Here is a 144,179-nt window from a genome sequence, read left to right on the forward strand (position 1 = left end):
GGGGGATTTTTTACCATATACATGTGGTAGTGATGTGTGTGAACACACTAGGACCGTCGGGGCATTTTTTCCCTCTTTAGGAGGTTTTTTCCCCCGAGCATTGTATATACGCCCATCACTCTAGGGTTATCTATCTTTCCATCGCACACTAAGTAACACACTCTCTACTGTGTGCCTTGAGCTTCCTTCATCTTCTCCAAGCTGTGTGCGTTTCTCTGCAACCCTAATTCCAACAAAATAGAATTATTTTCACGAAAGAGACATAAAGTTAGTACAATGAGCCAAAATTATGGCCTTTAATAATGATCAGATTTCCCTTCTTGATAATCCAAGAACCATAAGTAAATATGGTAGTGTAATCTAAATCATCCAACTACCCAACTGACATCAAACTCTTTGTCAATTTGGGTACATGTCTTACATTGTGCAGCATAAACTCAGTGCCATTACGCATAGAAAACTTGATGTTGCCCACACCGCATATATCAAGCTCATAAGGATTGCCTAGCTTCAATCTGATATGTGTGGCAGTGTATGTAGAAACCACTCCTTGTGAGGAGTCACATGAAAGCTAGCACCTGAGTCCACAATCCAATTATGCGCATAACACTCATCAAGAGCTAACAATGTATCAGGACTCAAATCTGATGGCAATGGCTGGAGACTCAACCACATTGATCTCTTCAATTTTCACGCTACTTTTAGGTTTGTCAGACTTCACTTTCTCTTTGCCTTTATCACGCTGCATTGTGTGAAAATCTTTCTTCAAGTGTTCCTTTTTATGGTAGTAGTAACACTCAACACTTCTCATGTCTTTTCCGTGACTCTTGCCACGACCTTGCATGTGATCCTGAGAACGACCACGGCGACGACCATGCTACCTTTGCTTGTCACGATTGCCATTAGCCACATACGCATCACCATGCCCACTCGCATCAAAAGATTGATGTCTAATCCCCTCACTGAGAAATGCACTTGTGACATCATTGAAGACTAACTTGTCATTCGGAGATGAATTGCTAATGGCTGTGCAAAATATGTCCCACAAACTGGGTAGAGAGCATAACAGGAAAATAGACTTGAGTTTGTCGTCAAACTCAATAAAGCCCTGAGACTAATTGAACAATTGAACAATAGAACAAGGAGTTGAACTTATTTAAGTGTCCAAAAACTATACTACCTTCTTTCATGTAGAGCTTCATAAGCTTTTTCATGAGAAGAACTTTGTTGGATGCACTTTTGCTCTCCCATGTTGAACATGAGCTATCTCATAGAGACTTGGTTGTCGTCTTCCCTACGATAGTGAAGAACAATTACTCGGCTAGATGTAGATGTATCGTAGCCATGGATTTTGTGTCCAAAAGCTCCCACTGAGCTGCATATAGACATCACCCTCTGCACGCTCTGATAGCGGTTCTGATAGAACTTTGTTGATCAAAACATCCTTCATGCGCTCTTTCCACATGGTGAAGTTGCTACCATCAAGCGTGCGAATGAAATATTCCTCATTTTTTGAAGAAGAAGCCATCACTGACGAGAGGGTTTAAGAGGTGCCAAACTATGGCCAGAACCTACAGAAATTTGGGTAGAGTAACCTTTGTATCGAGAGCAAAACCTCAACCAAAATAGGCTCAAAAGTGCCAACAATGAAAGTCACGACTTGCGGGAAAATTTTGACAAAGGCTTCTTTGTATGAGGAGTCAAAAATCAACTCAAAAACGAATGTGCTAACTGCACTAACTGGGCATCAAAAACTAACGTTGTCACTGTCGTGTGACTGCCAACTCGACATCAAAAGCATAAGAAACTGTCCAGATACATATCCTATGGCGAGGGTAAAGTAAGAGGGGAACTCCAACTACCTGTATTACCGATGGTATCTCAGCATTCAAGAATACCCCAGCTCAAAGAAATCCTCATGGTATCAACCCTCCAGAGGCTAATGCAGACACAAAATGACTAGCCACAGTCTCCGAAAAGGCTCTTCCGATCCGATTCTAAAAAACAACCGAAAAAACCGCCAAAATAGCCAAGAAATGGCTCCACACGTAGTACAATAGGCAGTGTTTGCAACTCAATGTACATTAGTGACCGCGCTCAAACATGCACCAAGAATTGTTGCATGCAGTAAAAGTGATCCCTGCGGGGATATCTACTCTCAAAAGAGCTCAATAGCACTATGGTGTGCTAAAAGAAACATGCATCTGCCGTCGCATCTATCCGCAGAGAAACTGCTGTCGACATGACTGTCAGAATCGTATGTGAAAGTACTGTGTTTGTAAGTGTTTGAAAACTTGGAGAAATTGTGTGTAAACGGGCTCAAAATCCCCCTTTAACTTGCTTGTCGGTGTCGGTATGGGTCGATTTCTACCGCCGGACGAAAATATGCTAGTCGAATAGCCGTCAAAAGTGCTCGGAGTTGAAAAAGTGTTGTAGAGCGTTATCGGTGTGCTCGGTGCCAATGCGGGTGTCACTCTCTGTGGTAGAGGCACCTCACCCGTGCATGTTGCAAGCATAGTTGTCCATGGGAAAACTGTCATCCGTGGGAACCCGCGTGCCAAGATCGGATGTCAAAAATCCACCACGTAATGCGCAAGAACGATGTCGTGGTCGCCAAAATTGGTGTCGAAACCAATGTGTTGTGCCATCAAAAGGATGTCAAAAACTGAGTCGATGTTGAAGGACTAATCGAGAGCCAATCCGCTCTCGTCGATGGCGGTGGCGAATCATCGATGTCGAGATGTCGAGCTCGGGGGGTGCACTGTGTAATCATGTTAATGTATAACGTGAGTTCGGTAGGAGGGGTTTTAAAATGCAAAAATTTTAGACAATTTCACAAAGATACATTAAAATGAGGGGTTTTTATAATCAATTCTGGAAAAAAATCCTAAAATAAGGGGTCTTTTTATTCATTTAAACATGTTAAAACAAGGGTTTTTTTAATACCCCGACGCACATTATATAAGGGGGTACAGATCGATGAACCCCCTGAGGTGTCGAGGTCAAAATTGCAAATCCCTGCTCTCTCTCTCTCTCGTTGTCTTGCGCGCTCTTTCTCTCTCTCTCACTCACTCGCTCGCTCTCTTTCAAGATCTTTGGCGGTGAGAGAATCTGTGTGTGTTTGTGTGTGGGGGGGGGGGGGGGGGGGGGGGGGCGGGGGGGGGGGGGTTTGTCCAAGGCCGGGATGGTCGAGAGTCGGGGTGGGAGCAAGCCCTTGCACACAAAGTGTATGAGCTTGAGATTAAAGAAAAAACGGTTTTAATGCCTCTGTTGAGCTGCAGAGTCTGTCAATTTTGCAGATGAGCGCTCTCTCTCTCTCTCTCTCTCTCTCTCTCTCTCTCTCTCTCTCTCTCTCGCGGTTCTGCTCACAGTTGCACCCAATTGCTCAACAAGGCTTTCTTGCCTTCCAAGGCTCTTCTTCGATTCCTCCTCAAGCTCGCTCTCTTGCTCTGCTCAATTCCCCTCGATTGCAGCTCTCTGTAGGCTTTGCTCATGGCCCGAGTCAGTTTTTTTGTGATGCCCGATTCTCTCCTGCTTGGGATGGTCGATCTGCAGAGCTCTAAATATTTAAGCTTGATTGTGCCCTCCAAAATCCGACTCAGTTTCTTGATTTCCTGCTTTCCCGACTCTGTCCGATGCCCGATTTCCCTGTTGCAATGCTTTCTATGCTTAGCATTGTTGTCCAAAGCTTTCAAGGATCGCTATTAATGCCTTCAATCTCATGCGCTCCTCCGATCTCGATGCCTGCACTGTCAGTTCTTGTAGAGATACCAAGCTCCCAATTCCAAGCTTCTTTTTGGGCTTGATGCACGCGCGGGTAGCCGAAGATGCCGGAGCTGCCTCCTGGGCTTTGATACCACCTCTGGAGACTGGCTATGGAGTGCAAGAGAGGGATGGAGAAAAAGGGGGAAGGGGATGAGCACAAACACACAGTCTTGGTGGAGCATATGAGAAAATAGCCTCTCGTCCCCTTATTCTTCATTATAACCAAAATAATGTAAATGGGCGGGTGCCCGATCCAGACCGGCCACGGGGCCTGAAACCTAAGAGCTTTGGTGACAATCCAATCTAAGATTTTAGATATCTGAGTAAATAGCGGCTATCTCGATATCCTAAAGATAAAGTCTCTGTATGCACACTTCAACAAGTGAGATTAGACAAGAAAGGTATATGGTTATTACTTGCTTTTCTTATTTCCAAATACATCCATGCTTCATTGTTTGTCTTTTATAATGTAGGCACCAAAACGAATGAGAACAAAGTTATATGCAAAGATGTGCCACATGGCATGTTAGTTTTGATACCATGTTGAATTTGAGATCCTCCTCCCCATATTGTAAAAATCTACAGAAAGATTTAAACAGGTATGAGATCATCCTCTCTATATTGCTTACAACTAAGGCATCTTATAAGTGATCTGCCAAGTCTTAGCAATTTGTAAATTCCATTTTGGAATCTTGAATATGAGTGAAATATGTAGTTTTAAATCACTATTGTTTGGGATTTTTATGCCTTTCAAAAAAATTATAAGATGTTTGAAATGAACACTATTGTCTTTGTTTTTGGTGCCATTCAAAAATTATAAGATATTTAAATATATACATTGAGATAAGACACATCAAAAGAATCAATAAAGCTATTACAAAGTATTTGGGATTGGACTAAAAATAGAGTTGATAAATGGACATCTCCAATTGCATATAATTGAGATGGGAATAGTCCTTGAATGATCAAAGATGAGTGTTGTTTCTCATGCCCTTGGAAGAAGCTAAAGAAAAAAGAAGAGAAGGAGAAGAGGGGGGAAAATAAAGAGTCCAGGAGAAGAGGGTAAAGAAGAAAGAGGAGGAGGAAGACGTGGAAGACGAAAAGGCGGTGACTTTCAAGATTTCAACATATCTCAAGAAGGAACATGCCGACTTCTTCACTCAATATGTCTTCAAACATAGCATGGACATGTTATAGGATATATTAAATATGACTTGAAGGAGATTGCAAAAAGAGACCCTTGAACAAAATCAAAGTTAAGAGATGAAATAGACAAACCGCATTGGAAACTCCATGAGAGCTGGTCTGGTGAAATCTAGTTAAGTTATTCTTTGTTGAACTTAATAAAGGATTCATTTCACAAAATTGGGTCAGAACCTCTTACTGTTGTGGCTCCTCAGGCTTTGGCTTCTCAGACTCATCTGACTCTTTTTATATCCACATATTTGGTTTACCATCATCTACCTCAATATTTGTCTCCTCACATCTGCCTCTTCATCTTCCTCCTCATTATTTTTCTCATTTTCCTCCTCATATGTCTTATCACCTTCTTCATATTTCTCTCTTCATGCATTGGTTCCTCAGTTGCCTCTACTCTGTAAAATTTTCTTATAATTTGGTGATTTGGGCGCATCTGGAGCACCCAAAAACCCTAAGAATGACTCTGACCTTGCCTTTTTTGAACCTCTGAAGAGGGAGAAACACCCAAAAAAGGCCAAAAAGGGGGGTCAGTTGGTACCCAAAATATGGAAGGCCCTTCATATTTTGCATACCAGGTTGGACCCCCACACTCCCACAATCATGACCAAATGGAAACCCATAGGAAGACACTAGGAAAAAACGTGGGTGAATGTGTGCTAAAAAAGAAGGTTTTGGTTTTTTTTTTTTTTTTTTTTTTGGAGGAGGGGGGGGGGGGGGGGGTGGTTGGTTTCAACCTGGTACGCAAAATATGAAAGGCCCTTTGGTAAAGGGACCCTCATATTTCACGTACCAAGTGAGCCCCCCCCCCCCCCCCCCCCCCCCCCCCAACCCCCAACCCCCATCCAAAAAAAAAAACCCAACACACAATCATGAAAATATAAAAACCCAAGTCTATACACCATTGAAAATGTGTGTGGATAAATGCTAAAAATGTGGTGATCCACCCCTTCTTCTACATCCACCAATAAACACCTAAGTTTATTGAAAATGTGTGTGGATAAATGCTAAAAATGTGGTGAGCGACCCCATGAAATTTCTCATAAAAAGATGAAATGAGACCCAACTTCTTATATAGCAATAAAATTATTGCCTCGAAAAATGTGCCCAATGGTCATGTTGACCTAGTCAATCCTCCTAGGAACCCCTAGATATCTCTAGCGAGTTAGCGGCCATCCTTACAACACCAGCAACAATTCCTAAACCAAGGACAATAGGTATAATCCCCCCAATCTTGCAAAGAATGAGAAGTGAAACGCCCTTTCTTAGAGCTTTTTGGTTTATTTTTTTATGCCTCATAGGATTTTTATCTAATCGTATGTCCCCATGTATTCAATGTGAGCAAATCAAGAGCTCTATGTGGAGGAGGGAGATTCATTTGGTACGTGAAATGTGAAGAACCCTTCAATATTTCACATACCACGTGAACCCCCTCCCCCCTTGCTTAATCATGTTCTCATATTAACATATGTCTTCAACTGTCTTAGTAGAGATAAAGATGGATGGTTACAAAGGGATTCAATTTTGAGGACATTGAAGAGAGTGTAGATGAAATATTGAGGAGCTTTTCTCTACAAAATGTAGGACCTCTCAAGATTTAACTATCTTAAGGAGATTTTCAATGAGCCTTTTTTGACTTACACAAGCTACTTGTTGGATTCTCCTCCCATTTTAAGGAGATAGAATACTTTTATATAGAGATAACAAAGGAACACATTATTGGAACAACGGTGTACAAGAGTGACATATGTAAACCTAGGAGTTGAGTAGAGCAAGTGCATCTAAGAGATGGGGCTCACTGCCATATGAGTGGAAGATTTTGCATGTCTCTTGTTAGTTTCATGAAAATGTGGAGTGTGATATGGTGGATCTAAAATAGGTCTTCGAATCTTATCCTATCTGCAGAGGGGACGTCAGCACCAATGCATATATCAATTGCTGAGTCTGATTAGGAGGAGCAAGAGAAACCTGATCATTGGCAAAAGATGGAGGAAAGGATTGAGAGTAGGGAGCTTCTAGATGTTGCCAGATTCAAAGCTAATAATATAACCAAAGTTGAGGAAAACATTGATCCCTAGGAGCATGAGTTTGAACCCCTACTATGCGCAACCGCATTTCCACCTTACAAGATAAACAAGAAAGATTATGTTTTGCTCAATGATATTTAGTACCTATTTGGTCTCAGAGAAGAATATTGCTTTGCAGTTTTTGAGTGGGCAAATAATGACAAGAACGTTGTTGACAATGACTTAGCATACCATCTAGCCCTTCTGGACACAAAAGCAAAGACATTTATTTACAACAAACATGTGGGGAATCATGTGCTTGATATTGTTTTCAAATATGAAGAGTAGGGTCTACCAACTGAGGAGGAGTTCCATAGTATTCAAAAACAACTCAAAATAGAGGACATGAGAAAGAAAGATATCAAAAAACCAACTGAAAAAATGACAACCAGCTCAATGCCAACTAGCTCCATTAACATCTGGAATGAGGAATTTTTTAATATGATGAAAATTCAAGGTACCTATGAGAATTCTACATTGTAATTGTCTACAAAATATTTTCATTGCTATTTTATTCATTTTAATTGCTTGTTTACATATTAAAATACTAGACCATGACAAATTTCTTGGTAGAGGAAAGGGTTCAAGGCCCTGGACTTACAAAGGAATCAGAGTTTGAACCACTACATTGGAAATTTCAACAAAGAAACAATGGCTATTTTCCATAATAAGTTCTCATCATCACCATCTTTGCCTTTCCAAACCTCAAGGCTGTTTCAGGATTACTGGCTCACATGACTTTCCTCTAGGGATAGAAAAGATCGTCTTGTTAGAAAAGAAGGAGGCAATTAGGAATCTTGGCTTATATCCTGGCCTTGTTGGTTCTAGGGTAGCATATTTTGGAACTATGTATTCCTATGTGCTTGCACACACTAGTGAAGTGTCATAAAACTTTATTATTGCTATTTGAAGAGTCTTCAAATCAAAGAATATGTTATTGTAGTTGAATTTTAGTTCTTTCTTCCTGCCATGATAGATTCCATTAATGTGAAAGGGTTGACCAAGGATTCCCATCACCCTCTGGTTGATTATATGCCTTGCCTTTAGGGCAAGTGATGGATTGGGAATCAAAAACCCCTTCAAGTTTGATTGCTTTACCTTTGTTTTCATGACCTTGAATAGCTTCTAGTAACTCCCCCTAACTACTGATTCCAACCTTGTCTATAGTTCATTGTATATCCTCATTGTCCAAGCTAGAACCCTGCAAGCATCCATTAATGCACTCATGTCTGGCCTCTCTAAATTTCATCGTCTATCATGTTTCTGGTAACACAAGGGGAATCACATCACAAACATATCCAATTGCTCCCTCTATGATCCTTTTTGAATGATCTAGCTGAAATAAAATCCTAATATGATTGAAAAGAATGCCTTATATAAGAAAAGTACTAAGAAAAACCCATTTTACAATCATCAAATTGAAAGATATAAGTAAAAGATCTTACACAAACATAAGCAAAGGCCTAATATAAACACATGCATAAGAAAAAGTTCAATGATACAACCAAACACCTTTTATAAACATATACAAGCAAAATTTCAAAGACACTATCAAAAGACGTTATATAAACACAAGCATATGCAAAAAAAGAAGACAAGAAAATACACAGACATAAGACATAAGGCATAAGCAAAAGACCTAGCACAAGCTTATGCAAAGAGTCAAGGACATAAGCAAAGGCTTAATCACAAAAATAAAATACATGCAAAGACCAAACCAAGCACATACATAAGCAAAAAATAAAAGACAAAGAAAGACATAAGCATAAGCACATTCTCTTTACTTTGTTGCCTTGAGTCTCAGTGTTGCAGTCTCCACCTTCTTTACTTTGTTGCCTTGAGTCTCAGTGTTGCAGTCTCCACCTCCTTGTTTACGACTCTCACTGTTCAAGGCATAAGCAAAAGACCTAATATAGGCTTATGTAAAGAGTCAAGGACACAAGAAAAGGCTTAAAACAAAAAGAAAATACAAGAAAAGACCAAACATAGCACATACATAAGCAAAAAGAAAAGACAAAGAAAGCCATAAGCATAAGTACATTTTCCTTACCTTGCTGCCTTGATTCTTCTGTTGCAGCCTGCACCTCCTCGTTTAAGACTCTCAATGCTCTTAAGTTGTCTTTCTTTTTGTTGAATACCTAATATGTTTTTCTTTCTTCTTGCTACATTTACTTGGTTTTGCAATTACTTCATGGCCTCCTTGCCTTCTTCAAGCTGCTTGTTCATAGAAAAAACATGTTGACACAACCCCAGGGGATTAACTATTAGTAATGGGGGGATGTCACCTATGTGCCTCCAAATTAGAGAAAGCCCCCTTTGTACGGTATCTAACATGCTAACCTACACCCCTACATACAGACAAGATATGGACGTTCTCACAATGAGCCATCCCCCCTCATACAGATTTTGTACGGAATGTAATGGCACACTTTTTTATGTATACGTAGTGTGCTTTCATTTGAGAGAACAAACCACCATGAAAAGCACCAAATGAAATGAATACTATATTAAAATAAACCAATCCATTCAATGTAATTTGTCACAAAACAGACAGTATTTCCCTTGTAAACAAGGCACATATAAAATGGATTGTTCTCCAAATAACAAATAATGGCATGCTCATAAACAACCATGAAAAACTTCACTTATCAAATCAAAACACATCACAAAACAACTCATTAATAGATTAAACTTTTTGAACACAAACATTACACTTACTACACAACCTTAAATGATAGATCTTATGTCTAATAACAATTATTGAAGAAACGACCAGGTATTGTTGGGTCTATGTCAATGATGATGGTACTACTGGGTCTATGTTGATGACTACAACGACGAGGTATCGATGGGTCTTGCCGACGACGATCAAGACGATGACGAGGTCATGTGATGTAAAAATGTTGGTCCTCTGGCTTGTCTTGCTGAGAAAATGTTGGGTTGCTACTAGCTATTGTGGCAAAGAAAGTAAGAAATTGCAACATTCAATTGCAACTCGCTTCCTAGTTAGTCAAAGGCTAAACTGATGTACCAAAAAATATTGCACTATTGCTACTAGTATAAAAGGAAATCACAATATCATGTCGAACATAGACTAGGAGACTACCATTGCCTCTATCTTAGTCTGTAGGGTAGTCCTATCCACATGTGTATTTTTCCACTTGCGAGTTGTCAATCAAGATGCAACCAGTCTTAGAGTGCAATGTGCATAGATAGGCGTGATGAGTCTCTAGAGAAACATTGTGACTCATGATTTGTAAGTGATAGACGAAACATAGTGCCTGAATGAAGACACTGAGAGTCTGAGAGAAGGGGTGAACAATTACTTGATTGCAAAAAAGGACCCTTCTTTGTTGTTGTGGATGTACTAGTATCCCAATGCCCACAATCTCTCTCTCTCTCTCTCTCTCTCTCTCTCTCTCTCTCTCTCTCTCTCTCTCTCTCTCCCCACAACCCACATAGCCACTCTACTACAAGCTCCAATCGATCCTCCCAGTCTCAAGAAGCCTCCCCCTTGCACCTATCCATGATCCACCTCTCTCTACCAACTTGTAAGAGATTTTCAATGAACGTATATGGCTCCGTTATAGAAGTCAATAAATATTTTTTTATTTCAATAGCCTTAGAAATATCAAAATTTAATGAGTTTTGACCCTTGTCGTCTTGTTAGAATATGTTTGCTCAGGCTATGATTAGACAAGTGGTGACAAAGATGGGGAAAGGGGCATGCTTTCTTGGTGTTGGCTCCTAAGTAAGTGAGATCCAATGCAAGGACGGTTAAGTTCATGCATGTGCACATTCTCCACCTAATAGCAAGACAAAGTGCAACCAATGCTTGCACCAACTTCAAATTGTTGTGCATAGTACAGCTTCCTGCTAGGCTTCCACAAACAAGGAATTGGAGTAGAGTGATAAAGCACATCAACTTTTGTTGCTAATTGCTATCCAAACACATTCAATAGAATAGCTAATGAGGACATTCAAGATGTTTTCTACGTCGTCCCATGCGCTAAAAGGTCAAAATTTTGGCCAAGTGTCCACATATCCTACTCCCACTAGTGCAAAGAAGATGGAAGCTTCAAGCACTAGCAAACACTTCAAAACACAACATCAATTCCCATGGTCTCAAACCGAAGACCTCACACACCTTCAAAGATGGTGAGAGCTAGCGGGGTATGAGAGTAGATTGAGAGGAAGAAGGAGTAGTCTTACGAGAAAGATGTACATCTCCTCACATAATCGCTCATATTAGCATAGCATAGCTTAGTAATTACCATGGTAGAGGAGATGAGCATGCATTGAAGCTTGGATCTTGGTTGGATTTGAATCACAAAGCCAAGAGTTGTTGGTGTAGGCCTCCCTTATCACAAGCTTGGAGTAGGTGATAAGCTTTCCATTAAAGCTTGAGAAGGAGAGAGAGAGAGAGTCTTCTTGTTTCACACATGAGCTAGTGTGAGTGTGTGTGGAATAATGGCTTGAGAAATTCAGCCCCCTCTCTCTCTTGGTCGACCCCTCTTGCTAAATGCTCTTCTTGGCACCTCATTGGACCTCCCCAGTCTTAGCTAATAGTATTTAAGAAGCATAAGTGATAGCCTTCTGACATGTGTCCCCCTTTCCCCTTTTGTGAGAGCTTTAGCTAATTAATTAATGCAACTAAACTCTCATTGGATCCCTTTGTCTCCTGGCCAATAGGAATCAGGCAAGCCATTGGGCTGTTGAATGCTCGTTGGACCCCTTGGGAGACTGTCCAATAATCTTCTAGAGAGCTTAATTCTTATTGGTTCTTTTATTATGTGTTTTTAAATTAATTAAACTAGATTTACTCTAGCCTAATTTTCATTGGCCCACCTCCATGGACATCCAATAGGATTTGAGTGCACCTTGTGGGCATCTGGGCTAGGGAGCTGACATGTGTCCCTCATTCCCTTTGTGTGAAGGAACCTTGTGAGTGTGTGTGTGTGTGTGTGTGTGTGTGTTTCTCTCTCATCCCCTACTTGCAAGGCTCGCCCCCTCCTTTGTATGAATCATGAAGACTTTTTGTACACACAAAAAGCATCCAATTTTTCTAAGCTTTGACCATTGGACACAACCTTTGATTTTTGGAACCTTAGCATTTTGGAAATCTTAATGGGCTGAACATTAGGGTTGCACATTGCTCTTTTGCAGATGGCCCCCACTTTGGATCCCTATTTTCCCTCTTGTGGATCCCTACTGTGGCCGGTTTGCTAGCGTAACAAATATTCTAGTTTTTTCTGCTCTAGTACTTTCCCATATTAAATGATCAGTGTAACATGAGAAAAACATTTAGGTGAATTAGATATTAGTTCTTATGACATTACCTCTCTCTTGAAATCATAGTCGTCCTTGACTATGGGGTAGAGAAGATAAATCCTAATCATTAGTCCTTGTCCTAGCGGGTAGAGGATCCCGATATTACCCTACGACATCGTTCTAGAATGGATGACTAGTCCATTTGGTGCTTGAGAGCCTAAGCTACCACAATCATGTCTACACATGAGTCCTATCAATCTTCCATAGTAGAGTGACAAGCTCTACTTGGTGTTTGGGAGACGTCGTCTCCACAAACTTGATTCTAAGCATGCATACTACTTCACATTTGTGCACAAAAGAAAAAGAGAGTCTTATAAGACAAAAACTTTGTTCATTTTAAACATTTGTACATTTGCTTACTCTAGGGAATCATTGTAAGCATTGACAAGGTTTAGGTTATACTTTAATTGTATGCCTTGCATCCATCTAGCATCTTCAAAAGGATAATTCTTAAACTTGATAAGATATCGATAGTCTTAGTGCCTCTTAATACCTTGTCTTCATGCCGGAGAATGGACTCAGGTTGTAGCACCTCTTCTTGGTCCTCGATCTCCGGTGGGTCTTCGAGTTGGTTCTTGAGGTGGCTCTCCTTTGTAAGTCTTTAGTAAGCTCACATGAAAAGCATTGTGTATGAGCCAATGGCTGGGCATACTCCACCAAGGGTAGGTACTTATCCCATTGGGACCTTTAATTTATTTTTGGTACATAGGCTTTTAGTAGATCAAGAATTATTAGGTTATCTATTTCACTTTGGCCATCCGTTTGGGGGTGATAGGCCGAAGAGAAGTTTAGCCTTGACCCTAAATTCTCAAAGAGACCCTTCTAGAAGTTACTGGTTATTCTAGGATCTCTATCTGGCACTATGGACATTGGCAAGCCATGGTACTTGAGGATTTGTGATATGAAGAGGGTTGCCATTTGATGGGCTTTAATAGTCTTTTTGACAGGTATAAAATGAGCTTGTTTCCTGAACCTGTCTGCTATCGTCCATATTCTCGTATTCCCATGGGTAGACTTAGGCAATCCAAAGATAAATTCCATGGATATGCTCTCCCATGGTGAATTAGGGATTGGCAAAGGTTGAAGCAATCTAGGTTGCTTCCCTCTATCAAACTTCGTCTTTTGGCATACCACACATTTAGAAACATACTCTTGTATGTTTGCTTTCATGGTAGGCCAATAGAAATATGTTTCAATCCCTTTTAGAGTAGACTGAATCCCTCTATGCCCCGCATAAGGAGGAGCATGAGATTCATACATTACTTTCTCACGTAGTGAGTTAGTAACGCATAGTCTATTGCCATAGAGAAGATAACCATCTTGTAAACTAAATGGTTCCTTTTTCTTCCCTAGTGCAAGGGATGAAATCACATCTCTAAAATTGGGATCAATAGCATACTCATCTATCATAGATGATAGATCATTGTGAGTTGCTATGGAAACCGTATTCACTCTCAGCCGTCTTGAGAGTGCATCGGCTACTTGATTATGCTTGCCAGCAATGTGAGCAATATGAAAATGAAATTGCGAAAGGAAATTTGCCAACCTCATTTGTTTGTCGGAGAGCTTGGTCTACGTCATGAAGTACTTAAGACTTTGGTGATCCGTCCGCAGAACGAAAGGAGTCCCCAATAAATAGTACTTCCATGAGTCTAATGCATGTAGAACTGCAAGGAGTTCCTTTTCATATATGCCTAGAGCTTGCTCAACAGGGTCGAGCTTTTGACTTTCATAGGCTATGGCATGACCTTCTTGGAGCAAAACAGCTCCAAGGCAATCACCACAAGCGTCACATTGGACCTCAAATGGCTTTGAGAGATCCGACAATGTAAGCACAGGTTGAGAGATAATCTTTTCTTTAAAACTTTTCGAAAGCATTGTTCTCCTTGGCAGACCATGTATACCTAATGTTTTTCTTTGTTAGGTCATGTAATGGTCCTACTATTAGTGAGAAATTTTCTATGAAGCGTCTATAGTATGCACACGTACCTATAAAGCTCCTTAGTTTATGAAGATTCCTTGGTTTATGCCATCCTTTTATTACCTTTAACTTTGATGGATCCATTTGGATACCATCTTGAGAGATAATGTGATCTAAATACTAAATCGCTTGTAGGAAAAATTCACTTTTCTTTCAATTAGTATAAAGTTTATTCTCTCTTAAGACTTGAAATATTACTTGGAGGTGTTGCTTGTGTTCGTCTAGTGAATTAGAGTAGATGATAATATCATTGAAGAACACTCCAGTAAAGGTTTGATGAGGCTAAATAGCTTCTACATCAAGCAGTTGAATGTGGTTGGTGCATTTGTCAAGCCAAAAGGCATGACAATGTATTCGTGAAGACCAAACGTAGTGCGCAAGGCGGTCTTTACAATGTCTTGATCAACTATCCTTGTTTGATGATAGCCACTTTTTAGATCAATCCTACTGAAGTAGATGGACCCTTGTAGCTTATCAAATAGGTCTTCTACCCGTGGAACAGTAAACCTATTTCTGCTAGTAGTGATCATATTTAGTGCTCTATAGTCGACACACATGCGATATGTGTCATCTTTCTTTTGCACTAATAACACGGGTGAGCAAAATGGAGATGAGGTAGGCCTAACCATGCCCTTCTCAACTAATGTTACCATATACATGTGGTAGTGATGTGTGTGAACACAAGAGGACCGCCGGGGCATTTTTTCCCTCTTTAGGAGGTTTTTCCCCTTGAGCATTGTATATACGCCCATCACTCTAGGGCTATCGATCTTTCTATTATACACTAAGTAACACACTCTCTATTGTGTGGCTTGATCTTCCTTCATCTTCTCCAAGCTATGTGCATTTCTCTGCAACCCTAATTTCAACAATTGGTATCAGAGCAGGTTACGTCCTCCCGGGCTTAGTCGTCAGCTGCTCTAGCCCATGCGTGCTCACTTTCTCCGATTACAGTGAGGTTTGGCGAGCGTTCGCAGGTCGGCAAATATTTTGAGAAAGCTTAAAGAGCTTAGTCTGCTCAGATTTCTGATTCGTGCTCATTTCGGCCTCTATTTCCACTACAAGCAAATTTGCACAAGCAATTTCATCATTTTGTGTAGAATTTCTATCAGTGCCACATGTGCCTTACAGTCTTCTATGATTTGTGCTATATAGCATGTTTTGTTCCTGCTCTGTTTCCCCTATTTTCGGGCAGTTTTCACAGCAGGTGCAGCATTTACTATGGCTGACAACAATACAGATGTCTTCAAGATGTTTGCTTCTGAGGACAGGTTGGATGGGGACAATTACCCTATGTGGGCTTATATGATGCAACACATTCTTGTGTCAAAGGGCATCTGGAATATTGTGCAGGGCATTGATGTACGTCTTGGTTCTGAGGATGTAGGTGATGTTGAGGATGTTGTAGGTCTTGCTGCAAGGATTGCTGCTATTAGAGTTGTTTTGCCTACGCCAAAACAAGCTCGTTGGGATGTAAAGGATGCGTAGGCTCATGCATTGATTGCGTAGTCTGTGAAGCGCACCATTGTTCCTCACATCCGTCCAGCAAAATCTGCAAAACAACAGGCTTGAGATATTTTGGTTGGTCTTTATGCAAGTAGCAATGAGGCTAAAATTGCTTTGCTGCGTAAAGAGCTGGAGTCGAAGATTATGCATGAGGAAGATGATGCGCACACTTTCCTTGCTAGTGTCAAGGATATCAATGAGCAACTTATTTCTGTAGGTGAAGTCATTTCAGACAGTTCCCTTGTGCAGACTATTCTTGATGCCTTACCAGATTCTTACCAGAATTTTGCTAGTACTTGGAGACTTTTGACCCAAGGAAATCTAGAAGTTGTCAAGTTTGATGCATTATGCACATTGTTGTTGCAAGAGTCACTTTCCAGAAAAAACAAGACTAGACAGCGTGTAGAACAGGCTTTTATTGCTTCTCAAAGGAAGGGTGGTAACACCAATGCAGCCACTTCTTATGCTTCTGCTACGAGTGGCAAAACTTTTGCTCCCAATGCTTCTGCTGGCAGCACTTCGTCTGGCAATTCTGGTGATAAGGGCAAAAAGAAGATGCGTTGCCATTATTGTAAAGCTAATGATCACTTGATCAAAGAGTGTCCTAAGTTGAAGGCAAAAGAGGCTAAGAAGAAAGAGGGTGGTTCCACTGCAAGCTGGTTCCACTACAAATGTAGCCATTGTTCAGTCTTCTGTAAAAGGAGATTATAATGCTGATGTTGATGTAGAATGGGCTTTTAGTGCAGAGTATACTTACAATCCTGTTGACCATGATACATGCATGTTAGTTGCTGCAGATTCACATGTGTGGTATTTCGGCAGTGGTGCTACAAAGCACATTACCTCACATCGTGAATTGTTCACCTCTCTCGAGTTTGTCCCTCATGGGAATTTAGTCACTTGGCCAACAATGCCTCTTATCCAATTCAGGGAGTTGGAAAGTTTGTGCTTACTGCTGCAAATGGTAGTTCTTTCACACTTGTTGATGCACTTTATGTACCTGGGATCAAGAAGAATCTCTTGTCTGTATTCGCACTTGCTAGACTTGGACTTGTAGTCAAATTTGTGGATGACAGATGTACAGTTCATGATCTCGGTTTTGGTGATGAAATTGTTGCATCTAGTCTTTTGTGCCATGGGCTGTATAAGCTCACTTTGTATGCCAAGTGTGGACAAAATTTTACAAATGCTATTGCAGATTCAAGGGCTATTTGAGATGCAAAACTTTGGCATGCACGTTTTGGTCATCTTAATTTTACCAGTTTGCTGCGTTTGCAGAAATCTGACATGTTTGTGAAGGCTGTATTTTGGATAAGATACAGTGTTCTAAGTTTCCAAATGATGGTTCAGTTCGGGCCACATGCAGGTTGCCGCTTGTGCATGGTGATGTTTGTGGGCCCATGCAAACTCCTTCCTTGGGCAATTACCTATACTTCGTGACTTTCATTGATGATTACTCGAGGCATGCATGGGTATTTCCACTTAAAGCAAAGTCCGAAGTTTTTATGTGCTTCAAACAATTTCTGGCTATGGTTGAAAATGTCCCGAAATGTACTATGGGCATCGTCCGTTCCGATCGAGGGGGGTAGTATATGTCTCATGAATTCAATGCATTTCTGGCTAGTCGTGGGATAAAACACCAATGTACAGTGCCTTACACACCTCAGCAAAATGGTGTTGCTAAGAGGAAAAACAGGTCACTTACGGAAATGGCACAATGTATGGTCAAAAGTCAAGGTTTGCCGCATTCTTTTTGGATTGAGGCCATCATGTGTGCCAATTATGTACTAAACAAGTGTCCTAAAAAAGCTTTGTAGTCTATTACTCCATATGAAGCATGGCATGATAGAAAGCCTTCTATTGAGCACATGCGTGTTTTTGGCTGTTTGGCATACGCTTTGGTGCCACAAACATAGCACAAAAAATTGAATGATAAGGCTATCAAATGTATTTTTGTTGGTCATAGTGCTGAAAGCAAAGGTTACAGGTTGTATCATCCGCAAACAATACGTATTTTGGTTTCATGGGATGTAGTGTTTGTGGAAGATTCTGTTCAGCCCTTGCTGTCATGTACTAGAGACAGTAATGTAAGCTCACAGGACATTTATGACACTTTGTTGCATCCTTTTAGTGGTGGAAATACGAATGTAAGTTCCAATGAGGCAAATGTACAACCTATGGGGGTTTCTGAAAATGTTATAGATCAGCCTATTACTGATGCAGATGTACATGATGTATTTGATGAAAGGGCTGAAAATGAGTAGGCTAGAGGTATGCCAAAATGGTTGGTGCACACTTTGCGTGATAGTAAATTGGATGCACCTTTGTCTAGTCGTACTCGTTCAGGCTCTTGCCATGCATCTTATGCATCAGATTGTTATGCTTTGGCTGTGTGTAGCTTACATGATGTTGAGGAGCCTCTGTCTTTTGAAGCATAGAAATCAAAAAATTGGATGCTGCCATGCAATCAGAATATGATGCGCTTATAGAAAATGACACATGGACTATGTGATTTGCCTCCTGGAAAAAAGGCCATTGGTACGAAGTGGGTTTACAAGTTAAAACGCAAGCCGGATGGTGAGATCAATCTCCATAAGGCTTGACTTGTTGCAAAGGGTTATGCACAGCAAACAAAAAGGCATAGATTATGAAGAGACCTTTGCTCCCTCTTGTTGTATGACTATTGTACGTTTTCTATGTGCATTGGCAGCTCATTTTGGTTGGGATGTACATCAATTAGACATTGTTACTGCTTTCTTGAATGGTGACATATTTGAGGAAGTTTATGTAATGCAACCTCGCAGTTTTGTCATAAAAGGACAAGAGGACAAAGTGTGCAGATGTAAGAAGGCTTTGTATGGTTTGAAGCAATCTCCTCATGCTTGGTATGAGAAAGTTGACACTCATTTGGTCAAACGAGGCTTTCATAACATAAACTTACATAAACGAGGAAGTTTATGTAATGCAACCTCGCAGTTTTGTCATAAAAGGACAAGAGGACAAAGTGTGCAGATGTAAGAAGGCTTTGTATGGTTTGAAGCAATCTCCTCATGCTTGGTATGAGAAAGTTGACACTCATTTGGTCAAACGAGGCTTTCATAACAGTCCAACAGAAAGCACATTGTATGCAAAGCGTGAGGGTGATGTACTTCTCATTGTGGTTCTTTATGTAGATGATTTGTTGATCATCACTAGACCAAATCAGAGACATATTGCTGAATTTAAAGCTGATTTGAATGCTACTTTCAAGATGAAAGATTTGGGGTTGTTGCATCATTATTTGGGTATACAGTTTAAGCAGTGTGATGATAGTATTTCCTTGTGTCACAGAAGTTACATAGAGACATTGCTATGTAAATATGGACTTGAGGATTGCAAACCTATTTCCACTCCCATGGAAACAGGTTTGAAGTTGAGTCTACATGATGCTGGTGATCCTGCTGATGTCACTCTTTACCAAACTACTGTTGGCTGCCACATTTATGTATGCAACACGAGGCCAGATATTCAGTTTGCAGTCTCATAAGTCAGCAGATTTATGCATAGCCCAGGGTCTAAGAATTGGCAGGCTGTCAAGAGTACTTTTTGCTACATTAGTGGCACTTTACATCTTGGCTTGTTTTATCCCAAGGGGGGATCATTGCCACCAGATTTACATGCTTTTTCGGACTCAGATTGGGCTGGTTGTTTTGACACGCGAGTGTCCACAAGTGGTTCTTGTTTCATGCTTGGCAGTTCATGTATATCATGGTTGAGCAAGAAGCAACCTATTGTGGCCACTTTGAGTTGTGAGGCTAAGTACAGGGCAGTCTTCACAGCTACGGTTGAGTGTGTATGGCTCAAATGCCTTATGGCTGATTTGGGTGTTGGATAGGACACTAACACTATCTACACTGACAGTCAGAGAGCATTGGCAGTTGCGAGGAACCCAGTTTTTCATGCTTTCACAAAGCATATTGGGGTGCATTACCACTATGTCAGGGAGAGGCTCTCAGTAGGATAGATTAGCTTGGCTTATGTGCCAACACAGGCAACCTTACAGATCTTTTCACAAAGGCATTGTCTCGTGAGAATCTTGAAGCTTTCCGCAAAGCTTTGGGCTTACTCCCCTTTGTGGACTGATCATGTCCTCAGGGCATGGCACTTCCCTTTACTGATGTGCCAGCTCTCGTTCACCGCATCACTCCAGGGGGGATTGTTACCATATACATGTGGTAGTGATGTGTGTGAACACACTAGGACCGTCGGGGCATTTTTCCCTCTTTAGGAGGTTTTTTCCCCCGAGCATTGTATATATGCCCATCACTCTAGGGCTATCAATCTTTCTATATCACACTAAGTAACACACTCTCTATTGTGTGCCTTGAGCTTCCTTCGTCTTCTCCAAGTTGTGTGCATTTCTCTGCAACCCTAATTCCAACAACTAACTCATGCACTTGCCGCATAATCTCCTCTTGTTGAACTTGAGAAACTCTATAAGGAGGTTTATTAGGCGGTCAACTTTTTGGAAGAATTTCAATTGCATGGTCATCATCATCTCGTTTAGGAGGTAGTTCACAAGGGATGTCATCAAAAAAAACATCTTCAAACCCCTTGAGAAAATTGGATAAATCTAATTCCTTGTGATTGTTTATATTTTCTTTTGCTAAAGCATTAGGTTCATTTTGAGAATCTTTAACAAAAATCATGTACACGGAAATAGATCTCTTTATTGACTTGTTGAAAGCTTGCGTATGTACAATGTGTATGGTGTTACCCAATTCCTTAGCATCTATGTCTTTTTCCCTATACTTAAAGTAGATTTTTCTTTGAGGGAATTTAACATTGGCAGCCATGCGATCAAACCATGGTGCCCCTAGGATTACATCCTCATGCTTGAGAGGAGAGATAAAGAATTCCTCTTTGTCCACATAGCTTTCGATATGGAGCCTCAATTTCCCAATTAAGTGAGTGACTAGAGCTTCTTGCCCCTTGAAAGCACCATCGGCGGGTAGGACATCTCCCATCTCATAGGCTTGGATGCCTAGCTTGGTGGCCAACTCTGTGGAAATTGTGAGTAGAACCAGGGTCAAAAAGAATAAAAGCATCATGTTCTCTTACCTTTCCCCAAGCATGGCATAGAGGAGATCCTTTGTGGGGAGCTTCCTCTTCTTGTATTTCCACCAAGGTAGCTCTAGGAGGCTCATGGCGGGTGTTCTTTTGGGGACAAGCGCGGTACGCATGCCCTTGCTCTTCGCACTTGAAACAACGGTTATCCTTGCGATAACACTCAAGCTCTTCAGGAGAGAGTTTGTTTTTGCCTTTGTAAAGTCCCTTCTCCTTAGCTTTGTGGTTATTGGAATTGCCCTTAGGAGACTTTTGGACATTGTCCTTCCCCTTCGGCTCATTGGAACCCATGTTTTCCGTGGGCTTAGAATTTCTCTTAGCCCCTGTTTGGAAATTGATTTCAGAAGCCACCATAGTATGGTGTATAACTGCAGATATGGTGCCTGGCCTTTGGAAGTTGACATACTCCGCCAGTTCTTCAGTTAAGCCTGCACAAAATTATTGTTTTTGCTCTCCAAAATCCATCTTTTTGAAGACAGTGGCTTTGAGATGTAAGTCCCAACACTTGTCTACATATTTGTGAATGGATTTGTAGGGAGAGAGCTTCAAGTTTCGCCATTCGGTGATTACTTTGTCTTTGGCATCGGTGTAAACTTTTAGGTGTACTTTGGCACTTCAAGCCCTAGTTGCTACTCCTCTTTACCCCTTTAGGAAAACCACTCAAGCTATTGTACCCCCTCCAAAAGGCTTTGTATTATAGGTTTCCCCCATCAAGGGAGACATTTGACAATACAATTCTTTGTGTTCCTTCAATAACTAGCTAGTGCAAAGAAGATGGAAGCTTCAAGAACTAGCAAATACTTTAAAACACAACATCAATTCCCTCAGGATCTCAGACCCAAGACCTCACCCGCCTTTGAAGATGGTGAGAGCTAGCGGGGTATGAGATTAGATTGAGAGAAAGAAGGAGTAGTCTTACGAGAAAGATGTACATCTCCTCACATAGTCACTCATATTACCATAGCATAGCTTAGTAATTAGCATGGTAGAGGAGATGAGCATGCATTGAAGCTTGGGTCTTGGTTGGATTTGCATCACAAAGCCAAGAGTTGTTGGTGTAGGCCTCCCTTCTCACAAGCTTGGAGTAGGTGATAAGCTTTCCATTAAAGCTTGAGAAGGGGAGAGAGAGTCTTCTTGCTTCACACATGAGCTAGTGTGAGTGTGTGTGGAATAATTCCTTGAGAAATTCAGCCCCCTCTCTCTCTTGGTCGACCCCTCTTGCTAAATGCTCTTGCTCGCACCTCATTGGAGCTCCCCATGCTTAGCCAATAGGATTTAAGAAGCATAAGTGATAGCCTTCTGACATGTGTCCCCCTTTCCCCTTTTGTGAGAGCTTTAGCTAATTAATTAATGCAACTAAACTCTGTTTGGACCCCTTTGTCTCCTGGCCAATAGGAATCAGGCAAGCCATTGGGCTGTTGAATGCTCATTGGACTCCTTTGGAGACTATCCAATAGTCTTCTAAAGAGCTTAATTCTTATGTTATTTTATTAAGTGTTTTTAAATTCATTAAACTAGATTTACTCTAGCCTAATTCTCATTGGTCCACCTCCATGGCCATCCAATAGGATTTGAGTGCACCTTGTGGGCATCTGGGCTAGGGAGCTGACATGTGTCCCTCATTCCCTTTGTGTGAAGGAACCTTGTGTGTGTGTGTGTGTGTGTGTGTGTGTGTGTGTGTGTGTGTGTGTGTGTGTGTGTGTGTGTGTGTGTGTGTGTGTGTTTGTGTGTGTGTGTGTGTTTCTCTCTCATCCCCTACTTGCAAGGCTCGCCCCCTCCTTTGTAGGACTCATGAAGACTTTTTGTACACACATAAAGCATCCAATTTTTTCCTAAGCTTTGACCATTGGACACAACCTTTGATTCTTGGAACCTTAGTATTTTGGAAGTCTTAATGGGCTGAAACTTAGGGTCTTTAAAGTTCATTGTTGCACATTGCTCTTTTGCAAATGGCCCCCCCTTTGGATCTCTATTTTCCCTCTTGTGGATCCCTATTGTGGCGGGTTGCTAGCTTAACCAATATTCTAGCTTTTTCTCCCCTGGTACTTCCCCATATTAAATGATCAGTTTAACATGAGAAAATCATTTAGGAGAATTAGATATTAGTTATTATGATAGACCAGGTGGTAAGGTATCCACCCAAGATATGTGAAAATTGAAGAACGACAAGCCCAAAGTGTAGCCATAAGGTGGTTGTCTCATTAACTTGTGTGATTGTTTATCTATTTAGTGATAACTTGCAGATCATAAAATTTACCTTTTCCACTAAATCATTGGATTGTCGTTGAGTATTGACATGAGATTCCCAACTTCCCCATGAGCTGTCCTACTAGGTCTCTTGTAAAACTTAGCCCCCTATTAAAAAATATCTCAAGAGGAGTGCCAAAATAGCAACAAACATTCTCAAATACAAAATTTTCCACTTCCTTAGCTATAAGGTGTGTCTTAGTTGTTGCCTCGATCCACCTAGTCATGTTGTCCACACCCATTATGATATAACATTTACCTAATTGGATCCTTGGCAAAGGCCCAATAGCATCAATTCTCGATTTCTCAAATGATGGTGTGTAAGAGATTATAGGAGTGTGTGGCCCATAGTAGGTGAGCCTTGTATCCCCAGTATTCTGACACTCCTTGCATTGCTGCTGTTTGCATAGTAGGCCACTTGAACCCGACTTGCACAATCCTTCTGCTATTGATATCAAGTGAAAAGTGTCCTCCACAAACACCATCATGGAAACTTGAAATTATCTTTGTGATCTCTTTAGAGGGCATGTGCAAGGTCAAGAGTACCCACTTTTGATAGTTTTTACAGACTTGGACTGTGTAAAAACATGCAGTTTATGCAAATAGTATAGCATGCTACCATAGTTCTCATCACTTTCAAGGGCCAAGAGTTACTGCCCACACACTATACATGGCCAACAAACATTGGAAATTCTTGATTTTCAATTTACCCCACAAAAAGAGTACTTTTTTGTGTAAAGAATCTCCTGGTCTAGCCTGTCACGTACTATCATAGCATCGTGACACTAAGGAAGACTAGAATGTAAGTAGAGTATCCCTCATATATTGCAAAAGTTATCGTGTATGTTAGGTGAGCACATATTGAGGAGCTTATTTTTTAATATTGGTGTTTTTTTCCATGTGTAAAATTACTAGTTTATTATGCTTCCATTTTCTTACACAAGATATCTGTAGATAAAAACTCGTTTGCAAGATCCTACAGTGATTTGATAGATACACTTATAAAAGATGTGGTCATGTCAAAAATTTCAAACTTCAACGGTTAAATTTTGATAGATCTTAACAATGCCTTAGCCTATTAAAATAATAAAGATAATTTTAAATAAAATATAATAAAGATTATATATTTTTCTTATGGATTTCATAGATCCTCTGGCACTAGTTGCAAGTTGCTTGTAGAAAATATTTGACTCAAAATAAGCACAATATTTCATCTATTTCAATTAATTCCGTTTCTTTAGCTCACCTATGTGTAGTTATAAGGGTTTTCAATATGTTAAAGTTAGGATTTTTACATTTTTGTGTCATCTTATTCTTTAGTAAGCCTTTCAATCCTACTTGGCCATGCAAGTGCATATAGTAGTGACTCCACATCAACAAGTATTTGGTCTATGTTAAAAATGTCACCCTCAATACCCAACTCTCAAAACTGTGTACACCTGATCTTACCATCCTAGAGAGAGGTATTGGCTTGCGAATTTGATGCTCATCCTTGTAGTAGAGGTCATTATTGATAAGATGATACTCTGTTGCCTTATGTACAAGCCACTGCTTTAGGCCCTTGGTAAGTCTTAGAGGCACTCTCTTGTGTCTACAAAACTCATGATGTTAGGCATCCCATCACTACCTTGAAAGAGAGGTAGCTTCAATTTGATTACTCCCACTTGAACATCTTGTAGCCTCTCTTTTTGTGAAGACAAGGAACATGCCTAACATCTTTAAGCTTCCATTCATTTTTGTTAACAGTTTTGACACAAACTGTACCTTTGCCAACCGTTGTCACAAGATTCATCATCTCCCAACTATACATACCCAAAATTACATTTGGTGTAATCTTGGAAATGTTTCTTGTGTGGTGTCACATGAAATGAAGCCTTGGAATCTACTATCCAGGAATTAGACACATTGTCTAATGAGAGAATTAGAGCATCTTGCTCTACTTTACCTGCCACATTGGCCTCCGATGTTGGCTTGTTGTCTTGAGACTCCGACTCGTTCTTCTTCTTGGACCAACAATCCTTCTTGACATGGCCCTTCTTGCTACAGTTCCAACATTTAAGAACTGACTTTGTGCGTGACTTGCTCCGTCTTGAGCAATCATGACCCTTTTGGTTTTTGAACCTCTCCTCAGGCCTTCCTCTTGTTTCCGCTGATAGTGCAGCACTTGATGATTCTCTTGTGCTTCTCATTAGCATTTCCTCACTTAGGAGAACACTCACAACATCGTCAAACTTAAGATTATTTGTGCCAAAAACAGAATTACTTACAACCATCACAAGGCTATCCCAACTATCCGATAGAGATGATAGTATAAGGAGAGCTTGCACTTCGTCATCGAAATTGATTTTCACCAATCGAAGCTGACTTATGTTTGTGTTAAAGTCATTTAGGTGTTTTGCAACTAAACCATTGTCTGCCATCTTTAGATTGAATAAGTGCTTCATGAGAAATACCTTATTGGATGCCAATGGTTTCTTGTAGAAGTCGTCAAGTGACTTCATCAAGTCCTACGTGTCTTCATCTCCGAAACTTTGAAGGCCACCGTTGACGCCAAGCTTACCCGGATTGTTCCCAGTGCTTTTTGATCAAGGACAATCCATGCTTCATCTGTCTTTGTTGTGGGCTTCTTTGCAAGACCTCCTAGTGGCAAACAGAGGTCCTTTTGGTAGAGATAGTCTTCAATCTGCATCTTCCAATGTTGGTAGTTTTTGGCATTGAATTTCTCAATCTTGAGCTTCCCTTTCTCCGCCATTACTCCCACTCAATTCAAGGAATCCTCTCCTTGAGATAAATTAGCTACGAGCAAACCTTGCTCTGATACCAATTGTTAGGAAATATGACGTAGCTAAGTAGATAATTGAGTAGATTACTTAATGGACAGAGATAATTTACACACACAAGAGATTATAGAGTAGAGCGAGAGAGAGTACACATGATATACGTGGTTCACACAATGTGGGCTACGTCCACGGGAAAGCAGCCACTCAATGGCTTTAGTACTTCAAAACAAGAAGTAGGTTACAAAGGGATTATACCCTTTTGGAGCTCCCACCTTGCTTCATTCTCACCACCTCACACCCACCTTGTTGCATCAACTTCACACGATGGAATGTGTATAGAAATGGCCTCCTTTTATAGGCCAAAAGGGCTTCCCTCTCTCATGAGAGGCACCCATGTAGGTGTAGATAGGTCCAAATCGCACCCTCCAATCCGCCCATGTGTGGCCGCCCTTGAGAAGACAAGTCCTCCTTTGAAATCGGCCACCGGCCACCGGCCATTGACTTCCGACCACCGTCCACCAGCCAACCGGTCATACAACCGACCGTTTTTCGACCACTTTCCGGTCGCCGTTCGAACATAATATTCTGGCGAAGCCAGTCTCGAGCTTGGGCTCGAGACTGGCAATGAAAATTTTGATTTTTGACGAGTGATTTTATTTTCTGACGACTTATTTTTCTTCACGCGTGATGGATTCTCCTCACAATGGGGACCTTACAAATGTGCGTTTTTAACACAGAAAATTACAAGGGATAAATCAGGCTCCATACTTAACAAAGTGAATGTAGGTGCTAATCTCTTGATCCAATGTAGTGTGGTGTTAAACACATGTGGTGTTAAACACCATAACCTTAGTTTTACCAAGGTTTACGGACAATCCACTATTCTTTGCAAAGCTATGCAATGGATCCAAATGCTGTCACATACCTTTGAGTGAGTCAGAGATCATCACAATATCATCATCATATAACAGCGATGGAATAAATGTCCCTTCCAGCTGGGAACCTCTGTCACCCTTTGTGTCAATGTAATCAGAAACCTCGTCTATATACATACCAAAAAATGGACAACCTTGTTTCACTCCAATAGTGGAGTGAACTAAATTAGATATCCCCCTCTCGAGTGCATACATGTCCCAACACTGATCTGTATAGAGCCATGATCCCCCAAATACACTCAATGGGTACTCCCATCTCTTGTAGTGTGCACATCAATCTGGCTCTGGGCACCATGTCAAATGATTTGCAAAAATCTACAAAGCTACAATAAATCCGAATCCAATGTGCCCTACTCTCCTCAATGATGGCTCTGAGTGTCAGAATAAGGTCAAGAGTGGAGAATCCTCTCCTAAAACCAACATGTCCCATTGCCCATATGCCCTCACTCTCTACCCATCCGCTCAACTGCTACTCAAGGAAAGATGCATACAATCGTTCCATTGTGTGTTCAATCATAATAGTATAGTAGTTTCTTGGCTTCTTAGGATCAATTCCCTAGGATTCTTGGCATTGGGTGTTGTCCGAGAAAGTATTGGATCAGTTGCTGAAGACCTCAATGTTTGCCTCTTTTCATGGTAGAATAGTCCTCATCCTTTGATGGAGCATTCATCGATGTTGTGGTCACCCTTGTAGACGTGGGTGTCTAGATCTTCTCAGCTCAATGGCTCTATCAACTAATATACCTTTGGTATATTAGTTGTGCCCTCTGAAGTTTGTTGTGAAGCAAGCTCATCTAGTTATTGATTCCTTGCTCCAAAGAAGTCAGTAATTTCCGTCTGTGAATGTCTCCCATTGTTTGATCTCCTCAAGAGACTCTCCCTTTATCTGTGCAGCTCTAGCAAAATCAACCAGAGGCTTTCGAGCTTGACTAATGTCGAGAATGCTTTTTCAGCTTGACAATTTTTTGAATTGAGATGTCTGTGGAACATTTTGTTGTATGCTAAAAAACTTGCAAATGATGCATCCCCAAATGTATGGGGAGCATCTGTTTGTATGCTGAAAGGCTAGCATTTTCAGCCCAAGATAGCTAGCATTTTCAGCTTTGAGTGCTAGTGGATTTAGCTGCCGTCATCCTTGGTGATAGATCTCTACCCTAGCCTCCTTGAGGATTTATTGTGTTGTGAGAGGTGCACCAACACCCTGTCTCTACATCTACCAAAAACAGCCTAGAGATCTCTGACCCTAACCCTATTGAACATATCCTCTCAACTACTACTCATGGATAGATGCATATGACCATGCCAATGTTTGTCCAACATCATAGTAAAATAGTTTCTTGGCTCCATAGAATTAGTGCTCGAGGATGCCCAACATTGGTCGTTGTTTGAGAAAGTACTGCATCAGTCGTTGAAGAGCTTCTTCAATGTCCGTCTCTGTAAATAGTTGTACTGGGAATCTCCCATTTTGTATCTATTTTAAATGTGCCTTGGTGCCAATTTAAATTGTTTGAATCTTGTTTTAATACAATTTCAATGCTTGGTGATTTACTCCCGGGTGGAGTAGTGAGAAATGCTGCTTTGGTATTATTTGAACCTCGCAACGATGAAAATGGGATGTATGGGGATGTTTATTGTATGCTTGAAAATCTCAAAACAACATAGACCATATGTCTGGGGAGCATTTTGTTGTATGCTAGAAAACCTTCGAACGATGTATCTCGAGATGTCTGGGGAGCGTTTGGATGTATGCTAAAAGGCCAACATTTTCAGCCCAAGATAGCCAATGTTTTCAGCTTTGGACACTAGCAAATTTTAGTTGCCATCATCCTCCTTGATAGATCTTTACCCTAGCCTCGTCGAGGCCCTATTGCGCTATGAGAGTTGCACCACCCTGTCTCTCATCTGTGAAAATAGCCCAGAGCTCTTTGAACCTAACCCTATTGGACATATCCGCTCAACTGTTTCTCAAGGATAGATGCATACAACCATGCCAATGTGTGTTTAACTGTAATAGTACGATACTAACCAACATATTGCCTAAGCATGCATCGTTTAGATAAGCGAGAAAATTTCTTTAGAGAAGTTCTGTGGATCGTTTTACCTTTGACTAAAACCTAAAATTATCAAAAAGCTCATTTTGATGGCTCCCACCTTAGGTCAGTTGGGGCTATTACTGATGTTGAAGAGCATTTTACGAGCTATCGATGTTTCGAGGGAGCAGATAGCAGAGGACATCAAAGAGTACGAGCAGTTTCTAGACGAGGAGGTGGAGGCGACCATACGCTAGCTACATGAGGTCTTGAGACCTGTACACCAAGACAAGGGCTCTTCTTGAGACCCTTTAGCAGGAGCAACATATCTCTTTTTATATAAATAATGTATGTGTAAATTGTATACCTAGTGGTTACCCTTGGTTTGATAACGGCATGTCAGGTTTCTCCATCACTTGAATGCTTCTATTAGTTTATTTTTTCATTGTCAACACCTTGGCTTTCCTTTGGCATCTTTCATTTGAATTATGTCGGTTACCCAATCTTGCTTAGATTTCATAGTTATAAGCCAAGGCCTTCCAAGACATATGTGATAGTCCTCTTCTTTATGTGTTATTAAAAAGATGTCTACATCCACTTTGTTATTGAATGCTTTTACTTTAACTACACTTACAATGCTAGCACATCGAACTTTGATACTATTTTCCATCTTAGCTCGGCTTGGTGCCGGCCTACTCACCTCTAAGCCCAAACGGTGCATCACTTTCTTACTCATGATGCATATTTGTGTGCCACTAGATGTAGATATTGGAATGTGGTGCCCTTTGATATGGGCATCCATCACAGGTAGTATGACTTCTAGAATCCTCTCAGAGAAATCCTCAACTATCTTTGGCTTTGGTCATCTTGTGCTACCCATTTTTGTCCACTACCTCCTTACCCTAGATGTAAGGTAGAGTAATTGGGTGGAGGGGATCTTTGGACCTTGTATAGAGACATTTTGAACCAAATCATGTAGTGTAGAACATTCACCTAGAGAAAAATCTACAATGTCAATCTATGTTGGGGCTTGGATGGCTTTTTGCTATACACTTCCTTAGTCTTCATCTTTCCTTCCTTTTGGGAATCTTTCTCATGCCTTGACTTTTACTCCCATGACGTCTAGATCTTCTACCTTGGTCTTCACTTTCACCACTCCTTTGATATGTTCCTCCACTTTCATCTTGCCCTTACCTTCAAGACTGATGACACTCACTACCTAGCGGCTAGTGGGGGGGCATAAGGGTGGAATGAGGGTCTATGGTGGTGGTGGCTTTGGTTGCACAAGTGGTTGTAGGATTTGGATGTGTGGTATTGGTTGTGGTTGCCTAGGTGGTGGTGATCTTACTCTTGGTGGTGAGAGTTGAATTTGCCTCATTCTCCCTATTATAATGTTGTCTCCTAGGGTATGGACAATAATACATACCATGACCATACTCTCAATAGTTATAGAAATACTAATCTTGGTTTTGTCTTCTCTGCCCTTTTTCTTGCTTTGGATTGTGGTTGGGTGAGTGTTCTTGTTGCACCAAATGCACAAATAGTTGATTAGTGATGTGGCTCAAAAGGTCTTGGTGCTCTTTTGATGCCTCTTGTGGTTGGGTCCTCTAAGTGGCTATTGTAGTTGCTAGGGTTGTTTAATTTGAGATTGATTCCTCTGACTCATTGGATTTTTCTTGCATGCACAAGGGCAACCACAAGCGAGAAATAAAATGACCCTTCTTGAGAAAATGAGGTGCTCCGTCACTTTCCTCTAGCAAGATAGCCCATCGCTCCCATAGATCCACAAACTTGGATTCATAATGGCATACTCTAGCATACCTCCCTCCTTCAACTCTATCAGCATCTGCCATAGCTTCTCTGAGACTTAGTGCCTTCATTAAACCTCTTCGCAAAGATAGGCAACATGTAGTAAGTCCCATACATCCTTGGTATTTTGTGGGGCAAAGCATTGTACCAAGACTTGGTCTCTACTTTCATCAATAGAGGGAAAATTTATAGCCATGAGGCATCATGATCCTTGTTAGAGATCACATATGCAATTTCAAGACTATTAGGAAAGGTGGTGGTGGTGTCTTATCTCTTCTTGCCACCACTGAATGTGGAAAGGAGATAGCAAATTTGATGAAAAAAATTTTGAAAAATAAAAAGCTTTTTTCACAAACTTAGGGAATACATGGTTTACACAAGGATTTATATACACGCATCAAAAGAAACATGGTGATGGATGACGTGTAAGCTGAATGGTTGATCAGAAGCATTATTTCTTACAGCTACTCGCCATTGAACATGGTTGTGATGATTTATTGATGATGCATCTTTTGGTCAAGAATGACGTGAATGGATTGGTTTCATTGCAGAGCATAGGGATGATCTAAAGGTTGGTTTTGTTGGATCATGCTTAGAACCTTAATCGCAAAGGTACATTCTTGAAGGTTGCAAAAAGATTATACATGAGTCCAAGAATTCGATCATACTCTATGTTTAGCTTGTGCAACTACAAGAAGATGTTATCACTCTCTTCTAGGCGCAAGATTTCTCCTCTAGCAATCTCTTAAAAGACTCTAGAGGTCACTTTTCCTTTATCTTCAATATTTCCTTGTTACTCAAATAACCCTCGGGCTAAGCATACAAAGGGAAGAGTACGTAGGTTGTGAGTCTTACCACTTTCATCAATCCTAGCCTTACTACCACGTAGCACGCCATAGTCATTGTCATAATCATGGTTGAATAACAACCTCCCTTGTATGTGGAGAGTGGTGTTGTTTGGATAGGCAAAGCTTGTGTCAACAAACACCTTGTTGATGACAAGTTTGGCCAACTCACTAGGGAGATGCCGTAGAGTCCATGTTGCTTGTGTTAGCTCCGTGGTCATGAGATGAGGATGAACTCTAAAAATTGGTGCAAGGGAGAGGGAGGGACCACGTACTCATAGTAGCTTCCTCAAGTCGTGGATGTAGGTGGGATAGGTGAGGGTGTTGATGTAGAGAACCTTGATGCAACTAGAAAATCTACCAAGGTAAGGACTTTTGTGCAAATGTCAAGGGAGAAATGATAGCCTCTCCTTCGCTTTGGGTTGCACTCATTTGGTATGTGTGATTGTTGCGCCTTGCTTTGCGAGGATGGTGAGTTATACACAGAGGATGCACATTATTTGAGTAGCAAAAGAGGGTCTTACCAACTCTTCTATAATAGAACACCCTAGCAAGAGCATTTTTTATAAGTTGTGTCAAGTTGTCTTGTCTATACCTTGTTTTAGCTCTAAAAGTTATCACATAAAATTTTGAGCTAATTTACTAGTTTTCTCTTTAATTTATAGCCAAAAAAGAGAATTTTTGGCATAGTAATTATTTAAACTAAATATCCAAGAAGTATGTTTTTCTTCTACTTCTCTAATAATGTACTATGGCTCTTAAAATTATCACATAATTTTTCAAGGTAATTTACTAATTTTCTGATATGATTTCGTATTTAAAACAAAAAATATTACCAAGTATCCAATCTAAATATCCATTCAATATATTTTATCATGGATTTCTAATTATCACATAAATTTTTGATTTAATTTACTAATTTTTCTCTTTAATGTTTTACTAAAAACAATGAATTTAGGATATGGTAAGTAGCTAAACTAAATATCTAATAAAGATATTTGTATCACAACTTTTTAAAAATATATTATAACTCTAAAAATTATCACATAATTTTCTAATGTAATTTATAATTTTTCCTCTTTAATTATTATTAAAAGAAAATTTTTGTGACAGCTAACTAAATTAAATATTTGATCAAGATATTTTTATCACAACTTTTTAACAATATATTATAACTTTGGAAATTATCACATAGATTTTAAAGTTAATTTACTAATTTTCTCTTGTAATTTTTTGCTAAAGATAGAGAATTTTGGGCTTGGTAATTAGCTAAACTAAATACGTGATCAATATATTTTTATCATAGCTTTCTAACTATGTATTATAACTTTGAAAGATATGGTATAATGTTTAAAGTGAATTTACTAACTTTTTGCAAGAAACAAAGAATTTTGGATTTTGGTAATTAGCTAAAGTAAACATTTGATCAAAATATTTTTATGATTGATTTCTACTAGTTTATTATAACTCTAAAATTTATAGTTAACTTATTGATTTTCCTCTTTAATTTTTGGTTTGAGAGAGAGAGAGAGTTTTGGGCCTAATCATTATCAAAATTATTAACATGATTTTGACATAATTACCATATTTTGTTATTAATAGCAGAGTCTTTGAAAAGTACCTTATGAGTTTTTAATTTATGTTACTATATTTTTTATATTTTAAGGCTAAAAATAGAGAATCTCTACTCTAAGAATTAGCAATGTTATGAATATAATTTTGATGTAATTTCCATAGCTTTTTGATAGTGTGTGGAAGCTCTGAAAATCATCTCATTGCTATCTACGTTATTTTATTTTATTTCTTCTAAAATCAAGCAATTTTAGACCTAGTATATTCTAATAATCATGTAATTATTATTTATAATCAAAGAATTAATTTTAAAAATTTAAGTATATAGAATAAAGCTAATTATTAATATGGAAAAACTTAATCCTTTTAATTTATAATATAAAAATAAAAATAAACCTAGATTATTTTTCACTAATCTATGAGATTTAGGACTAAGCAGATTGATTAGTTGACTTAGAGTTTTGCTTAGTGAATTTGAAAAGATTCTCTCTAAAGCTAGAGAGAAAATGATAGGGTCTTCGAGTGTGAGAGAAATCGTGAGAGCTACCAACCTTTTTATAGATTCTCGACAAGCAAGGGTTGTCCTTAAGCACCCCCCAAAGAGCCTCCATCGTCCCAAGTAGGCTTTCAACTTCACGAGGTACCATGTGTTTCTATTTTAGTTATTGGCATGGCCAAATATCTTCTCATAACTGGGCAGGTGATGGTGGGGGAAGAAGCACCTTTTTGTTACAAGTGACACCACCCATCCATACATCACTTTTTGGATATCCTCTGCAAAGAGGAGGCTTGCAGGCAACTCGTGGACCATGGTGTTGCCTACAACACGTCAAAATTCAAAGAGAAGAGGCTCAGACTATTGCACCCTCACATGGGACACCATGTGTGTGTGTGTGTGTGTGTAGCAGTTCTAAATCTATATATATATACGCAAACAAACACTAACTGTTCACAGACCAACAATTCTAGAAAAGTACAATGGATTTGTACAATAATTTATTTGCAGTTGAAAATAAATTTTGTACAAGGTAATGAAGAAAACAGAATATAGCTCGGGAAACCGCCAGCCCAAAGTCTGGGAACTTTTGCTTCACATTTAGAGATCCTCCATATGTTAACAACAGAATGTTTTAATCAAGGAAGGTAGCCCTCACCTGCACCCATAGCCACAAGAAAACAATTCGTTAGCACGTGACTGTACGCAGGTGATGCTGGGCATCCCAGTTGTTATCCATGTCACCATAAAAAAAACACAGTTCTTAACTTGTATTTTGTTGTTTTTTTAGAAAAAAAGTTCCTTGGCTTTTTTGCCAAACTGAAAAAGGAGAGTGAAAACCCCATAGAGCAGCTATATATCAGGTTATTTCTTGAATATATATATATATATTTTTAATATAAAACTTTCTTTGTCAAACCTAAGATTATAGGAGATTTTTTAGGTAGATTAATGAAAGAAACTTCTTCTTTAATCAGACTGGAGAGAATTTTCCTCTATAGAGGTAGGCACAAGTAATCTCGAGCCAGATCTTAGTTAATTAAGGACCACCTCTTCCTTATAGTTTGAAGTATAGAAAAAACAATCTCTTGGAACAGATCTTACTTTAAGAACCCTTTTATTAACAAACTGAGATATTCCAAAAAACTAAGAATTTACCAATCTACAAACTTGAGCTCCCCTATTTTTTTAAAAATTTTATATTCACTTCCTTTTATAAAGAAATATCTATGTCATTATGTCATGTCTAACATACTGTAGCCCAAGCCATCTATATATTGTCTTTCATACCATAATCACCATAAACGACTCAGTACCTAGAGCCAGCTCAGCCCTCGTCCGAGAAAGAAAAGACATAAGAGTAACAGCCCGGACCAGCTAAAGGGAAAAATTTGACTTTCCTCATAGTATCGAGAACATTTTAAACCAACTAATTAGAAGCTTTTAGTTGTATATACTGCTAGATGGTAGGTAAAGACCAGATCTTATATACTTGAGTGATACTAAGAAGCGAGCAGATGATGGCAAGCATATTTCATCGAATATCCGAGGTTCAAACCACCCATGGCCAGCAGAAATTCGTCACATGCTAAATCAGTGACCATCTACCCAAATCTTTCACTAAACATCCTAGTATGTGATGTAACAAAAAAATCAAGTAAATTTGATACCAGCATTTTACTACCACAATCCGGTCTGTGATGCAACTCACTTTCTACAGAATATCAAAAGGCAGGGCAACATATCCGAAGCCAGTATTTGGCGACTTCAATATAACTATTAGCCAATTCAGTAAGCTAGGTATCTGCACTAAAAAGATCAATCTTACTAGTAGGTGATGTAATACGGTAAAAAAGGTCGAGTCAATTTGCAAAAACCAATATTTACTCCCACACTAGGTTATGTGATGCCACACACTACCTATAGAATATCAGAAGACAGGGCACCAATTTCCGAAATATGTACCTTAGCTAGAACCCGAAATAGTATGGGGTCTGTCCGCTTACCCAAGGTACCATAGACCTGTAGTATTACAAGTGCCCAAAAAAATTCTTATCAATCTTATAAGACCAATACAGCTCGCTTTTTTGTGAATTTCTGATTTTTTTTAGAACCTACAGTATCCTTTTCATTACACCTATTGAGTAGCTATTCTAGAAAAAATAGCATCATCAGCCATATACAAACCCTTTCCCTTTAAATTCCACACCATCCTATACTCAATGCAGCCAATTGTTACGATAAAAAACAGTTTTACAGCATATCTTTTGGAAATCCGACTCATAAGGGAACCAGTAGTTCTCAATTTAAAATGAGCCATTAGCAATTCTTCTCATAACAAGGATGGGCCAATTTCCATACTTGGTTACATTTTTAAAAAAAAATAGAGCCTAATTAATGGATTTACAAAGCTTTACACTTTACAGAGATTCTAGTATATTAAACAAAGCCACAAAAATCCGGCTCAGAGTTTCTTTCAGTAGTCTTAAGAGAAAAAAAAATCTTGTTAACCTGTAGATTAGGAGCCGGCGAAGCCTCCACATTCACCTTCTTAGACTTTTTCGGCATGTTGAGCTTACGGTAGTCAGCAGGTATACACTCACACAGTTTTGAACAGACACACACAGAGAGATGATAACAAAGCACGCTGCTAAGTGAGTTACAGAACTCACCTAATGAGTCATTTATACATGTTGATGCCCATCTGCAGACGACGTGACACCAGGTTGTACAAGTCACCTCAAATCGAGGTCACCAATAAGGGCAAATCCTCAGGGATTACCCCTAGCTCAAGATCCGAAACTTACAGACCATATTGCGCTACATTTTCTCCCCTATTCGGATGCAGATACCCCCCCAGTACATGTGGTAGCGTGCAGCAGGAGGCACGACCCTTTAATGCAGAGAATACCAGTAAAACCACTATAGAGAGTTACAATGCCAAAAATGTAAAGATATTTTTAATGTAAAAAGCAAGGACAGGACATACTATCCACCACATTCCCTGGTAACAAAATAAAAGTCTCTTCCCATAGTCGGTATCTGGTCCAATTTGTAGTATCTAGCCTTGGATGATAATCCACTGCAGTTTACATATATTTCACAAACCTTACATTAGGCTCATGACATACAGCTATCCACTAGGATAAGATTTTCAAGTGCTGATTTTACAGGTGAGAGTTTACTCAATATCGGGTAGTCTCTAGTATTTTTTCTAATGTGGGTCTATAAAAGATAAGTGTTATTTTACAAAAAACCGAGTCCAGAGTAACTTTTCCAAAGTAAGAAACACCAGTTAGTTTGATTCCCGGGTGTATCAAACATATTATGGCATATAGTCGAGAACAAATTTTTACCATAGCAACTGCACATCTTTATCAGTCAAAGGACTGTACTCGGAGAGAACGTTACTCCATTATGAGCTTCATCTATTTCCGCAGTTAGGAACAACTGTTTCCCAAACTAAGTGGTGGACATATCAGGACCGATTGACGCGTGTGACACTTTGGGGTCATGAGCATTTCAGAAACAATATCAAATTGGCAATGGTTACTAAGGCACTGGGCCTAGGGCCACAGTATTATTACATTGAGCATTCAATAAAGCCAGGTTTTTCAGTACCTGCTAGCCCAGTTTCTACCTCCTCATAATGTTTTCTTGTACGGTAGTTATGGTCATCAACTAAGAGGATATTTTAACAGTACTCCCCGCACTCAGGAGTATGGGGTAGCCTTGGCGACTCGTGTCCTACCTTTAGCTGAGCGTCCAAACACCTGCTTTTCTTTTGACACATGTTTGTGTGATCATGTAATGGGTGGTTTAATAGAGATGTAGATGAAGGGCTCCTGAAATAATTACCAGCTAAGCTTTTTTGTCCAGTGAAGGATTTTGTGTGTGTGTGTGTGTGTGTGTGTGTGTGTGTGTGTGTGTGTGTGTGTGTGTGTGTGTGTGTGTGTGTGTGTGTGTGTGTGTGTGTGTGTGTGTGTGTCTGTGTGTGTGTGTGTGTGTGTGTGTGTGTGTGTGTGGGGGGGGGGGGGGGGGGGAGAGAGAGAGAGAGAGAGAGAGAGAGAGAGAGAGAGAGAGCTCAATGGCAAAATGTCATTGGCCTCCAAACGTGGAGACAAAAAAGCAATTGTAGGCTTGTATTTGGAGAGAGACAGAGAGAGATTGAAGCAGGCTTGAGCCTAAGTGTGTGCCACTGTACTAGAGATGCAACTAGAGGAGAAGCGAGCATCACACTTGGAAGAGTGGTGGGCTCTCTCTCTCTCTCTCTCTCTCTCTCTCTCTCTCTCTCTCTCTCTCATACACAAACATAATTGTTATAGCTTCGCAAGCCATAGCACCTGCATGAGGCCTCATTCTAGTATGCAATGATAATGACTCATTAAAGAAGTACTTTCCAAGTAGTAAGTGAAATTATGGACGACACTTGCTTCAAGCCAAAAAAATTCCAAGAAAGGATAGACTCCTCACCTGCATCCATCCAAACAAGACAACAGATATGTTAGTCTTGAATGCGTTTTACAGGTGTCATTGGACTATATCAATTGTTATCCATGTCCATCTTACAGCTTTTTTTACTTAAAACAAACGTCCAAAGTGTATATGTCTTTCAATCTTGTTAAAAAAATCATTTTAAGCTTTGTACAAAAGGTTATTCCCCTTTGAAATATGGTAATTATTATAAGTATGGTTTCTATATAGCCCAATTTTTAATCCCCATGTTTGAAATAACCCGTTTTCCAATATGAAGAGGTTTGTCCTTCTTCAAGCTACAATTACTAACCATCTCTTGAAAAAACTACAACACTCAATTGAAAATATGAAACTACTCCCATTTTGGGTTTAACACTTAGCATGGCATGTCAACAAAGGTTGCTTCTGCTCCTTTCTTCACAAAAAATTCCATTCCCATATCCTTTTTCCCTTTCCTGGTTGCTCCTCTATCTGATAGACCAAGGGCTTCTGCAATCAGCTCTTACGTGATTTTAACTTAGACTCTGCCGTTATTGAGGGTGGATGTTTTTGTTGTACCCTCCTCTGTGATGCTGTCGTAGAGCTCATAGGCTCTCTAGGTATCAATTCCACATGATGGGGTTAGTTGGAAATAGTTGAGCATATTTGTCTTCTCTAATGCCTCCTCAGGGTATCTTTCTTGCCAATTTGTAGGCTTTCCGAGATATCATAGGAAGCATGACCATATTGTTATATGTGTCTTGGTAGATATCTTTGTATACTGCTACTCCTTTGAGCTCAATTCTTTCCCTCTTGATATAGGTGGAGGCTTCTTTTAGAGTCTTTGAGTAGGATAAATGTTAGGATCAGTTCCAGCCTCTTCTTGCAACTACACTTTGTCTTCCCGTCCTTAGCTTTGGATTTCATAGCTCCTGTAAACAGTTGTTGTAGTTCAAGATTAGCTAGAGACTGAAGTGATGCTTTTTCCATTTTTAGGGCTTGGCTAGTACATTTTTATGCATAGAAGACCTCCAAATCTAAAAAAGTGTTCAACATTAAAATTGTAGGTTGTGAGCTCAACGTTTTGCTCAATTTTCTCGGAATTTTGAAGCTATGGACGCAAAGTTATACTTAAAATAGTGGACCCCAATTTGCTCACAAATTGCTAACATGGGCCATTTTCAATCTCACACTCTACCAGGAGTGTGGTGTTGCAAGTCTTTAGGCATGATTGGAAAAATACAAGGCCTCTTTATGGTGGTCTTGACTAGTCCAAGGAGATGTTATGACCACCTTTGGCGGATTCAACTTCACTAACAACTCTCCACCTACAACAACTCCTCCCTCTCTTCTCTCCCTAATAATCTTAGCACCAACCAAAAATAAGCCATTATAAATCACCCTTTTCTCTAAATCCTACATGCCCTCTCTCTTCTTCTTCTCTCTTGACTATATGAGATTTTAAATAAGCAAGAGACAAGATGGGGCCACAATCACATACACCCCATTTTCCTAGTCACTAATATTTTCCATATTTTGAGAATTTGGCTAAATCCTCCCCTCCTTCCCTATATAAGGAGGCCATTCAACACACTTAGGGAGACAAGAACACACATACACATAGAGAGAATGAAGCACATGATGGGAAGATCTATGCAACACTTAATACCTAGTGCACACCCTACCCTTCCACCACCATCAACACAAGCACTCATGTGCACTTGGAATGGAGGTTTCAATATGTGACATTGACAAGGAGAATGATGGCCTCCCTCACATTAATCCTCGCCCCCATCACCTCCCACCATCAATGATGCACCCATGGTCTCCTCTCTTCTCTCTTTCCCTTCTCCTCCCATTATATCCTTCACATGTAAGTAATCTACTCTCTTGCTTATGTCATTCCTTATGTCTTGTTGGCTAGCAAATTCTTGTGAATATGTTCTATGGTTTTTCTTTCTTTCACTTTGCATGTCGAGTTGTGCAGGTTCACCACCTCTTGTATGAATAGCAAGCCATACACCTACGTTCGCACGCTCTCTCTCTCCCATCTTGTTTCTTTTCCATCGCATCTCACATGTGGTGTGAGCTAATGCATCGATTCATAGCATGTTTGGTTGCATGACATATGGAGTATAGTGTGTGATATGATCTTGTCATTGCATCCTAGCTGCATACCTACTAGGTGGTGCCTCTGATTTCTCTCTAGTGGAGCATCTTCCCTTGAGGTGATGGACGGCTCTAGTTGGATGGAGGTATAGAGGCCACCCTCACCAGGCTACAATCTCCCACCATTAGTGGTATATATTAAAAATAAAGAGAGAAAAATTTTCCATCAATGCATAAAGATATCCATCATTTCTACCATAGGTTCATGATTTTAAATATTATGTTAAAGGGTGCATATAGATCTTGACACTATTTATTTCATAAAAGTGTGATGCAATTGTGATATAAGATGTTTTCTCCTCTCTGTTGAGGGATCAATTGGTCAGAATCTGGTGGAATCTTCTTCATTGATGCATGAAGGCTAAGAGGCCTTGCACAGAACTTAAAGAGACTCAAGTGGATTGAAGCACTTTGAACAATTGAATTCGACTTCTTCATTGGAATTGAGAGGCTAGATAAAACCAACACTTTTGATTGTGTGCAAGTATCTCAGAATCAATTGGTATTTGATAAGGTGTCCAAGGTTATTTACTTAGGTAGCACTAGACCCATGAATGTGTCTCCAAGATTTAGGGGGACAAAAAATGTATTTTTTTATCCCATATCGGACCCATCCATAGTCCACAACATTCTCATATTGGATTTTTGTTACCCTTGTACATAGTAGGATGGATTCTAACAACTCTTGTACATACTATGGTTTCCATGGGTATTTTATGTCATATACATTTTTAATAAGCTTGTTTTGAATGCTACTTGATCATTGTATTTATTTGAGTGCTGAATTTTGAAGCATAAGATAGGTTGCAAAATCATACACAAACTAGATCTTCACTTAGCACTAAACTTCACTATTTAGTCCCAGGGTAATGTCCACATGAACAGCCTTTACACAATTATGTAAGAAAAGAAACTTTTACTTAAAACAATTCTAACTCCCAACATTTAAGGGAGAGGAACCCACCTTAGAGTATAACAGCAAAGCTTAGAGCATAGCACCAAAGCTTGGATTGGTGCTATGTATGATTACCTTTTGGTAGTAGGGACTGCCCAAGAAAATTAAGCTATGCGAGACGTGTTTTTGTCTCACTAGGGATGCCAAAATATGGTGGAAACAGCGTTGTAAAGACAACATAACTAGTAGTCCATCCTACGAGAAGATGAAGTAGGCAGTTGAAGAGCTCTATATCCCCCTTGCACATCAAGCCATTATGATGAATGAGTTTTTTACCCTACACTGCTTAGGAGTTACACTAGAGGATTACTACACAAAGCATGTGTCTTTACGGCACTATGCACCCCAAATGACAATGAAGCAACAAAGTGTCAAATTTTGTCAAAGCCCTAACAAACCATTGAGCAGGCGCCTTGAAGCTAGGATGCCTTCTTAGGGAAAAACCTCTTGCAACAAAAGGAAACCCCCTATAAGAAATTATAGCAGCTTAAAAAACTTTAGAGGTAGGGCTAGGGGAGCTTTTAATCAAGGAAATCAATGATATGAAGCAACAATTGTAGCATCCTTAGAGCAGACCTTCCCCAACATGAGATGTTATGGATGCATTCAAATGGGACACTATAGAAGTAGATATCCACAAGAGAAAAACCCTGGAATTACCGTAAGATCCGTCCCTCAACCCCAAATAAATCAAGGGAATAATCAGAGAGAAGGTAGGAATGGAGGAGGTGGAAGAGGTAGAGAGTCACAAGAGTCCATATTGATGTAGAAAAACTAACCTTGTGGATGAGAAAAATAAGAGAGCTACACTATTTGTGAAAAATTGGCAATCCTTAAACTTGAAAGAATCCCTACTTAGCCAAATATTCCATGCCTTACACAATTAGAAATCTATGATGGCATCTTAATGATTGCTTGGTTTTCTAAGAACAAGGCAAACATCTATTGCAAAACAAGTAGCATTTCCTTTGACAAAAAAAAACTAAGCGTAGAAACATTAGTGCAAGAGAGTAATAGGAAACCAAAAGCTCTTAGTAAGATACCCCTCAAAACCCCTTACTTACTTTTGGTCAACCAAGTTAGGGCACACAGGGGTTACCTCTAGTGCAAGGTAGATGTATGGACATCCAAGCATATATTTGTTTATATGGATTAATTTGAATTAGTTTCATCAATTAATACACTCAATTTGTAAAGGTTTTTAAGATGGGACTCACTATCGGGAGCTTCTTGGATAAATTGGGTGGTGAATAGTTAGTAATGCCAAAGTAATGAGATTTGGAGCTTCAAATCAGATAGTATTCTTGAGACAAGATAGAAAACCTTTGAAAAAACCAAGGAGTGCTCAAACTTCAACCAAATTCTATCCTCAAAATGATAAAACAACCCGTAGAAATAGAGTAATCAAGCAGTGAAGATGCTACATGGGAGAATGCTACATGCTATAACGATTTCCCTAACTTTGGTTGAGATGAGGGCATCTCAAATTCTTAAGTTGGGGTGGTTTCCACCTTTCCATAATGAAGAAAATGTGACATAATCTTAAATTGAGAATACTAGCATAAAAATTAGTGAACCCTTAACTTTAAAAAAGTTGCATTTGGTACTTTTGGAATCTTAATCATCACAACTTTACTTCAACCAAAAAAAAAAACTTATTTGGACAAAGACCAACCCCAAAAATCATATCCAAAGGTTATACGATTAGTTTACAGCCTTATACAAGACTATGCTCATAGATGATGAGAAAGCAATCACGAGAGAGAGAGAGAGAGAGAGAGAGAGAGAGAGAGAGAGAGAGAGAGAGAGAGAGAGAGAGAGAGGAGGAGGAGGAGGAGGATGAACACATCAAACTCCATTGATTCTATATTTAGATAATGCAATACAACACCATAGAGGGACACTCATTCGCCCCCTTTCAATACTTCCACACCCACTCGGACATGCCTCTTAACATCCCAAATATAATAGAGTAGGTTTCCACCATGCAGCCAAAGTGAATTCAAACTTTAAACTTGTACTTGTTGGTTTAGAGAATGTACAATACAACACATCAAACTCCATTGATTCTGTATTTGGAGAATGTACAATACAACACCATAGAGGGACACTGATTCACCCCTTTCAATACTTCCACACCCTCTTGAACATGCCTCTTAACAGCCATTGTAATTAAAACCTTTTGCTTGTTGATGACCTATTGTATGCATCTTTCCTTCTTTGTATTCTCCTCTGTATAGCTATAGCAATATAAAAATTGCTTAATAGATCTTTGATTCTTGTGATCTTCTTCTATACAAGACTAATCTGTAAAACCACTAGAATACTTCAAGCAATATGGAGTATCGACTCTCTTGCTTGAAAAATACTTCTTTTCACCCTCATCTTCCTCTTTCCCCGCAATTCTTTTCTCCGTTCTGGTGTGTTTAGGGTTTGGGAAGGAGGGTTATACCATGGAATCTTCAAGAACACCATATTCTTGATGAGTAGATCGGATTGACAAGATTCTATATTTCTTTATAAACCAAGGAGTGTGATTGTACATAATATGTTGCACACAAAAAATTCCATTTAGCCACTTACACAAAAGTGTTCAAGCAAATTAGCAGAATCATAAACCACTATTACCATGAGTGTGTAAAGTGATCTGAGCTCCAAGTATTTGTTGTAGCTTAAATCTATTGAGTTCTTTTTTTAAGTTGGAGGGGTCATTCTTTCCCTAATGACTTTTATCAACAATAATAGAAGACTGCATCCAAATCTTCCCACATTTTTACCTTTTGATTTCTCGCTCTACCATCATCTTAATGATCCTTCACATCATATGTAGAGCTTTCCATTGGTTGTATTGGTACCACACATAGTTAATTTTCCATGGAATCCTAAGAAGATCGTAGCCTTGACCCCACCAATAGAAGCCTTTTTGGAAACATGATTTCCACCAGATGACCTCTTGGAATCTATTTCAATCATCACACTCTCCCCATGAAGTCCAATATCAAACAAGCCCTTTCAACACTTTTTATGGCATTTTTTTGGCTGATAAAGGTTTCAATTTCCATGCAAAACGTATGTAAAGGTGCACAAACTTCTTAATAATTCAATACAGTGCATGCAATGTGCACAGTTGGACATTTGAGAGGAGAATATCAAAAGCTGATTGAAAGTTTGGATCTCTAGAGTGTCTATCTGGGGCTTTGTTCCAAGTAGCAAAACTCGGCTCCTTTGTTGCACCCATGTAGTAGATACAAGGGCTTTTGGCATTGCATCCTTTGACACATTGTACATATACTTTAGTGTCTGTATCTATATGCCCTTTGCAAAGTCCTCAAGTCAGATTGTTGAAATCGCTAAACTTAAGGTCTTTTATTTTAGCCAGAATATATGTCATTGATGTGAAAACCTCCCAAAAAATTAGAATCAATTCTATGTCTTGCCAATTGAGCAACTAATGGATGTGGTAGCAATGATCTCTCTTTTTTTGTGATCTTGATTAGCTATCGATAACCTACCTTGCTAATTCCAACTTTTTTCATAGTCCCTTGAACATCATCCTTGTCCAAGATAGAACTCTACAATAATCCATCAATATATTTCTTCTTAGCTTTCTTGAACATTCTCTCATCTAATAAGCTTCCATCGAAAATAGATGGAATCACTTCACAAAATGATTGTGATGCATCTCTCATGTATCTAATGTGAGAAATTTGGTTGAACTAAGGGCTTGAATTGAATAAAATAAAACTATAGCACCCAAAGATACCAACTTGCAAAACAAAGACATCATCTTTAAAAATAAACCAATTTTATATCACTGCTTTGATTTTTATGATGTAGCTTTCACCTCTTCGTTTGAGATTCTCAATATTCTTTAACTTTCTTCTTTATTTAATTCCAAGTTATGTCTTATTTATCCTAATTGTTTTTAGTCATGATTGGACGTTTTTTGTTTTCTCTTTGCTTCTTTAAAGTGATGGTTAAGAGAATGCTTGAAGTGTTGCACAAAATGATTTTTCAACTTAAGAATGTTCTTTAGGTTTTGTGTACATCCTAACAACATATGAACGGAATTGAGCACAAGGGGGATTTAAAATTTGGGCCAAAAGATAAGACGAATGCTTTGCAAAGGAGAATTTTTTGAAAAAAGGACACATTCCCAAGAGATTTGAAAGCAACACTTCATGTGAAGCCCCAAAAAGTGACATCCTATACTAATGGTAAAAAAATGGAGGGTTTCCCAAATATTGGAATTTAAAATTTCTTGTTTACATTTTCAAAAACAAAATGCATTTTCAAAAAAAAACTTTTCCTTTGTATCATTTCTTACAAGACCTCAAACTTTCCCTAATGCAACGAAGATAATTACATTCAAGCGGTGAGGTTGGTAATCAAATTGTATCAATTACCTAACTGATTACTGTGCATCGCCAAAAGCGAATGGATGGTTGTTTCTCATGTAGCATAGCACACTGTGTCAATTGACCTAAAAGTTATGAATGTTAATCCAAGGGTGTAGCCTACCCTTCACAAATTAGTGAACCCTTAACTTAAAAATAGTTGCATTTGGTACTTTTGGAATCTTAATCATCACAAATTTACTTCAACCAAAAAAAAACTTATTTGGACAGAGACCAACCCCAAAATCATATATAAAGGCTATACGATTAGTTTACAACCTTGTACAAGACTATGCTCAAAGATGATGAGAAAGCAATCACGAGGAGGGAGAGAGAGAGAGAGAGTCGGGGGGGGGGGGGAGGGGGGGGGGGGGGGGGGGGGGGAGGAGGAGGAGGAGGATGAACACATCAAACTCCATTGATTATGTATTTAGAGACTGTACAATACAACACCATAAAGGGACACTGATTCACCCCCTTTCATAATTCCATACCCACTCGGACATGCCTCTTAACATCCCAAATATAATAGCATATGTTTCCACCATGCAGCCCATGTGGATTCAAACTCTAAACTTGTCCTCGTTGGTTTAGAGAATGTACAATACAATACATCAAAATCCATCGATTTTGTATTTAGAGAATGTACAATACAACACCATAGAGGGACACTGGGTCCGCCCCTTTCAATACTTCCACACCCACTGGACATGCCTCTTAACATCCCAAATATAATAGAGTAGATTTCCACCATGCAGCCCACATGGATTCAAACTCTAAACTTGTCCTTGTTGGGTAACACTTCGCATGCATGGTGAATTGTACAAATCCACTATACACTTCCTTCCTTGATAGTGCTTCCCAAAACATGTGATAGTGGTATACAATGCAACCATTTGAGTGCAAAGAACCCGTTACAATTTAATTGGACTTTAAAATTTTGTGTGGTTTGATCAACACCTAACATGCGAGTTCAGGATGATTTGGCAATGCATTCAAGGTTGCACTCTATCTCTTTTATCTCTCTGCTTCTCTAGCACCATACAGATTGGTGCTGGTAATTTATCAGCATGATATCATGGCCAATTAGGGACCAATCATCCATAGTGGCAAGATGGTGAGTAGCAGCAGCAACAACAAATCAAGGGATGACCATAACCACTTTGGTACTAGCCAACATAGAGTAGAGCCTACTGAGTGCCCAAACAAGGCCCACAACCACTGCAAAATGCATGAATAGTAGCACCATGCATGGCTTCTTTCTGCTGAGTAGCACTTGCTCCTATACCCTAGGCATATAAACTTATTTTCGTTCACCAAAGGTTATATTAGTTGTACTAACCTGGTGGCCAAGTGTATAAGGGTACGGCCTTATAGGAGATTGTGCTAAGAGATGACAAGAAAGCAAGCACGAGAGAGAGAGAGAGAGAGAGAGAGAGAGAGAGAGAGAGAGAGAGAGAGAGAGAGAGAGAGAGAGAGAGAGAGAGAAGAGGGTAACCTTATAGGAGACTATGCTAAGAGATGACAAGAAAGCAAGCACGAGAGAGAGAGAGAGAGAGAGAGAGAGAGAGAGAGAGAGAGAGAGAGAGGGTGACGAACACATCACTACTCCATTGCTTTTGTATTGTATTCAGAGAATGTACATTCTCTACCATACAACCCCATAGAGGGACACACCTTTATAGATACTCATTCACACCTTTTTAATACTCCCACACCCACTCAAATATGCATCTAGACATAGGCAAGCAATTATAGGGCTACAAAAAGCAAGAGTACTTGAATTGGAGGGAAAAAATTAAAAAGCATGTGTTGGATCAAGTAGCCAAAACTAATCCTTGAGGTTCCTTGCCTCTTTCTAGTGGAAAGCCATTGTAATTAAAACCTTTTGCTTGTTGATGACCTATTGTATGCATCTTTCCTTCTTTGTATTCTCCTCTGTATAGCTATAGCAATATAAAAATTGCTTAATAGATCTTTGATTCTTGTGATCTTCTTCTATACAAGACTAATCTGTAAAACCACTAGAATACTTCAAGCAATATGGAGTATCGACTCTCTTGCTTGAAAAATACTTCTTTTCACCCTCATCTTCCTCTTTCCCCGCAATTCTTTTCTCCGTTCTGGTGTGTTTAGGGTTTGGGAAGGAGGGTTATACCATGGAATCTTCAAGAACACCATATTCTTGATGAGTAGATCGGATTGACAAGATTCTATATTTCTTTATAAACCAAGGAGTGTGATTGTACATAATATGTTGCACACACAAAATTCCATTTAGCCACTTACACAAAAGTGTTCAAGCAAATTAGCAGAATCATAAACCACTATTACCATGAGTGTGTAAAGTGATCTGAGCTCCAAGTATTTGTTGTAGCTTAAATCTATTGAGTTCTTTTTTTAAGTTGGAGGGGTCATTCTTTCCCTAATGACTTTTATCAACAATAATAGAAGACTGCATCCAAATCTTCCCACATTTTTACCTTTTGATTTCTCGCTCTACCATCATCTTAATGATCCTTCACATCATATGTAGAGCTTTCCATTGGTTGTATTGGTGCCACACATAGTTAATTTTCCATGGAATCCTAAGAAGATCGTATCCTTCACCCCACCAATAGAAGCCTTTTTGGAAACATGATTTCCACCAGATGACCTCTTGAAATCTATTTCAATCATCACATTCTCCCCATGAAGTCCAATATCAAACAAGCCCTTTCAATACTTTTTATGGCATTTTTTTGGCTGATAAAGGTTTCAATTTCCATGCAAAACCTATGTAAAGGTGCACAATCTTCTTAATAATTCAATGCAGTGCATGCAATGTGCACAGTTGGACATTTTAGAGGAGAATATCAAAAGATGATTGAAAGTTTGGATCTCTAGAGTGTCTATCTGGGGCTTTGTTCCAAGTAGCAAAACTCGGCTCCTTTGTTGCACCCATGTAGTAGATACAAGGGCTTTTGGCATTGGCATCCTTTGACACATTGTACATATACTTTAGTGTCTATATCTATATACCCCTTTGTAAAGTCCTCAAGTCAGATTGTTGAAATAGCTAAACTTAAGGTCTTTTATTTTCGCCAGGATATATGTCATTGATGTGAAAAAGCTCCCCAAAAAATTAGAAGCAATTCTATGTCTTGCCAATTGAGCAACTAATGGATCTGGTAGCAATAATCTCTTTTTCTTTGTGATCTTGATTAGCTGTCGATAACCTACCCTGCTAATTCCAACTTTGTTCATAGTCCCTTGAACATCATCCTTGTCCAAGATAGAACTCGGCAATAATCCATCAATGTATTTCTTCTTAGCTTTCTTGAACCTTCTCTCATCTGGTAAGCTTCCATCAAGAATAGGTGGAATCACTTCACAAAATGATTGTGATGCATCTCTCATGTATCTAATGTGAGAAATTTGGTTGAATTAAGAGCTTGAATTGAACAAAATAAAAACTATAGCACCCAAAGATACCAACTTGCAAAACAAAGACATTGACTTTAAAAATAAACCAATTTTATATCAATGCTTTGATTTTTATGATGTAGCTTTCACCTCTTCGTTTGAGACTCTCAATATACTTTAACTTTCTTTCTTTTTTTTTAATTCCAAGTTATGTCTTATTTATCCTAGTTGTTTTTAGTCATGATTGGACGTTTTTTGTTTTCTCTTTGCTTCTTTAAAGTGATGGTTAAGAGAATGCTTGAACTGTTGCACAAAATGATTTTTCAACTTAAGAATGTCCCTTAGGTTTTGTGTACAGCCTAACAACATATGAACGGAATTGAGCACAAGGGGGATTTAAAATTTGGGCCAAAAGATAAAACCAATGCTTTGCAAAGGAGAATTTTTTGAAAAAAGGACACATTCCCAAGAGATTTGAAAGCAACACTTCATGTGAAGCCCCAAAAAGTGACATCCTATACTAATGGTAAAAAAATGGAGGGTTTCCCAAATATTGGAATTTGAAATTTCTTGTTTACATTTTCAAAAACAAAAAAAAAACTTTTCCTCTGTATCATTTCTTACAAGACCTCAAACTTTCCCTAATGCAACGAAGATAATTACATTCTAGCGGGGGTGAGGTTGGTAATCAAGTTGTATCAATTATCTAACTAGTTAGTGTGCATCGCAAAAAGCAAATGGATGGTTGTTTCTCATGTAGCATAGCACACTGTGTAAATTGGCCTAAGAGTTCTGAATGTTAATCCAAGGGTGTAGCCTACCCTTCAGCTAGCCGTGGCATGTCTCCAACCTCTACATAGGTGGCGAGAACAAGAAACAAAAGTTACACACTCACTAATGAGAAGCCAAGCTTCAACACCAAAGCTCACTCCAATTGTGTCATTCAACCAGTCACTTGATACCCACAAAGCTCTCTCTATAGCAAGCTTTATGTTCAAAGGGAGCATGTAGCTTTATCCAATAAGAAAAAGGTGATGGAGCATCTCTCCTTGCCAAATGGAGACACCTCTCTTCAACACTCAATGATTGTAGCTAAATCCCAAGCTCATGCACTAACACTAACCCTAATCAATTCAAAACACAAAGGAAATACAATCATTCACTCAAGCAGCAAAAAAATACTTTGTGGTGGTGACTTTTCAACCATCACAAGCCTTAAATGATTGTAGAATCACCTCAAGATCAACTGAAGGACAAAGGATTCGAAAGAAGTATTGCTTCTTTTCCCATTCTAAAATCCCAAAGGATGAATTAATGGATTTCTAGTTCCTCAAATTGTACGCTTTCATGTCACTTTTCAAATCATTCACATACTTAAGCCTAGTACTTAACACTCTCTAGTATATGAGTGCACTAAAAACTTGGTAATCAACAATATTTTTTGTGCACACAAAAAACAAAAAGGAGAATTCAAACTTCTTTGGATATTTTTGCAAAGCCTTGTTGGGTCGGCTCATCATCTTTGTAATTTAAAAGTCATTCCACAACAACGTAAAATTCTCCAAGTTTTTTCCAAAGTTTCACTATCACGGCGCAATGTTAAAATTAACAAGAAGACAAACTTCACTTATAATCACAACTTTGTACAAGCATAGGTTAAGGGTCTCAAACAACAGGAGATTTTCTTTCCTTGCTTCGTGATCCCATAGTCTCCCTGGGTTTGTCTTGTTCACCTATTATACGCATCATCAAAGCGATACACTCAATTAACAATATTTTGGTAGAGCCAAGTTGTAATAAGTGCCTTGAACTAAAGCAACATTGCTTTTATAAGCTCTTTCACGGGGTAGTACGATATTATATCTACTTAGTGAAGGCCAATTCCGCTTACTAGATTTTTAAGCTCTGGTTTGGTACCAAAACAGAACACTTCATTGTCCTTTTTTCAATGTTTTTAAAAATGTCATGTACATTCTCAAAAAAAAAAATCGAGGGCCTTTTAAACAATAATGATATGGTTTCAAAAAATTGGCTCCCTACACTTTTGAGCTTATTGTGATAGACAAAGGGGCCCATAAAGAGTGCTCATGCAAAACTGAAGGTAAAGAATATAGAGGATAGGTATAATAAGCTTAGAGAAAAAATCCAATGCGTAGGAAAAAAAAACTGGGTAGCTTCTTCATGCTAGTCCCACATATTTGTTTATCTTTTTGTCAATAAAATATTGTTTTATGTTTTATTAAACCATATTAATTTATGTGGGTCCAATATAGAAGTTTTGTTCATGGGATTATATACGAAAGAAAACAATTTATTTTTATAATTTGACAAAGCCTGCATGCTATATAGACATATACACTATTCAAGTAATACATTAGCAAAAAAACACAATTGCTTATATAAATTATAAGTAGGATATATTTTTGTAGTTAAAAAATGCACTCACTAAAATTTCCATTTTTAACTTGAGAGATATAAACTATAAAAATGGATATATAGGTTTGAATTTTTGTCAATTTTAATAAATTATAGCTAGTTCTTCAGCTATAACATAGGAGCATCTATAATCTCATTTACATAATATTTTGGTGACAAGTTTATATCCTTGATAGATTATGCATGATAAAATTTTAGAATGCAACTTGATTTACAAGATTGTTGTAAGTTTGAACACCTAAAAAGGTATGTACATTCTTGGTGTTAACCTATAGATTCACTTTGGATCATGCTGCTGCACTAACATACAATAAATTGTTCGATAAAAACTTTAAAAGCCCAAAAAAAATTCTCGTATCATTTTAAGCTTCCATTTTTATGCTTATTAGGTTTAGTAAGTGCGAAAACTAAGCTTTCAGAGTTAATTTTCTTATTTTCATAGTAATTATCTGTTAACAAGGATTCAAAAACTTGATAAATAATTTATTTTCAGGAAGTTACAGGCTTTCTATGAATTTTTTGAGAAAATAACTTAAATTTTTTATGAAAATTTCAATTTCAACCTTTCAACTAATCTGTTAGCACTATGTTGATAACATAACAGGACAAAAAAGTGTCCTTTCAAAGTTTTGAAATAAACCTCCAAAATCATACAAGATCCATTCTTTTTTTTAAATCTTTTCGTGTGCTTGAAGTTAAGATGTCATTACTTATGGAAAAAATGAGAGACTTTGAAAATTCCTCACTATTGGTCATGGTAAGCCTCCAGAGTTGATGTACCATAGCATTTCACTCAGAACATCAATATTTTGCAATCAATTGCATGCTAAGAAGGCTGGGTATCTCTCTAAACCATATCATAATTTTTCCCATAAACTTCAATGAGTTAGTGATCATACTATGTCATTCTTTTAGCCTCATCAATTTGGTTTTGGGACAAAGAACAAGGTTCCAAAAGGTAACATCTCATTAAAGATTATATAGCAATGCTCGTTGGTGCTGCTGAGTGCATATTTTTTTAGGTCCAATTTTGTGCATAATATGAAAGTACTAAAACGCAAACATAAAAAAATTTGACTCCATGTTTTGATCTTTTCAATCCCCTAGGAAATGCTCAATATACAAACAAATTTAAAGATCGTGAATAAATATGGATATAAGCTACAAAGTTTGCATAGTTGGCTGTTGAAATTAGCAATTTATGAAGATTATAGTTGTTAATGTAAAATGGCTCTAATTCTTCTTGAATTAAAACTCAACCATGCTTGTATATTTCGCTATACGGAGTATTGAGTATCAAGAATCAAAATTGTCTTTGGATTTTATTAAAATCACTAAAAAAATCATGAAAGTGTAAAATTTCGCAAAAAAAACAAAATTGAGAAATTCTTGTATTTAGGCTATAGCTTTCACAACAACCATTTCATTCTCCTTAGAAGCATGGAACTAGGTTAAGAACTATTAAGACTAGTACTTGCAAAGATGAGTTTTCCTATCTTGTAGGTGCAATTCTTTGAAAAAAAAAAGGCCAAAAACAACACACATTTTTTACAAAGTTTAGGTTGAGAAATGCTTTGCAAGAGTAAGGTTAAATTTGGAATTAGCCGCCAAAAAAATGTAAACTTTTTTTGAGGTATATAACACTTAAAGATTCCTTTTAGAACTCCTCAAACAATTCAAAGAAAATGGTCACTTAGCAAGACATAAAAGTGTCCCAAGACATATGAGTGTCCCATTACCAACCTAGTGTTAATATAGTGCTCGTTTTGACATAGAAAAAAATCCTCACTTTTCATGAGCTAACTACTTAATGAGGAACACTTGAAAAATTGGCTTCTAGCTTCACGAATTAAATCCAAAAAGTCAAAAGACAAACGGGACATTTGAGTGTCTGATTACAAAACAGTGTTGACATAAAGAGTAACACACCTTACTTTACAAGCAAAGAATACTATTCTTGGACCCTTTCTAGTAGTGTAATACTCATATGACAGCAATGTGTTCACATCTTACTATTCTCCGACTTTTGGTAGGAGTGTCAGCAAGACAACCCATCATCAGCCCCCACATTTGAGGAGCCTAAGAGCTATGCCTTTTCAACACACATATAGCATAAAGAGAGCGAGTTAAAAGCTCACACAAGTCGTCTAGACCCAAAGAAAGTCCCATAAGTAAGTGACACGAGGCCCATAAGTTACAATCCCATGGACCAACATAGACTTTCGAAAGGTATTGCCTGAACTTCAAAACTATGGCTAAAACACTTGAATGAAAAGCACAATGAAGTGTCATACATAGCTATGAGAGAGAAGGTCCAAATTTGAAATCGAGAACGAGTATCTGACAAGGCTGCAATTGAGGGCTGTAACACAACTTGGAACAAAATGCAAGCAACTTAAAAATTCTTCAAGGCTGCCAGCACCTGGCATTTGCATTGCATGAGAGACTCGGGGAAAAATGTAAGCAACTTGTTGCTTACAAGGAGAAAGACGAGGGCACTCAATATGTGAACTACATGAGAGACTAATCAGTTTGAATCTTGATTGTAGAAGACAACATTATAGCAGAACATTACAAGCGGCACATGAGCTCCCTCTAGATTATCCACACGGAATCGTTTTTTACTTTTCCTGCCAGTTCAAATACTCATATGCACATCGAAAAACGATACACGTATGAAACGATCACAATCAACTCCACACTTCAAAACACCTTCATGCAACGTCTTTGCGCCTTTCAAGTACAAAAAAAAACTCCACAAGGGTGATTCCTCTGAGAATTACAAGGGACTGGGCTCCACAAACTGGTTTGTTGCAGCTTTAAAATCACTAGTTTGGGATGGGGAAATAAGGCTGACCACATAACTACATTCTTGAAATTTCAAGTGTCAAATAATACAAAGTCGAACGGATAAGTCATTCATTAAGGGTAAATGAGGTAAACAAAGAAAACCCATCATGCCATTTTAAACGAATTCAAGTTAGCATGGAGGACAGAACCAGCATTACCAATGGCGAAATGAGAAGAGAAAATTAGAACAAATTAATGTTTCCATAGAGACTGGTACTCCAACAACAAAAGAATGGAGCGCTACTTTCGCCTATTCGAGGCCACCGCTGTTCAGTTTTACAAGCAATATGATATCTATGACCTAATGAAGGTCATGTGTATTCTGTTGAGAGCCACTCTATGATCTCTTAAAGGGGAACATGTATTCAATCTTACAAGAAATATGGTACACCAGCACGAGGGGCCATCATTGCCGTGTTCTCCTCTGTTTCAGTGAAGAACTTTATCTGCCTTTCCTGAAATTCAGAGATCAATTGTTAGACATCTGCTGTTACTGTCGAGAATTTAAAAGGAGCTAACACAGGAACTTTTTCTGCCTTTAGACTAACTACAGGGGAACCAGCACACAAAACAGACAAACACCACTGCTAGCTGACAAAAATGACCAATGGGTGACCATTTTGAGGAGTTCCAATAAAGCAGGCCTAACACCCACCATGTTTTCATCAAAGCTCAAAATGGAGGCAACATTTCCACATCGATAGCAGTAATTTGGAGCTGACCAGACCTGTTTCCCCAAGCCCAAAACTGGTCAAGCTTTCTAATCCGTCTTCCAAACCAACACGAAAAAAAAAACTTGTTCATGGTGATACCGTGACAAGCCCTTTGTCAGGAAACATATATTTCAATCCTTCCTGAACAAGCTGGTGTGCACGGCATACAAGCTCCAGCCCATTTATGTGGTTGAACTGCAAGAAAAGATCTCAATTTTACTTGTTGCTTCTAGTAGAGAATGATACTGATTACTAGACTCCAAAACACCATAGATTTTATCCAAAAAACGAAACGCACTTCGGATGTTACTCGCGCTCCAAAGAGCCAACCAGCACCACGCGGACTTACAGCCCAAGTTTCGATGTCCTCTGGATCACTCCACATTAGATCACAAAAAGGGCCCTCGTGAGGTATTTCACACTGCCTTTCAATCAACCTGATCTGTCAAGTATGAGCAACAAAGACCAGAGACAGTAAGCAACTAAACACCAAGGGATTATAATTATCCAAACAGAATTTTTCACTAAATGGTGGTCACACATTATACCAGCCTCACGACCTTACAACCAGAAGCATTGCAAGATCAGCATACCTGATCTATACTGCGAACATCAGGTGAGAGCCCACCATGGACACACAGAACCTGTCCATGTTCTCACCAAGAAGAAACACAATCAGCTTTTGAGCACACTTCACGATTACAGATTACTCGTGCAGCAAATATGATATCTTACTCTCCCATCAATAATCGCTGACAATGTCAGATAGTCGAACACATCAGTGCAATAGCGCCATGCATTTGGATTGCCATACTTGCGCTGGCATTCATCATAGAAACCATACACCTACAAAGAGACACCATTAAACTGAGAAAACCATTTTTTCAAATTCCAAGGGGAGTTTTCATAAAATAGAAGACTTAAACCCTTTTTCTCATCTCCATGAAATTTTGCGAAAAAACCTCATTAACAAGTCACAATAGATCTGGTTTCTGCCTCTGGCTACACCATTCCAAGTGAAGGACTACTGAAAGTTGTTTGCAGAAGACTAATTTATCTATACAACAGCTCTCATACTTTGGCTACCAAATTCATAGACCTTTTCATCAAGGGTATCCGCTTAAGGATTGGCAGATAGTTGTGTCATGCAGTTGTTTTATACAGGTCTCATACTCTGATTGTCAAACGCTTCCTGTCAGGTGATTAAATCAAACGATTTCATCAAGGCTATGCATATCGGTCTTAAACCAGCTAGACAGGATGAATCTCAGGAAATTCATACAACAGCTCTTCCTTTCTTATACAAGGGTATTTTGGACTCTCCCCATTTGCATACTATGTGATAGTATATGCAGCTGATGTAATCATCACAGAGGAGGCTCGAGTGTGAGAGAGAGAGAGAGAGAGAGAGACTCTTTTTCTTTCAGTTCTTGGCACATGATCTCTCTGTGTGTATCTGCAACAAAAACATGACTGACCAAAATTAGTTTCAATGACCAAAACTGGTCTGAATGCCTCAGATGGCCAAGCCCTTGTTGTTTTCTTTTTGGATGCTCTGTATCATTGTTACAAATGAAGTGGTGTGCATGTTTTGGTCGCTACAATCATGGTGAAGAAAAGAAATGTGTCATTAGGAAGTTCTTCAAAGCATCCATCAAAGCCAAACCACATCAAAAGGCGTCACACAAGCAGTTCTAAACTCTACTGCAGTAGAGGACAACGATAGAGTAGGTTGCTTCTTGCTGCTCCACGAAATAGCACCTGCCCCACGGTGGGGAGCAATACCCTGTAGGTGGATATCTGTGAATTGTAGTCTTCTCCCAATCAAGTCACACAATCATCTAAGAACAAGGGCCTCCCCCCCTGATGAGTTCGACAGTTCTCCTCCTAATCAATCACCCTATCCCGTTATCTGTGAGTTGTAGTCTTCTCCCAATCAAGTCACACAATCATCTAAGAACAAGTGCCTCCCCCCCTGATGAGTTCGACAGTTCTCCTCCTAATCAATCACCCTATCCCGTTATCTTAGACTAGCGAGAAGAGATTCTTAAGCAAGGGAGTGAGCTCTTAGATATAGGTCTTTCCCGGCCAGCCAATATTTCTCCCTATTGCTCATTTATGTTACTTTGCTCCAAGAAGGACAGCAAGTTTCTCATGTGCATAGATAGCTCCTCGGGATGTGCGTAAGAACACTCCTCACACATCTTTCACACTTCATGAGTCTTTTGTGATGCCATCTGGCTTCACGAACGCATCCCGACATTCAATTGAGTGATGGATCCCATCTTCAGGTCTCAGTGACACTTGACAAGAGTATTCTTTGATACCATTCTTGTCTTTCCAAAGAGCAAACGAACATCCAAAGCACTTGGACACGAGTCTCCGGTGCATATGAGCTTTCGAATAATGCCAAGAAGAGTGAATTTTTGTTGACGGAGATTAATTGTTTGGGTCATATAGCTTCTCAAAGATGCAACCAACTCTACCCTTTTCAACACAATTAAGTGAGAAAGGACTTCATGAGCATTGCCATAATTAAGGATTGGCAGAGTCAAAATATTGTACATGTACATAGTTTTTCGAGCTTTTGCTCATTCTGTTGAGCATTCACCACAAGATTTGCTCACATCTTTGTTCCTCAGCATGACCCCACCATAAAGAAGCTTCTTTTTACTTGGGCACTAAGATAAAGAACGCTTTTGAGAAGCTGAAGTACCTTTGAGTCATGGACTTATTTTTATAGATCCAAATTCAGAAAACCTTTTAGAGGTTGATTGCGATAGCGCAAGTATAGCAATTGCTAAATTAGCTATAGCCTAAAGAAATATAATTCTATATGAGTTAAAAGAACTAATTGGATATGTCACAAGGACGTGGCAGCTGCTAACTTTAGTTGTTGGTTTCTTTCCAATGGGTTTTGTTTTATTTTTGAGACCCTCTTTTTGAAGTAGCAAACGGTCGGACATTGTACGGCCAATGTGAACTATAGTTTCACCGGCAGATGGGAAGTAGTCGGCACTGGAATTCGTATAGTAAGAGGATGTCTAGGCTCGGAGCAAGATCATATAGGTCCCCCCGTCGCACTTAGCAAGTTGGTGGATATTAGGAAGTGAACTCAATAAAGGCATAAAGTCAAGGTGGGACTACCAACAGAAAGTATCCAACAGTTGGGCCACATTGCACTTTTGGATGCGGTCCCAATGAGGATAGATGGTCAAATGACCACTGGGAGCCCAACAAAATCATTTCCTAAAATTTAGGAAACTGCTATTTTGGGCCGTGAAATGTGTTCGCGTCATTACCTCCGGTATGACTAGGGGAACATTTTACAACTCTGCCGCAAAGTCAATTGGGCGACCAGTCGGGAGATTTTTAGGCGACAACCAAGAAACGGGCAAAAGCTTGTAAATGCGCCAAGTGTCACTTTTTCATGAACTTGCCCCATCCAAAAAAGTTGGCGCTGAATTTTTAAGCTGGGAAGAGCCTCACTTTGCTTTCTATCACAGGTTGAGAGCTATGGGGTGCTTTCTTTCCCTCTCATGTACAGTGTGGTGCTAGGAGTGATGCCCTGCACCCTACACACTGCTCTCTCTCTCCCCTACGTGCAGTTATGTGATGCCCCACAAGAGGGCTCTTCATTTAACTGATGTACAGCTGTGTGGGTTCATGCTTTTGTGCTGAGGCAAGAGCCTCCTTGAGCAGGAACAGGGGTAGCTAGCTGCTACTCCAAAGCAGGCACTGGTGAGGGTCATAACCTCACCGTACAGGTGCGTTTTCAACGCTGTGTATGCGCTGTAAATTGACTGTTTTTCAGCCATACGGACGCCAGAACCTTTGGGAATCGTGCCCCACTGGCAGAGAACAGTTCGAGGACTGTTTAGGGCTGGAAACAGGGCAAAAACCAGTAAATACAGCGAGCTGAATTTACTGTTTTTGGGCAGGAATCAGAGGGTTCACGCCAGTGCAAGTGAGATTCAGCAGGGGAATTGATTTCGCGCAAGTTTTGGGGCTGTTGTGCTGCCGAAATTTGGCCAAATCAGGTAGTATCTAGTGTGATACAGGTAAAGGATTCCCAAGACCTTACTTTGTAATTTTCCCTCTCAAAGAATAAAGAAATACTGAAAGGGGCGCCAATTTTGGGGCCTACAGGTTGTCGGCGTCTGCTCGGGGCATTCTAGCTTCCGAGCCGTGTGTGTATTCAAGTGTTAATTCCCGTCGCAGGTTCTCTTCGCAAAGTGCTTTGTGTGTGTGTCTAAAGTAAAGAATTTTGGGTGAAAGCCAAAGCCTACTGCCCCACGGGCCGGTTTCAGGATCCGCGGCCTATGAGACAGCAGAGGAGATACATCTTGCAATCTGGAACTGCAATGGAGATCTATGGACACATCCAGAGAGGCTTGAGAGGGTGAGTCGAGACACGGATATCATTCTCTTGACAGAGACACATGAGAGCCCAAACAGGAGCCTACCTCGGGTTCAAGGATTCCATTGGGAGTCTACACACAGAGATTGTACACGCCAGCACACTACGAGAGGATCAGGAGGAGTAGCCATACTCTTCAGAGATGGGCTTCAGAACAGAATACAGATTGTCGCACGTGATCCACACGCCAGATATCTTTGGATCCGGCTACAGCTCTCACAGGAGAGGACCATCTACATAGCTTTATGCTACTTCGCCCCTCATGGCTCGAGATTTGCTATGATAGATCGAGAGGAGGACTCACCATACACATGCCTCTCAGAGGGGATCATGGAGTACTCCACACTAGGGGAAGTCTTCCTTATGAGAAACTTCAACGCCAAGGCAGGCAGTGATCAATGCGAGGCTTTTGACATAGAGGACCCACAACTACTACCCACCATACAGGAGGAGACCGCAGCACGAGTTTCAACCGATACTACACATACACTCTACAACCCCCACCTACTCAGACTAGGCTCTCGACACCGTCTCGTTATTTATAACGGGATGGCTCACTGGCCTGCTTCAGGAGGATTGACATGCACACCATTTTCAGTCACAAGTGGAGGGGTGAGTCAGGTAGACTACATCATGGGATCCAGAGAGGCCACTCACATACTTAGATCCTTCACCATCCCACCCATACCCATTGGGGCCGACCACACATATCTCGCACTCTCCCTCAAGGGAGATACCCCCACACATGACCCGCCACACGCACACCACACACCACCATCCATTTCATACACGAGCTAGCTCCCATATACTCGGCCCACGTCGAGAACGATCTTCTTTTGCTTAACCTTGACACCAGACTACCCTTACTCACCTCACACATCACATTCGTTCTTCAGACATCAGCCATCAGCTCATTTCCACACACCACCCACTCTGCTCACACCCCCCCCCCCCCCCCCGGGGACTATGCCACAAAACCGTTGGTATGATGATGAGTGCAGGGCTCTCTATCGTCGACTATGAGCTCAACGAGTACTTGGAGAGATCATTGAGAGAGAGGCCAGGAGACAGATGAAGACCCTCAAACGCCGGAAGCGGCGAGCCTTTGAGGAGGCACAAGAGCTTGAGCTACAACGCCTATTCATGAGCATGGATAGTGCTGCAGCATGGCGTACTCTACGAGAGCCACGACCAACCACTCCTATTGGAGATCCACAGACATGGCATGACTATGCTGAGAGATTGTACGAGGTGCCTGGGCAGCCTCCCATCCCACCGCCACCCGAGCTTCGCCCTACTAGCTCCACTTTCTTTATAGCAGGGATGATACAGAGGGCCATAGACCGACTACAGCATGGCCGCTCGGCCAACCATACAGGATTGCAGAGTGAGCATCTGATGTACACAGCTTCCACTATAGCCCCTTTGATTGCACATGTTTTCAACCGGGCTATAGGGGAGGGCTTCCCAGAGGAGTGGACCAGGCACACTATTGTGCCTCTCCACAAATCTGGCAACACCCAGGACCCAGGGATCTACAGGACCATCATGATTGGCCACATCATGGCCAAGCTATACGGGGCAGTACTTGAGGCAGAGCTTAGTTCATACGCAGAGATTGAGGGTCTACGAGCACGCGGCCAGGCAGGTTTCCAACGGGCCTTCTCCACTATTGATCACATCTTCATTCTGCGCTGCCTCATTGATGAGGCAAAGGTGCGGAAGAAGAGATTATATTGCTGCCTTGTGGATTTCCGCAAAGCTTTTGATACAGTGCCATGAGAGAGGCTCTTCCGATGCCTCCAAAGCTTGGGGATACCATCAGATATGATTTGGGCCATCTATGCACTCTACGAGCAGGTGATTGGGAGGGTACGCTGTTCAAGAGGTTTGTCTGTGGCTGTTGCTAGCACCATTGGTGTTAAGCAGGGCTGCCCACTCTCCCCCACTCTATTCGGACTCTACATCGACGAGATTGAGGACTACATTCTACGAGCTGAAGGAGAGGGGTCAGACCTCGCAGGTACACCTGTACACATTTTATTATATGTTGATGACATAGTATTGATTTCAGAGTCACCCGAGGGATTACAACACCACTTGGCTGCCTTGGATGAGTTCTGTACACACAGGGGTTCGACACTAAACCTTGGCAAGACCAAGGTCATGATCTTCCACACCTCTCCCATGGTGAGAGCTACAGCAGTATTCACAGCCGCCGCCGGACAGATAGAGGTCGTCACTTCATATGTCTACCTTGGAGTCACATTTACGAGTTTGCCTGGTCTTTTCTCCATGAGACAGGCAACTATAGACAGACTAACACGCGGGTACACAACGTTGGCCATGTTAGAGCGGCGATGTCACCAGGCACACTTTCAGGAGCCCCGTACGAAGAGGTGGCTATTTGACACATTAGTCACACCAGCTATGATGTATGCAGCGACAGTTTGGGCCCCAGGCCTCACAGACACCCAATGGAGTGCGGTCAAGAGGCCCCAAGTACGTATGATCTCGCGATTCTTTCGCGGGAAGCCGACACTTCCACATGACAATATCATAGCAGAGCTAGCGGCACCTCCCATGATAGTAGAGGCACTGTTCCAAACTATCTCCTTCATTCAGAGGATGAGAGAGCTCCCAACAGACAGACTCACACGCAGAGCATTTGAGGCAGCTATACAGATCTCAGACACAGGGTATGACAGAGCTTGGTACACTCAGGTTAGAGCATGGTTTGACAGACAGAGTCTAGACATGGATAGACTACCACCCTTTCAATATGACCCAGATTCACCCCACATCCGTCTCTCACGTAGTGAGAGGAACACTGTGCTAAGACAGGATCTATGGCAGCTCTACACCAGTCAGACATGGCTCACACCCGACCTGGCATCTAGACGGTCACATTACCGAGATCAACTCCTGGACATACTAGCAAACGGGTTCATTCAACGACCACGATACATGGATACTTACATGCCTCACAGCTCAAGAGTAGCTATTGGCCAACTGAGGGTTTCCTCACATCAACTAGAGATTGAGACTGGCAGAGCATCAGACGCCCCCAAAGAGGAGCGGATATGCCGGGTATGCACAGTAGAGCTAGAGGATGAGGAGCACTTTGCATGCAAATGCAGAGCATATGATGACATCAGAGGCAGATATGAGGGTTTATTCACAGGGCAGCCTACCCTTCGAGAGATCATGGACTCCAGAGATCAGCGCCAGATGGGGCGATTCTCACTAGAGATACAAAGCCACAGAGAGGCCTTACTTGAGCCCACGACAGCTCAGACAAGAGGGCGACAGACCCAGCTCACTGACTCCTTCATCTCACGACATCTACCAGCCCCCCCACCACCCGACACACACAGAAGGGTGACTCTTCTGTAGGCTGAGACCTCCAAAGCTAGGAGACGGGCCCCCAGACTTCATCGACGCCAAATTGCGGAGATTCAGACACGTGATCGTCGAGCCACTGAGGAGAGATGAGCCCAAATGATGGCCGACCCCACTGCAACCATCCGAGCAGCCCTGGCTCCAGCTCCACCCATGTACCACATCTTACACCCACCCATTAGCACAGGATGGAGCTAGTTTAGTCAGTCACCCAGATGCATATCATGCGTGTACTACCCTCTTGCAAATAGGCTACCATAGTGATAGCGCTCCACACACTCACACTCTCATCATGGAGATTTGTATCAGCTTTATCAGTCAATCAGTCAATTTTTTCAGCACTTTTGTCTTTCCGATTGACGGAAGACACCCATGTACATTGATTTGTCTCATAGACTGAATAGACGTAAAAAATCTCTCTCTCTCTCTCTCTCTCTCTCTCTCTCTCTCTCTCTCTCTCTCTCTCTCCGTGAGGTGCTAGCCAGCCCATCACGTGGAGCTCTAAACACCAGCCATCGCGTTTAGCCAGTGCGGGTTGGAGCAGCAGAACCCCATCAGTACTCAGCAGTGTTACTAAACACGAGCTGAACTGAGGGCCTGAGCAACAGGGGCCGTTATGATGGAGGTCATGAGCGCTTCACCAGTTTGCAAGTCCCGTACGAAGGCAACCTTCATGCTTACAAACAAGCGGATAACACAAGTGGAAAGGGAGATGAAAAAATGGAAAGCATAGATGGAAGAAGGAGAAGACCAACCTTCTTCAAATGTTCCTCAACGAAGGCACGCAATGGAAGGAGGAGAAAGAGGACCTGCACGTAGAGATACAAGCACTTAAGGCGGATTCACAAGCACTCAAAGAAGAGGTCTCAGCCCTCAAGCGAGAGCTTGCTGATAGAGCAAGCAATAGACGAGAGGAAGGTGAATTCCAGCCCTCAGTAATAGAGGAAATCAAGGTCATCAAGGAACAGGTATGCATGATCAAAGAGGAAGAGAAATAGAATGTGGCAAAGACACCTTCGTGGGTGGATGTAATCACGAAGACACAGAAGAAGGCGGATGAGGCCGAGAATGGATAGAAGTCGCTAAGAAAGGGAAAGGGAAAGGGAAAGAAACCACATCTATCCCCACTCCTACAATCATCAACATGACTTTAGAAGAAGAGCAACGAAGGAAGACTAGAGCTCTGCACATGCAAATAACCGGTCTAAAAGACCGAGATGATGTGGAAGGGGAAGTCAAAGAACTTCTCTGCATGATGGGTAGTGAGGCTACTCATACAAAGGCATGGAGGGTAGGGAAGAAGACACAAGGAAATGGGAAGACTTCAAAGGAAAGAGCTCTAATCATGTGCGTCCCATCCATGGAGGCAAAGAAGGACTTCTTGAAGAAGCGTCCTACACTAAAGAAAACGGGCATATTCCTTGGAGATGACTTCACACTCTCACAACTTGCTCATATGAAAGAAGTTATGCCCGAGATAATGACAACTCGAGAGAAGGGAAAAGTGGCCTTCTACAGGGATGGACGGGTGATTATTCTGGAGAAGCGCCCTGCATGACGGTACGAGACCAGTGGGACCACACTCAAGAGTGGCTACATGGAATTGTAATGGATCTTTGCGCCTAGATGTAGGGGCCTTTGAGGATAGTTTCACAGGGAGAGACATCATTTTCTACTATGAGACGCATCAAGCCCCGGGGCAGTCCATGCCCCATGTGAGCGGATATAGATGGGAGACAACTTGCACACAAGAGACTCGATCAGAGCATAGAGGGCAAGGTTCAAGAGGAGTGGCAGTCTTGTTCAAGGAGCAGCTATAGTCTCCGATACATATAGCTCGGAGGGATGAGCATGCTAGGTACATGTGGGTAAGACTGAAGGCAGAGACAGGCAGATACCTCTACATCGCTATTTGCTATTTCCCTCCTAGTACGTCAGTATATGCATCACTAGCTTCTCTATTTTGGATGATGATATATGGGAGTTTTCCAGAGATGGCGACATTATTATCTTGGAGGATTTCAATGCTAGGACTGCCCATCACCAGACAATATTCTATGATACCGCAGAGGAGTTGATGCGGGAGCTTGATATTACAGAAATGGGCCTTTCTAGATTATCACAGGATGAGGAGCACACTGAGTATAGCAAATACGTGATTGATATGGGGACTGCACATGGATTGGCCATTTGAATGGCCTACAGAGATTCCCTGCAGCACGTGGTTTTACATGCTTTTCACATCGGCATGGCGCTAGTACAGTGGATTATGTTATAGCTCCGCCAGGACTCATTCCTTCCTTTCAGGATTTCATGGTGGGAGCTAGGCCGGTTGGGGTAACAGTCGATCATGCTATCTTGTCTTTCACTCTATAGTTCCAGTTCAACACAACTCCATTGGGAGAGGCCTCCACACATACTCGGTATACCTTCACGAGGGAGACGGATCCCGTGTACACTGATGAGATATACATGCAGCTATGCACTCAGGAGCTAGGACGACCGCTAGATGAGCTCACCCAGATTCTGACAGAGACACTCCATGATGCAGCATCAGAGGCATATCCCCACAGCCAGCCTACACGAAGACGATTTGGGAGCATGCCTCTGAACAGTTTGTATGATCAGGAGTGTAGAGAGACGAGGATCAGATTACAAAGAGAGGTGCTCATGCGTACTATTACATATAGACAGTCATGGATTATCTTTCGCCGCCTAGTGCGACAAAAGAAGAGGGCTTACCTATCTCAAATTAGAGTGTGATCTGTATCAGATGTTTATGAGTCGGGACTCTAGTAAAGCATGGAGGCTTTTCAATGAGCACACTTCACCACCAGCCATCACTTCCACAGAGACATGGGGGGAATATGCTACATCTCTCTATACACATCGAGGCAACCACCTTTGCCTGACCCTCCAGAGACATGCCCAGAAACATGTACTTTCTTTACTGCTAAGCGGGTAAGGAAATCGATTGACACGATGAAGACAGGAAGAGCACAAGATCATGATGGTCTGGTAGCAGAGCACTTTATCCATGCCAAAGATATGCTTGCAGAGCCTCTTGCTTGATGTTTAATAGAGCCATGTATGAGGGTTTTCTTGAGACTTGGAGTACGTCCACGATTGTGTCTATCTTCAAGTCGAGAGATCCTATGCTTCCCGGGAATTACTGCACCATCAAGGTTGATCACACTCTGGCTACGCTATATGCATCAATTCTTGAGGATGAGTTGAGTGGATGGGCAGAGAGAGAGGGCATACGGTGTCAAGAAGTGCGCAATGCGACTAGGAAAGCGCCGAGCCTCTGACTGTGAGAATTCATAGCAAAATCAAGCAAGGCGTAGATGATTTGAAGCCAAAAACACACTATAAAAGAACAAAACTCCAGCCATGAAAGCTCCACTTTGAAAAAGAACCAATACCAACTCAAAACTCTTGTGTGTGTGAAGATTAGGTGTAGCCTCGCTCCCAATTCCACAGATGCAGTGCTCATTCAACCTGTTAAAAACCCTAAATTTACACTTCGATTTTTCGTCGTGACCATTTCATGGAAGCTTTAGTACTTCATTGGAGAAGCCCAAGTAGTTATTTGAAGAGAGGAAACCCTAATTAGAGGCCTCACAGCCTCAACCATATAGTTGAAGCAGCACGCGACTGCACTAGCACCCTGTCATGGAATGGCTGTATCTTCTTGCTCATGTGCCCAAATGAGCTCATTCTTGGCTCTAAAACTTTCCACACAACTTGAGCAAAGACGGCACCGTGGTTGATGTGGCATTATGAGCTATTTTTAGGCTATTTCTGACCATTTTAAGGCCATTTTCAGACACTTTTAGCCCAAAAATGCACCTTTTTGTCCATAAAAAGCCCAAACGAGCTGGGAAAAATCCCTAAAATTGTGGAAAAATCCCATTGGGCTCAAATTTCATGTTGAACCTCATTTTCCCACTTGGTAAGCACTTTGGACACGTCTTTTACGCCAGCGCACGAAACCTGCTATTTTTGGCCAAGATTGCCCGCATTGAACTTTCTACGCAAAACGTGTGTGCCACTTCGATACACCTGACATTTGTACATTTCTAAAGAAAAATAGGTATATATTTATGTAAAAAAGCATGCCATAGTAAAACGTATAGCGCTTCGCCTGCCCGACAAGGTATCTACACGGCTGCAGCCGTAGCATCTATGCATATAATCAGACTATGTACATCATAGCATTTGGTCCCACATAACAAAAGCATTGAGAGTGAGGTAGATATTTTGATTTCACATCATGGACGTGCCATGGCACGACATCCACCCCCTCTAAATCTGCACATCCTCCAGCATGTGCCACAGATATCTTTTACAGGTTCAGTCTTCATTTAAGTCAACATACATGCATTGAGAGTGAGGTAGATATTTTGATTTCACATCATGGACGTACCATGGCACGACATCCACCCTCTCTAAACCTGCACATCCTCCGGCATGTGCCACAGATATCTTTTGCAGGTTCAATCTTCATTTAAGTCATCGCTTGCAACAAAATCTAGCGCATCATCCTGTTGTTCTTTATCCACATCCATAACATTTTCATCACAGCCTTCATTCTGACTTTCCTGTGAATCAAAGGGATTTGTATCACCTCTTCTTTTGAATAACTTGATTCTTTTCCCTGCGATGGGAATCTTCATTTTTGTCCCATCTAATTCATGCAAGGTGTAAGTCGCGACTCGCATTCCCATGTACATGTTGAACCACATAAGGACCAAACTATCTCTTTGAAAGCTTTCTTATTGTTGAATGATGGTTGTCAAGACTACTGTCATACACCAACACCCAATCACCTTCCTCAATAGCTTTAGGTCTAAGCCTATGCCTCTTACCTTATTCTTTAACCTTGCATCTTTCAATCGTGCTATTGCAATCTCAATATCTTGGGACCTTCTTTCTAATTGTTGTATGTGCAAAGCAAGGCCTTCCCTACTCATTCCATCTTCCCAAGGCAATACATTCCATGTGAGAATTACATCCTCAATTGGCATTATAGGTTTCTGCCCATACATCAACTCAAAAGGCATATAACCAGTAACTGAGCTATGAGTCGTACGATCAGCCCATAAAGCATAAGGCAATAACCTAAGCCACTCTCCCATTTTACCTTTGCAAGCCTTAGCCAAAGCTTTAATGATAGGAGGATGCCCACGCTCTGATTTTCCATTTCCCTTAGGATTATATGCAGTAGTGAGAGCAAGTTTAATGCCCAACCTAGTGAAAAACTCCCTTGCTTTGTCAGCATCCAACTCACCCTTGTCTGCTGTTGTTTTCCCAACACAGCCATAACGGCTAATTACATCCAAGAGGAACTTACATATCCCTTCTGTGCTTTTCGTTCTTAGAGTACAACCTTCAACTTGGTTGGTTAAGTCTTCTCGTGCAAGCACTATATATCTCATTTGCCATAAGCCCAATGGCATTGTAACGAGATCTACTATCCACTTTTAGTGCATGACCAATGGGTAAGTAGGGTGCAACCCATCACGATGACGTATATTTGAATACATTTGACAGGTCTCAGAAGACTCCACAAAGTGAGATACATCTTTATACATACCTTTCCACCAATACCTCTCTTTCATTTTAGTAAAGGTGGCCTATACACCTCTATGTCCAGCATAAAGACTCTCATGAAACTTTTTCATGAGCTCATTTTGAGCGTCCTTATCATTCACGACTCTCATCGGCATTCCATTTCTTTGTTTTGGACGCTTCCATAAGTACCCATCTTTCAAAAAGAATCCATAGGCCTTTCTCCGTATTCTTTTGAACTCTTGATCAGTCCACCCTTCTTCCCTTGTCAAAGTGCTCAAATAGCGTCCAATGAGCAACCAGTCACCTTGATATAGGTCCTCTGTAAATGACTCAAGTGCATTTGACAGGCAAACATGATCACCCTCGGCATGAGAGATATTATAGAACTGTGTGCCTACATCATCGCCATCGACAACCATGTCTTCTTCATTTTCATACCTTGCTCTTGAAAGCATATCCGCAACTGGATTATCTTTCCCTGCAATATGCTTAAATTCTGGATTCAAGGACTTTATATAGGCAATCCATCTCAACATAGCAATGTCGGGAGTTGAGCAACTTGTGATCATTCCAAGAAGGGGTAGACAATCAGTCTCCACTATTACATTTGCTCCTATCAAATACTCTTTGTCACATTTCAAAGCTGTGAGTACTCCCCATAACTCTCTTTTTACCTGTGCATAGTTGCGTTGACGAGCACTTAGGACTTTTGCTCCAAATCTCACTACATATCGCTTGCCATCATCATTATCTTGCCTAATCGCCCATCCAATTCTTGAGCGGCTAGTATCCACTGTCACAATTACATATCTTCCACATTCATAGTTTGCTTTCCTTAAAGTTGGAGACATAAGCTGTTAGGTGCAGCGCGGAATGAATGTTTGCGCTTTGCTCAAGATGAGTGCTCCAAATTGTGCTCAAGGTTCCTTTTGTTCTTATGGAAGATAGAGCCTTCCGTTCTTAATGAGAGAATGCTATGATCACAAACAAAGTGAATGGACACTGTGCGTGCAAGTGTATGAGACTGAGAGATAGAGAGAGAAGAGAGATACGACACCAGAGACGTTGTAAAACCCTCCTCCGAAGGCCCCACTCTCGTCGACGAGAGACGAGAGTGGTCTACTATTGATTGCACAAACGGTTACAATGATGATGCATGGAAACTGATGCAACTTAGGGCTATGTCGGTGACGACGACGGGGATGGCGACAATGACCTAAGGGCTGAAATCTGCAAGCTTTTCACGGCTGTCCAAAAACACTATCTGCTGAAATCTGGGGCTGATTTGGGACTGCTCAAAACGCTGATTTGGCTGCTGTTTTTATGCTGCTGAAAACGCTGAAATAGCCTGATGAAAACGCTGGCCTTCTGCTGCGTTTTAATGCTGAAAAAACGCTGATTTGGTTTGCTGCGTTTGGGCTGGAAAACGCTGGTGGGACTGCTGCGTTTTGGGCTGATCTGGAAACGTTAGGTGCAAGGGAATGTTGCGGTCAAGCAATAGCTGAACGCCAAGGCAAAAGAGGTTGCTGGCGATGAGGAAAAATGCTAGGCTTGATGGGTGCTTGAGGGGTTCTTGCTGAGAGAGGGGAGTACCTGCTGCCAAAGGCCTGTTGTGCTCCGTGCTCATCTGCCAAAGAGTGCTAGCTTTGGTTTGCTTATATATTTTCTTACCCAAATTGCCCTACCTACTTTTGTTGGAAAGTCACTTAAATTAATAAGTGAAAATTTTCAAAAATAGAGAAAATAGGCTAAAATCACTAGAAAATTCCCCTGACTGATTCTGATGGATTCTGATGGGAATGCTTATGATCATGCTGTGTGCAACCAGAGGATATGCATCTACACTAAGTGACTGGGCATGCACGGTCTACGAATAGACTCACAAAAGTGCCAAATCACTTCTAAATCTAGACTGACTGGACTGACTAAACCCTGATCATGCTATAGCTTGTCCACGAACACATAGGGTTGGATGTGTCACATGACATCCCCTCCTTTTCAAAGTGAGGTACTGGTACCGAACTGTATAGCGTCGAGGGAGATCGCCAATAGCATCCAGAATCCTGGAAGGGACTCTTCGCCGGCCCACTCAAAGGCCAGCTGATTCTGAAGACAAGGAGGACAGGAAAGGAAAGAAGCCCATGGCTGGTCTAGTGCCAGATATGGTGGGCGACAAGCCAAATTCAGATGCAAGTGAGCTTTGCAGAGCATGGGGAAAGGTCAGGGATCAAACAGTGCTTATCTTCTTTGATCCAGGTGCCAAAGCCAACTTCATTTCCCCAGAATTGGCTTCAAAGTTGGGAATCAGGCCTGAAGAGATGGGGTATACAGCAAAGGCAAGTTTGGCATGTCCTGGCCATACAGAGGCTGTGACGCCCATCATTGGAAAGTTGCGTCTACATATCCAGTCCTATGTGGATGCTGAAGAATTTTACATCATGCCACTGGATGGATGTGATGTGTTGTTAGGTATTCCTTGGTTGTTTCGTGTACAGGGAATCATGGATGCCTACAACAAAAAGATCACTATACAGAGCAGGGGAAAGACTCACATTCTGGATGTAAAGCTTAAAGGGGAGTCTATTCCTACTGTATCAGCTTCTGCTATTACTTCTGTAATGAAAAAGCATCTTTCTGCGTACTTGGTTTTTGCACGTGAAGTGTCAGATTGTGATGAATCAAATTTATCTGTGCTAGATAAAGAAAGGTCTGTTTTTACAACAGTAGAGTGACTGTTTTTCCGATTCATTACCGTCTCAATTACCGCCAGAGAGACCCGAAGACCATGCGATAGATTTGGTGCCAGGCAGTAGCCCACCAAATCAGCCTCCGTACAGGGTTAGTGCGGCTCAGCAGAAAGAGATAATGGGCCAAGTACACGAGTTGTTAGAAAAGGGGCTGATTCAGCCCAGTTCATCTCCATTCTGTTCTCCAGTGTTGTTGGTGCAGAAAAAGGATGGCTCATGGCGTATGTGCATAGACTACCGTGCACTGAAAAAGAATACCATCAAGAATAGGTTCCCTATACCTAGAATTGATGATATTATGGACAAATTAGAAGGAGCAGCTATGTTTAGCAGGATAGATCTAAAGAGTGGGTACCATCAGATCCACATTAGATCAGAGGATGTGCACAAGACTGCTTTTAGAACAACGTTTGGCCTTTACAAATTTTTAGTGATGCCCTTTGGTCTCACAAATGCTCCTGCTACGTTCAATAGGATGATGGACAGAATTTTCCGTCCACACCAGCAGTTTGTTGGTACATTCTTTGATGACATGATAGTCTACTCAAAGAATGAAGAGGAGCATAGGCATCACTTGGCCATTGTATTCGAAGAGCTACGCAGTCATAGGTTGCTCATCAATGCAAAGAAAAGTGAGTTTTTTTCTGGAAGAGATTCACTTTCTGGGACACATTATCTCGAAGGATGGTGTCAGAGTGGATCCTGCAAAAGTTGAAGCGATCAAGTCATGGCCAAATTTGAAGATGGTGCACGATGTCCGAAGTTTCTTGGGATTATGCTCCTATTACAGAAGGTTTATCCGAAATTTCGTTGAGATTGCTTTACCTTTACATGCTCTTCAAAAGAAGGCAGTCACCTTTAGATGGACACAGAAAGAGATTTCAGCTTTTAATCTCTTAAAGGAAAAGATGACTTCAGATCCAGTCATTATGTTGCCAGATCTTAGGAAGTCAGTGCTAATGCAAGATGGCAGGGTAGTAGCCTATGAGAGCAGAATTTTGCAAGGGCCAGAGATGACCATGCAGGTCTATGAGAAAGAGTTACTGGCTGTGATTCATGCGCTCTTAAGTTGGAAACACTACCTGCTAGGTACAGATTTCGTTGTCCAAACGGACCATCAGACCTTGCGATACTTCTTGACACAGACAAAGTTATCTGAGAAGCATATGCGATGGGCAAATATTTTGTCCATGTTCCATTTTCAGATTGTGCATGTGGAAGGCAAGAAGAACGTTGTGGCTGATGCCTTGTCAAGGAAGCCACAAATTTCAGCTGTGTCGATATCATCATGAACTTGATGATATGAGAGAACAGTATGCAAATGATGAAGATTTTGCAAGGGTCTTCGAGCAACTAATGGATGGACAACGTCATGAACACTATCTTCTTAAAGACAAGTTCATGATGATGCATGGCAGATTGTGTGTCACAAAGCCATTGCGACGCAAAGTTATAGAAGAGAGTCATGTCCCACCGTATGCATGGCATCGTGGTATCGATGCTACGGTTAAAGCGGTTGAGACATTCTTCTATTGGCCTACATTGAGAAGGGATGTGGATGCCTTTGTGCGACAATGCCTAATATGCCAAAAGGTCAAGTTTGACAGGCAAAAGGCACTAGGGTTATTGCAACCAGTACCTATTCCAAATAAACCATGGGAAAGTATTGCTATGGATTTTATCTTTGATCTTCCGAGAACGCAAACAAGAAACGATGGTATTTGGACCATTATTTGCAGATTCAGCAAACACGCTCATTTTATTCCTATCAGGAAGAAGATAAAACTAGATCAGATGGCACGCTTGTTTATGAGCAATATTTTCAAGTATCATGGCATGCCACAGTCGATTGTTAGCGACCGTGATCCACGCATGACAAGTTTGTTCTGGAGAGGCTTGTTTGAGAATATGGGCACAACGCTCAAATTCTCTTCATCATTTCATCCTCAAACAGATGGGCAGTCAAAAGAGGCAAATTCTATTGTCCTAGATCTGCTGAAGTGTTATGTGTCAGAGCATAAAGGAAAGTGGGAGCAGTATTTGCCATTGGTGGAGTATGCATACAATAATACAGTGCATTCATCAACTGGCAAGACACCTTTTGAGATAGTTGAAGGTGGCAAGAAAGTTCCTCCCATACTGCATACAAAGGACAAGATATTTGAAGCAGATAAGTATGTTTAGGACATGGATGAAATGTACAAGAAGGTCAAAGTGGCCTTGGAAAAGACTCAGGCAAAGCAAAAGAAAGCAGCTGATCGTTACTGTCGTAAAGTGGTATATTCACTTGGTGATTGGGTGCTTTTACGCTTTGAAAAGGCAAGGTTAAAGAAGATGAAGGGCAAGGAAAGACTGTTTCCAAAGCTCAGCATGCGTTACTATGGGCCTTTTCAAGTATACAACATAATCAGTGATGTTGCATATAGGCTGAAATTGCCTGACAGTTGGAAGATTCACAATGCGTTTCATGTGAGTCTTCTCAGACCCTATGTGGGTGATGTGCCAGAAGATATGCCAGCTGAAGATCAGCCGGAAGTCGAGGAACTTGACGAGATCTTGGTCCCGGAACAGATTTTGGCACACAAAGAAAGGCAAGTGAAAGGCAAGGTTGCTAAGCGTTACTTGGTAAAGTTCAGAAACTATCCACCAATGGATGCTAAGTGGATGGAAGAAGGTGAACTTGCAGAGTCACCAACTGTGTTATCACTTTACCTGGAAGCCTTCGATTTGCAACCTACCTTGACCCCTTGAGCTTCAAAGCTACATGGATTGTCAGTGTGACAATGGCTTCTGAAACAAATGATGTACAAGGTATTTAAAGTGAGCTCAAATGAAATACCTGTTACATGAATGTTAGAGCTGTACAGATTGTCAGTTTGGCAATTGCTCTTATGGAATGTCCAAAAGTTTGGTTGGTGCTATAGAAGTGAGTATTTCTTGTCAGTTTGTCAAGGATACAGTGATTGCTTCTATTGAAGAGTACATGTGTAACTGCATTCTTAAACTGTCGGTTTGGGTATGCTCGAAAGTGTTACAGGATCCAACGTGTACTATAAGACAATGGCAAAATGTGCAGCTACCATTTTGTCATTGGAAATTTAGTGACTCAAAGCAATGGCACAGTGCGCAGCTACCACTATGTCATTGGGACAGGGTTCACACGCAGGCAATACATGCGTCGACAAGGTGTTGAATACACCAGGGTTGACAATGAGCATGTATGTGTCGTACATGTGTCGACAGGTGTTGAATACATCAGTGTTGACTAGAAGCATGTACGACATAGATGCAAACGAGGACGTTTGAGATTTCAAGAGGGAGGTATGTCACCAGCGTGTGACTACTATCTATCCTTTTTGTTGATTTCTTTCTTATTATCTATTTACTTTCACTTTTTGGAACCACCCCTCGGGAAATCTAACTGCGCTGCATTGCATAGCTAGTGTGGAACAGTCCAGAGGGAGTCCAGGCCTGAGGGCAAGAGAGCACTAAGGTTGGACAAAGACTATGGTTAGCCAAAGTGGGGTCATTGACTAGCCAAAGTGGAATCCTTTGCTACAGAGGCTACATTTCAATCCTGGGTGTGGCCACAGTGTACAAAGAGGGTCGGATGACCTAGAAAGATACAATGGCAGCATCTCCTAAAATTTAGGGAACTGCTATTTTGGGACCTGAAAATGTGTTGACGTGATTACCTCCGGAATGACAAGGGGAACATTTTCTTACTCTGCTGTAGAGTCAACTGGGCAATCGGTTGGGATATTTTTAGACGGCAACCCCGAAACGGGCAAATGCTTATAAATGTGCCAAGCGGCACCTTCTGGTGCACTTGCCTCATGCAACAAGAGTTGGCGCTGAATTTAGGAGGGGGAGAGCCTCATTTTCAGTTTTGTCACAGGTTAAGAGCTATGGAGTGCTTGCTTTCCCTCTTATGCACAGTGCGGTGCCAGGAGTGATGCCCTGCACGCTACGCACTGCCCTCTCTCTCCGCTTTGGTAGTATGTTATGCCCCTCTAGTGGGCTCTTCATTTGACCAATGTACAGTTGTGTGGGTTCATGCGCGATTGCCAAGGCAAGAGCCTCTTGCACAGGTACTGGATTAGCTAGCGGCTAATCCCCCCGCAGGTACAGGTGAATTCGGAGAGGTTTCACGCCAAAAATCTCGTCCGATTCAAAGGGCAAGTAGCCCTACAAGTGCGGGAGCTCGAGGACTTGCTACGGATGCGACCGGCACGCGAAACGGAGCCCGAAACAGTGAATTACAGCCTGCTGTGTATTTCTGCAGGTTTAGGGTTTTGGCCCTAAACGGACCCTAATACCCCCAGGAGGTTCGGGGACACAAGGGGACCGCTGTACAGGTGATTTGGCGCATTTTCGGGGCTGAAAACAGAGAATTCAGCGTGCTGCAGATTCTCACCAGGTTTTGCAAAGTGCCCGTATGCGTCGGGAAAGTCATTTAATGCGTGGGAATACTGACCGTGAAGGGTTCTAGTACACTTATGCTGCCGAAATCAGGCCAGAACAGTCAAAATTCAGCCAAGGTTGTGCGGGGCAGCTTGGAAAGAACCACAGTGTTTATTCCCTCTTTTAAACAATAAAGAAATACCGAAAGGGGCGCCTAAGTTAGGGGCCAATCTGGTGTCGGTCTTCTCATACAGGTGCATTCTAGCATCTGTATCCCATTCCCCTCTCTTGTGTCACTATAGCGCAGGTATAATAGATGACTAATAATGGATGAAAGCTAAATCAAGGTTTGAAGTAAAGTCTACCGCCCTTTTTGGATTGAACAAGCCGGTTACAGTAGAACTAGGTAGTAACATATGCTCCCCAGCACAACACACACGACACGCACACACACATGAGCATACATAAACACAAAGTTCAACGTACTGAGTTTTTGTCATGACTCCGGAGATCAAGGGCAAACTCAGCCATAATGAAGCCTAGCACTAAAAGAAGCATTAAATCGAAAAAATTAGCACAAAAATGAGGTAGTTGATAGGGCATGCGCACCACAAAAGATAGAAAGAATTAGCACAATATCAACCGGTCGTAACTCGAACGAAAACTCCACAATGTGAAGTCTACATGTCCGCTATACAACTAAAAAATATACCTAGATGAATCCAGGATAAGCCCAGATTCACCCTTGAAGGAAAGTGCAAGGTATACACCCATTGTCACAAAGTGATGACGTGGCCAACAGCAGAAACCCTAATTTCTGCCAGAAACTCTAATTTCCAAAAATCGCGGAGGCTTGAAGAGGCTTTTTTTTTTTTTAATGAGGCTTTAAAATAGAATTTTATTTTTATTTTTTTTAATTAAGCCTCCGCAATTTCCGGAAATTAGGGTTTTTGGCAAAAATTAGGGTTTGCAGGAATTTTAGGGTTTTTGGCAGAAATTAGGGTTTTTGCTGTCCGCCACATCATCACTTTGTGACATTTTTTAAAGCCTCCACGATTTCCGGAAATTAGGGTTTCTGGCAGAAATTAGGGTTTCTGCTGTCCGCCACGTCATCACTTTGTGACACCCATGGTAGTCACCCAGAAGACAATATAAACATCAGCTCCATCATGCATAGTATTGACTAAATACCACGACATCCCCACTAACGTCGTCAGTGCCCAATAGTGGGTGTAGAACTAGGTAGTAACATATGCTCCCCAACACAACACACAGCAGACGCACACACACATGAGCATACATCAACACGAAGTTCAACCTACTGAGTTTCTGTCATCACTCCGGAGATCAAGGGCAGACTCAGCCATAATGAAGCCTAGCACTAAAAGAAGCATTCAATCGGAAAAATTAGCACAAAAATGAGGTAGTTGATAGGGCATGCGCACCACAAAAGATAGAAAGAATTAGCACAATATCAATTGGTCGTAACTCGGACAAAAACTTCACAACGTGAAGTCTACATGTCTGCTATACGACTAAAAAATATACCTAGATGAATCCACGATAAGCTCAGATTCACCCTTGAAGGAAAGTGCAACGTATAGACCCATGGTAGTCACCCACAAGACAATATAACCATCAGCTCCATCATGCATAGTATTGACTAAATACCAGGACATCCCCACTAACGTCATCAGTGCCCCAATAGTGGGTGTAGAACTAGGTAGTAACATATGCTCTCCAGCACAACAAACACCACACGCACACACACATGAGCATACATCAGCACAAAGTCCAGCGTACTGAGTTTCTGTCATGACTCCGGAGATCAAGGGTAGACTCGACCATAATGAAGCCTAGCACTAAAGAAGCATTAAATCGGAAAAATTAGCACAAAAATGAGGTAGTTGATAGGGCATGCGCACCACAAAAGATAGAAATAATTAGCACAATATCAATTGGTCGTAACTCGGATGAAAACTTCACAATGTGAAGTCTACATGTCCGCTATACGACTAAAAAATATACCTAGATGAATCCAAGATAAGCCCAGATACACCCTTGAAGGAAACTGCAACGTATAGACCCATGGTAGTCACCCACAAGACAATATAACCATCAGCTCCATCATGCATAGTAGTGACTAAATACCACGATATCCCCGCTAATGTCGTCAGTGCCCAACTCGTAATATGTATTATGTTCATAAACATAGAAGATTACAAATCATGTCACAATTATTGATATGAAGTTACTACTCAAGAGTCAAGTGGCACACATGTCTCTTATGTCTGTTCTTTAAGAGAAGTCTCTTGTGTCTATTTTTGTAAGACCTTCCCTAATTGGTCATTATTATGATCTTGTGAGGATGCAATAGCTGGTTTTTGGGAGAGCAATTAATGGCCAAATAAATGTATGACTTCAAAGTGTAACTTTTTATATGTACCAACATACGGTACAATCCATACAAACTAATCCACATACCGTAGATCATGCCATATGAAAAGGATCTATATGTTGTAGATATCCTAACTTGAAGTAGAAGCAATCAAATTTTGTGTAAGGCCACGTAAAACTTAGGGCATCGCATTACCAACGCAACAAAATTGGACATGGCGCTTAGAATTACAATACATGTAGCATATAAAAAACTAGCACTTAAGATATATGCAAAAAAGTGTCAAATCTTCAAACAGACTAGTCTAAAACATTTGACTAGTGCACCCTGTTCTCAATCGGAAGAGCTATAATTTTTCACCAAAAAAAAGGAGGGGGAAAGGAGAAATTAGATGTGTGTGTGTATGTGTGGAGAGAAAGAAAAAGATAAATGTCTTCTATTTTGCCCATCAAAGAAGAACAAGTTACAACTAGCAACAATGATATCCTATAAAAGTGCCATAAAAAATTCTAAGAGCTAACTTCCCAACATCTACTTGTTATACCATACTAACATGCCCTAGGTCCTCCTTATCCTTACATGTATGCATTGTAGTTTTCACAAGTGAAAAAGAAAGGAAACCACGATGACATTTGCATGCTCTACAACTACATCAACAATTAACAAAAACATTTAAGACTTTTAAACTGTTGTTTCATCACCTTGTTGGTCTGTGCTTGGAAGTAGTTTGTTTTGTTTCATAGATGAAAAGGTTTTTCTAATGACTGCAGACTGGAATAATGAAACTAAGCCAAAGCCACATGAAATAGACTACCCCAAAATATCAAGCTCCTCACCCACTAGATACGCACTATAGGTGTTCATCTCAATATCATGATACGGTCACACACCAAGTAAATGGTAGCCCTGAATCACAAAGAAGTTCAAAAGACTACATACTCCCAACGTAAAAGATACCTGCGTTATTTGCCTGCTCTCATGATTACCCCTTAAAAGTGTCATGCTTGCTGGGTACCTGCATACAAGCAGAACCGAGTCACATAAATGACATAGCTGAAAGCTTCTAAAGTTTCCAGAAAACAAAACACTTTCTTTACCGCAAGGAAAAGCTACAAAAACAAAATGTGCCATCACAAATCAACCTCTCATAAGTAATCTAGTTGTAAACAGGCAGTCACTTGTACTTAACAAGTCACATTCCCCATACTGAGCAAAAGCAGACTAACAATATGCAATACAAGAGGTTAAAAAGTAACCTATAGAGATGGAAGAAGGTAAGAGTGAGATAGAGGGAGACGGGTAAACATGTGTGGTTTCTTTTCACTGCTCTAAAACGTTGTCATTTTAAAGGACGAGTATATCTAAATGACAATGACCTACTATGAGAAGATGAAAGGGGCTGATCTGCTGCACTTTATGCCTGTAAAAGCTCAAATCATTTGCTTGAGCTTTAGCGGATCAAAATGCCAAGTCTTAAATCTCATAAGAGGCTACAAATGCCGTTGGTACTAAGGGCAACTTGCTTTGGATCCTAATGGTGGTTGTTTTCCACAAAAAAGAGATATACAATGGGGACTGCAGCCATGCATGTTCCCATGTTTTTGGCACTGCCGAAGGCAGTTGCTAAAGCATTGATTCGATTCTTACTACAAAAGTGTGACCCTTTTATCAGCCCACTAATAGAAATTTTCTTTCTGAGAACTCTGGATCTCGTTTTCTTCTTCTTCTCTTCTATCCAAGAGCTGCGGACCAATGTGTTTGCTATCTGCACATGAGAGCGAGGAGAGAAAGAGAGAAAGAGAGAGAGGGCCTTTCTCTTATGGTGCCAGTACCGGATGCGTTCAGAAGTTCTTTGATTCTCTTCTCCCTCAATCTCTTCTTCAGCAGTGCCATTCGTCCCTTGGACATCTTGTTCAGAATGCCTCTATCGTGCGCTTAAAGAACAAGTATCCTGAGCCTAAATAGAGATGGCCTGGTGATCACAAAATGCTTTGTAAAAACTGCTACCCTAATGCAAAAAGAGCAGCAACTATGGAGAACAACCTAGACGAGGGGTAGATGACATGTATGCTATGGCAATCAAACGACAGTAAACTTAATCACATCCAAAGCGCATTCGATATAATTGTTTACTGTCAAGGAACACGTGTTTGCAAGCTGGAAGGGAGTGCCAAATGCTCACGTTATGGCTTCCAAAATTGAGAATACCAAGGCATTTCTATCAAAAAAAAATCCTCCAGTCGCTTAAATGTGTCCAATTATATTTATTAACCATCTGTTTCACGTAATACAAACTGAAAAAGGTTAGCAAAAATTCACTGCTTCTGTACCAAGACGATTGAGGAATACGAGACAATTGTGGGCTAGTTTTCCACTAAAAATCATGTAAATCTAGCAGCCAATTCAGGCAGAATTAGGCTTCATAACATAGGTGTCAACCACGAACTAATGGGACAAACCGAGAAATAAAATCGATTGGCCTTTGATGTTCAAGTCTTACATCCACAATGAACCATCAAAATGGAAGTCTATTTGCCTTTGACAAGCAATTCTGTACAACTCTTGATCTAATCTTGTCCAAAGCATCACATGGGGTGTTCTGCAATAGTTTAAGATCTTTTAAAAGATTGGGGACGTATCTTACAAACTTGAGTTGCTTGAGATTCCTCAAGTACTTCCCCTATTGTAACAAACTGCTGACGTGTCAAAGCCTAAAGAATGGAGCCAACTTACAGATGAGAGCAGAAACCCTAACCCTAATTTCTGCCAGAAACCCTAACTGTTGAAACCCTAACCCTAAAACCTGCAAACCCTAATTCTAGAAACCCTAAGAAGAACAAGCAACAGAAGAAGAAGTCCTACCAACTTATGGGGATCCTGTCCGATGGGGTCCCAAGTGGCATAAAGGCATTAAAAATAAAGCAGAACACACTCAAAAGACTTTGCACATCAAAATATGATGATGTGGCACCTGTACGGACGTCCCGAAATTCGCGGCGGATTTTTAGGGAAATCCCGAAATTTTAGGAAAGTGAATTTTTGGGGTCAGCTTTTCATATTTGATGCTTGTAGGCTTTGGGCCTTTAAATATGAGCCTTGGGGGCCCTCTCTGGCACTCTTCAGCGCGCAGATTGCAGAGGAGGTGCTCCCCGGCTGTTGTACTTTGCGAATCAGCAGTAATATAAAGAAATACCGAAAGGGGCACCAAGGTTTGGGGCCAATACTCTCTGGGGTGGAATTTCGCCACTCCGTGTCGCGTGTCGTCTCTCTCTCTCTCTCTCTCTCTCTCTCTCTCTCTCTCTCTCTCTCTCTCTCTCTCTCTCTCTCTCTCTCTCTCTCAGTTCAGTTGTTATTGAACAGTTGTTATTGAAGTGCTAAAAGTCTGTTCAGTCTGTTCTTTTCTATTGGCACGTGGTGCCTGTCTTGTGACAGTGGTATCAGAGCATCAGGCGTGTGCTTTTCTGAAAGCATACCGGTCCTACAAAAGAGCAGACAGAGCTATTGGAATTGAATTATATTTGAGGTATCAGCCACTCCCACCCTTACTTCATCGCGCATCGGGCGCGCTCCCGTCTTCACCGCTCATGTATTACATGGCATAAGCCATGCAAGAGAAGGATCCAGATTTGTTTCAAGTCACTGTTTTTCTCAGAAGCAGTGCCATGCAGATGTTGATGTCTATAGCTACCAAGCAGCATACTCCAAGTACTTGGCAAGCTTTCAAGAAAATTTTTGCCCGAAGTTATATGGTTTCTGACATCTTCCTTCGGAGTGCAACTTCTGGCAGAGTGGGGTATCCTGAAATGCTTGCCATGGAAACCCTAGCAGATCATAACTTGAAATTTCTCGACATCTCTCAGTAGATGTCTCTTCACAAGCAAATGACCTTGGAGATTCGGTGCGATTGCTATCTTGGGACTACCATCGCCGCCAAAGAAACAGTGTCTGTCCAAGAGTTGATGGACCATGTTGTGCTCGGCTACGGCCTTACGGAATGAACCTAACCCTAATTTTTGGTACAGGTTCCAGGATGGAAAGTCCGTCGACTTTTCGAGCTCGACTGATGTCGAGATTGCGTTTTTAAGTTTGAAATCTGTTTGAGAACTTGTTTGGTGATCCTGTTTGAAATTTGTTTGAAATGGATGGTATCTGTTTTGTACCTATCTTGGTGCCGATTTGAATTGTTTTGACTCTGGTTTTAATACTGGTTTCAATGATTGGTGATTTTACTCCCGAGTGGAGTAGTGAGAAATTATGTTTGAGAATGCTTGTTCATACTCATGGCCCGGACCCTTGTGGTTATTTGCAGGGGGAGTATTGAATGATTGAAAAGTGTTGTTGTTACTCATGGCCCGGACCCTTGTGGTTATTTACGGGGGGAGTATTGTTGTTGTTACTCATGGCCCGGACCTGGATGGTTATGCGGGAGGAGTATTAAGAAGTCTGAGCAGTGGTTACTCTCAGCACCTCCAAACGACGCAGGCTGCGGTCTGGGGGGCGTTTGGTTGTAAAAGGCCTCTATATCTCATGGCCCGGACCTTTTTAGGTTATTTGCGGGAGGAGTGATGAGGGAGTCGTTGAACAGCTCATGGCCCGGACCTGGATGGTTATTTGCGGGGGGAGTGTTCATCGGCGGCTTTATGTTTCTATGTCTTGTAACATGCATATGTGAGCATTTGTGTTGCATTGTGATGTGCCAACCACTGAATATTCCTAATTGGATGAGATTGCCTGGGTATGTAATTTTAGTGCATCAAGACACCCGAGGAAGATCAGTACGGTCTGGGTGTGATGGCTAATTTTACTACGCCGGAATATCAAGAGTTCCGATGTGGACGAAAGGAGAAGCTAACTCCTTGATCAAAACAGCCGATAGGAGCAGCTAACTCCTTGATCAAAAGAGCAGAAAGGAGAAGCTAACTCCTTATTAAAAGAGCAAACTGATTGTCCCTCGGAATGTCCCTCGGAATGTCCCTTGGAAATTTTTTGAGCTAACTTGAGTTCTTTTGCAGATATGGTGTAATCGCGGACGATTACTCTTTCAAGAAGGGGAGATGTCGCAAACTGCTGACGTGTCAAAGCCTAAAGAATGGAGCCAACTTACAGATGAGAGCAGAAACCCTAACCCTAATTTCTGCCAGAAACCCTAACTGTTGAAACCCTAACCCTAAAACCTGCAAACCCTAATTCTAGAAACCCTAAGAAGAACAAGCAACAGAAGAAGAAGTCCTACCAACTTATGGGGATCCCGTCCGATGGGGTCCCAAGTGGCATAAAGGCATTAAAAATAAAGCAGAACACACTCCAAAGACTTTGCACATCAAAATATGATGATGTGGCACCTGTACGGACGTCCCGGAATTCTCGGCGGATTTTTAGGGAAATCCCGAAATTTTAGGAAAGTGAATTTTTGGGGTCAGCTTTTCATATTTGATGCTTGTAGGCTTTGGGCCTTTAAATATGAGCCTTGGGGGCCCTCTCTGACACTCTTCAGCGCGCAGATTGCAGAGGAGGTGCTCCCCAACTGTTGTACTTTGCAAATCAGCAGTAATATAAAGAAATACCGAAAGGGGCACCAAGGTTTGGGGCCAATACTCTCTGGGGTGGAATTTCGCCACTCCGTGTCGCGTGTCGTCTCTCTCTCTCTCTCTCTCTCTCTCTCAGTTCTGTTGTTATTGAACAGTTGTTATTGAAGTGCTAAAAGTCTGTTCAGTCTGTTCTTTTCTATTGGCACGTGGTGCCTGCCTCGTGACACCTATTCACATGTTGATATGTTGAAGGGTCCCTTCACCCTCGGGAGAGGGTAGTTTTTGCCGATGTCATGGTCGAGCTCATAGAGCCCCCCGTAGTTCCACATGCACCTAAAAGGAATTTATGGCTCATCATACTAGGCACACAGTATACAAAGAGGTTCTACTGAAGAGGCTAGGTATAACAATAGTTAACTTGAACTTGAATAGCAAATTGCATCCTTGTAGATCTACCCCTTAGTGGCCATCTGCAACCCCACATCGAAACGGATCCAAAGGTAAATCAAATTAGCTCCGGAGGTGCTCCATTCCGAAGAGTTACGAAGGCCACATTCTCCATTCGAGTCAGTAGACACTGCATTTGAGGTATTGCATGTGTGTACGTCTCATTTACGCAATTAAAATCAAATACACACACATCTCTCTCTCTCGTTCTCTCTCTAAAAGGAACCATCATTCATGCTAAGTAGCACACATTCAAGCAAGGAAAGAAGTAAAGAAGTGTAAAGTCTAGATCTTGTCAACCATTTCAATTCCGTTGCACCTCACATCTTTTTCTTGAGTGAGGATACCGAACACTACCAAAGAGCTCTGATACCAATATAACGTGCAACGAAAGTGGTCCTGGCAGGGAATAAATAATGACAATTTCGGGCTCACTGCTGCTCACGCCCCCCCTCCCCCCTGCGCACGCACCTGCAACCCCCCTCTCGCCATCGCTCTAACCTCTCTCCTCCTCCCTCGCGCTGCCCTGCCCACTGCTAGCTCTGCACACAGTGCTGCCAGTGTGCAGCCAACCCGCCTTAACCCCCGCAGCCTCAGCCCAGCCCCCACCCTTTCCAACCTCGTGCCCGCCTGCCTCAGCCTCGCGCTCCCGTTATCATCCCCCCCCCCCCCCCCCCCCCCCCCCCCCCCACATCCCACTCTCTCAGCTCGCAGGAAGTCGATTTTTCAGCCTACTGTGAGTTTCGCGTCCCCATCGCCCTCCTCGATTCAGCAGCAGACACAGAATGGCCGCTTCTGCTCCACCTCACAGGGACACTACAGAAGTACCCTCGCCCGACACCACGGAGCCGACCTTTCGACTTGCTCTCTCGCCAGAAGAGCAAGCGAGCTAGATGGCCAAAGTGGAACGCTTGCAAGGCACTTCGGTTATCTGCAAGATAATTGGCACTCGAGGCAAGGTTCGTGTCACATGCACATCTAACCCTATGTGTGCGTGGACAAGCTACTTCATGACATGGGTTCAGCTCAGTTAGCTTAGGAAGTGTTCTGGCACTTTTGTGAGTCTGTTCGCAAACCGTGCATGTCCAGACACTTAATGTAGATGCATATCCTCTAGTTACACAGCATGATAATCAGATTTCCATCAGGAGAATTTTTACAGTGCATAGACCTATTTTCCCTATTTTAGCCAATTTCCACTTATTATTTTAACTGACTTTTGTTGGGAACTAGGTAGGGCAAACCTAGCGTTTTTGCAACATCAAAGCCTAGCGTTTTTCGACCATCACCAAGCCTTGGCGTTTGCAGTGCAGATCAGCCCCGGCAGTAGCAGAACAGCAGAGCACCTAGCATTTTGGCATCAGATAGCAGAATCAGCCTAGCGTTTTTGCATCAGCATGAGCCCCTAGCGTTTTGCAGATTCGTCGCGACAAGACCACAAGAAGCTTCAGCGTTTTCAATTTTCAGCAGTCAGATCTCGCAGAACAAGTCCCGAACCTCGCAGATCTCACCTTCCTGCAACAGATCCTCGCCGCAAGGTCAGATCAGTCAGTATTTGCAGATTCAACCCGGAAAACGCAGATTTCAGCATCTGCGTTTTCAGCACATCGTCGTCGCATCGTCGCCGTCACCTTCGTCATCAACATAAAGTCAGAATTCAGCAGATACAAGATTTGCAGCCCTTGGCATTTTCAGATTTCAGCCCGTCTCGTCGTCGACAAGTCCATTGCATTGTAGAGATCTGTGCAATCAATAGTAGACCGCTCTCGCCATAGAGAGTGCGGCCTTCAGAGGAGGGTTTGACAACATTCTGGTGTCCTAATCTTCTCTCTCTATCTCTCAGTCTCAGCACCTTCATTCACAGTGTTTGCCACTTGTTTGTGATCATTTGCACTCTCTCACTCTCGGAACGGAAGGATCTCCCTTCCGTAAGTAAGAGGAACCTTGAGCACAGTCCAAAGCACTCATCTTCAGCAAAGTTCAACATTCACTTCCGCTGCACCTTACATTGGTATCAAGCTTTGGGAGTGTTCTTGTAAGGTGCAGCGGAATGAATGTTTGAACTTTGCTCAAGATGAGTGCTCCGAATTGTGCTCAAGGTTCTTTTTGTTCTTATGGAAGGGAGAGCCTTCCGTTCTTAACGAGAGAGTGCAATGATCACAAACAAGTGAATGGACACTGTGCGTGAAAGTGAATGAGACTGAGATAGAGAGAGAAGAGAGATACGACACCAGAGACGTAAAACCCTCCTCCGAAGGCCCCTCTCTCGTCGGCGAGAGTGGTCTACTTATGATTGCACAATCTGGTACAAACTGAATGCCTGGGACTGATGCACGTCTAGGCTATGATGGCGATGACGACAGCGGTCTAAGGGCTGACATCTGCAATCTTGTATCCGCTGTCCAAAAACGCTATGGGCTGAAATCTGAGACTAGTCCAAAAACGCTGATTTTGGAAGCTGTTTCTGTGCGTCTTTGTCAATAAATTCTACACGTTTAGGGCTGAAAATTGAGGTTCTTAAGGGCTGAATCTGCTACGCTTTAGGGCTGAATCTGCTACTCTTCTAGGGGCTGAACTTGCACGTTCCTTAATGCTGAAAACGCCCTGCTGAAAGCTACCAAAAACGCTAGGTGATGAAGCTTCTAAAAAACGCTAGCTGATGGTATGTGTGGCGATGACCTTGCTGAAAACACCAATGGCTTGAAGCGACGGCGATGATGATCCAAAACGCTAGGGATGCTTGTGTGAGGAAAACGCTAGGCTAGGGAAAAGTCTTGCTTGGAGGAAAGTCCACCAAGGGGTCTTGCTGAGAAGTTGCCTGCTGAGCTTGGCTCCTGTTGCCTCTTCTGCCAGAAAGTGCTAGCTCTAGTTTGCTTATATACAAACTTAGCACAATTGCCCTACCTACTTTCCAACAAAAGTCACTTAAAAATAATAAGTGAAAAATGTCAAAAATAGGTAAAATAGGCTAAATGCACTGGAAAATTCCCCTAACTAATTCTAATGGATTCTGATGGGAATGCTTATGATCATGTTGTGTGCAACCAGAGGATATGCATCTACACTAAGTGACTGGGCATGCACGGTCTACGAATAGACTCACAAAAGTGCCAGATCACTTCTAATCTAAACTGATTGGACTAACTGAACCCTGATCATGTTGTAGCTTGTCCACTGACACAAAGGGTTGGATGTGTCACGTGACATCCCCTCCTTTTCAAAGTGAGATACTGGTACCGAACTGTAGGGCGTCGAGGGAGATCGCCAATAGCATCCGGAATCCTGGAAGGGACTCTTCGTCGGCCCACTCTGATGTGTGGGTTGTGCGGTACTTGAACTTCATAAAGGTCTGCAACGCTTGCTTCTTTGGGCCGCACTCAAGGCGACACAAAGTCTTTTGTGGCTCCTTCAATGCTTCAACTTCGTCGAAAGACCTGTTTCTTTCTTCTTCAAGAATCTCCATGGCTGAAAATTCCTGAAACCATTTTCAACACAAAACCATGAACATACCCATTCTATGTGAAGTGAGTGGAAAAAATCTTGTCTTCCTCAAAGACTGTGCATGCAATGTAGATGGACCAATAGACGGAGTGCCAAACCGTTCACCACACCCACGCAAACAATGAGATCGAATCTTTTTCTTATGATCTAGAGCAATCAACCGTGGCAATTCACAACGGAAATACCCATGCTTAGTGCTCATACTTTCATGTGCTCTTTCTACAAATGTGTCATGCCAAGGAAGAGACATGGAATGTGACGTCCTTGAATGCATACTTTTTAGCTTTTCATGAAAAATCCGCATACATTCGTGCTCATTCATGAGTGGAACGTGCTCCACGTACAATATGTCATGCCTAATAAAAGGGATCACATAAAGACGTTGACTAAAATACAGGAAACGATAACGAATGAAACACTCGAACAATCCGTGTGTATCAATCATGTGAACACATAATACTTCCTGTGAGGCTCGAGAGCCAAGATCCGTTCTTCGGGATCTATCAAATCTTCTTGTGGGGGATCTGTGGACCTCGACTCGAAAGCCAAGATCGATTCTTCGTGATTAATCGAGTCTGTAACGAGGTTAGCTTCACTAGAAAAAGCATCAACTAACTCATCATTCTTGTGAACAATCACATCCTTTTCATGCAACTCATCATGCTTATGAGAAATCACATCTTGATCATGCAAATGATCATGCTTGTCAGTGTCATCCAAATCATCATACTCATCATTAGCATTCAAATCATCATCATGCTTCTCATAATCATGCAAATCCTGTGTGTCATGCTTTGGAGAAGAAGAGACTGAGAGAGTCTCCTCCTCCTGAATCCTGACAATCTTGTCCTGCATATTAGCGATGAGAGAGGAAGAATGAACAATGTCCTCTCCACCAATGACAATGGGAGAATCACTTTTGGCATAAAGAGTGAAAGTGTTAGCCTCCCAATCAATGAGAGGGTTAGAATCACGAAACCATCGAATGCCCAAAATCATATCACATCCTAAGAGAGGAGAGAGAAAAAATCTTTTAGTGAAGGCAGCTTATTGAACTGTAAACAACACACCAAGACACTCCTACGTGATGAGAGAGTCCATACCGGGAACAAAGCCAGAGACCTCGAGAGGAGATTTTCTGACTAACTTCTAGGCGGGCTCTCTCAACAAGAGAGGGACTGATCACATCATGCATACTACCTGGGTAAAACAATATGACAAAACGCTGGCCCAGCACCTGACCATAACATTTAATGAGAGAATCATCAATGGGAGGGTCGAGAAACTTGGGGCACACTCGTGTTATCATTAATTGCATTGACAGAGGAAGTGGGTTCTATGGATTCTTTAGATTCATTCGATTCAAGCTTAGGACATATTCTTTTTATGTGACCCTTAATGTGATAATGAAAACAACGACCTTCCTTAGAATAAGTGCTTTGCTCTTCCGACGTGATGTATCCTCCTACAATTCCTTGTGCTACCTTTTCATCTGGAGTAAGCTAAGGTTTAGCAATTGTGTTAGCCTTACCCTTAGGTGCATTGGAAGAATTCTTTTTTGAGAGACTATTGGAAGATTTGTTAGAAGAGTTACCATTCTTACCGTTCTTACCATTCTGAGGGTTCTGAGAAGTCTGTGAGATACTTGTGGAAGTCTTGTTCTCCTTAGGCTTTCCCTTGTTGTGCTTCATCTCCTGTGCAAGAGCAATCGCTACCGCCTTATTGAGATCGATTGAATCGAAGACTTCTACATCAAACTTGATATAGTCGTCTAACCCAAAAAGGAATGCCTCTTTACGTTCATCATCCGACTTGCGTAATTGGGTACCTAGCTGCAAAACACGATTAGAAAAAGACATAACCGGCATACCATTTTGCTTGAGAGCGCGCCAATCGTCCTTCAATCGTGCAAGATACTGAGGTGGCATAAACCGCGCCTTGAGCTTGTCTTGGAAATCAGCCCAATTGAAGGAAAGGGGCGTGAATTCATCGGCTTCCTCTAGGTGCGCGGTTAATTGTGCCTCTTGCCATGCATGGTACCAATTCATGGCATCACCGGCAAGGTACATGGCTGCTGTCAAAACTTTGCTATTTCCTGTCTTCTTAGTTGTCGCAAAATAAGCATTAGATTGATGCAGCCAAGAATGAATAACCGTAGCATCCATCTTACCATCATACTTATTGAAAGTCAACTTCTTTGTGACTGGATGGTTGGAATCCGCATCGTGGCTTGCACCACTTGAGGAACTCCCACGATCTTTGGCTGGTTCGGACTTCGAGGCAAGTACTTGTCGAACCAATTCTTGAGTGCGTAGTTCGCTTTGAGCCCCACGCTCGACCTCCAAGGCCACTCTTTGAGCTTCACGCTCGGCCTTTCTTTCTGCTTTTCTTTCGTTTCGTTCATCGCGCTCGCGTTCTAAAGCAATGCGATTTGCTTCTTGTTGTGCGGCAATTCTTTCGTTTCTTTCTTCGCGCTCGCAGTCCTTGGCTTCCTGTTGTTCTGCTTTTCTTGCTAGTTGTGTCAACGCAACTCGATTCGTTTCTTGTTGTTGTGCCATCATCTCCAACATCGACTTGACCATCACCTCCATAGAAGTTGGTACAACTCGTGGCGTAGATGGCGAAGGGGGAGGGTCGGAAAAATCTCTTGGTGGGGAGAACTCTTCGTCGCCTCTCTCATGCTCACCACCTGTATGCGAAGTATCCATTCCGCTTCGAGTGATGACCATGCACTATGATCTTTGGTTCTTAAGTCCACGAGGGACTTGGGTTCTTGAGGGTCTTGAGGTTCTTCAGGTTCTTGAGGGTCTTGAAGTTCTTGAGGTTTTCTTTCACTTGCAATCCGTGTTTGAGAAGAATCTTCTCTTCACCCGAGTTCTTCTCTTTTCCGCGGGAGCACCCCTTGGCGGCCTTGCGCTCACACCAAGGTTGCTTTTTCCCACCTCGCGTCGATTGGCCGGCCGCTAAGTGCAAGGTCCGCTCTCAATGAGTGGCTGGACAAGCCCTTCTTTCTTGGGATTCTTGTCACTCTTCAAAAACACGATTAGGAATCGACATGCCCAAGTGAACTTGGGTTCGTGCGACCGCAACAAGCAAAAAAAAATCCTTGTGATTCTTGTGGTTCTTTCCTTGAGTGATACAGAACACTGCCAAAGCTCTAATACCAATGTTAGGTGCAGCGGAATGAATGTTTGAACTTTGCTCAAGATGAGTGCTCCGAACTGTGCTCAAGGTTCCTTTTGTTCTTATGAAAGGGAGAGCCTTCCGTTCTTAATGAGAGAGTGCAATGATCACAAACAAGTGAATGGATACTATGCGTGAAAGTGCATGAGACTGAGAGATAGAGAGAGAAGAGAGATACGACACCAAAGACGTTGTAAAACCCTTCTCCGAAGGCCCCACTCTCGTCGGCGAGAGTGGTCTACTTATGATTGCACAATCTGGTACAAACTGAATGCATGGGACTGATGCATGTCTAGGCTATGACGGCGATGACGACGGGGATGACGACACCGGTCTAAGGGCTGACATCTGCAATCTTGTATCTGCTGTCCAAAAACGCTATGGGCTGAAATCTAAGACTATTCCAAAAACGCTGATTTTGGGGGTTGTTTCTGTGGGTCTTTGTCGCTGAAATTCTGCAGGTTTAGGGCTGAAAATTGAGGTTCTTAAGGGCTAAATCTGCTACTCTTTAGGGCTGAATCTGCTACTCTTCTAGGGGCTGAACTTGCAAGTGCTTCAATGCTGAAAACGCCCTGCTGAAAGCTGCCAAAAACGCTAGGTGATGAAGCTTCTCAAAAACGCTCGCTGCTGGTATGTGTGGCGATGACCTTCTTGCTGAAAACGCCAATGGCTTGAAGCGACGGCAATGATGATCCAAAACGCTACGAATGCTTGTGGGAGGAAAACGCTAGGCTAGGGAAAAGTCTTTCTTGGAGGGAAGTCCACCAAGGGATCTTGCTGAGAAGTTGCCTGCTGAGCTTGGCTCCTGTTGCCTCTTTTGCTAGAAAGTGCTAGCTCTAGTTTGCTTATATACAAACTTAGCAAAATTGCCCTACCTACTTTCCAACAAAAGTCACTTAAAATAATAAGTGAAAAATGTCAAAAATAGGTAAAATAGGCTAAATGCACTGGAAAATTCCCCTAACTGATTCTAATGGATTCTGATGGGAATGCTTATGATCATGCTATGTGCAACCAGAGGATATGCATCTACACTAAGTCACTGGGCATGCACGGTCTACGAATAGACTCACAAAAGTGCCTCATCACTTCTAATCTAGACTGACTCGACTAACTGAACCCTGATCATGCTGTAGCTTGTCCACTGACACATAGGGCTGGATGTGTCACGTGACAGTTCTGTATCACTCAAGGAAAGAACCACAAGAGTTTTATTGCTTGTTGCGGTCGCACGTAACCCAAGTCCTCTTGGGCGTGTCGATTCCTAATCATGTTTTTGAAGAGTGACAAGAAACCCAAGAAAGAAGGGCTTGTCCAGACTCCCCTTGTTTCTCTTTTCACTCATTGAGAGCGGACCGTGCTGTCACCAACGTGTGACTACTATCTATCCTTTTTGTTGATTTCTTTCTTATTATCTATTTACTTTCACTTTTTGGAAACACCCCTCGGGAAATCTAACTGCCCTGCATTGCATAGCTAGTGTGGAACTGTTCAGAGGGAGTCCAGGCCTGAGGGCAAGAGAGCACTAAAGTTGGACAAGGACTATGGTTAGCCAAGTGGGGTCATTGACTAGCCAAAGTGGAATCCTTTGCTACAGAGGCTACATTTCAGTTCTGGATGTGGCCGCAGTGTACAAAGAGGGTCGGATGACCTAGAAAGATACAATGGTAGCATCTCCTAAAATTTAGGGAACTGCTATTTGGGGACCTGAAAATGTGTTGGCGTCATTACCTCCGGAATGACAAGGGGAACATTTTCTTACTCTGCCGTGAAGTCAACTGGCCAACCGGTTGGGAGATTTTTAGGCGGCAACCCCGAAACGGGAAAATGCTTGTAAATGTGCCAAGTGGCACATTCTGGTGCACTTGCCTCATGCAACAAGAAGTGGCGCTGAATTTAGGAGTGGGAGAGCCTCATTTTCAGATTTTGTCACAGGTTAAGAGCTATGGAGTGCTTGCTTTCCCTCCTATGTACAGTGCGGTGCCAGGAGTGATGCCCTGCACGCTACGCACTGCCCTCTCTCTCCCCTTTGGCAGTATGTTATGCCCCTCTAGTGGGCTTTTCATTTGACCAATGTACAGTTGTGTGGGTTCATACGCGATTGCCGAGGCAAGAGCCTCTTGCACAGGTACTGGATTAGCTAGCGGCTAATCCCCCCGCAGGTACAGGTGAATTCGGAGAGGTTTCATGCCAGAAATCTTGTCCGATTCAAAGGGCAAGTAGCCCTACAGGTGCGGGAGCTCGAGGACTTGCTACAGATGCGACCGGCACGCGAAACGGAGCCCGAAACAGTAAATTACAGCCTGCTGTGTATTTTTGCAGGTTTAGGGTCTTGGCCCTAAACGGACCCTAATACCCCCAGGAGGTTCGAGGACGCAAGGGGACCGCTGTACAGGTGATCTGACGCAATTCCAGGGCTGAAAACAGAGAATTCAGCGTGCTGCAGATTCTCGCCAGGTTTTGCAAAGTGCCCGTATGCGTCGGGAAAGTCGGCCAATGCGTGGGAATACTGACTGTGAAGGGTTCTAGTACAGTTATGCTCCCGAAATCGGGCTGGAACAGTGGAAATTCAGCCGAGTTTGTGCGGGGCAGCTTGTAGGGAACCACAGCGTTTATTCCCTCTTTTGAACAATAAAGAAATACCGAAAGGGGCGCCTAAGTTAGGGGCCAATCTGGTGTCTGTCTACTCATACAGGTGCAATCTAGCAGCCTGTATCCCTCTCCCCTTTGTTGCGTCTTGAAAGTACAGGTAAAATAGACGACTAATAATGGGTGAAAGCTAAATCAAGGTTTGAAGTGAAGTCTACCGCCCTTTTTGGATTGAACAGGCCGGTTCCACGTGCACTTAGCGGCCGGCCAATCAACATGAGGTGGGAAAAAGCAACCTTGGTGTGAGCGCAAGGCCGCCAAGGGTGCGCCCGCGGAAAAGACAAGAGCTCGGGTGAAGAGAAGATCCTTCTCTAACACAAATTGCAAGCGAAAGAAGAACCTCAAGAACTCAAGAACCTCAAGACCCTCAAGAACCCAAGAACCACAAGAACCCAAGTTCCTCGTGAACTTAAGAACCAAAGACTTCAGTGTATAGTCGTTACCCAAAGCGGAATGGATACTTCGCATGGAGGTGATGAGCATGGCAGTGGCGAAGAAGAATTTTCCCCACCGGGAGGTTTCTGACCCTCCCCCTTCCCCATCTGTGCAAAGGATTGCACTAACTCCTATGGAGGCTTTCTACAAGATGATGATGGACAAGAAGTTAGAAAGCAAAGCAAGAAAAGCAAAAAAAAAAGGCAGAACACAAAGAAAGAATGGCAGCCATAGCACGTGAACACAAAGAAAGAAGAGCCGTGGCCCGAAATAGAGCGTGAGCACAACAAAGGAAAGCCGCATTGTTCCTATTTTTTTCTAATATGCAGGTGCAGCTTAAAGAGATTAAAGAAAAGGGGACTCTCTCAGTCTTGTCTTCTTCAAAGCACGACACACATGATTTGCATGATACTGATCAGCATGATGAATTGCATGATAATGATAAGCATGATGATTTGCATGATCAAGATGTGATTATTACGAGCATGATGATTTGCATCATCAAGATGTGATTATTCTCGACCATGATGATTTGCAGGAAGAAACTATGATTGTTCACAAGGATGATGGTTTAGTTGATACTTTGTCTAGTGAAGCTAACCTCATTAGAGAATCGATCGATCACGAAATACCGATCTTGGCTCTCGAGTCGAGGTCCAACGAACCCCCACAGGAAGTATTATGTGTTCGAATGATTAGTCGGCACGCATTGTTCGAGTGTTTCATTCGTGATGCTTTCCTGTATTTTAGTCACCGTCCTTATGTGATCCCTTTTCATAGGCATGACATATTGTACGATGAGCACGATTTACTCATGAATGAGCACGGATGTATGCGGATTACTCATGAAAAGATGAAATGTTTGCATTCAAGGAATCCACATTCTATGTCTCTTCCTTGGCATGACTCAGTATCCGAAAGAGCACAAGAAGGATTGAGCATCAAGCATCGGCATTTCCATTGTGATTTGCCACAGTTGATTGATTTAGATCAGAAAGTCAAGATTCGACCCCATTGTTTGCGTGTGTTTGATGAATGGTTTGGCACTCCGTCACTTTGTTCATCCACATTGCACGCACAGTTTTTTCGAAAGAATAGTCTTTTTCCAGTCACTTTACGTGGAATGGATATGTTCATGTTTTTAGGTTGGAAGTGGTTTCAAGAATTTTCATCCTCGGAGATTCTTGAAGAAGGTAGACGCATGACTATAGATAAAGTTGAAGCATTGACGGAGCCACAGATGACTGTGTCGCTTTCGGCACGGCCCAAAGAAGCAAGCATTGCAAACCTTTATGAAGTTCAAGTATCGTGCGACCCACACATCAAAGTGGGCCAGCGAAGAGTCCTTTCCAGGATTCTAGACGCTGTTGGCGATCTCCCTCGACGCCATACAGTTCGGTACCAGTACCTCAGTTTGAAAAGGAGGGGATGTCACGTGCACATCTAACCCTATGTGTACGTGGACAAGCTACTTCATGACATGGGTTCAGTTCAATTAGCTTAGGAAGTGTTCTGGCACTTTTGTGAGTCTGTTCGCAGACCATGCATGTCCAGACACTTAGAGTAGATGCATATCCTCTGGTTGCACACAGCATGATCATCAGATTTCCATCACAACCCATCAGGAGCATTTTTACTGTGCATAGACCTATTTTCGCTATTTAAGCCAATTTTCAATTATTATTTTTAAGTGACTTTTGTTGGGAACTAGGTAGGGCAAATTTAGCAAGCAAGTATATAAGTAAAGCTAGCGCTAGCACTTTTGGGCAGAAGAGGCAGCAGGGACCAGACATCCAACAGGCACCTTCTCAGCAAGACCCCCCCCCCCCCCGGGGGCATGTCAACCTAGCGTTTTTGCAACAGCAAGGCCTAGCGTTTTCAGCCATCACCAAGCCCTTGCGTTTGCAGTGCAGATCAGCCCCGACAATAGCAGAACAGTAGAGCACCTAGCGTTTTGGCATCAGATAGCAGAATCAGCCTAGCGTATTTGCATCAGCATGAGCTCCTAGCATTTTGCAGATTCGTCGCCACAAGACCACAAGAAGCTTCAACGTTTTCAGTTTTCAGCAGTCAGATCTCGTAGAACAAGTCCCGAACCTCGCAGATCTCACCTTCGCAGATCCTCGCCCCACGGTCAAATCAGCCAACATTTGCAAATTCAGCCCGGAAAATGCAGATTTCAGCATCTGCGTTTTCAGCGGGTCGTCGTCTCATCGTCACCATCGCCGTCGCCATCAACATAAAGTCAAAATTCAGCAGATACAAAATTTGCAGATTTCAATCATTAGCGTTTTCAGATTTCAGCCCGTCTCGTCGTCGATTTCATCATCGGCAAGTCCATTGCATTGTAGAGATTTGTGCAATCAATAGTAGACTGCTCTCGCCATAGAGTGGGGCCTTCAGAGGAGGGTTTAACAACATTCTGGTGTCGTATTCTTCTCTCTCTATCTCTCAGTCTCAACACCTTCATTCACGGTGTTTGCCACTTGTTTGTGATCATTGCACTCTCTCACTAAAGGAACGGAAGGCTCTCCCTTCCGTAAGTAAAAGGAACCTTGAGCACAGTTTGGAGCACTCATCTTGAGCAAAGTTCACCATTCACTTCCACTGCACCTTACAGTTCGGGATCTACTTCAGGCCCGCCTTCTCTCGGATGTGGGCAAGAACACCGATGTCCAGATCCTCGAGACAGGGTACTACCAGATAGAGTTCAGGTCTCCTGAGATGACAACCAAGGTGACTTTGATGAGCCCGCTCGGCATCCGGGCAGCTCGAGCTTACTTCATACGATGGCATCATGGTTTTGACCCTACTACAGATGTGCTTGAGGAGGAGGCCGATTTGCCGATTTCGGTCTGCTTCCCAAGCCTGAGGCGAGAGTACCTCCCTCTTCTCCCCAGGATTGGTTCCATGTTCGGGACAGTTCTAGAGTCTCCGCGCCCTACAGCTTCAGTTGTGGCCAAGGTTGTAGGTTTACCTACTGTGCGGGTTCTTCTTCAAGACACACTCCCTCCCGAAGGTGGTACTGTTGCCTAGGGTGAGTGGGGGTTGGATCAAACAGAGTGTGGAGTATTCGGGTCTCCCGAATCAGTGTTTCATCTGTAGTCAGATGGGCCATTTAGTAAAGGCCTGTCCTCGCAAGAGATCTCGACCCACAGCGCATGTGCAGCCTTGGGAAGCTGAGCATGCCCAACAGCCATATACACAGGATGCACAGGCTGGTACCTCGATAGAGACCAGCGATCAGACAGCTCATGGTTGGCAGCATGTGTCTAGCCGCCGCCGACAAGGGCGGGCTCACCCCACTGCTCCCCCAAGTGGCCGACCTCCTGCAACTCAGCAGCATTGGGTTCCGACAGGGAACCGCTTCGACCCCCTTCAGCACGACCTGCCTGAGAAGGCCCCGTCCACTTCAGTTCCTCCACCTCCTCCTCCTCCTCCCTTAGACGCTGCCGCTCCGCCTCCTCCCTCTCCACCACCTCCACCCCCACCTCCCACCCCTCCTCTCTCCTCGGTGGGGCCCACATCCTCATCTCCTGACCCCTCCTTCACTCCTCCTGAGACGCAAGGGACTGGACACACGTCTGCGCGAGGGGATCTCTTGGTAGTGCTTTCGCTACGAGCCGTGTGGCTCGAGAGGGACAACCCCATCTGAGGCCACCTTTTCTCTTCTCCTTTTGCAGCAGTCCCTAGAGGGTTGACTAGCTTTGACATTCGTAGACAATGGGACTTCTTCGACTACAGCTTCACACGGTTCATGGGTGACTCTTCTCCTGACCTGGGCTTTCGAGTCCACGTCCTTTTTCTTGCAGCTCGAGGCATTGAGGCTTTGGACACAGCAATGGGCTTCTCCTTCCCGCTGTGCGGTAGGGATCCTACATAGTGGACCCTGCACACAGTTCTCGATTGGCTCCAGATTCAGGCCACTGAGTTCTCACACCACACAGGGGACTTAGGGGTGACAGATCTAGTCAGACACTTCGGCCTCTTGCCAAGTTCAACGTGACGCCACCGGATGCAACGGGTTGCAAGCACATTGTGGTGCATCTGTTTGCTGACACTCAGAACCCTCCTTACTATGTATTTGTACATGAGGATTCTTGGACAGAGGATGTATTGTAAGGTGCAGCGGAAGTGAATGTTGAACTTTGCTCAAGATAAGTGCTCCGAACCTTCCGTTTACTTATGGAAGGGAGCGCCTTTCGTTCCTTTAGTGAGAGAGTGCAATGGACACAAACAAAGTGGATAAACATTGTGAATGAAGATGCTGAGACTGAGAGATAGAGAAGAATACGACACCAAAATGTTGTCAAACCCTCCTCCGAAGGCCCCACTCTATGGCCAGAGCGGTCTACTATTGATTGCACAAATCCCTACAATGCTTTGGACTTGCCAACGATGTCAATGACGATGAGATGGGCTGAAATCTGAAAATGCTAATGGCTGAAATCTGCAAATCTTTATCTGCTGAATTCTGACTTTGTGTCGGTGACGATGTCGATGGCAACGATGCGACGACGACGCCCTGAAAACGCAGATGTTGAAATCTGCGTTTTTCGGGCTGAAACTGCAAACTTCGCGGGATCTGACCATGTGGCGAGGATTTGCTGCGGGAAGGTGAGATCTGTGAGGTTCGGGACTTCTTCTGTTGTGTCTAAATGCTGAAAACTGAAAACTTTGGTGCTACTGCTGATTCTGTTACAATGGAATTGCAAAACGCCGAGGCTGATCTGCAAATCAAAAACGCTAGGGCTGAAAACTGTCCTTGCTGAGGAAATCTGCTAACGCTAGGGCTGATATGTTGTTGCTATGGAATCTGCTAACGCTAGGGCTGATCTGTTGTGTCATGCTGTTGCCGGGCAGATCTTCAATGCAAAAACGCCAGGGGGCTGTTCATGCTGAAAAACGCTAGGCCTTGCTGGGGTCTGCTTGCTGAAAATGCTATGTCTCCTACTGGGGGTTCCTGCTAAGAAGGTGCTTGTTGAACCTTGGTTCCTGCTGCCTCTTCTGCCAGGAAGTGCTAGCGCTAGGTTTCTATATATACTTGCTTGTGAAAATTGCTCTACCCAGTTTCCAACAAGTCGCTTAAAAATAATAAGTGAAAATGTCAAAATTAGGGAAAATAGGTCTATGCACTGTAAAAATGGCCCCGATGGTTTCTGATGGAAATCTGATGATCATGTTGTGTGCAACCAGAGGATATGCATCTAATCTAAGTGTCTAAACATGCACGGTCTGCAAACAGACTCACAAAAGTGCCAAATCACTTCCTAATCTAACTGAACTGACTGAACTGAACCCATGTCATGAAGTAGCTTGTCCACATACACATAGGGTTAGATGTGCACATGACATGTAGCCCTACGGCTCCACGCTCGGCTTGGGCCTAGGTGGGACAATCACTCCATACGCACTTGTCTAGAGGTCATCCGGATGCGGATTACTCCCCATCCAAACCGGCCTCTGTTAGGTGCAACGGAATGATTGTTTGCGCTTTGCTCAAGATGAGTGCTCCGAACTGTGCTCAAGGTTCCTTTTGTTCTTATGGAAGGGAGAGCCTTCCGTTCTTAGTGAGAGAATGCTATGATCACGAACAAAGTGAATGGACACTGTGCGTGCAAGTGTATGAGACTGAGAGATCGAGAGAGAGAAGAGAGATACGACACCAGAGACGTAAAACCCTGCTCCGAAGGCCCCACTCTCGTTGGCGAGAATGGTCTACTATTGATTGCACAAAGTGGTACAATGATGATGCAATGGACTGAAGCAATCTGGGACTATGCCGATGACGACGACGGTGATGACGACGACGACTTTAGGGCTGAAATCTGTGGTTTTCTATCTGCTGAAATTCGGGACTGTTTCGGTGGCTGCGTTTTCAAGGGCTGAAAATGGGGGATCTTCTGCAACCAATGGGGCTGAATCTGCTACTACCTATGCATGCTGAAAACGCTGAGTCTTCTGCTGCAAAACAGGCTGAAAATGAAAACGCTGGGCTGATCTGCTACAGATGGGCTGCAAAGCAAAAACGCTGGTGATCTTCTGCTGTCAAGGGCTGAATACCAAAAACGCTGATGCCTTCAGCTACCAAGGGCTGAATGCCAAAAACGCTGATGCCTTTTGCTAGCGTTAGTGGAATCTGCTGGCTGTCTGGAACTTCTGCGGCGATTGGGTGTATCTGCAAACGCTAGGGGACTGGGAGAGGATGGCGATCATGCAAGGGATGAAAACGCCAAGAATCTGGGAGGTACTGCTGGGGAGGTCCAAAAACGCTAGGTTGATGGGTTCTTGAAGTTTCCTGCTGAGAAGGTGCCTGTTGAGCAGGGAGCTCCTACTGCCTCTTCTGGCAAAAAGTGCTAACTTGGGTTTGCTTATATATTAACTCAGCAAAATTGCCCTACCTACTTTTGTTGGAAAGTCACTTAAAAATAATAAGTGAAAATACCAAAAATAGGGAAAATAAGCTAAATGCACTGGAAAATTCCCCTGACTAAATCTGATGGATTCTGAAGAAAATACTAATGATCATGTTGTGTGCAACCAGAGGATATGCATCTATACCAAGTGATTGGGCATGCACAGTCTACGAATAGACTCACAAAAGTGCCAGATCACTTCTAAATCTAGACTGACGGGACTGACTGAACCCTGATCATGCTGTAGCTTGTCCACGCACACATAGGGCTAGATGTGTCACGTGACAGCCTCAAAGATAGCGAGGTTGGCTACTGTTGCAGCATCTTTTTCTCTAATTGACTCCATGAGGATCATCTCATGGAATGTGTAAGGATTAAGAGGGCCCCAGTTTCAGCGCCAGAGGGGTCGGTCACGTCAAATGCTTCAGTGATGCCTTGTGGGTAGTGAGATTGATATTCTTATGCTACAGGAGCATCATCTTTGTGAGAGCCGCATTCGACGATGTGGTCAGATCTGCGTGATCGTTATGAGACGTTTTGGTGAGCCCTGGATGTATCCAGAGAGGGGTATGTATGACTATTGCAGATTCTTTGCAGCAAGCCGTTGTAAACAGAAGTATTATTGTACCAGGCAGAGCTTAGTGGATTACTATGCTAGGTTCAAGGTTGCCTCATGGGTTTCCTGAACATTTATGCGCCCAATGTGGCAAGCGCACATGAGAGTTCTGGTATGGAGTCTTTGCCGCAGGCAGAGCAGTGGTGTGTTGGGGGGACTTCAACATGTTGGAGGACCCCTCCAATCGGATTGGAGGTGGCCATGTCACGGTGCACAGGGCTGAGCTGGCAGCTTGGGAGCGGCTTTGTATGACTGAGGGTTTTTGATGTTTAGCAGCACTCAGGTTTTGTGAGACCCCCTGACAGCTTGGTTTTCTCTCGTTCTGATCGCAGAGTTGGAGGAGTAAATCTATCTAGGATAGATCGCTTCTTCGCTAGTGACCGCATTTGTGACTTGGGTGGGTCAGTTTGCATCTTGGTTGGGACATCCTTTTCAGACCATGCACAAGTGATCCTCACAATGACAGATAGACAGAGGAGGGGGAGCACGATGCGTAGTGCTACGCATCCCTGAGAGGATCTTGTTGGACTCTGAGCTCAGAGAGCGAGTGGTGGCTCTTCGCAGGACATTCCTGCTAACAGAGTGGCCTCTAGACTTGCTCAGCTTAGTCAGTTCTTTCTTCAGGAGTCTACGGCCCACCTGGCTACAGCGAGAGAGGGGGAGCAGCGCCTTCAACATGGCATTGCTTCCCTGCAGAGGATGCATGAGCAGCACCCTAACAGTCCCTGGTTGGAAGAGCAGTTGCAGCAGGCTCGCCAGGAGCTTGCCAACACAGAAGAGAGGCGTCATGAGTTTGCTTTCCATCGACAAGCATCTTAGTGGACCCAGGTGGGTGACAGAGTGACAGGGGCGTTCTTTGAGACAGTGGGACCCCGGCATGCGCACGCCAATGTCAGCCAATCAAGGAGGCCTGACAGGTCAATTGCTTCAGAGCAAGAGGACATGCGTGCAGTTGCTACTAACTTCTACCGTGACCTGTTGTCAGCAGAGCCTCGGTCAGAGCGTCAGGATGCATGCAGAGAGCAGGTTCGGGCACAGATGCCTAGTCTTGTGACTGAGGAGATGCGTCAGAGGCTTGAGCTGCCTCTTCAGCTAGAGGAGCTCCACATGGCCCTCAGAGCACTTCCCCGTGGTAGTTGTCCAGGTGAGGATGGTTTGACTCCCAGTTTCTTCTTAGAGTACTAGGACTTGCTTGGCACCGACCTCTGCAGCGCTTTTCAGTACATCTTACACATAGGAGAGATGCCCGACAACATGAGTGAGGGTTTGATTTACCTCATTCCCAAGGAGGGTGGCTCCTTGGATGAGATTCGGCAGTGGCCGCCTAGCACCATCCTTAACTCAGCCTACAAAATTCTTGCCACGGCTCTAAGTTGAGGATTCAGCCACTTCTTGAGAGCATTATACATGGGACCCAAACAGGTTTTGTCAAGGAGCGCAGTATCCTTGACAACATCTTTACTTTTTGGGAGGCAACTGCCCTCACACGCCTCCCTGGTGAGGATCTGGTGATACTTCTTCTCGATTTGAGAAGGCCTACGATAGAGTTGACTGGGAATTTTTGGAGGGCACTCTTCGCAGGATGGGCTTCTTTGATGCCTGATTAGAGGTGTGTCAGCTCTTTACAGACGTGCACACAGTCAGGTGCTTCTGGCAGGAGGTAGAGGAGATCGTTTCAAGCTCACACGTTCAGTCAGACACGGCTGCCCTCTTGCCCCTTCCTCTTTCTGTTCTATGCTGAGGCGATGAGTAGATTTTTGATTTCACAGCAAGTTGGTTTACGTGGCTTAGCGCTCCCTATTCGGGGCGATGAGCTACTGGACGCTGAGTTTGCAAACGACTCAGCTTTGTACTTGGAGGGCCAGGAGGCCTGTTTGCGGGTGCCACACCAACTAGGTGGCAACCCACAACCAAGGGCTTGATCCTAGAGAGAGAGAGAGAGAGAGAGGGGAAAGAAGAAACTCGAGAGAACAAAGAGGTGTGCAGGCCTTGGCCCAAGGCCTGCACTAGTCAACTAGTCACACCATCATGATGTCTACATGGGCAATCTGTCCTAGAGAAGTACAGAGTTTCCCTTGAGATAGAAACACCCCAAGACATGCTAATGAAAGGCTGGCGACATAATGATAGGAGGTGCCTGTTTGCGGGTGGCAACCCACAACCAAGGGTTTCTAGGCACCTGCACACGCTCACATAGTAGGATACACCAATCAAGGACCAATCAAGGGGAAGATGCTCTCTCCTGACTCACAGTCCTCAATTAAGGAAAATCCCAAATTCACCGCAAGAAAGTACGCGCTAAAGTCATTGAGGTAAACCATAGTCAGTATTACTAGTAGCTCCATCATGCACAATATTAACAGAATACTATAACATCCCCACTTAAACTCATGCCCGATAGTGAATATAATAGGGAGACAAATTCTCCCACTTTACACACCCCCCACACTACAAATACATCAATACAAATGACTACTACTAAGTTTCTATCATGGATCCAAAGAAGAGGCAAAACATAACCTTGACAAAGCTTGCAACCAGACAAAACAGGGGTATTGAGATGTTGAATTTAGCACAACAAAAATAATGTTGACATCACATATGCATCATCACATCGAGTGAAAGTTCGCGCATATCAATGGGCACAACTACCACAAAAACTTTCAAATGTGATATCTGTGTGTCTGTTTGTAGGACTCGTGCATATTCCAAAATGAATCCCATACACAAGCTTAAGCCCCAAGCACAGACATGCAACTATTGCCTACTCTCCCAACGACCATACATCAGAACTACTTGACTAGAGACCACAATTATATTTCAGGTCTTGGTTACCTATGTAGAGGTATGCCGTACTAAATCAAGCTCATAGTTCTCCATCATGTTTTACTTTGCAATTTTTAAGATCGTAAATAGATGTCCAAACATAGACGACTATTATAGTATCACATTTATCACAGCAAAGAGACACAAATAATGATAAAGACGAAGAAAATTAAAAATCAGAGTTAATCGTGAGAGAAGAAACAAGTACCTAAACCATAAGACCATAAAGTGAAATGTGTAAGAAAGTCACCAGTACCAAGCCCACAGATGCAAATAGGCATCATATAGAAGCCAGGTAAAAGAGGAGAGTTCTAATATCAAATCCTTACCTTGCTTTCAATAAAAGCAGTATCGTGAACACTTCAAGACTATTATAGCCACGATCCACAAAATCCCCCTGTTATCATTACATAAGACTCATCCGATGAGAAGGGAAAATACACCTTCATAAGGTAGAAATACTTGTATTACAAAAAACTATAGCAAGGCTCACACACACAACCAAGGCACAAACAAATACCTATAAACAAGAAACAGTTCAAAATTAAATTACCTTCCAAGTTAAAAAAAGACCATTTATGAGAAACTTACTTTATTGAGAATCATCAACTTTCCATAAGAGTCAACTTTCAAGCTATTTGTACCATAAACATGCTTCCAACAATTTACAAAAGGAGAAATAATACAAAAGTGCAATCACAAGAGACATTGCCAACAGATGATTCCTAGATTTCACTATCCTACAACACTCGGTACAACACAAACACAAGGCAGAAGTGCTGTCTCTTGATTTTCTACATAAGAAATCGATGAAATGGGACATTTTAATGTCACAGTGATACACAGCAATTGCACTATAAGACTGGCTTATAATAATAGCTATGTCATCCCTACTCACATCATCAATGCCAAGAAGTACATGCACGTTTGTGTAGGGCTATAGCACAACCATCAACAACCTATGTTTCTATCATACTTCGAACGTAACGGCCAAACTCAGCCATGATAAACGTTACCACTTGCAAAATAAGGGTTATGTTAAAAATGTACAAATGAAACAAAGAGCGTCAAATTACAGACAAGTAAGGCACGGATTACACACACACGCACACTCTGATGACATACAAACGCAAATTCATCATTGCTGATACTCGTCACTTTCCATTGGCAACCTCCAATAAAGAAACCATATGCACAAACAACAACCCATAGAGTATAAACACTTACCATATTAACGTACCGATGTCAAAATCAGCCCTTTGATTTACAATATCTAGGCAGCTCTAATTTTTTTCATGATTTCTATTTCAAACAAACCATTCGCATTCCGTCTATATGCCAATTATGCCTTCCCATCTAAAAACTACAATTCTGCTACTCTAAGATGTAGTAAAATCATAGTTTCATATGTGTAAATAAAATTGGTATAGGTAGAATGCAAATAGTTTCTTTAAAGATATTTTTGACGTGTATCCCAAATTCTCGTTACTGAGTCCTGCTTACCATGAAGATGTAATTGGTGTCAGGTACATGACCTCCTGTTTGGAATAGCTTCATCAAGTCATGAAACTGACCATGGATGTCACCGCAAACTGTGACAGGGCTGTTCACAGGTTGGACATTCGATTCTTCAACCAGAATCTCCTTGACCTGAAGAAGACAAACACGCAAGAGGAAGAGCAAGGAGTTCAGAAATGCGACTTACACATCTAAAAGAAGAACAGAAGGAGCGGAGTTTACATATTCGCAGAGATGTTTAAGCTCATCCTCCAGGAGGTGTTGGCCTTCTTTGACCTTTTCGATCCACCCATCCAGATCCATGGCTTTCTCTGCTACCGTAGAGATGGTGCCCAAGAAGGCGCGGAAGAGAAATTGCGACAGTCGAAGCAGGGCATGTGCCAGAGCTCCGATGCGATTACTGTGCTCGTGTGTTGGCAAGCCTGCTTGGTAGTCGAAGGCCAAAGTGTTTGGACTACAGAGCCAAAGTCTTGAAAATTAAAGGTAAGCTAATAACTTTTACTTGGATTGTTAATTTAAATTCGTTGGGCACACTGCTTGAACTCTCTCGACCAACTCTTGAACATTGGATTAAGCTTGAAGTGTGAACGATAGTTGAACATTGGGTTAAACAGGGCCACATAGCAAAGTCAATTTTGGCCTGCCCCAACGGGACCCTTTTTTTTTAAATGCACAATTTTCTATTGGCTGAAAGAGATAGAAGATATTCAAAGACAAGCACATATCTTCACATCACCATTGAATCATGGAAAGGAGACTCGAGAATCATATATGCTAGCTTTCATGATTGCGCAACTATTCCAACTTGCACGACGAGAAGAAGATGGGTAAGAGCATGCTCATGGGCGAAAGGAGTACCGTATTGCTACAAGGTACAAGTGTGGAAGCAGGGATAACTGTCGAAGAGCCACAAGAAGGAAGCGTGCTCTTGAAGTTGTACTAGAGCGTTCTATGTTAGCACCGTTGGTAATGGAGCTCTCGGTGTGTATGAAGAGCACATATTGAATGTACAAAGGGTCCGATTTGGCCGTTGGGAGGCGCAACAACCAATGGGTGACTTTCCACCTTGCTCACAGTGGTGCTGCCACAAGCAAAATCGAAAAGCGTTTTGTGAAGAATCATCAACCCTTTCCTCAACACCATCGCTATTGTGCTTTTAAAGCTTACCATTATGTGCTCCTTCATTGTCCCTCATGTGTGATCCACCATCAGGAACACAGATGCGTCTCTTGAGAGCACCCAGAAATGCTCGGATTTTGCCTCCTCATTCACAATTGATGTACGGTAGTACAAGTGTTGTTGCACCTGCACAAGCTCCCCTACTATATGCATGTTGTTATGGTGAAGTAATTAATTGCAGATTCTATGTACGTTGCCTTGTGGCCTTCTAAGGTCAACAATATCGCTTTTGGCTTGGCATACATGGTGGGATTGCACTCTAGAAATGCTTCGCTCAAGGCTCTCACCGCTAGGTTGCCCTCACATGCCACCACACTCCATGCCACCATTTTCAAGGCGGCTCTACTACTATTGTTTATAATTCTAGAGAGACTAAGCCTTAATTTTTTAGTTTGACTACTTGTGTAAAGACTTTCATGGGCAGGCCTCATAATCATATCACTTGTTTCTGTTACTTTTTTTATAAAAAGCAAAAAACTATATTAGAAAATAACAAAATTTAGAATTGTACACGTCATACCTCGTGGGGATTGGGTTCTAAATTCTAATGATACATACAAAACCATCATACATTACAGTAGAAGCAAATACAAAGATTTTTTTCACAAAAATCTAGCATATAAGCATTATACGGACAATTTTGATTTATATGGACATTGGCATCCACCTTATCATATTGGGTAATCCACAAATATTTTTCATAATTAGCACTAAATTTGATTGACACTGTAGCGCTTGAACCCTCAGTTTCAATCCTCATTAGCTTTACATACCAATTGCAATCAACCAAATGTTCTTTATAAACCCACACAAACACTTCATCGCCGCTAGGCTACGACCTTCATTGCACTTAAGTTAGTCCCACCAAAGAAGTTCTTATTGGGTAGAGAAAAGAGGCATTCATCACTTATGCATAATAAATATTAGTAGATACTTAATCACACGCTTAATCAAAGTATGTGTCAAGAGAGAGAGTAGACGCAAAGTAAAGTTGCTTATTGAGTAAGTTGAAAACTCTACATGACAACACCTTTAAATATGGCTAGAGAAGGTAGTATAAATGGGTAGTACAAGTCCATATGAGCCCTAAATGAGCTCCAAACTAGACCTTAGAATATGGGGTTGACCCTAAAAATATGGGGGCTGAATATGGTTCCATATACACCTCACATATCCTCTAGTACACTTAGGACTAGCTAGCATATGACCTATTCCAACTAGGATCCATGTAGATAGGTAGTGGGACACGCCACGAAGCATACAACAACGGTCAAAGCCCACATTATCTAACAGTCCTCCCCTTGGGGTTTCGGTTATGATAAGCGACAGAACAATAGAGCACACTCCAATCATGGAGCAAAATAGCATCCCCAATCCAAGAGACCAAATAAAAGATCTATAATCTAAGAGACAACCTGCAAGATATTTCCCCTCGACAAATAAATGTATGCAAGACCGAGACCATGCTACTCCAAGGATTCACTAGCAATAATACACTATAAGAGGTAAAGGCTCAAAGAAAGCTAAAGAATCTCATCGCTTTCATGGGCGCAAGACACATAATTGTTGATGCTGACATCTTCTTCTCCTAGGTCTGCTTTTGCCACAGAAGCCGATGCCTTGGACTTTGAACTTTTATTGGTACCACCTTTGTCTTTCTTGAAGGGCTTGGAAGGAGGATGACTTTTCTTCTCACAAATGGCACAAGCTTTGGATATGAAGCAATCATTGGCTAAGTGTCATTGTAAGGACATGGGTCCTGCGGGCAAGGCCAGCAGCACGGCCGGACAGTGTGTACGTTAGGGGGAGGCTATAAGATAGCACGGTTTGGTGGAGACTAGCACACACATTACCACCGCTCTTTCACTGGTATCCGAGCTAGTTTTGGGAGGAGGCGAAAAATGGGTTGCATGTGCGTGCAACGCGCTGCTTCTCTCCCACGTTCCGCAGACAGCGACGTCTATGTTGTGCAGCAAAAAGAAGACGAGCACGATTTCATGTGTACAGCACGCGCGAACAAACAGCGACAACCAACCGCGGCCGCCCCATCTACACCCTCCACAGCACAGCAGGCGACCAAGGCTAACTCGACCGACAACTCGACGACACCGAGGCTCCGAAGGCTTCCATTGGCTGCACGTGTAGGAAGGCCCGCTTAACCCTTGCATGAAGGAGGGTTGAACCCTCCCCATGAGGGTAAGAGGCCGACACTTTACCATGAAGCTATTGGCCCTTATTGTGTATAACAAGGAAAGATAGCATACTTGTGTTGAAAGGAAAACTAGAAGGAAAGGGAAAGCTTCAAACTTCAAGGAAGTAGCTTCACCCTTCCTTTTCACTTCTTGGAGGAAGGCAAGTTTTCCTCAAAAAATTCTTTTTTCCTCAAGGAGGTAGCTTCAAAGTGAACAAAAGCCTTCACAAAAACGACAGGTTTTTGTGAAGAATCAACAAAGGCGTTCTTACAACGAGCGCCACGTGAAGTGCTCAAATTCCCGCAAGGCGAGGTTTGCATGCAACACAAATCGTGGAGCATACAAAACACAAAGACTTCAATTTCACTAAGGTACAAGTTGTCTTTTTTTTTTTCTCTCTTTGCATTAGTGTGTGTTTACCATGGCCAGTGAGGATATCCCACCTACACACACGTTTGATTTTGAGCACGTAGATCAAAATCAGGGCACCACGGGTGCGGCTGACACTAATATGCATGATGATGATGATCTAGGAGATCATGGCCTTTTAGATATGGCTGCTTTCAAGACTTTGGAAAATCACCAAAGCGTACTTGAATGCAACCTCTCTGCACTTAATGCAAATGTTACCACTCTTATGGAGTTACTTGTGAAATTTATGAATTCACAAACGACTCAAGGAGCCACAAGTGACACGGTTCAAGGGAACCAAGCTTGCATGACTCAAGGAGTCCAAGAGACAAGTGCTGCAGAAGATGCAGAAGGTAGCAATGCATTACTTAAGAATATCACCATTCATGAGTTTCATGGGGAAGAGCGTGATCGCAACAAGGATGCGGTCAATACGTTCTTACACAAATGGAGTGATATTCATAGATTGAGACACACCCCGGATATAAAGACGATTGTGGAAACAAGTCTATCTCTTAAAGGCAAGGCCTATAAGTGGTGGATGACATTTCCAATAGATGCTCGTCCTACGTCTTGGGCTGCGTTTCAAGCTTCTTTCTCCAAAGAGTTTTTGGACTCCAATGAAGAAGATAAGAATTGGTTAGCATGGGATGCATGCCACATGTCTGGCCTCTCTCTCACACAGTACCTTTCGAAGTATCGAGAAATCATATTAAAACTAGAAGGTCTAAATGAATTCCAAAAGATACGGGGTTTTAATGGGGGTCTTGACAAAGACTATCGTCTTCATGTCAAGACCCAACATCCAAAAACTTTGGAAGAAGCCATCAGTCATGCCCAAAGATATGATGATGACCAAGAGAGGAAAGGAAATGTTCCCTACTCTAAGAATATTTTTGCTAAGAGCAATGTAACTAAGAGCCAATGGCGAGGTAGATCTCCCACACGTTCCAAGAGGAATAAAAGACAATCTACCTCTCCACACCCCCACAAAAGGCTAAGAAGCCTAAGCAATCACGAGATATTCCATGTGGGTCTCTCATCACTGCTGATTTTGAGTGTGCAAAGAAACACAATTTGTGTTTTAGATGTCTTTTGAACCAACATAACAAGAAAGATTGTCCTCTTTTGCAAAGCAAAGAAAAGGCCATGCACACGGTGCAACGCCTCACATTAAATTAAACTCCTAGATATTGTGATGTAGAGGTTCTTCATATGGAAGAAAAGCACAAGTGTTGTGTGCCTGCTTTAAAGTGGCAACCCACCTTTGGTCCCCATGATTTGATTCGCATGCATGGCACTATTAACGGACAACGTGTTCGTATTTTAGTGGATGATGGTGCAACTCATAACTTCTTGAACTATAAGCTAGTCAAAGAATTGAAGCTTACACAGACTCCCTGCTCTCACACGTATGTGGTGGAGCAGATGTCCGGGAATGATAAACAAGTATGGCACACGGTAGTTCAAGGTTGAGCTTATTGTTCAAGATCATATGATGACCCTTCCAAGTTATGAACATGGACCATGTTGATGTAGTTTTAGGACGGGAGTGGTTGCATGGTTTAGGAAACACATTGCACACTAGTTATGAACACAACTCCTTATCCTTTATGGCTAATGGTAAACATGTGCTTTTGCTTTGTGAGAAAAATATACCATCTGCACCTCTTATATGTACAGCCGAGCTTTCTATTTTGCAGAAAGCATATTTAATAGATGAAGTCTTTTTGTGTTACTGCTTGTCTCCAAGTCTTGTGAATTCTCAAGAGCAAAGTGCGGTAATGATATGCACACTGCAATGAATTCTACTAATAAACAAAGTGTTAACAAATCTAACGAGCAAAGTGCTCTCAATTTTAATTCTATAGAGCAACGTGCAACTATTGTAAAACAAACATTACAGGCATTACAAGATTCTCCATCCCACCATAACTCTAGTTTACTTTATCCTTTTGCACGGGAAAAGCTAACTCACTTACTCATGGAGTATAGTGATGTGTTCTCAAGTGGTTTACCACCGGGTTTACCTCCTACACGAGATGTGCAGCATGGCATAAATGTCTTGCCAGGCACTAAGCCGGTGAGTAAACTGTGAGTGCGCGAATGCAGTGCGCGTGTGCAGAGAGTGCGAAGGGGGGGGGGAGAGAGAGAGAGAGAGAGAGAGAGAGAGAGAGAGAGAGAGAGAGAGAGAGAGAGCACGACACAGGATGTGGGGTGGAGCTCCCAAATCTCACTGTATGAGTACCATGTGAGAGTGTGAGTGAGAGCTCCTTATTCTTTGTATGTATAAAGAATAAGGAGATAAATGTGGGCAGTCGGGCACTGGCCGGCGGACACGAGTAAAGCACGGTGAGGCACACCGCCTTTACCTAACATTCTCCCACTAAAGGTTGTGTGCCGATAAGTGGCGAGAAGACTAGCCTACAACTAGTATATACAAGAGGTGAGAGAAGACGGCTCTCAACCTATGCCCACTAGCTCACTCTGTAACCGCTCTAGTGTAGATGCAACATGCATACCACTACGGCTAGAGCTACGATGACGCTCCTGATGCAGGTATCAAGGGACAACCTGCATGGCTCCACAATGCACAATGCCAGTGTCAGTCATTGCACGACTGACAACAAACATTGCAAATGCACCAACCGCATAAGCAAGATCAGGTCTTGAGACCAAAAGGTCAGACATGAGAGACCCGAAAGCCGATGAAACATGCACTATGTGTGCCAACCTATCCCTGTCAGCAACCTCAGTGCCATATGCATCGTCATCAGGAACCACCTGACTATGCATCACCATGTCTGCATCATCTGGCAAAGGCATGTCCGCTGAGAATGACTGCAAAACCAAAAAATCAGCACCACTGCAATCACACATAGCTGTGTGAAGGACATTGTCGCCCTCAAACGTATCAGACGCATCATAGAACAATGCATCGGTCTCTGGCTCAACTGATGTCACCTCAACTGATGACTGACAAAGCTGTGCATTCCCAGAGATACCACTGTCTGTGTGAACGTCACCACAAGACAAATGCACAACCTGCTCTCCATGCAGCACATCCGCAAAAAGAGACACGCCTCGTCTCTCACTCCAAACATGGCTGCAAATACACAGAGACTACACCGCCTTGTGTGTCAGAAATATGCAAAGGGTATACCAGACCACTCCTAGCACCTCTGGCTATCACCAGTGATCCCCTATGCATCTGAAATGACCGCTCTCCAAGCAGTACACGATGTCCACTACTCTGCAACTGACGCACTGAAATGAGACTTTGACTGAGTCCTGGTACATAACGTACATCTCGTAGCGTAAGCAATGCACCGCTAGGTAAAGACATGCATACATCTCCAGCACCCTCTATGTCATATGCTGAACCATCAGCAAACTGCACACAGCCAAGTCTCCCACTAGAGAAAGAGCAAAACAAATCACGATGTGGCATCACGTGAAAAACTGCATGCTCGTCTAGTAGAAAACGCGTAGACAATGTGCTAACCCAAGACACAAAGTAGTCTGAAGGTAAGCTAGACTCAAAAGTGACATGTCCGTCACATGCATACTCTCTAGCATCCGTCCTCATAGTAGCACCATGCATCTGCCTCTTCCGCTGCCTCATACGCCTGAAGCAACGACGCCTAATATGCCCATCGTGGCCGCAGTGCCAACATGTCAGTCGCGATCGTGAACGAGAACCGCCTCTAACCCGAAGCGTCTCCATGCCAAAACTATGGCAAAGAATGCTCGAGATCACAAGACTCTCCCACTCGAGAGAAAACCACTGTCTCAAGCAAAGAGTGGATACAAAAACACAAAACTGTGTCCAAACCGACAAAACCTGTCAAAGTGAGAGTAAACACTCAATCACAAACTATGGCGAGAATCTAGGAAAAAATCCGACAGAGTTTCCCCTGAAAACTGAGCAAAAACTCAAGTACAATCTCTACCATAAACCATAACACTACTCAATGCCAATAGTAGAAATGCCAAAATGGCTCCACATTTTCACATACAATGGCAATCCGCACTCAACGTACATCAACGGAGTGACCGCGCATAAGGAAGCGCCAAAAGAGTTGCAATCCGGAAACTTGATCAATGCAAAAACAATGCTCTCAAGAGAGCTTATCGACACTTGAAAGTGCTCGCCAAAATGCATGTACAATGGGCATCAACTATGCACCATAACCATATGCAAACCATCCGCAAAGACCATGAATCCAAGCACAAAATCACTGCCAAAGTATCCTGTGAAAACCAGTGAAAGAAGCTCCACCTGTGTGCTCCAAAAAACTGTGTCTCTCAAGAGACCGCTTCGGTGGTGTGTAAACGCCTCCGTACTTCGTTGCCCAAGTCTACCAAAAAACCCTCAAACCACAAGCTTAACACAAGCTGCAATTGCATCTTCAGCTCAGAATTTATGCACTCAACTTCAAGCATCTCCCGTGCTTCCAAAAGTGCATCAAACTCGCACACAATGCGGCAACAGAAAATCTGAAATTTCTGTATACAGTCAGTCTGAGCTGAATATCAACAAAATGGTGAGGAATTTGCAAAAAGTTTCTTCTGCAAAGTTGTAGACCACGTCGAAACGAATGAGCGGCATGAGAAAAATTCTCAGATCTACATTCTACAAGGAGAAAAACGAATCTGAAAACAGTGCTGCTGCGCACACAGTTTTTAGGGTAGCACCTTCACTTACACACAATCTTCCACACTCCTTTCTGAGCTTCCACAAGAGCATACATCACTCTCAACTGAGCTCACAAGCTCCCATTGCATTCTCACAAAGCTTCCAAGCTTTCTTAATCTCTCCACCGTCGAGAGCGAGCGAGCTATCGTCTCGAAGCTCTCAAAGCCGTCATGCTCTCCGCGGTTGCCATGGCTCTGATACTAGATGTGAGTGCACAGATGCAGTGCGCGTGCGCGGAGAGAGAGAGAGAGAGAGAGAGAGAGAGAGAGAGAGAGAGAGAGAGAGAGAGAGAGAGAGAGAGAGAGAGAGAGAGAGAGAGAGCACGACACAGGATGTGGGGTGGAGCTTCCAAATCTCACTGTATGAGTACCATGTGAGAGTGTGATTGAGAGCTCCTTATTCTTTGTATGTATAAAGATTAAGGAGATAAATGTGGGCAGCCGGACACTGGCCGGCGGACACGAGTAAAGCACAGTGAGGCACACCGCCTTTACCTAACATAAGTGCGTGGATGCGGTGCGTGTGCGGAGAGTGTGCGGAGAGTGAGAAGGAGAGAGAGGGAGACAGAGAGCAGGACACAGGATGTGGGGTGGAGCTCCCAAATCTCACTGTGTGAGCACCATGTGAGAATGTGAGTGAGAGCTCCTTATTCTTTGTATGTATAAAGAATAAGGAGATAAATGTGGGCAGCCGGACACTGGCCGGCGGACACGAGTAAAGCACGGTGAGGCACACCGCCTTTACCTAACATAAACCACCTTATCGTATGAGTGCTAAAGAAGCCAAGGAGGTTGAGAGTCAGTTGGCTGACTACCTCGCTCGTGGTTTCATTAGACCTAGCACTTCGCCTTGGGCATCACCAATACTATTGGTAAAAAAGAAAGATGGTACTATGCGCATGTGCGTAGATTAACGCAGATTAAATGCGATAACCATCAAGAACAAGTATCCTCTGTCTCGAGTGGATGAGTTGTTTGATCAACTCCACGAGGCAAGATACTATACAAAGATAGATCTTCGTTCAAGATACCACTAGGTGCGTATCCTACTACAAGATATCTCCAAAACCGCCTTTAGAACACGGTTCGGGCATTTTGAAATTTTGGTTATGCTTTTTGGTCTAACCAATGCTCCAGCTACATTTATGACACTCATGGATAGTGTCTTACGTCCTTATCTTGAAAAATTTGTTGTGGTTTTCCTTGATGACATTCTCATTTACAATAAGACTGAAGATGAACACATAGAACACTTACGATTAGTGTTTGAAGAGCTACGAGCTCACGCGCTGTATGTTAAGCAAAGCAAGTGCAATTTCTTTAAAATAGGGATACATTACCTCGGTTATGTGATCTCTTATTATGGCATCAAGATGGACACTGACAAGGTCGCTGTCATTCTTCGATGGCCATATCCCAACACGGTTGAGGAGCTTCAAATATTTTTAGGCATGGCTGGATTTTATCGACATTATATCCGTGACTATGCCAAAATCGTTGTTCCTACGGATCAACTGAAAGTGAAAGGTAAGACCTTTTCTTGGGAAGAAGCCCAAAAATGTAGTTTCGAACAGCTCAAGGTAGCTATAGCCATTGCTCCCATCTAGCAATCGTTGACCCACTTAAGCCGTTTGTGGTAGAGACTGATGCTAGTGATAAAGCAATTGGTGCGGTACTTCTCCAGGAGGGAAGACCTATAGCCTTTAAAAGTAAAAAGTTAGATAGAGCTCAACAAAATTGTTCAGTTTATGAGAGAGAGCTCTATGCCATAATTCACGCTTTACAAAAGTGGAGACACTATTTATATGGTACCGAGTTTGAAGTAGTTTTTGACCATGAGAGTATCAAATGGTTTACTACTCAAACAGACTTGAAGGGCCGTAAAGCTAGATGGGCAAAAATCCTTCAAGATTATGATTGTAAGCTACAATATTGCAAGGGGCGATATAATGTAGTAGCGGATGCACTAAGTTGGATGCGTTAGATTAATTCACTTGCTTTCACGAAAATAAAGAGTGGATTTTTAGAGTCATTATGTGGCAAGTGTGCACAAGATCAATCATATGCTAAAGTGTGGAGTGCAGTTTTGAAAAGGGATCCCTCTCACTCACATGTCTCTGAACAGCCAGATCAACATGTCTCTGCACGCGCAGATAAAAACTCCAACACATAGAGCTCCACCCCTACTCAGGAAGAGCTTAAGCTATGGAAGAAATTTTCCATTGATGATGGCTACTTACTCCACAAGGGTAGAGTATGTGTACCAAAGGACTCAAACACTAGGCGCCAAATCTTATTTGAGTGTCACGATAGTCCAAGTGCTGGTCATCCAGGTATTCGCAAGACGTATGCCTTGGTTCGACGGCAATTTAATTTATGCTTTTGTATGGATTTCAACCTAGATCACTCGTTATGGTGGGGTTGGCTAAGGAGAAGATACACCAAGTGAAGGATTTTCTCCAAGACCATTTTGATATGCTTCAAGTTGCTTGATAGAATGTTAAGCAAGCTCAAGATCGATATAAGAAGTACGCAGATGAGCATCATCGTTTTGCTACTTTTGAAGAAGGAGACAAGGTTTTCCTCAAAGTTCCGGAGCATTCAGAAAGTCTGAAGACGGGAAAAGTTGCTAAACTTTCACCACGCTATTGTGGACCATTTACCATTCTCAAACGTATAGGTCAAGTGGCCTATAAGTTAGCTCTCCCAGAGCACTCACGAGTTCATCCTGTTTTTCATGTTAGCCATTTACGAAAACAGCTAGGACAGAATGATAATGTCATTGACACAGGCATGTTAGTTGACCTTAACGAACCACCAAGCATTCCTCATGAGCCAGAAAAGATATTGGATTCTCATGAGCTTTGCACCAGACATCATGTCAGACGACAGGTGTTGGTAAAATGGCTAGACAGACCTAAAGAAGGTTCTACATGGGAGAATGTCTCCCACTTGAGAAACGTTTTCCTACGTTCATTTTTGAGGACGAAAACGATTCTCCAAGGGGGGGTAATGTAAGGACATGGGTTCTACGGGCAAGGCCACCGGCACGATCGGGCAGTGTGTACGCTAGGGGGAGGCTATAAGATAACACAATTGGGTGGAGACTAGCACACACATTACCACCGCTCTTTCAGTCGTTCTCTGCCACATTTAAAACATGATTCATTAGATGTAACTACTATTGCACCTCCCCTTGGAGTCATAACACTCTTAGCTTTTTTCTTGTTCCACATAGTGCTAAATAGAGACGTCTTACCTCTTGGAGATTCTCTAAAGATAATGTAAGATCAACTCTAGTCTGTGAGCACACCCTTCTATAAAAATGAGCCTTTTTTTGCTTCAAAGGGAAGCTTCTCTTTGTTAGGGCACTTGATGCCTAGAGCTTGACACACGTCAGCTCCCTAGGAGCATTTGCTTATGGCCCCAACTCTCTTTGTAGGGCGGATTGAACTCTGTTTGGCATCCGAGTGTTGTATCAAAAGGCTTTATTGTGTGAACATGAGATCCTACTACAATTTACTATCCATTTCAAGTTTTCCCAACTTTGACCAAGGGTAAGGAAACTTCCCTTTACACTCAATAGTGTAGATTGAGAGATTTGAGCCTTTCCCCACACACCAACAATAAGTCTTAGATACACACTCAAACAAAGATGCCCCTCCTAGGTTTGTGTGAAAGACCTATATCATGTAGAAATTCATGTACAAAAAACATGATTTTGCAAGTTTTGGTTGAGGGATCAAATGGAGGTCAAATAAAAGGTTTGAGGGTACAATCAAAAGCTCAAGAGGATTACAATGCACACACATGATTGTTGGAGAAAACAAAGCTATGGTGAATTAGTACTTGTAGATGCAAATCTTGGAAATTTTGACATAAATGGGTGCACCTAATCTTTTCTTAATCTAAAGCTTAATCACCCAAGGCAATAAGTGGCACAAAGGATGTCAACCCATGTATATAGTCATGCTTAGGGATTATGCTATAGATTAGTGAATCAAAACTAATTTAGTACTAATTAGTTAGAGATTAATGAACTAAAAGGTACCAATCCTCTTCAAGTTATGATACCACTTGAAGGCTATGATGGATAGAGCAAACAGGCATTCGTTACTTATGCATAATAAAAATTAGAAACTTAATTACACACTTGATCAAATCACGCACCAAGAGAGAGATTAAACCCAAAGTAAGCTTGTTTATCGAACCATTTGAAAAATCTACATGATAGCACCTTCAAATAGGACTAGAAAAGGTAGTATGAGTCTATATGAGTCCAAAATAAGCTCCATATCACCCCCTAGAATATGGGGTTGCCCCTAGAAATATGGCTCCATATATATCTCACTTATTCTCTAATACATCTAGGACTAAACATATGACTAGCACATGGCTCTATGCTAGTTGGGATCCATGTAGTGGCACGCACAAAGAAGCATACAACACAAGAGAAAGCCCACATTTCTTATGTGTGATAGCTCTCTCTCTCTCTCTCTCTCTCAACCTTCCTAAGTTATGGAAGGAAATTGGACTCAATCTTATGAGAAATTTTCATATTTTTTGTGGTCTTAGTAACTTGCAAGATCCTCTACTTGAACAATTTGTTTATTTTACTTCTACATCCTCTAGTTCTTATACTCCCTCAAGAACATCATCCTCCCTTACTTCCCAAATTTATCAAAGAAGAACCCTTAGTTCTCTCTCTCTCTCTCTCTATATATATATATATATATATATATATATATATATATATATATATATATATATATATATGTATATATATATATTCATGCAAGACTTTGTGATGTATAAATATATATTCCATGCCTAACAGGCTACATGAGATTGTGGGCGTGACACATGTGTATAAAATTTGGGCCTATGGTATTATGGCACTAGCAACTTTTAAGCTCCAATGCTGCTCATTATTAAAGAAAGGAATAAGAGGACATGCATGATGCCCTCATATCACTATCCTTTCAAGCATCCTTGAGGTTGTAAATTATGTTGCTCCATGTGCTCGTCTTGACAAGTTTTGACCAAAAAGAATAGTTGTGGTAGTTTGGGAATTTAGGCTTAACTTTGTCAAATAATGTCTCCCAAATGCTTCTCCACACCAATGGGCTAATTGTGGGATCAAATTCAAGATCTCTCTCTCTCTCTCTCTCTCTCTCTCACACACACACACACACACACACACACACATGTACAACTCACACTTTCTTTCTAAATTAGACAATAAATATATCAAGAGCCCTATTAGTAAAGGAAAATCATGTATTACATTTTTAAGTAGCCACTTAAAAATCTTTAAGTGGCAAAAACGAAAACACTTCCTAAAAGTAAACACCTCACATACCTAACAAGTATTTCATAAAAAGGAGCAAACTCAACTATCTTCAAAGATAGTTCTTGTGTGTGAATGTGTGTTAAGTATGCATGCTCTAAATTGAAACTATATTCTTGTTGAAGCTGTGCTTAAAAATAATGGACTAATTAGAAAGAAGTGCTTTGTGAACTAAGGATTTAACTTTGAAGTTTATAAGTTGAATCTTTATTTTCTAGAGTTTTAAATATAAGGTCCAAAGCATCAAGCATGTGCCTGTAATTTTGCAAGGAGGTCAAATTAGAGGGCATCTCATGAGATACCCTCCAAAAAGTAAAGTAAAAGGAAAGTGCGAGAGAGCCGCGTGTCAGTACGTCTTTGAGAGAGACAATGATTTTTTTTTTTGCACGTATCGCAGGGGCCGGGTTTTGACGATTTCGTGCAGTCGAGCGACATTGTGGAGCCATGAGAGCATGGAGCGGGAGCTGGACTGGAAGGCTGGGAGCGTCTCTCTCTCTCTCTTTCTCTCTCTCTCTCTCTCTCTCTCACACACACACACACACACACACACATTTCTCTGTGGCTTTTGCATCTTGCCCTGCGTTTTCCGCATCAGTGGTCGGAGCCAAGGGTCTGCAGACATGCTGAAAGCGGTGCGCGAGGATGGAAGGCGCATGTCAGCTGCCAGGGTCGGGATTAAGGGCGAGCAGAGACACGAGGCGCACGTCAAGCAGATCTCTTTTGTTACCATATACATGTGGTAGTGATGTGTGTGAACACACTAGGACCGTCGGGGCATTTTTTCCCTCTCTAGGAGGTTTTTTCCCCCGTGCATTGTATATACGCCCATCACTCCAAGGCTATCTATCTTTCCATTGCACACTAAGTAACACACTCTCTATTGTGTGCCTTGAGCTTCCTTCGTCTTCTCCAAGCTGTGTGCGTTTCTCTGCAACCCTAATTCCAACAATTGGTATCAGAGCAGGTCACGTCCTCCAGGGCTTAGTCGCCAGCTGCTCCATCACACGCCTGCTCACCTTCTCCGATTTCAGTGAGCTTTGGCAAGCGTTCACCGGTCGACAAATATTTTGGGAGAGCTCGAAGTGCATGGTCTGCTCATAATTTTGATTTGGGCTCATTTCGGCCTCCATTTCCACTGCAGGCAGTACTGCACAGACTATTTCGTCATTTTGTGCAGAATCTCTGTCAGTGCCGTTTTTCGCATAACATGTGCCTTATAGTCTTCTACGATTTGCGCTATATAGCACAGGTTGTTCCCGCTCCGTTTCTCCTATTTTCGGGCAGTTTTCACATTAGGTGCAGCATTTACCATGGCTGACAACAACAACACATATGTTTTCAAGATGTTTGCTGCTGAGGACAGGTTGGATGGGGACAACTACCCTATGTGGGCTTATATGATGCAACATGTTCTTGTGTCAAAGGGTGTCTGGAACATTGTGCAGGGCATTGATGTACGTCCTGGTTCTGAGGATGTAGGCGATGTTGAGGATGTTGCAGGTCTTGCTGCAAGGATTGCAGCTGTTAGAGTTGTTTTGCTTACGGCAAACAAGCTCGTTGGGATGTTAAGGATACGTAGGCTCATGCATTGATTGTGTTGTCTGTGAAGCGCACCATTGTTACTCACATCCGTTCAGCAAAATCTACAAAACATGCTTGGGATATTCTAGCAGGTCTTTATGCAAGCCACAATGAGGCAAAAATTGCTTTGATGCGTAAAGAGCTGGAGTCAAAGATTATGCATGAGGAAAATGATATGGACACTTTCCTTGTTAGTGTCGAGGATATCAATGAGCAACTTATTTCTGCAGGTGAAGTTATTTCAGACAATTCCCTTGTGCAGACTGTTCTTGATGCCTTACCAGATTCTTACCAGACTTTTGCTAGTACTTGGAGACTTATGACCCAAGGAAATCCTGAAGTTGTCAAGTTTGATGCATTATGCACATTGCTGCAAGAGTCACTTTCCAAAAAAAACGGGACTAGGCACCGTGCAGTTGAACAGGCTTTTATTGCTTCTCAAAGAAAGGGTGGTAACAGTAATGCAGCCACTTCTTATGGTTCTGCTGCGAGTTGCAAAACTTTTATTCCTAATGCTTATGCTGGCAGCACTTCGTCTGGCAATTCTGGTGATAAGGGCAAAAAGAAGATGCGTTGTTATTATTGTAAAGCTAATGATCACTTGATCAAGTCGTGTCCTAAGTTGAAGGCCAAAGAGGCTAAGAAGAAAGAGGGTGGTTCCACTACAAATGCTGGTTCTGGCACTACAAAAGCAGCCATTGTTGAGTCTTTTGTGAAAGGAGACTATGATGCTGATGTCGATGTAGAATGGGCTTTTAGTGCGGAGTGCACTTACAATCCTGTTGTCCATGATGCATGCTTATTAGTTGTTGTAGATTCACATGTGTGGTATTTTGACAGTGGTGCCACAAAGCACATTACCTCACATCGTGAATCGTTTACCTCTCTCAAGTCTGTCCCTCATGGGAATTCAATCACTTGTGCCAACAACGCCTCTTATCTAGTTCAGAGAGTTGGAAAGATTGTGCTCACTGCTGCTAATGGAAGTTCCTTCACACTTGTTGATGCACTTTATGTACCTGGGATCAAGAAGAATCTCTTGTCTGTATCCGCACTTGCTAGGCTTGGACTTGTAGTCAAATTTGTGGATGACAGATGTACAGTTCATGATCTCAGTTTTGGTGATGAAATTGTTGCATCTGGGCTTTTGTGTCGTGGGTTGTATAAGCTCACTTTGTATGACAAGTGCGGACAAAATTTTGCAAATTCTGTTGCAGATTCAAGGGCTATTTCAGATGCAAAACTTTGGCATGCACATTTGGTCATCTAAATTTTGCCAGTTCGCTACATTTGCAGAAATCTGATATGCTTGCTTCTTTGCCACCTCTTGAAGCACCTGTCAAACATGTTTGTGAAGGCTGTATTTTGGGTAAGATGCAGCGTTCTAAATTTCCAAAGGATGGTTCAGTTCGGGCCACATACAAGTTGTAGCTTGTGCATAGTGATGTTTGTGGGCCCATGCAAACTCCGTCCTTGGGAAATTACCTGTACTTCGTGACTTTCATTGATGATTACTCGAGGCATGCATGGGTATTTCCGCTTAAAGCGCAGTCCGAAGTTTTTATGTGCTTCAAACAATTTCTGGCTTTGGCTGAAAATGTCTCGAAATGTACTATGGGCACCCTCCGTTCCGATCGAGGGGGGGAGTATATGTCTCATGAATTTAATGCATTTCTGGCTAGTCGTGGGATAAAACACCAATGTACAATGCCTTATACACCTCAACAAAATGGTGTTGCTGAGAGGAAAAACAGGTCACTGATGGAAATGGCACGAGTGTATGGTCAAAAGTCAAGCTTTACCGCATTCTTTTTGGCATGAGGCCATCATGTGTGCCACTTATGTACTAAACAGGTGTCCTACAAAAGCTTTGCAGTCTATTACTCCATATGAAGCATGGCATGATAGAAAGCCTTCTATTGAGCACATGCGTGTTTTTGGCTGTTTGGAATATGCTTTGGTGCCACAAGTGCAGCGCATAAAATTGGATGATAAGGCTGTCAAATGTATTTTTGTTGGTTATAGTGTTGAAAGCAAAGGTTACAGGTTGTATCATCCGCAAACAAAACGTATTCTGGTTTCTTGGGATGTAGTGTTTGTGGAAGATTCTGTTCAGCCCTTGCTTTCATGTACTAGAGACAGTAATGTAAGCTCACACGACATTTATGACACTTTTTTGCCTCTTTTCAGTGGTGGAAATACGAATGTAAGTTCCAATCAGGCAAATGTACAGCGTGTGGGGGTTTCTGAAAATGTTCTAGATCAGCCTATTACTGATGCAGATGTACATGATGTACTTGATGAGGAAAGGGCTGAAAATGAGCACGCTAGAGGTATGCCAAAATGGCTGGTGCACACTTTGCGTGACAGTAAATTGGATGCACCTTTATCTAGTCGTACTCATTCAGGCTCTCACCATGCATCTTATGCATTAGATTGTTATGCTTTGGCTGTGTCTAGCTTACATGATGTTGAGGAGCCTCTGTCTTTTGATGAAGCACAGAATTCAAAAAATTGGATGGCTGCCATGCAATCAGAATATGATGCACTCATAGAAAATGACACATGGACTTTATGTGATTTGCCTCCTGGAAAAAAGGCCATTGGTACGAAGTGGGTTTACAAGTTGAAGCGCAAGGCGGATGGTGAGATTGATCGCCATAAGGTTCGACTTGTTGCGAAGGGTTATTCACAGCAAAAAGGAATAGATTATGAAGAGACTTTTGCTCCCACTTGTCGTATGACTATTGTGCGTTTTCTATGTGCATTGGCAGCTCATTTTGGTTGGGATGTACATCAATCAGACATTGTTACTGAAGGAGTACGAGCGGAAGTGCGACGCGAGAGATAGTGCGAGAAGAAGAGCATGACGATATGGTGAACTCGCTCTACTGTAATGTGTAGAGCATAGTGAGTTCTTATTAGGTTTTTACAAAAGAATATGTGTACATACCTGGCGGCCTTCCCACTTACCTGGGCGACCACATTGAGCTTTATACCCCAACAACCTCCCACTTAAAGTCCAATGTGGTACTTTAAGTGTGAGAGAAGCTACTATACAAGCTAATATACAAGAGATGTAGAGAAGTGATGTACTACCCTACACCTAACTGCTTGCGAAAATGCGCAAAGCTGTCTGAGGGAAGTCCTTTTGTAAGTAGATCGGCAGGATTTTCTGTGGTGTGAATTTTGACAAGCTAAAGTTACTTATCCTCGAGCATTTCCCTGATGAAATGATACTTCACATCCACATGCTTTGTCTTTGAGTGATAAACTAGATTGCGAGCCAATTGTATAGCACTTTGACTATCACAATATAACACATGCATCTCTTCTTTGATTCCCAAATCTGTTACTAGTCGATTAAGCCAAATTGATTCTTTGCATGCCTCTTATGCTACAACATATTCAGCCTCTGTAGTAGACTGAGTAACACAATCTTGTAATCTAGAACGCCATGATACTGCTCCACCAGCCAATGTAAAGACATACCCTGACGTAGACCTTCGGTTGTCTAAGTCACCTGCATAATCTGAGTCTGTAAAACCCTTTACACTTAGCTCCTGACTCCCATAGCATATGCGCATACTCTTTGTAGCTTTCATGTATCTCAATATTCCTTTCACTGCCTCCCAATGTTTCTTGCCTGGGTTTGACATGTATCGACTTACTACTCCCACTACAAATGCAATGTCTGGGCGAGTAGCAATCATTGCATACATCAAACTACCCATTGCAGACGCATATGGAATCTTATCCATTTTAGCTGTTCTTCCTCAGACACAGGACAATCTTGTTTGCTAAGTTTCACATATGGTGGCAATGGAACACTCAATGCCTTTCCCTTCTCCATATTGAAACGTTGCAAAACCTTGTCAATATACTCTGTTTGAGATAACCAAATCAACTTCTTTGATCTGTCTCTCTCAATGCGCATGCCAAGTATTTGACTTGCCTCACCCATGTCTTTCATGTCAAACAATTTTGCCATCTTTGACTTCAAAGCTGAAATTTCTTCCAAGTGCTTGCCAGCAATCAACATGTCATCCACATACAAAATAAGGATCAGCCAACTGCCATCCTTAGCCTTCTTTGTATATAGACAGTGATCGAACTCACTACGTTTGTAGCCTTGAGAAAGCATAAACTTGTGGAACTTATGGTACCATGCCCTCGGTGATTGTTTTAAGCCATAAAGACTCTTTAACAACTGGCATACCAAATCTTCCTTGCCTTTCTCAACAAACCCTTCTGACTGCTGCATGTAAATTTTCACATCTAAATCACCATGCAAGAACGCTGTCTTGACATCCATTTGATGCAACACCAAATCTAATATGGCAACCAATGCAAGAAAGCATCTCAATGTAGTCATCTTGACCACCGGAGAGAAGACTTCATCAAAGTCAATGCCTTGTTCTTGCTTAAAGCCCTTGGCAACAAGCCTTGCTTTGTACTTTGGCTGACTATCATGAGCGGTGATCTTATACCTGTAAACCCATTTACAAGGTAGAGCATTTTTGCCCTGTGGTAATTTAACTAGCTTCCATGTCTGGTTTTTATGCAGAGCTGTCATCTTTGACTGCATGGCCAATTGCAAATTCCCGGAGTCCTTCATTTGCACTGCTTCCTTGTAACATGAAGGCTCATTGCAATCAATCAACATGACATAGTTCATAGATGGAACAAACCTATCAGGAGGTCGCGTGATACGTCCAGATCTACGCATAATAGGTGGCTCAGGCTCAGCCACAACCTGTGGTTCCACTCTATCCTGTCCTTGCTCCTCTTGAGCCTTGACATTTTGTCTTGCACATTGATGCTTCATAAGCCGACATCTTGTCTGCTACATTGAAGTAAACGCTTTCTGCCAAAGTCAGCATATTGGTAGAAAGTGCCAATTCATCCATTTCGCTCCATTCATCTTCGTCCATATCTTCTGGTTTTATCCCCTTGAGCTTTATAGGTTTTATCTGCTTCTTTTGTACCAACACGTGCCAAATATGCTTCTTCCACAATGGGAAATTGGTTCCATCCAGCTTCTTGATATTGTAAAGAGCAGTGTCCTGTGATCCAGCCATAGCTACGCTTCACAGTAGTTTACTTTCCTTAGAAAAATTTGGGAAAAGTAAAAATATTAGTTTACTTTCCTGGGAAAAATTCGGCAGAGTTTCCCCTGTAAAATGACCTCTGAACCAATATCAACCTGTCAAATGAACCAAGAAAGCTTCAGATTCTGCAAAAATTTCGGCAGAGTCTCCTTTATAAAATGGCTCTGGTGTACTCAAAACAGACCAAAAAACAGCTCAAAAAACCATTGTCTCTCTAACACTGTAAGCTGTGGGTAAACCTGTCCTGCACCTGTACTGTCTCTCACTGTCCTGTCACTGTCCTTTAAGCATAGACTGCGACAATGCCTCAACGGCAGTAAAGCAAAGATGCAAACCCAACTGTCTAACTCACAATCAATACATCCTAGCTGCCTATCTAAGGGTGCTCGAGGGATCGCTCCAAGACCTATATCACCGAAAGGATCTCAACATTCGAGAATTCCCCAGCTCAATAAAACCTCACTCGACCCTCAACAAAGGCTGCAGTAAATCTGACAGTACATAGACTTCCCACAAAGTCATACATCCATAAATTTCCCACTGTATGTTGTAACCGCTGCGGCGGTTGTTTGCTGCGTGACTCACAGCCAGCAAACCCTCAACAGACATACATCATCTTTGACAATACATCCCATGTGGAAGTACCTGCAATGTCAGGATGAAATCTGGAATATCAAGCAGCAAACACAAGCTACCTGATGAACTAGTGGATGTCGCCTACAATCTGTGTGTAGGTGCGTCCGTGTCGTATGTGACACGCCTCAAAGAACTGTGAGCCGTCCTTCGTTGTGTAGACAGCCACAAATCAGCACTCTGGAAGTGCAGATATCCTCAGCACCTGCAGTCGTAGGCCGAAACCCCAAATTTGCAAAGTCGGATCTGCACCCGCCGAGACCACGTAGTCGAAAATGGCCCGTGCAGAACTTTGTCGAAGCTGAACGGTGGTCGAGATGACCTCATAATGAAATTCTGAGAACACCAAGCCCTTTGGGTTTTCTCACTGGATTTGGGGCCGTGTCTTCGCCTGTCGAATCTCACTCCAATCTGAGCACGTGACTCTGGCTACCTGCAAATGCTGCCCCGAGCCTCGATCTGAGCTTTGATACCAGTTGAAGGAGTACGAGCGGAAGTGCGACGCAAGAGAGTGTGCGAGAAGAAGAGCACGACGATATGGTGAACTCGCTCTACTGTAATGTGTAGAGCATAGTGAGTTCTTATTAGGTTTTTACAAAAGAATATGTGTACATACCTGGCGGCCCGCCCACTTACCTGGGCGACCACATTGGGTTTTATACCCCAACAGTTACTCCTTTCTTGAATGGTGACATGTTTGAGGAAGTTTATGTAACGCAGCCTTGCGGTTTTGTCATAAAAGGACAAGAGGACAAAGTGTGCAAATGTAAGAAGGCTTTGTATGGGTTAAAGCAATCTCCTCGTGCTTGGTATGAGAAAGCTGACACTCATTTGGTTAAACGAGGCTTTTGTAACAGTCCAACAGAAAGCACATTGTATGTAAAGCGTGAGGGTGATGTACTTCTCATTGTGGTTCTTTATGTTGATGATTTGCTGATCACTTGACCAAATGAGAGACATATTGCTGAATTTAAGGTTGATTTGAATGCTACTTTCAAGATGAAAGATTTGGGGTTGTTGCATCATTACTTGGGCATACAGTTTAAGCAGTGTGATGGTGGTATTGCCTTGTGTCAGAAAAGTTACATAGAGACATTGCTATGTAAGTTTGGACTTGAGGATTGCAAACCTATTGCCACGCCCATGGAAATAGGTTTGAAGTTGAGTCTACATGATGTTGGCGATCCTGTTTATGTCACTCTTTACCAAACTGTTGTTGGCTGCCTCATTTATGTATGCAACACGAGGCCGAATATTCAGTTTGCAGTCTCACAGATCAACAAATTTATGCATAGCCCAGGGTTTAATCATTGGCAGGCTGTCAAGAGGATTTTCCGCTACCTTAGTGGCACTTTACATCTTGGCATGTTTTATCCCAAGGGGGGATCATTGCCGCAAGACTTACATGCTTTTTCGGACTCAGATTGGGCTGGTTGTTTTGACACGCGAGTGTCCACAAGTGGTTTTTGTTTCATGCTTGGCAGTTCATGTATATCATGGTTGAGCAAGAAGTAACCTACTGTGGCCACTTCGAGTTGTGAGACTGAGTACAGGGCAGTCTTTACAGCTATGGTTGAGTGTGTATGGCTCAGACGCCTTATGGCTAATTTGGGTGTTGGACAGGACACTGCCAACACTATCTACACTGACAGTCAGAGCACATTGGCAGTTGCGAGGAACCCAGTTTTTCATGCTCGCACAAAGCACATTGAGGTGCATTACCACTATGTCAGGGAGAGGCTCTCAACAGGAGAGATCAACTTGGCTTATGTGCCAACACAAGACAACCTTGCAGATCTTTTCACAAAGGCATTGTCTCGTGAGAAGCTTGAAGCTTTCCGCAAAGCTTCGGGCTTACTCCCCTTTGTGGACTGATGCTGTCCTCAGGGGAATGGCACTTCCCTTTACTCATGTGCCAGCTCTCGTTCACCGCATCACTCCAGGGGGGATTTGTTACCATATACATGTGGTAGTGATGTATGTGAACACACTAGGACCATCGGGGCATTTTTTCCCTCTTTAGGAGGTTTTTTCCCCTGTGCATTGTATATACGCCCATCACTCTAGGGATATCTATCTTTCCATTGCACACTAAGCAACACACTCTCTATTGTGTGCCTTGAGCTTCCTTCGTCTTCTCCAAGCTGTGTGCGTTTCTCTGCAACCCTAATTCCAACATCTTTCTCTCTCTCGCTCTCTGTGTCTCGTAAGCACGGCGGCAACTATTGCTTCTTCTCGTAGGTGGTGTTGGGGGAGATGGAGAATAGTTCTGCGCAAATGGGGTAGAGAATGGAGACGTCATGCACGTGGAATCTTAGTGGCTAATTAATTAATAGAGGTTGATTTGACCTAGTATGTGCCTCTAAAATTTCCAAATACATCTCAACTTGTTTAGCCCTTAGAGTTAAAGCTAGCATGCTTAGGCCAACTTTGTGTGTGTGTGTGTGTGTGTGTGTGTGTGTGTGTGAGAGAGAGAGAGAGAGAGAGAGAGAGAGAGAGAGAGAGAGAGAGAGAGAGAGAGAGAGAGAGAGAGAGAGAGAGAGAGAGAGAGAGAGAGAGAGAGTATGGTGTCTAGAATCGTCAGGACGTATTGGGTGCAATGGCAAGTCCACATTCCATTTCTTAATTTCCATGTTGCCTTTCACCACCACACACTAGTTGTTACCTTCACATTTGCCAAGGAAAATGTTACCCTTTATAAGAATTGTAGAAAATCTGGAAAAAGAAGTGACAAAATCACGAGGCCTGCCCATTAGAAGAAGGCAATGAAACAAAAAGGTTGAAAATTAATGCGTACATGTCAAAATTGGGATTTCATTAAGAAAAAGAGTTACAAGAGTTGTGTGAAGAGGGGTCAAAGCTCCAAAATTATTTTTCTCTATGTATACCATGGGGTGGGTAGGGATGAAGGATCATCTGCTTTTTTTTTTCCCTTGGGGGGGGATGACAAGGGGGTTGAGGACCCGTTTAGGTGGTGTATATTTTGGGAGGAGTATGTATATTGAGGAGTGATTAGACCAGAAGAAAAATCTTGTCCCGCTCATGGAGTTCGATCTTGAGTTCTTCACCCAAATATGGTCAAGGATTGAATTGTAGATAGTTGTGTTTCTTGAATTGTTTGGGTATAGTTGTTTTCGTGGAGAAATCCATGTAGTTTTTTGTATTGGCTATTGTCATGGTCAATGTGGACGTTGAAGTCGCCTATGATAATGCTCACAATGTTGCTATCAATGGTCTCCATGAGGTTTCTCAATTGTGAAAGCAGCGATTGGATTGATGCCTTAGGTGATTTGTAGACATTCACTATATGGATGATGTTGTTGATGGGTAGGGAGAAGAAGTCTTATATTATCTCAATGCCTAGTGATGAAAAGAAAGATTTATTGTGCAGCTTGATGGAAGTTCTGTGATACATTGATATACCATATCCATTGTGATGATGTATGTGTTGAAGGCTTGGTTCAAGCAAGTTTCTTTCATTTTGTTGTTTTGTTTCTTGCAAGCAAAGAATTGTTGATGAGGTGAAGTTGAGATCAATTTTTATGTGGTTGATGTGTTTATGATTGAATTATGTAAGGGGTATCTTGTACTAGACTCAATTGTACATTTGAGTGCTCCCATCTTGCAGTTGTTCGGAAACGGTAAAGCTCCTTGAGCACTGCAGGGTCAACCCGGATGTGGGTGTTCAAGATCAGGCTCAAAATGTGTAGGTTGGCAGGGTCCTTGATACACGATAATGCAGTGTAGACCAAATTGTGGGCCCGTATTCTAGTAGGTTTGAAAGCTAGAGAAGTCATGGTTAGACCCTGTGATCTGTGGATTGTGCGTGCATTGGCAGGTTGTATTGGTAGCTGCTTCCTAGAGACTGTGTAGAGCTAATTTCTCCCCACTTGGAACTCTTTTGTTGTCTCGAATATGGGTGTCCAATGTGGCTCAAAGTGATTTTTGAGCAGATATATGATTTTGAGATCTTTGTTTGTTTCCAATTTATCTATCAAAGAAAGCTATCCATGCAACATGGGAATGTCCGTTGTTGTCTATCGCTTTGAGAATTCCATCAGTCCCATTCAATAGTCCATTTGAAATGTCGATATTCCCAGAGCACATTTCAACTATCATCCTTGGCTTTAGTTCAAGAATCCCAGCAAGTCTTGCAGTTAGTTGTTAGTTGTTTGGAATGAGAAGGTTCCTTGAGGCTGACTTGCGTGGTTTGTCACGTGCTGTAATGACATATGCACTTGTATGTAGCATGTCAAAAACCTTTTGGTTGTGATGGTCCTTTAATATGTTGATAAAGAAAAGATGGGGAGTCACCACAATGTCAAAGCTCTTGTTTATGTGTGTGGTGTTGATGAGCAACAAGTCTTGCTCGGTTTGTTTCACAATTCTTACTCGGTTTAAGATCTCTATGAATATTGTGTTCGATTGGCGCATAGGTATCTTAAGCTCACAACACCTTATGTGAGAATTCCAAAATGAAGGGGCTAGAATATCAAGTGTGTTTTTTGGATCCTTAAATATCCAGCGATCATGCGCAGGACTTGCTTGATAGAGGTCTCCGCAAAAAAATAGATCTAGTCCTATCATAAAATCTAATATCTAACCAACCCAAATGATTTTCTCATATTAAACTGATCATTTAATGTGGGAGAATAAACGAGAACAAGGGCTAAGATATAGACATGTGCTTATAGATCTATCTCAACACGAGGCCAATGGTAAAGGGGCCCAAATGAGAGATGGTCTATCAAAGAGCAAGGCTAACCAATGCAGCAGAAGACCTTAGGGTTAGCTTCATTGAAGACCTCCAATAGTTGGTGTAAAAGTCCTTTGACCTTAGGTAAGCTAGGGTTGAGCTTGAGGTAGGAGCCCGGCCCAAGCTTAAGGTGCTTGAGGTGCTTGTCGTGCTTGATGACTAAGGTGCTTGAGGTGCTTGAGGTACTTGATGACTTAGGTGCTTGAGATGCTTGAGGTGCTTGTCATGCTTGAGATGCTAGGGTTGTACTTGAGGTGAGAACCCAGCCCAAGCTTGAAGTGCTTAAGGGCCAAGCTTGTGGTGGGAGCTGGGCCTAAGCTCGAGGGGCTTGAGGTGTCAAAAAGCCAAGATTCAATCCCTGCAAGGAGGGGGCGAGCCCTACAAGAGGGGGGATGAGAGAGAATGCCCACACACTCACACAAGGTATGCTTGGTACAAAGAAAGCAAAAGGGACACTTGTCAAGTTCCTCCTCATGTTGCCCTTATGGTGTGCCTGAACCCTATTGGTTGGCCACCCAAGGGGTCCAATGATAATTTAGGAGATTTAATTAATTGTCTTTGCATTTATGAAGTCCTCTCTCTCAAAGGGGAAAGAGGGACACTTGCCCCAAGGCTACCCTTGTTGTTTGTAATGCCTCCTGCTTGTGATTGGCTAGGCCTGGAGGGGTCCAATGAGCTTCAAGCATGAGCTACAAGGGGGGGTCGACCAAACCAAGCTAGGGGGTTGCTTGAGGGATATACTCTCCCACACACACTCTCATTGTGCATTGTGCAAAGTGCAAGAGCTCCCTGTCCTTCTCCAAGAAAGTAGAGGTTGAGAGCCTACACCAACACTCTTTGCTATGGAGTGTAAATCCAACCAAGAGCTATGCTTCAATGCTTAAATTTGCCATCTTCATCACTATGCTATTATGTATGCTAGCAAGAAGAGTGATGATAAGTGAGGAACTAATTCTTTCTCGTATGAAATTTTTCTTCTTCCTCTTCCCTACCCTCATTCCCTGCTAGCTCTCTCCACCCTCGAAGGTGTTTGAGATCTTGGGACTGAGGCTTGGGAGATTTAAAGCTTTCCACAAAGTTTATATTATGCTTGTGATGCATGAAGCTTTCCATCTTCATTGCATCACCTAGGTCACAAGGAACACAAATATTGTATTGTAACCAGTCTTTCTTAATGGGAGAAATCATAATACAAATGCCTATTGGAGGGGGGACCGGCTCCACATAAATCCGGTCCTCAACTGTTGTCATGTTCTCTAATTCTCTCTCTTGCAAAAGTATTGTTCATGCCAAGTTAACTAATTGCTATGTTTATGTTGCTATCTTCAATTATGTTCACCCGCTATGCTCACAAAGTAATTTCTCAAAAGTACTCACATTAATTTTTTCTACTCTCAAGTTAATAGGCCAATTCCATTCCAAGTTCTCCAAATGGTTGAGTGTGATTATGCTTGAGTGCTCGAAGTTGTGTACCTATGATATGAAGCAATCTATTGCCTATCAAGGATGCCTCATTAAAAACAATTAGCTTGAGATTTATGTACATTTGTGATAGATTGCTCAAGGTCTCATTTGAGAGAGCAATGTTGTCATTGAGCATCAATGGAATCCGCAAGGCTGAGTGAATGGTGGTGCCACCAAAATTATAAGCTGCTTTGCCTATGCAAGCCATTAGAAATGTTGTTGGGAGGTTAATGTCACTTACAATCAATGTGTTATAGTGTCACACTAAACCTTGGACAATGGCAGGTATTGTGAATGTCTTCCCAGTGTTTTTGACCACACACAACGCTTTCTCTTGCATAGAAATTTATTTTGAGGGAAGAAGAACGTTTCAAATTCGAAACAAAACATAAGCAAAAATTATTTTTCTTTCACTGCAACTCCTATTGGATTGTGAACCAAAGATTTCTCAAAGTTCAAACCATTAAAGACATGAACAACACATGTTCTCTTAGCACACAACAAGCAAGAGAGACTAAATGATTGAAGATGACAAGAGATGTATTACTCCTAAGATAAGAATGCAATAGAACTTGAAGTGAATTAATGTCCAAAGGTTGAAGCGTATTGTCATGCTCCCATATTTCAACCAAAAATCTAAGGCGTCTTCATTATTATTCTCAACATCTTGCATAATCCATTGGACAATCAATTCAAGAAACATATTAGACATCTAATCAAGCTGAAATATAAAGAGCAAAGCACACAACACATCCTAATTAAGAGGATATTTCACTACAAGAGGTTGTGTGCACTTGTGACGCTTTTAGCGACGAAAATACATTGGGTTTTTATACTCCCTGGCGTCGTTAAGACCGTCACTAACAACGTCGATATGGGAACGTCGCTATGAGCGTCACTATAAGGGTCGCTATATAGCAACGCATATAGCGATGCCCATAGAAATGCTTACAGGCTACCTATAGGGACGTTTATAACGACGCTGCAGAGCCTTATATAGCGACGCCCGAGAGTAAAAAAATTTGGTGGATCTGCCACCCATCAACCATAAATGTTTCAATAATAGAGTAAACCTAAATGAATCCAAGATAAGCCCAGATTCACCTTTGAAAGAAAGTGCAAGCTTAGGTATAGACCCAAAGTAGTCACCCACAAGACAATACAACCATTAACTCCATCATCCATAGTATTTTTTGCAGAATAAAGATACAAAACTGACAAAAGTAAATTGATGAAAGTAAATCAATGACAATTGTACACATCATAGGCAAAATCACTTGATTGTTAAACTTTGCAAATGTAATTATTGAGAAAATATACATGGTTTTCCAATAGTTACAAAAAGATGTATACACGTCATCTCATGATACATATGCTATGACAAAAGGAAACTAATACTATCTAGCTATAGCTAGAATGACATCGTCTAATCAGACGTCTCATTGCATCCAAGCGGCGTATCTGTCGGATTCTGAAAAAAAAACAATAAGACAGCTTTATGTAAGTATAAACATATAATTTACAAAACAATACAACAAATAGAAAAGAGTAAACCCTAATACTAACCATGCCGCCGCGAGAACTCAGAATGTCCATCAGGACGTTTAAGCCCTTCCTGCCTGCGTACTCACGCTCGTACGGTGTGGGGTCACGTCCTGTCATCGACCACGGTCAAAACATACAAAGAATCCATTATGTCAGAATTTAAAAACCCCTAAAGCCTAAACTATCAAACCTAAAGAGCAATGCGAAAACACTTACAAAATCGGCCTCAAATGATGCCCACCTATCGCTCCCCAAGTGGTGCGAGCTCCGGCCTCTACTCGCGCTTTGGCTGCCTCCTTTTGTTGCTTCCACTTGTCAGGATTCTCGTGCGCTGCTTTCTTCGCATTCTTCCAATCTTCTTTGGCCAGCCAATCTGGTATGTTCCACCCATGCTTTATTGCTTTTTGGACTTCAAAACGCTTGTGCTTGCAGTATTCGCGCATCGAATCTTCATCAGGTCTTCATTGAAGCGGTCATCCTGTGTTGAAACAGGAAACTTGTCATGCAAAATGCTGATGACTCTGTCTTTTAAATCACTTGGTACTTCACTCCAGGTGTTTAGTATGTAGCGTCTAAACACCTGAGAGCAAAGACCGCGCATGCACAAGATCACCTTCTTGCCTTCATCATCCAAGATGATGCCACCGCTGAAGTCGACGGAGTAAGGCAAGCCCTCTCACTGGTGACGCATGAACCTGGGTGTCCCGGAAGGGGTCTCTAGCGGCGTGTCGATGGGGGTACGGACGTTAGGTGTTCCACTGGAGTCTGGGGCTCGAACTGGGGTGACTCTCGGAGGAGTTGATAGTGGTGTGTAGCTACTAGGAACGGCCGTCAACCACGCAAAACCTAGCATAGATGGCGATGCCGTGGCTAGTGTGGGGGTGGGCAAATAAAGGGAAGGTAAAGAGCCTCGTCGAACACGAGGCGGTGTCGAGGAATCGGCGGCGGCATCCCCACAACAATGGCCGCCGCCACCACTAGAGCATCAATGCTTAGAAGAGTGTGAAGTTCGTCTCGTTGACACCAAAGCTTCAAAGCGCGTTGAATGCTCCGAAACAGAGGAAGACGCTAAAGGAGTAGGAACGCGTGATGGTGCTCTAGAGCGATGACGATCCTCGTACCAGTGCCTTTGCTGGGGTGACAAAGAAGAAAGAAACTCATCATCATCCATACCTGCATTAAACACACGAACATTTAATCTTAATATTGAATGAATGGAGAAGAAAACATGGACAAGTAGAGAGAGAGAGAGAGAGAGAGAGAGAGAGAGAGAGAGAGAGAGAGAGAGAGAGAGAGAGAGAGAGAGAGAGAGAGAGGACTCATAAAGGGGGAGGAATTCCTGTGTAGATAAATTTTGTTGAAGTTCTTGTGAATTTGTAAAAGCACTACTGGATAATGCATCGGTGGTCGTCTTCCCCGTCTCCACTCGATTCGTGCCCTTTGTCGCTCTTGCTTTGCATCCTCATATTGTGAAATCCACTTTTGCATCACTGGATTGTGAAGCATGCAAAATTGGTTGATTAGCCTCTAGACCTTCCATCATCTTCTTCTCAACACCGAGATTGCACATGCCAATCCCAGATATGCGCTCATCATCTATGGTTCGCCATAGCGTGTCTCGGGCTTTATCAAATCCGTCTAGCCACTCTCCAATGTAAACTAGGGACTCTGATACCAGCCAACCTTCTGCCATGCTACGCTTCGGATGTGCCTTCTGACGCACATATCCCTTGAGCATTTTCATGAAACGTTCTAAAAAGAACATCCATCTGGAATGTACTGTGCCATCTATTTCCACCTCATCAACTATGTGAACAAGAAGATGCACTTGAATGGTTAGCATGGTAGTAGGAAAGTGTTTCTCAAACATGCACACAACCTCCACAACGTTTAGTTTGGCGAATGGTATGGACTCTATATTGATCTCCTTTTGTGAGATCCATTGCACCAACTTCGCAAGTTTGTAGATTGTGTTACGGACGTCAAGAGACAAACATCCCTCAATGGCCACCGATAAAATAAACTGCAAAACACGTGTAGCAATGATATTAAAGTCCACACACGAATTCGTTACACAATTTCCATTATGATATATTCCACTTCAAACATACCTGATACATTTTATGCTAGTTGTGTGACTTCAAACTGGTAAGCTTTCCTTCTTTAGTAAAACACGTTCGGAGCGACTGCATTACGCCAATGGGGGTCCGCACATATCGAATGGTCTCTTTTACTTTCCGTTCTTGGGCTCCTGTGAAAATCCATGGCGCTTTAGGGAGTTTTATCGATCCATCGGATGCTGTCTGCATCCAATATTGCTCCATACAATCCACATCTCTAAGGTCAACCCTGTCTCCCAAAGTATCTTTCTTACCGGTCAGATGGTCACATAGCAGATTACCCACATTCTTGAATATGTGCATTAGATCGAGCAAGTGATTGATCACGAGTCGGGGCCAATATGGTAACTCATACCATAGAGAGAGTCTCTTCATCCCTGTGGGCAAACCGACATCACACATCTCCTTCTGCTCTAACCATGCTTGTGCAGACATCCTCGGTGGCTCTCTTCCCAAAAAGCCATCGCGTAACACATGATTCTTTGGAAGATACGCTTGATGACCTTCGTAGACTTGCTTCTTCAATAAGGGCACCTGACATGCATTCAATCTAGGTTCACATGTGACACATGCTCTGTATCTGCTTGTTTGAAGCTCTGCATGTATACACATGACAATAGATAAGCTTGAGAAAAACCAAGATTTACAGTGTTTGAGTTTGAGTGTAAATCACCTGAGCATTCTGTTAGTCCGGGATAGTCATGCATGGTCCACATTAGAATGCCTCTGATCAAAGCATTCCATTGACTTGTGTGTCGGCTCATATCCACCACTTCTATGCCAATCCACAATTGTTGTAGCTCTTCCAACAGTGGACGAAGATACACATCCATATTCTTCACTTTATACTACCCCGACACAATCAAGCTTAGCCATAGGTGCCCCTTCTTGGTAGTCAACCACGGGGGAATGTTGTAGTTGACGATGACAACGGGCCATACACTGTAAGATGTTGATCTTTGACCAAATGGATTTACGCCATCCATAGCTAGGCCTAGGGGCAAATTTTGAGCTTCCTTGGCAAAATCCAACCATGTTTCGTCTATATGTTTCCAGGTTGCGCAATCTGCAGGAATCCATAGCACACCATCTGTTAGCAGCAAGCTAACACGGACACCATTTTTCGGAGTTCTCTTTATAAAAAATTTATATTTTGATAAATCGGGAATATCGTAACTTTTATTTTCTTGGATAAACTCTGTAATTAATGAGCTGGGGCTACAAGCTTCCAGATTGTATTACCCAGCTTTGGTAGAACTCCAGATTATTAGTTTTGACCACCCAAAAACCTTGGCTAAGGTCTAAAAGCCAAGTTTTGTAAGTTTTTTATAAGTTTTGGATAAGAAATACACGGTGTGAGCTAACGATGCTCACTCCTCTTCTTCTCGCGCTTCCTACTCCCTCCCCGGTTGTCACATTGCAATTGCGTTTGCATTGCAACCGCATGTAAGAGCTCTATGCATTGACGTAAGCAGTTCACAGTATTTCATAGCTTTTGGCATCGCCGACCCGCGGCTTAATTTCATCATAACTAGGAATTTACACTTTTACATCGAAAACTAAGCATAGGTGGGGTATTGGGGAATCATTGCTAAGCATTTAGATGCATTTTGGGTCGAAAACGACTAGGTCAAAAATCCACTGCTGTTAATAATCGTGATTTTGGAACTTGACCTAAAGTGGGGTTTGAGACCATAAGCATGTGTGCTTAGGTCTTATAAATTTGTCTTAGAAGTTTCGTTACATTTGGATGTCATTTGATGCTGTAACGGATGTGACTTTTTTACCGATGAGCGATTGGCTTTTAGTGATTTCACTCACTTGAGTGTAGCTTGAGTTAGATGCGAGTTGTTAGTTGTTTTTTGAGAGATTGACAACCTCTTGTAGCCTCTATGCACTAGTCGAGTCAGCTTCGTCCCATGGTTTGACAAATTAATCGTGGTTCTCGCTTATACTACAATAAGATAGGATGGTGAGGTTAGACATGCGTTCCACATTTGACGCTGCTGCCGGGGATTGAAGAGACCTAAACTAGGGAAAAATACGAGTGTCTTGTGAAGTAATCCTTTAACTTCCTTTAGGTTCGCTTAGAGTTCAAAACTTTCTTTTAGAAACCGCATAGCTTAAGATTGTCGTCTTTTATTGCGTAGAGGTAGCTTGGAAGTAATCGTACTTGCTGAGTGCCTTTAGGATTGTAGGATTGTAGAATTAGATTAGGATTTGGAGAATGATTGGTAGACAAGACAAGTCTTAAGATCAGTGCTTAGAAAAACATAAAACACGAGAAAACGAGTGTTTGTGGACACTTTCCACAACCCCATGGCATGAGAATCTAGGAGTATGGTAAGTAGGATCCGCAGTGGATTTCAGAATATTGCTCTCTTTAAAATAATCAAGTGTGAGTTGTTATTGGAAGTTGCAGAATTTCAGGTCTACGGCTAGAAATAGCTCGAAAAGACTCGAAACCACTCAATCCGACTGGAGAGTATGCTTAAGAGTTTTCTGAACCAGTTGGTAAGCTCAAAGACACTTTGAGGTAAAAATTGCAAGAGTTGACCAAAACTCAGATTATTTACTTTTTCTTGACATTTTAGGCCAAATTAAGTTTTGACTTGATTCATAAGCTTAAAATAGCTCATATAAAGACTGTCTTTGAAAAAATTACAAAAAAGTGTTCATTTCAAGCCTGAAGTTAATAATCGCGATTATTAACTTTCTGCTCTAAATTGACCAAAGTTTATACCATTGACTCATTGCATGTGTACAAACAACTTTTGTAAAGGCCCAAGAGATTTGGATCACTAAACTAGCAAAAAAATGGGTAAAAACTAAAGTTTGTACTGACTTTTTGAATTTTTGAGTGTAAATTGGGGAAAAATTTGTCCAAACTTACTGAAAATTGATTCATAGGCTTATATTGATGTGATAAACATGTGTATATGCTCAGTTGACCAGAAAGATGCAAAATTTGTCAGTAGTAAATAATCGCGATTATTTATATCTGTCCCCTTTTTCAACAATTTTGACCAAGTCAGCATACCACTAGTTTTACCATGTTGTAATAAGCCCACAAACCAAATTTGGTACGATTTGGTTTGTGGATTTGATTTGGTTTGATGTGGTCAGCATACCACTAGTTTTACCATGTTGTAATAAGCCCACAAACCAAATTTGGTACGATTTGGATCATTGGATTGAAAATCGTGACCAAATTTGCATAAGTTAGTCTTCGGACAGAAAATTGATGGCCATTTGACAAAAAATTATCCAAACTTGGTGAAACTTGGCTAGTGACCTTAACTTGAGGTGCTTAACAGATCTGTGTCAAATTTGGGACAAAAAGTTGCAAAAATATAGCTGGAGTAAATAATTGCGATTATTTACATCTGCTTCAAAACCTGAGAAAATTGCAAGTTTGAATGTATCACAAGGTCAAGCACATCAAGTAGACCTCACAAATCAATTTTGGTGAAATTTGGATCCCAAAAGTGAAACTTAAGCCAGATTCTTGAAATCAGAGTCTACGGACACAAAACAGTTGATAAACTTGATAAGATTTTGTCCAAACTTGTTGAAACTTATCCAGGGACTTTAACAAGTTGTATACTTGCCAAACCAATCAAAAGAGTGCAAAAAACTGACAAAAGTAAATAATCGTGATTATTTACTTCTGCTATCTAGAGACATCAATTTTTACTTTTGAGCTTATACAGTGTTAGACCAACATAATATAAAGCCACAGGGCAATTTTGGGTTCAATCGGATCAAAATTGATACATGTTCACTCAGTTTCTAGGTTGCAGATCAAACCTTTGATTTTTGCTAAATCGAATTTGAAAGTCAAATTTTGACTCCCATATCTCTATTTGAAGTGACACATATAGACCTATCACGAGAGTAGCAAAAACTCTACTGTCTTTATAGAAGAATAGCTAACTTGATCAAATTTATACAGGAATCAGGTTGCAGACGAGGAATGAGTGGCTTGACGGAAAGTCGCAATCGAATCAAGTGGAAGTTGATGACGAGTCAATCCAAAGGTGAGTACCGTATCCAGGGCTTCATAAGTCTATATGAACCTTAGATCTGGTCATGTACTAGGAAATCATGGCATACTCGGAGAAACCTCCAGTAGAGTATCCACCGAAGAAAGCGTGAATAAAGGCAATTCCTTGCATACAATTCTTGAAGAAGTCTCAGACACTTTTTCAGATTCAACATCCAAAATGTCTTCTTACTCGACTCACTCAGAAATCGGAACGACAGCGCGCTATAAGCATATACTATCTTTTTACAAGACTAACCGTCATGGAGCCCAGGTTTATTTGGACCCTAACGAGGAGTATGCTATTCACATTGATGACCATGGGATTGAGTTCGAAGAAGAGATTAGGGCAAACAAACAAGGAAAAACGTACATGGATCAAGTCAAAAACCCTAACGTGATAGACAAATGGGGTTTAGAAGTAAACACCATAATCCCACATATGTCAGTAAAAGAAGGACCACCAACTTTAGAATTCGAGGGATACGATTAAGTAGATTTGAAGCCTTTGAAACGGCTTAGTATGGATAATCCTAGGATCGGAGTCTATTGTTGAGAAGATAGAAACATAAAAGATCTTCTCTGAACTTCTCATGCCAAACCAGGATTCATAACGGCCATGAGGATCATTTATATCTTCAAGATCAAAGATAAGGGATCAACGGACCTACCAACCTACCTATTTAGGTATTGTTATAACAACAACTTTGTTATGATGACTCCCGAGGAGGTAGAACAAACCAAATACCAAGGAATTCCATACGGGATTGGATATTGGGGCAAGGACCAGAAACAATGCCAAGAGATGAACACCGTGAGAGATCATCTGAGAGTAATGTGAAGAAACCAGAAACCACCTCATCACGTAGTAAACCGGTGACACTAAGGCCAGTGCAGGGCTACATGAGTCACTATTCCCAACAAACTGGTTTGAAGGACTTGGAACAAGAACAACTGCCAGGAGACCGGGAGTTGAACCAAAGAGACGCGTCAGACCAGCTGATTTTCAGAAATGGTCAAAAAATACAGTGGATCAAGGGATCCATATGACCACTTAGCAAGCTTTAAGCAAGTGCTAAGAGCAGAACGTATATTCGATTTCCATACCCAATTCGAGGGGTTTGGAATGACATTAGAAGGAAAAGCATTGACATGGTGCCAACACATTCCACCAAGGTCAATCATGGACTTGAACACCTTAGCTCAAGGATTTGTAGCTGCTTGTTCCAAAATGAGGATCAAACATAATACGGTGGCTCAAATCTACAGCTTTAAACAGAAACATGGTGAGTTTGTTAGGGATTGTACAACTCGAATAAAACAATACATTGCCAGATGCCCAGAGCTGGAGATACCTGCAGAAGAACGACTTGTATCTTTGTTTCTGGAGGGACTGCTAAACAAAGAACTTCATGCTATACTCTATAGTAAAAAGCATACAACCCTAGAAGCGTGTATGTCAGATGCTATTGACTTAGGAGACAATTGCAAAATTTTCAACAAAGAAGATGTCCCTAAGGATAACCAAAGCGAGAAAACAACAATCACTAAACTATCACAAGTGGGAATGGCTGCTGCAGCACCACTCTCAGCCATAGAAGATATGCTAAAAAGGATAAACGACATGATGAACAACATGCAAAAAACACCATTGAGGGGACCAAGACAAGGGATACCTCCACAGGGATAACCAATTAGGCCACAAAAATGGTGTGCAATCGAGGGTAAATGGACCAACCATGAGACCCACGAGTGCTACTTTAGACCAAAGTATGATGGGAATGATCAGTAGGTGCCCATGAGGCCACAAGGACAACCCATGTACATATATCAGCCTAATATGGCCCAAGCTCAAAGACCACCCATGGGTATGGAAAGACTTCAACCTGTGTTGGGACAACAACATCCCTATCCAGGACATAATGCAGTGCCTATAAAGTACATACACTCGGAAGGAGTGTATATAATGCAGTGCCTATAAAGTACATAAACTCGGAAGGAGTGTATATAATGCAGTGCCTATAAAGTACATACACTCGAAAGGAGTCATAGATGAACAAGCATTAGTGCCTGTTACACCCTATGCGGAGCCTAGTCCATCTACAGTAATGATAGAAGGAGACTGGTATAATCCACATCCACCACCAGTGGAAGAAATAGTGACTTATGCTCCACTAGAGCGTGCACCAATGTATTATGTAGCTAATCAAGGTGTCAGACCTCCCATGGTAAGACCCATGATGAAGCCAGGAACATGAAACTGTCATAACTATGGTGCTGATGATCATTGGAAAATGAATGTCCAGAGCCTGACAAAAACCTCAAACAAGTTGAAGCCTATTGCATACAATGTTGCAAAAAGGGAGGACACTTTTCGGAAGATTGTCCTAAAAATCCTTTGAACAAGGGTAAAACGATAGTAAATGTAGTCTAAGTGATACCTGTAGCTCATCAGAGAGTGAACCGATTGTTCCAATCAAGGTAATCACTAGAGCACAGGCCAAGAAAAAGAAACACAACTCCTTTGATGATTCGTAAAATACGGAAGTTTCTTCTCAAAGAATCAAAAGAAGCAGAAGCAAAAGATATGAGATGAGAAAACAAAAACAACGGGTTGAAATCGAGGAGAAAGCAAAAAAGCTATTCCAAGAAAAGTTGAAAGAAATTGGAAGTGAATTCAAGGAAACAACCGTGAAATCTAGAGGATCCATTCTGGTTGATAAAATTTTTGAGCCTATTAATGCCGCCTTGGAAGCCTACCAAGCAGGACTTAAAGCAGGCCAAAACATGGAAAACAAATGAAAAAAGTATCCTTCTCCAGACATGGAAGTAGCTAAGCTGGAAGCTTATCAAAATTTGGTAAGAATCACGCAAAAAATGCTAAAAAAACAAAAACCCAAGCTTGAAAGTATCGCAAAACCTGAAGAGTTTGTGGTAAGAGACACTAAAGAAAAATCCGATGTGGCAGCAGAACCCCTCCTTGAAACAAAAGAACCAGAGCTTATAGTGCCTGACAGCGAAGATGCCTTAGATGGAATTCCATTCGTAGAGGAAGACTGACAAGGACACTTATGGAAAAAAGTGAGAGAGATCAATGATGGGAGCCTAACTCTAAAGTCAGCTCCTATAGAGGAAGTCTGGTTGGAGAGCCTACCTTCTGATATGAACATGGATGTACAATCCTTATACGGGGATTGCGGATCGGAAGCTTCAGGAATGTCGAAACCATTGACCTTGAAAACATTACCTTTTTACTTGGGAGATAACGAAGATGAATCCATCGTGTGTAAGACCACTCAAGTAAAAAGAGCTGAATAGACCCTAGAAGTAGACAACATTCATTCAATCATGTCTACACCCATCCAATGCACTCTTACCTTGGGAGAACTGTTAAAACTCAGACCATACTTGTGGAATGATTTACAGAAAACCCTAGAGAAGGTGGGGATAACGGGGTTAATCTCAAAAAAATTGAGAAAATTGAAAAATGAAATGGACAACAAAGAGATTCGATCAGTTTCCATGAACAAAGTCGGAGAATATTATGAAGGAGAAGAAGGAAACACCACTCTCCGAGTGAAATATAATGACATTGAAACCATGGCAATACTGGATAGTGGAGCTAGCATAGCCATAGCCACTAAAGCAGTATGGGAATCTTGGGGATAGCCAGCCATTAGACAAACTCGAATGAAATTGCAGTTGGCTGACGGACACATTGAGAGACCATTAGGGCTGCTTGAAAAAGTGATAGTCAATTCCTGTGGAATTGAATATCAACACACTTTTGCCATACTAGACTTTGGGAAGAAACTCAACTATGAAATCATATCGGGAAGACCATTCATGCGACAGGTACAACTTATCCAAGATTGGGGAAACAATTATCTGTACTTGAAGCAAGTGGGATCTATAACAAGAGTAAATCTAAAAGATCACACTTATAGAGATGTCATGAAAACACCCATACAGGAGTTTGAT

The 144,179-nt window shown here is 42.1% G+C and overlaps 2 protein-coding genes and 1 pseudogene across 2 annotated transcripts; 1 reads left to right on the top strand and 2 right to left on the bottom strand.

Moving 5' to 3' along the window:
- Window positions 1–54,494: 54,494 nt before the first annotated feature.
- On the bottom strand, window positions 54,495–105,582 carry LOC147432521 (phytochrome-associated serine/threonine-protein phosphatase). The gene is made up of 10 exons (XM_086492427.1): window positions 105,336–105,582; window positions 105,099–105,245; window positions 103,925–103,992; window positions 78,952–79,009; window positions 55,782–55,892; window positions 55,640–55,690; window positions 55,345–55,488; window positions 55,146–55,241; window positions 54,989–55,060; window positions 54,495–54,788 (listed from the first exon to the last, which is right to left on the bottom strand). Exons 1-10 carry the CDS (start codon window positions 105,414–105,416, stop codon window positions 54,705–54,707), a joined length of 912 nt encoding a protein of 303 aa, XP_086348553.1. The 5' UTR covers window positions 105,417–105,582; the 3' UTR covers window positions 54,495–54,704.
- On the top strand, window positions 61,292–63,740 carry LOC147432522 (uncharacterized). Its single transcript, XM_086491596.1, has one exon. The coding sequence runs from the start codon at window positions 61,294–61,296 to the stop codon at window positions 62,860–62,862; it is 1,569 nt and encodes a 522-aa protein (XP_086347722.1). The 5' UTR covers window positions 61,292–61,293; the 3' UTR covers window positions 62,863–63,740.
- Window positions 105,583–105,894: 312 nt separating the features above from the next.
- Window positions 105,895–106,723, bottom strand: LOC147432523 (uncharacterized; annotated as a pseudogene).
- Window positions 106,724–144,179: the final 37,456 nt, after the last annotated feature.

The sequence above is a fragment of the Adiantum capillus-veneris genome, chromosome 20 (genome assembly GCF_014529385.1).
Source record: "Adiantum capillus-veneris isolate H3 chromosome 20, ASM1452938v2, whole genome shotgun sequence".
Classification (NCBI taxonomy): domain Eukaryota; kingdom Viridiplantae; phylum Streptophyta; class Polypodiopsida; order Polypodiales; family Pteridaceae; genus Adiantum; species Adiantum capillus-veneris.

Excerpts from the sequence above, each read along its gene's own strand:
- LOC147432522 (XM_086491596.1), top strand. The coding sequence starts at position 61,294 with ATGATTTGGGCCATCTATGCACTCTACGAGCAGGTGATTGGGAGGGTA.
- LOC147432521 (XM_086492427.1), bottom strand. The coding sequence starts at position 105,416 with ATGGATCTGGATGGGTGGATCGAAAAGGTCAAAGAAGGCCAACACCTC. Across the intron at positions 79,010-103,924 it reads CTGCTTTTATTGAAAGCAAG|GTACCCAGCAAGCATGACAC; the intron begins GTAAGGATTTGA and ends GCTTGTATGCAG. Across the intron at positions 55,893-78,951 it reads AGAGCAGGCAAATAACGCAG|GTGTATGGTTTCTATGATGA; the intron begins GTATCTTTTACG and ends GTCTCTTTGTAG.